The sequence below is a fragment of the Ixodes scapularis genome, unplaced genomic scaffold (assembly GCF_016920785.2).
Source record: "Ixodes scapularis isolate PalLabHiFi unplaced genomic scaffold, ASM1692078v2 PGA_scaffold3__209_contigs__length_174095766, whole genome shotgun sequence".
NCBI lineage: Eukaryota > Metazoa > Arthropoda > Arachnida > Ixodida > Ixodidae > Ixodes > Ixodes scapularis.
In genome coordinates, this window is record NW_024609868.1 from 8,830,746 (window position 1) to 8,937,986 (window position 107,241).

General features: G+C 44.0%; 1 protein-coding gene across 4 annotated transcripts; it reads right to left on the reverse strand.

Moving 5' to 3' along the window:
* Positions 1-29,200: 29,200 nt before the first annotated feature.
* Positions 29,201-88,827, reverse strand: LOC8039285 (transcription factor SPT20 homolog). Of its 4 annotated transcripts, XR_006078062.1 has the most exons (10): positions 88,088-88,827; positions 74,788-74,939; positions 47,214-47,241; positions 45,099-45,223; positions 43,112-43,194; positions 36,762-36,807; positions 34,191-35,268; positions 34,046-34,103; positions 31,018-33,189; positions 29,201-29,434 (listed from the first exon to the last, which is right to left on the reverse strand). XR_006078062.1 is itself a non-coding variant. In XM_042292234.1 (9 exons), exons 1-9 carry the CDS (start codon positions 88,199-88,201, stop codon positions 32,843-32,845), a joined length of 2,031 nt encoding a protein of 676 aa, XP_042148168.1. In that variant the 5' UTR covers positions 88,202-88,499; the 3' UTR covers positions 29,201-32,842. The 4 variants fall into 4 exon arrangements, 2 of the variants coding, with proteins under 2 accessions (XP_042148168.1, XP_042148169.1); XR_006078063.1 differs by lacking the exons at positions 74,788-74,939; positions 88,088-88,827 and adding an exon at positions 52,178-52,646; XM_042292234.1 differs by having other exon boundaries at positions 29,201-33,189; positions 88,088-88,499.
* Between the last annotated feature and the right edge of the window lie 18,414 nt (positions 88,828-107,241).

Genomic DNA, 107,241 nt, shown 5'->3' on the forward strand with positions numbered 1-107,241 from the left:
GATTGCAAGTTTGGAGCGGAAACTGCCGAACCCAGAACAAAAAACAACCCACGGCTAAATAGGCAGGTGCAAAATAGGAACAAATAGAAGGAAATAAAAAGAAAGCAGCAAGAAAAGGCACAAGTTTTTTTTATCATTTTATTTTTGACCTTGCTTACGGAATTATGGAATGCGGAAGTATCTTAGAAAGTACTTGAATTACACTTCTAAGCATTTGTACTCTACTTAACGTATTTAGAGGTGAAAGTAACTTGAGTAGAATTCTAAATACTTTCTGAAGTAGGTATTTTATATCTTATCTTGACTATTTTTATGGAGTATCTTGTCCAACGCACTAATTCTACCGCTTTCGATTGCTTTTCTCGATTAGTCGACGTCTTCACGGGGAGCACATAAATGCGGCGCGGACGTTGTGGTTCTATGCGAGAAAAAAAATACGATTAACAATCGCCGGTTATCAAGAATAGCGAGCTTATGTTTACCTTTAAGCACCTATATTTTATATCTCCTACATATATATATTGGGGAAAACAGCTGTCCTTCCTAGCCTACACAAGGACTGTGCTACTGATACTTCATGATCTCTGTTCACAAAGAAAAAGAAAACAGTAATCATGCAACTGATGGATCCTGAGAAACGAATTATGGTGTAAATAATTATTAACTATACATTTTTTTTGTGTGTTTGGTTTTAAAACAAAGGCGTTAAAGGTTGCGAGAATTTTGAGTATTCTAAGATAATCGTTATGTTTCTACATTAAACAATTTTTATTGTCAGCTCTAAATTTCATAAAGGTAATAAAAACAAATTGCACAGTCACCTATAGGAAAGATTTATTCGTTCATTTGTTGTTGTTGTGGTTTGCTTGTTTATTCCTTTCTTTTTTTTTTCGTTTTGTTTTTTGGGTGGGGGCATATGAACAGCCTTTTACCGTTGTAATGACGCACAATATATATATAGCAAGAAGGGGAACACTAATTCTGGAAATTATTAAGGAAAAATTTGAACGCGATAAAATATGGGTTTATAACGTCAATGCTATTACTATACAAGTTACGAATCTGTGTCTTGGGGCAAGTTTGGAAGATTTGATTGACATAAAATGTAAGAGAAATTCCCATGAATCGTCTCGGAACATGAATATTAATCGCTGAAGTTAGATCATGCAATCAATTACTCCGTGAAGGCATTTGAACAGAAATATAAGACATCTGTCCCGTCGTCTAGCATTAAAGGTAGAACAACCAAGTTGTTCTAAGTATCGCCTATATTCAAAGTAAACTGTGCGACCGACATACTGATCATAAAAAATTCGAAAGAAACGCTTCTGGATATCATCAATCATCTCTTGGTGCGTGCGCCCAAGGCAGAGCGCAAGTTCGTCTGCTCCTTGCACAGAGGTTGCGATGACGTCAAAACCTTGAGCTCTTATTGGCTTATTGAAACAACATAGTGGGTAGACCTCGAGGTACCTAGCACTGAGGCCTACCCAAGCAGCACGGAGTTGGCCAGTCATCGGCCAATGGCTGGCAATGGTCCTTGGCCAAGTGGCCAGACAGTGGCCAGAGACTGGCCGGTGACTGGCCTTTATCTGGCCATTGGCTAATGGCCACTGACCATCAGCCATCGGCCAAGCACTGGCCAATGAATGGCCACTTTCTGGCCACTGGCCAAAAGACCATCGCCAGACATTGGCCATTGCTTGGCCAAAATCCGTGCTGCTTGGGTACCCACTATCCTTTCAATCGAACCCAATCAGAGCTCGGCGTCATTCTGACGTCACAGCAACTCCTGCGCAAGAAGCAGACGACTTGCTCTCCGCATAGAATTCCATACAACAGAAGCAAACTCCATCTTCGACCTAATAATGAAAAGTGTAACCGCATTATGCAGGCTGACATAAAAAGACTTACGCCCTCGACTAAGTAAGAACAGAACATGATTTTACCTGGCGCTCTGTAGATTTACCGTGTTTTAGTCCAAGTTCTGATGCAAAATGTAACATCCACGTTCCCTCTTCAACTAGAAAAATAGCGTATTTAAAATTCCTTCGAACATCTATTCTGAACAGGACTGTAAGATATTCGCCAAAAAAGAAAAAAAAAAGCGTTTCATTACTTGCCTGATCAGTGCAAGGATCAGTAAATTATGACGATGATCAAGAGGCTCGGCTCCGAATTCGCTGAGAGAAATGACGTCATTAAGAAACCGAATAAACTCGCAGCAATTTCCTTACTTTGCACAACTAAAAGAAAAAAAATATTCGTCTGCACGCTTCCGAAATTGCCACAAAAGAAAAACAAAACAAAACAAAAAAAAGTTCTAGCGGATGCTCAATGCGTCTTTCCACACTGGGCATGGAGCGGAACGTTGTTTTTTGTGGGCCCATACTCTCCCTCTCTTCTTATGTTACAAGACACTATATTATATAGTCAGGCTGTTTTTGGCAGTTCCACATGTTGCGCGTGCCTTTGTTTACACAGCTCGCGTACAGCGACAGGAAATCCGAACGCGCCCAATTAACATGGGCGATATCGGAAATCTGTAATGGAGCAACCCTCCAGCATAACTTCTTGTTTTGATCTTTTTTTGCGGCGCTGCGCACGGCATCTGGTTGCGACGTCCGGGAGTCGAATATTTCCTACCGCGTGAAGGTCGCGCGAATAAGGAGCTTGCAGTGTTGTTGACCTCTGCTACAATACTTCCGCGTTGTATCCGCAAAAGAAGGGGGCTCCCTTATCTTTCCATTCTTCCAATGCTCATTAAACTGCAACTGAAGTCGCGCTACATCTTCTACGGGTATAGTATTTCGTCCCGTCTGCTGTGGCCGATCATAGAACAGGCTGGTTTTCTGCTTCCTTCCACGTTCCCATCGACTGAACCAGTGAAGTCAACGCGGAACTTTTTCGGATAACCGATGACTTCTAAAGACTTCTAAGTGCCAGACGTGTAGATATGCTAACGTACTTTTAGCATGCCTAAAAAACAAGTACTCTCCAGCTCGACTAAGCGCATTCTTTGTCTTTCGCTGCTACGTACTAAATGTTTATAGTCTTCAATTTTCGAAGCATGAAAAGCTTTTCAATGGAATCCCCCAATCCCAAAAATGTAGACCGTTCGTCCGTCCGCCCGTTCGTGTATTTTCTTCTAAACTTAGCGAGCAATGTGACGTCACGTGGTTTCATGTGGCCTATACACCTTGGGGAATTGACGGCACGTGACCTATGGGTCAATTCAATTTTCCCGCTAAGATTAGCTAGAAAGTTTTGTCTCGTGACATAAACATACCTTCAGTTTGTCCGCTAAATTTAGAGGGAAAATTGACGTCATGTGACCTATACCGCAATTCAGTTTCCCCGCTAAATATAGCCGAGAAATTCGTTACTCTTTCCTCCCGTCCCTCTAGCCCTGTCCCATCTCTCTTCACCCTCTCACAGTGCACTCTCCCCATCTTCCTCCCCCGCCTCTTCCTCCTTCCTCTCTCCAAACCCCCTCTCTCTCCCTATTTTTTCCCTCCTCCTACAGTGCCCATCCTCATCCCTCCCTTCCCACTTGATGTTTTTCCCATTCTCCTCTTCTGGTCACGTGAAACACAGACTCAGTTTCCTCAAAATTTATACAAGTACAGGGTCTTCACTACCGTAAAGTTCGTTTAAAGCCTTTCAAACATTTAAAACAATCGCTCAAATCGCTCCTAAAAAGTACCTTTCGTGCATTGTGAGACTTTAAAAGTAAAGGTTGCTGCTATTTTTTTTTTTTTTTTAGTTTTCTTTCGACATATATTGAAGGTCGCATGATATAGGAGACAATAATTTTGCATGGCCTTCAACTATATGAACGATTAATTGCCTTCCCTCCGGATACAGTTTGTGTGGGTATTTAGCATTATTAGAGATTGTTCATCGCACACAGTCTATACACAAGTATAGACTGTGCGCACAAGTATAGACTGTGCGCACGAGTACACATAAGGCTGCTTACGTGCAGACCGCTAGGACGACCTTAAGGACGACGTCCAGAACGATGCCTAGAAGACGACGTCGAAAACGACGTCTAGAGGATGACACTTAAGCAGACTGTGGCATATTTGCGTGGGCGGCCACGTTTGCCTGCGGAAGCTGCCATAGATGTAGACGCTGCCGTCGATGTCGAGGCGGCAGATGTAGACGTGGTCGCCCCCCTGTACATCGCACAAAGCCCACAACGAGCAGAGATGAAGTCTGAAGCCCACGTTTCGCACAAGGCGCTCCGGCGGTAACATCAGGCTGATGACGTATGATGACGCTTGATGACGTATTTTTATGGCCATCTTTCGGGCACAACTCCGACTACGCCGCTTGTGTTTCACGTACTGACAAGCGAGGTCGTCCTAGAGGTCTAGGATGACTTCTAGGACGATCGCAGGACTAATGCCAAGGACAGCGCCGTCCTTGAGCATACGACTGAGCGGCGCAATAGCGTTTTTATGGTCATTTACTCATATTTTTCGCTCAATGGGACAGGTAATGCTTTCACCTTAAGAAGAGCACGCCCTATAGGCTCTGGGTCATGAAAAGTAGTATCAAAATTACTCAGTCTTTGACGAGAAGTGTCATTTATTTGTAAATTCATTCGAACTATGCTTCCCATCTATTAGTGATTCGCAGTTCCATCATGTAGCAATCAAAGCATGGTTGCCGTTACAATATCAGCTTCTCTTCTTCTGAAAGGGTGCCGTGGCAAGCGGTGCGTGTATAAAATTAAGCTCACTACCAGTTCCACATATTATTCCCTAATCCATTTAGCGCAAACATTTTTGTTTATATAAGCTCATCCCAAGCAGTCGTGACAAATCCCGGCACACACGTGTTCATACTCGCTTCAAGGCTAATAGCGTAAAAATATAGAAAAACGCCACGAGCCATGAAAGCGGCACCTTTTATCAAAGACGAAAGGAAAGAAAAAAAAAATATATATGTATATATATATACATATGTATATTTTTTTTTTAGTTTTGTTTTGAAGTTTTTACGCCTAAATCTGCTTCTCTGGTAATTTAGTGCAGTTCAGTTTTCTGCTCTTAGCCGTCCCGTCGAAGAAACGGTTGGTGGCCGCGAATGTTCAATCGAGGTTTACCCGGAGATTTTACATTCTTCGTGTCGGCATGATCTTCAATTCCCTATCCCGTCTGAGTAAGCATTTAGTATACAATTCCTGAGCGGTGAGGCCACACTCGGCTGACTCTCTTGGTCGCAAAGGGCTGTTCTTCTAGAATAAATATATAGACATCGATTATGTGCGTGCATCTACTGCTACGATTTAATGGGCTTTTCGTTTTCTTCGCTCTGAGTCAGAGGTTCGTTTCAAAGCATATCTTGTAAAGCAAAACACGCCAGACTATCGACATGTTCTCGGTAACCCATAAATATAGGACTGCGCATCCTTGACATTCCATAGGCGCCACTTGGCACGCTGACAACAGGATGATATCAGGCATAAAATGTAGAATTATAGCCATATTAATTTAGTACATCATACGGTAATCCGGTAGCACTGCGACCAAAGAAGTCACTGAAAAAAAAAATTTCCCAGGAGATTATTTTGAAGTTAGCTCTCATTGTTGAACATTTCACGGCTCACGTAGCACACGTTATAGATTTCTTATTTCAAAAGTGACATTTAGCTACATTGCGTTTGCGGTATTGCTGTGTCAGAGGAATAAATATCGAGATAAAGAATAAAATGGTGTTTTTGGAATGAGAACATTGAGATGCGGCACCTGTTCTCATGATTGTTTACGTAGAAGTTCATTAGTGGGATCTGGTTGCTCACCTCGGGTATCATTGTAGCGCTCATCTTAGTCAATTCACCAAAGATTACACGTACAATAAGCGCCCCCCCCCCCCCCCCCAAAAAAAAAAAAAATCAGATGAAATACAAATCCCTATCCTCAACATTCAGATGACATTCAAACTGACAGCATTTACATGTCGTACTGCATCAAATTAAAAGGAAACCAATCACACTCAACCAGACATCTCTTCTTTTTTGCCCGATGACAGCCCCTGATTTAACTTTCTATAGTTTGTATCCATGTCAAAGCATTCATGTTACGATGATTTCTTATTCTGTGACTCTCGATACAGCCCAAGCTTGTTAACATTTTATCATTCTTAAACTAAATGAAAATATACACTATTGTATATTTATGCACAGTATACCCCCTGCAATCATCATGGGGGAATGCCATGCTCACGTGATCGTTGCCCATGCTCAGAAGATTTATCAAACCGCTCTGCCTTGGGCAATAGTGTTATGGACGTCTTGAATTCGGACCAGTGAACGGCAACTGCATCTTATTTCCGGAGTTTGGTTTAATTATTTATTTATTTAATTATTCGCATATTTATTGCGAACTGCATGACTCTCTTTTTATTCATCCAAAAATCGATAAAAGTGCCTCCAGCAAATAGATCTCCTGCATCAACACCGACCATTAGAAGACAACTACGTCTCGTTTTCGAATTGCCAAATTGTGTCGACAGGCTCCGTTCGATAAGGAGAGAACGGGTCGTCCGGCAAGTGGCTAACGAACGTTCTACTTCAACGAATCGACGTTTCTCGCCCGGTGGCGGAAAAACAAAATGTTCTACCCCAGCGACCTCGTTCTGCTTTCAACGACACCGCAGTTACAGCGATCGCCTGACCGAGACAGAGTTCTAGAAGAGCGGCTATAACCTGAGGAAGTCACGGCGATTTGTCAAAATTAGCCCTGTTGAAACTAGTTGAAGCGACTATCTTTAGGAACGCTTATGAGCCGGTGCACAAGCTTTAAACGAGTTAAGATGGACTACTCAAAAGGATATTAATTCGACCACCTGAAGAAATCTTTCGCACACTCGTGCTCTGTTACTGAAAGAAATAAAAAAGAAAAACACGTTAATGCTTATGCATTTACGTGGGGAAAAAAAAAAAAAGGTGCCTCCCAATGAATGTAGCTCGGTCGATTTTTGTCGATTAATACAGTGTTCGTGTTAATTGCTTTCATATCTTTCATGACAGAAGTGTGTGTTTTAATATCGGTTGTTTGCGGTTATACATTTTCGTTTTGAGCAAAGAAGGTATAAAAAAAAGCCAGATCGGACCGTCTCACTTAAGCAAGTAGAGTGATTTTTGTACATCTATTAAATTTTTTCACGTTCTTTAACAGTAGTTCTTTGTTTTTAGCCGCGCATCCACAAAATATTCTTTTGCTTGGGTTCCCGCAACCTAATATTTTTAACATCTTAAGGCTCAAAAAGAAAAAAACAAAACCGACATCAATTCAGACGGCTGTGGGCAGTTAACCCCCTTATTCATGACCGTAATTGATTTTTTTGGGCCTTGGATTTAAGCTGAATAAAGAATAAATATATAGATTCAACCTCGAATCTGTCTAAATCGCGTTTGTCAGGCTGACGCCTGCATGAGACATGGAAAATATTCCGTCGTTGACATTAGTACGCTACAAGGGTCAAGTGTGTCGGGGAGCTCAGACCGTGCATCGCAAAGGCCATCAGTGATGGGACGAGGCCATCGGATGCAAGCACTGTAATGAAGCAATTCGTCCCGTGCATTGCAAACCGCTACCCTTGAATATCATGCAAAAAATTCTAGGCCTTCACAAAGACACGGAAGAAGGCTCACTTCAATTGAACCGCGGAAGGTTGGACGCGCGTTTACGTGGCATTGACTTTCTTTTTTTTCTTTTTAGCCCATCGAGTTTGCTGTTAATCACCGTTTCATCTGAACGTTAGTTCCTTCGAACAATGTCGGCGGACTAAACAATGCAAGCCTCAGGAATGTGTAAGGATCTCTGAATTTTTATTACGTGACGAATTTAATTTTGTCGTCAATAAAGTACAATCGAATGAGACGCATGATCTGAACGCGGGTTCTTCATAAGAAATCAAATGCGAAATAAGTAGAGATTACATTGTATTTAATTTTATTGTATTCATTCTTTTTGTTTAACATTAATATGACATGTTGCCAGATGGATTTTTAAATTTGCAGTCGCTTGGTATCGTTAAAAGAGAGCTGAGAGAGTGATGCAATTACATTTATGCATAAACAAATTTGTAACCTCGGTTTTTTTTTTTTTTTTAAATTTGGAAGTTGGTTTGTCGCTCTGTGTAAACGTTTGCCTCTTGTGGATTTCAAAATTTTAAAGTTACAGAGTTTGCAACTTGTAGGATTTTGTTACATGTAACTTTTTTTCTTCTTTTTTTCTTTTATTGCGGAAGCATGCCGGTACTTTGTTTTGTGTAAGAGTAGTAACGCTACTCTCATTCATTGCAACAGCGTCCCGCCCCCATGCACACACGTGTTTATGCGGACCAGGGTAATTTATGTACTCGTTTATTATGCAATAAACATATGTATGTACGGATATGTATGTATTGTATCATGTCCCACCCATCCATCGTAGGGTGGTGAAATTTTACGTCGGTTGATGAGGAATCGCGCCGTGCTGCCGAATTCGTTAGCGAAGGATTCATCAATGCGAGATGTGTGTCGTGTGAAATATTTTATATTGCTGAACATCATCGACTGCGTAAAAAACATCTGATGAGCGGCTGCTTCCTTGGAATTTAGAAAAACAAAATTTGTTGAATCGATTTGGCAAATCAAGATGTAAAGTCTTGGACACCATTAAAAAGGCTCCTTCTGCTTCAATATGAATATAAAATCCTGGAACCGCGTCTGTTCGTAAAAGGACAGTTTTTTTTAATAACTGTATTTTATTAAGTGACCAGAGCAAAAAATGTTGCGTGTCAGACATTATAAGCGAGAAGTTGTCATGAAACAACATGGCTCTTCGGGATATGCAGTGGTACTCTGGGAATATCGGGAGTAACTGTTAATCTAGGCTACAAACCGTTCGTACTAACAAAAGATAAACGTTTTGGTTTAATCCTCCGCAGTTTTGAAAACGATGGTCGTAATATTCATTGACAATATTCAGAGCAGAGCTCGCACTCTTGAAAAGTGTTTTTTTTTTTTTTTTTTAATCTTTATCACCAATTGTCCGAGCTTGCAGTTTCGAACAAGCGAAACTCATCCCTCTGCGCAAGTTATCAGGTAGAGACGCTGCCTACTGAAGCCTCCAGATACGTGTCATGCCTCGCATGTGTCTAATGCCCGATTCGCATGGTGCCATTTTACATGCGAGTTCGCAGTTACAACGTCGCTCGTGCGAGGCAAAACAAAAGGGCGGTGGAGGCAGTCGTGCTAAACGCTGCAGCTCCAAAATCGGAAGAAAATTCGCACAATGTGACTCAGGCCTAACGTGGGCGAAGACGCGTGATCATAGTTTTGGAATGCGTACGTATTTCAGCTGCGCACAACTCGTCCAGCCATTTTAGTCGTTTTTATCTATTAAAAAAAAAAGTTTACGCTAAAACCACGAGCTCATTTGCAGCTGCAGTTCAGGTTAAGGTGAGGCGAAGCATGAAATGTTACTCTTTAGAAACATAAAGCAGGAAACGTATTTTGTATGGTACACCAACCAAAAACGTAGTCGTATGTTTGAGAAACTGCGCTAGATTCACTAAAAAAATCTACGTTTAGGGTAGAGGCACTATGTCCCCCGCCTCTCCTATGGGCGTCGCCATTTTGGTGCTTTGTGCGGAGCGGGTATAATTGATGGTCGTTACGATGCGATAATACGGCTTTCTTAGCTTTAAGTACAGCGTCAGGAAGCTAAGGCGACGTCGTCTTGGTCTGTCGGGGACTGTTTTGACATGCGATTTCAGGTAATGCTTAGAGTGTATCTAAAGCAGAGGAGGTCGTATTACTTTTATAGTGAGGATCGACAGTTGCATCTGCTCTGCACCAAGGACCAAGATGGCGGCGCCCAGAAGAAAATCGGGGCACACAGTGCGCCGATACCCTAAGCGTAGTTTATTTACACCTCGCGCGTGCTCTCGCCTTGCCAGGGGAACAACAATTCGCTTGCGCCGCACGCATCAGACGCAGCAGCGATTGTTGTGCATGCAGTGTCACGCACCGCTTGGCAGAAACAAGCTTGTTTCGCCTTCTGCGGACGCTCACGTGACGTCCGTGACGTCAGCAGCGCCGCGAATTCCCGGGGCGTGTTCCGGGAGGACTCAGCCGTGCCGAACACGTATGTACATCCTCGACGCATCCGCCGAGGAAAACGGCGGCAGCCGCCAATAATGTAACCGTAGGAAAAAAAAAAAATAAAAGTGCAGCGTATACTTTGTTCTACGATGGAGCTCAGTGAACGCTCTGATCCATCGAAGCCAATACAAGGCTGCGCGAGCATCACGTGACCTTAGAAAGGGTCAAAGCGTCACGCCTGGGACGTTGTAAGTGGTACGCTATATGGGCTGGGATGGCATGGATAGCGTCCGTCGCGGTCTACCGTAAGGTCAGACGAGTGCGTGGTGTTTTGGGAATCTCCGACGGCGAAAAAGGTCTCATGGAGGAAGTCTTCGGACAAAGGTTCCCGTTTGTGCAGGTGCACAGTGTGGTTCATCGTCGTCTACAGTGACGCCGGTCCGGTCTCAGTAGCCCCTGTACGGTTTCCTCTCTTCGCCCTCTTTTTTTTTTTTTTTTCATCGCGAATTGTGTTGTTCGCATGGCTGACTTTCTTTTATTTTTGAGTTATTCCCCACTCTCTCCGGAAGAGTTCGTTTACCCTGCAGTAGGAATGTGTCGTCCGTTCCGAGACAATGCATTCCCGAAAAAAGCGCGTACTGAAAAAAGAAAACAAAAAGTTAAGCGCATTGATTGCGTATTTTAAATGTTCCCACCAAATTTACAGAGTCGGTTACAAAATGTATTATTATTATTGAAAGGGTATCTAGGTGTGAAAACAAAATATAATTCATCCAGAGGCCTCCATTAAAACTAGGTTGTGTAACTTAATGAAGTTTTGATTTATACTTATAATTTAAAGGAAACGACATGAGCGATATATTCGCTTTCGGTAAATCCTATTTGAATATGTATTTATGCGTGCCGATAAGGACAGTTCGACCGCGTTATGTTACGTGCTTTATAGTATGTTAATTTAAACCTGGCTCTTGCTGCCGTTTTGTTGATTTCTCCCAGGGAATATAATCGATGTGGTACACTACGAAATATTATACACAAAGAGAGTTTTAGAATATTATAGGCACACTATAGACTTAATAAACGGTTAAGGAGAGCTTAAAATAAATAAATAAACCATTGACGTAAATATTTAGGACGTCGCTCGCTACTAAAGGCATCTCGCGCGTAGTATATTTGACTATCCTTTGAAGTGTGTCTCTTTCTGTGTTCGTCGCGGCTATACGTCCAGTTTTATTGCTTAAAATTTGATTCCTTAGCGCAAGCGAACATCGGAAACGTGGGAGAGGGCCATCATTACATTTCAATAAGCCAAATGGTATATATATAAAACGAATTATCAACAACCTTTGTAAGAATGGACTTTAGAAGCGGAAAAAGTGCCTTTCACTTTAAATTATCTTTTCGTTTTCGCCACAGCTCGTTACAATTTGTCTCAGTGAAGCACGCGACTCAAATCACGAAAATAATACTTCATCACGGATCATTAATGCGAACCACTACGGCATGAGCCCCCAGTCAGCAGCCAGCATTCCTCTCCCAATGTCAGTGGCTACCACAACACAGTGTCACAAAGAAAAGTAATCCGATTTTCTCGAGTGCAACTCAAACTAAAAAAGAATAAAAAGAAAAAAATACAGCAATGTTCTTTTCGCCGACACCCAGCACCTAGCTCCACCGTCGCCAGAGTCAAAACAAAAGCGAATTCCAGCTCGAATAAATTCGAGTGCGCCACCTCTCTTCTTCCATGCCCTCCGCAGCACGAAAAGGAGAGTCGAGAGAGAACTGCACACACACAGGCCACACGGACCGCGCTCCGCAGTGCCGGTCGCTTCTATTTTAATCCTGCACCAAAACAGAGGACCTCCTCCGCCCCCGGACGCCCCGGGGGCCGTTGCGTCATCGTAGATCGCTTTTCGCCGCGCCAGACTTGGACACGGCCCGGGAACCCCTGTGTGCGGGTCTCGGCAGCATTGCAGGCTTTGCCACCACGGCACCTCCAGAGGGAGAGAGAGAGAGGGCTTCTCGGGGAGGGAAGGGCCGACCTCAGAGAGAGCGGGCATTCTTAACGGGAGCAGTGAATTTGGGAAGCGGGAGAGGAAGAGAGGCGGCTTTTTGAGGTCGTCTGTGCGCCGCTCCTGGAATGCACCACCACCACGGTGAGGGTTGCTTGCCGCCCTAGCGCACGACGGATCTCGGGTTTGGCCCGGGAGCGAGCGCGGGAGGAAGGAAAGCTCCTACGGGGGCCTTCTTAGTCACGGCATGCGATGAGCTCGCGCGATAGTGGGCGGCGAGCCCCTCAAATAACTGTCTCTCGGTCGCGGCGTGCGTCGGGACGATTCGCGGTCTGTTACTCGCTTTTTTTATTCGTCTATATTTTTTCTTTCGCGGGGGTATAACGCACGACCGGAAGGTGTGGAGGGATATGGTATACCTGTGGAGTGTTCTCCGCCGCGTGCACTATGGCGGTTATTGAAAGATAAGCAACTCTGTAAACCGGAAGAAAATGCATGCCACCGCATCCGTGGGTGGAGTCATCGCAGGAGGTGAAAAACTGCTAGCGTGATTTCGCAGAGGCACACCGGCCTTCAACTAAACTAGAATGAGCGATAGTCGTGGTATGCAGTTCTCACGAAGAACAAAACGAATATACATGTATATACAAATTCCAACTTTTTTTTATATAATTCTATCGGTATTTTCTTCTTCCTTTTTTTTTATTGTTTTTGGCCCTGACTACTCTTCCAATATTATCGAAACAAATAGACACCTCAAGGGGGCGCGCCGATCCAACTGATGTGCACGCCAAATGACTCTACCAGGAGTCGCACCGCGACGCCACTGTCTTTTCGCACGCTCCCCAGTATCACTCTACAGCCAATGAGAGTGCAGCGTTACATTATGGAAACCGAAGAAGGAATCAAGCCGCACATGGACCCAATGGTCCTTGCCGTTCTTGCTTTGACAGATTCCAACTTGTTTGTATGTCTTGCGGTCATTTCTTTTTTTATTATTATTATTGTTTTTGACCCTGCAATCTTATCGGCTGAGGAGAGATCATACGATTGTTGGGAGTCATATCGAGCGGCGTTTCTTCAAGTATTGGTTACTGTAGCAAACGGAAGGCGGTCAAATATTTCACACGGCGAATACAAGCGTGTAACGTTGCAGCTTTGAAGTACAGCTGTCGTCAGCAGTTATTCGTTTATTTTTGTATAGTTGATAATAGAGAGCGTGTTAAGCTTGGACTCAAATACAGCACGTAGTGCTCAACATTTGGTTGTATTGCACCTAACGGTTAGTCGACATGTAGGGAAACAGAGTGGGTATATCGGGGGAACGCTGACTTTACTGAGATATGTAATACTCGGATCAGATATTTTGAGCCTATTAGCTTTGACAATTTATGCCATTCAAAAATTAATACAGCCTTTACGGTATAAGCTCTATAAATACTCTGCCGAAATTGCAAACCAATACAGGCATATAGCACTTAGAACTCGGTGGCCTATAAAAAACGAATAAACTTAGGAATTCAAAAACCCCGGATCGTGACAACGTTCTACAATCAGAGCATCATACTTCGTAGCTCAACGGGTTATCTAGAAAAAATAGATATTGGTTCAGAAAGTATAAACTAATCGTATATTTGGTTTATCTAAATAAGATTTCAATGCAGGTTGTGATGTGCTTTTTGCTCTTCATTTGTTATAAAATATTTTTCCATGGTAAATGTCTCCTTTCCCAACACAATGTGTATCTTAAATTATTCATTTTCTTTTCATATGAATTATGTATTTTTATTCTACATATTTTTTATGTAAAGTTGTCGCAAGTTTAATGAAGCTATATTTCCAAAGTAAAGTTCTCAATTACGGTGCAGCCTCTTTAGAGGGATTCTTTCTGCTTTTAGCACTGGAGGTTACTTCCTGCTGAAAACGGTTATGTTTGTAATTTTCGGGTCCAGCACAGTGTTTCGATTACGTCCAATCTGCTCTTCGCAGAAAGAAAAGAAGAAAAAAAAAAGAGGAAAAACTGGGATTACAAACACTGCGACATATTCTTCCAAGTTCTCAGCTATAAAAGCAAAGCCACTCACTGCTGTTCCTCCTACTACAACATAGTCTTATTTTTGTTTACGCCCCCCCCCCCCCCCTGTTAAAACCGCTTCAAATTCATTGCTTTATCAGCCTCAAGTAAGCTCTGCGTTAGCTTCGCTTCCAGCGTTGATTGAACGCTTCATTAACTCTGCGCTGCTCAAAGGAAGAAATAGAAAGTTCACGGCTACAGTTAAAACCCCACTGATTTTGGACGTCACGCAAGTCGCAACATTTCATTTCTTATGTTGCAAAATCTAGTTAGATAAGAAAAATTCTGCAGTTTTCGGTTCAAAAGAAAGAAAGAATTGTTCTTCTTAATTTTGTGTTAAATCTTCAACTGCTACATACTGCTACATATTGTTCACGAGTATGGAAACTACCTAGTGCAGTGACCCCACAAGTCGTATATTAGATTACACGTTTTAAGCGTTATATATGTGTGGATGTACGAACAGTGCTTCGAATCGAACCGAACAGCGCCCTCCCTATATAGCATGAATTATGTGAAGGGAGCTGGTATGTCCCCAGCACTGTGAAGGCCGGGACTGACGCATTCCTACTCTATTCGAACCACTATTCGCACACCCTTAGTTCGGTGTCTACGGAAATAATAAAAAAGACTATACGAGTTTTTTTTTTTTTATGCTTTCAAATTGTACGTATACTTCAGGAACTCATGGGCTCAGCCCAAATGATTCTTCGTGAGGATTCCTAAAGAAATCAAATGACTCGCTAGCACACGCTCACGCGTAGGGGCCCTTGCTTTTCTTTCTAGCCTTGCGACCCACCCAGTGCACCTTGGTTCGCCAATAAAGATTATTATTATTATTATTATTATTATTATTATTATTATTAAATATGACTGGTCTAATGACTCTACGTCATTTTTTAAAAAATTCTCAGATTAAGAAAACAAAAAAGAACGAACCATCACACATTTAATCTTACCCAATTCTTTCTTATTTATTTTTCTCTCATTTTTTTTTAATTTAAGGAAACATTGTGAAACACAGTGACCAGCTTATCACCTCCCATCTGACCTCAGCGGAACGCTTCCTAATACTTCGTTCCACCGTGAGCCGGAGTACAGCCGACGTTGCGAGCCGAGGGGCCAATCAAGCGGCAGCACCAAACACGCAACGTCCTTCCTGTCCGCCCTCATCCGCCAATTCGTCCAATCAAGAGCAGAGAGGGCCCCGTTTCTTGGCGCTTCTAGTCCCTGTGTGCGCACGCGCACGTGTGTCTTCGAGGCCTGGACAGCGCTCCGAGTGAAGATGAGACGAGCTATAGTCAACACGAACTAAAACGCGGTCGAAGCGAAGCTCCGAGGAGGCCCGCCTCGGACGCCGTGTATACATCGCACCCACGCCCGTCCACCTCACGGCCGCCGTGGGTGAAGCCGCGTTATTCCTGCACATTCCTCATTCCGCCGCCAGACAGCTGTCTACAACTGCGAGATTGTTGGATCTGCGGCCCGAGTGACCTTTGCAAACTTCTTTTTCTTTTTTCGCAGGTTCGTTTTTTTCCTCGCAAGACTGGCACCGAAAGCGAAAACACACCCTCATCACCGGCTCGACGACGAGTGGATTTCGTATGAAGACGCACTAAGCGCGTTTTGATCGATTTCAACGCGTTCCTTTCCCAACTCGTCATTCCCAAGAATGCTCTCAGATGAGGTGCGTAGGTAATTACGAGCACGTGTTGTAAGATGCGTGGGCGAAAAGAAAAAAAAAAAAAAAAACTGCGTGGAGGACTATCGAAGAACGCGTGTCGACTTCATACATGAAATTGTTACTCGAGTGAACGGCATAATATTTAGTTGTTTTTTCTCTCTCTTTGAATGTAACCATTTGACAACGTGCTCTATCCGTCTTGCTTTAAAGGGATACTGAACCAAACAATTTGGTGTCCATAATAAGGGGCGCACGTTCTTTCCACGAGCCAGCAGCCAACGGTGTGTGCGAGCACACGCAACCAAATCCCGACGTCGTGGTCCTCCATTCATGCTCAAGATGACAGTAAAATGTACCGGCTCCGGGCAAAAGGAGAATAAAGACAGGCTTTTCATCTCCCCAGGTTAAAGCTACGTGTTTGTTAGACCAATTAATCGCCTCCCTTTTACACCAGACCCACTGTGGAGATGAGAAGCCTGCCTTTATTTTCCTTTTCCCCGGATCACATACATCTCACTGTCATCTGAAGCGTGAATGGGGGACTATAACGTCAATTTCGATGCGTGTGCTCGTGCACACCGGCGGCTGTTCGCGCATGGAAAGATCAAGCACCACTTATTGTGGACACTAAAATGTTTGGTTCAGCGATGGCCTTCTCTATATTCACAAAGCCTGGCAGTTCAACGACGGAGTCCTAAAGTGCCTGGTCGCAGATTTGGAGCGCGAGGATCTCGTAGCAGAGAGCATTTCTGGTATTCAGCGCACAGCTTTTGCAGCGACGAGGATCCGAAATATGGTTTTCAAACCCGACGAAAAGAGAAGCGGTAGCGGGAGGAACGCGAAAAGCACGAGAGGACATTCCATCGCTCGGGAGAAGTGTGTTCCGGCGTCTCGCCGCAGCGGGGCGCCCGTCACCTGGCTCTCCTCTCATCCGTTGTCTGCCGCTTAAACTTTTCCCTTTCGGCGGCCGCGTTTCGTGGCGATCTGCCAGGCTTTGTCAGTATGGAGAAGGCTATGGTTCAGCATACCTTAAATATGCACATCAGCGACAGTTATAATTGGGATCTCAGAGGATTACAATCTCAAGTTTGTTTCTTTGGAAAGGTGCTCCTTCTGTTGCATGAGAGTTCGTACAGTCACTGACCGTCCTAAAGCAACCATATGAGGATTAGGCGAGAGAGACATTGTTGTTTCGTCACCTTATGTGTTTCCCGTGTCTCCAGGTTGTAAGCAATCAAACTAAACAGTACCTCTTAAAGAGGGTTCCCTCCATCGTCTAGGTCTAGGAAAAAACAGTTTTTTTTTCTACTGATGTACCCAAAGGGTTATGCTTGACCATCGTAATAAACTCGTATATTCTGAAAATTCCATGATTCAAGTTGGGCGCTTTTCAGCTAATGGTTTACAAGTGTCATAATGTAATGTTGTTTCTTTCATTTTTGTCGAGTGCTTCAACACTGATTTCCGATTTTTTGGTAGCATCTCTGTCAGCCATTACGCAAAGGCCATGGGTTAAATTTCAAGTTTCGGAGAGAAAAATAGCCTGAAGGATCAGAAGCGAAGAATGTAGAAAACGCTCCGATTGCCGCTGGCTGGAAGCAGTTACTCGAATAAACAGCTGTTCCCAGCGTCTGTCAGTGCTACGAGTCTATCAACGAGGAAAAGGCGCGACGCGATACTTCATTTCATCTTGTGCTAAACCGCAGCAGAACGCTAGGGGCTGTGACACGGCCCTGGCAAGCCCTTCTTACGCATCACGAAGAAGTGCGTCAAAGACTTTGATTGCACGCGCGTAGCCTTTGTTCTCAGCGTAATGAAACTGTTTTATGCCAATGTTACATTATCTATGTTCCAACGAAGCTCTCAAACGTGACATTTAATATATAAATATGTCGCATATTTGGAGGAATTAGACATCTGGTTGGCAACGCTGTCGTTGCCAACCAGAAGTTTCTATTTAAAGGTTCCTATATACAAACTAGACCCAAGTTAGATCAGTTAGATATTTACTGGAAGCAATAATTTGAACTTTAAAATGACCTTGCTGCTTGTTTCAAGTGTCAACTGACAAATCGAACTGCGTGACCGTGCGCCACTGGCGCCACTGCGCTGACTGCGCTCTTGGACTTTTACTTTCGTCCATCCCGTAATGGCCGCGGAATCAACAGGCGCGACTCCCCCGGTGGCCCCTGTCTTTCCTTTGTCACCTCGCTTCCAAACAATGTTTCCGAAAAAAATCTGAGTTCAGAAGAGAAGCGCGGTAAATTCTGCTCAACAAACTTCGTTGTTAGTCTCCGAGCGAGTCGCACAGAGCGATCATCCAAAGAACGTCCGAGCTGCAAAGAATGCGGAAGAAAAGTGCCACAGGCAGCGTCTCTGCATGGTGTCGCCGGCAAAAGACGTTTATTCGTCAGTGCCGCATGCATTTATTGGCGTTGCAAAAAGGACTAACACACCTTCGTTCCGGAGTGCTGGCTTCGTCACTCACTTCCCAACAGCCTATGTAGAGGTATTAGTAGTCGGAATCGGCACTTTCAAATCTGACAGATGAACCCTGGCCTGCGAGTCGTGCAGGCGAGACATTTCGAGAGGGCGTTAGGTTGGAGTCGACGTTCCATTCTTTGAGCCTGCCTGATCCGTTGCGTGACCATTGAGACTGCACAAAATTGAGACCGCACAGCTCCGCGTCCACCTCGGCACGTCGTGATCACCAGAGATACTCTAACATTCGCAGTAAATCGAGCAAAATATACTAAATCGGAATTCTCTAAAACATGGCAGAGAAAAAGTTTCATCCGCACCGTCCAACAATGGCGTATCCAGGATTCTTTTATATATGGGGGGAAGGGGGGGGGGGGGGGGGGGGGCTAGGTGGCTTGGATACAGTGTTGGCGGTAACGCATTACAAGTAACAGCGTTTCCGGTAACATGTTACTCTTTCGGTAACGTAATAGCGTACTGGTTACTTTTTGCAAAACAGCAACGGGTAAGGTACTTACATTACTTATTTAAAGTAACGGGTAAAGTATGTTCCGTTACTCGTAACTTCTTCTTCCCAAGACTTAAAAAACAATTACACTTCAATTTTTTTTTTTACTTCTTGGCTTTCTTTTTTTGCTTTTTTTTTTTCTTGTGACTATTTAGCAGAAACCGTAAAAAATATAAATAATTATGTTCCGTTTCTTCATAAACATAATGTGTCGTGAAATATGGTGCTTACGCATACGTGTACCGTCAAAACAGTAAAACGTGTTCAATCATAATTTAAAAAGTAACGAAAAAGTAACGTGGGTTACTTTTTATCGGGAACTGTAACGCGTTCCTTTTATTTTTAGGTAATGGAGGACGGTAACGCCTAACATTTATTGGCAAGTAACGAGTAACGTATTTCGTTACATTGTTTTCGTTAACGCCTACAGCACTGCTTGGACGTTCATGACTTGGGGTGCGGAAAGGGGAAGGGGGGGGGGGGGGAATGCAGGTGGATATTATAGGGTCGGGTGGGTTTCGAGGGGGGCTGAGGCCCCATAAGCAAGGAGGATAGAAGGGTAGGAGAGGGCATGATGTCAGCCGCGTGGCCTCCACAAGCCTTGCTTCCTTGACGCTTTCGTCTAGCCTTCGATCTGATAAAACCTACCGGACGGGGCGCGCGCAAGCCTGAAAGGAATCCTCCTACAATCAACCATCCATCTCGAACGTCACATGTCACGCGCACCAACTGCCAGAGAGATTTACGGTCACGTTGGCCACAACATCGTTTAAACTTTTTTATGACTAGGCTTCACCAATATTGCAAAGTGCCCCTTCCTAGAACTTATAACTTCCTTGCCCATAAGCCTCTTTCCTGGGTACGCCACTGCCGACCCGCACCGTCCACGCTGGACTTCCAAGCAGCGCCATTTTAACTCGCGCACTGATACACGCCCAAGGAACCAGGTGACGTCACTTCTAAACTGGCGCTTGATTGGCTGTGGAGGCCCCGAGCCTTCCACTGCGGTTCAACACAAGGTGAAACGAGTTATAGACGAGCGATAAACCACATCCCAACCAGAAAGCCGTCCGACGAGAATCCTGCGATATCATTCTTTTATAAATAGGTAAGAATAATATCTTGGTAGTTAATGCGACTTTTCACTTCCGTAAGCCATCCAACGTGCCTCTTGATTTTAGACATAAAATCGCAGGCGGAGATTAAGGAAACTTGCAATAAGAAGCATCGAGTAATTCTAATCTTGTAGATATCAAAATTATAACCTTAATCGCGGATTGTCCGTCTCGACGTCTCTTGCCCAAAGTTTCTATTCGATTTTGTAACTTCAGCGTTTCATTTCGAGTATTTCTAAAACCGGTTAGCAGGATAAGGAGACACAGTTTCGCTGATTGGCCAATAAAATACATCCTAAGCCTAACACGCATTCGTAACGCTTTGTCACCCCTTTGTCACGTATGCAAGTTATGCATTACCCTAAACCCATCCGACTGCAAATAACACCCACCCTTCTTTACCGCGGTTTCGCAGGCGCTAAAAGTTTGCCGTCTATCTCGAGAGCAGCAGCACGCCCACGCTGCAGGCGGCTGCTGCGCCGCGACTGTTTTGTCTACCTCCCGCAACGTGTTTGCATTTCTTCCGACTATGTTTGCTTCGCCCGTACCACTCGCAGCGTCCTTCGTTCCGACCCTTGGATGGTGCCGTAAGGGCGTCCGTGACCCGCGTTGCTTTACGGAGGCCGCTTTTACACCACGTCATTCGAGACCACACAGCACTATATAAAATCTACGGACCTTGAACGAAGGGTTTACTTTTCCCCGAAGCTCTCCGCGAGCTACAAAGCGTCTCGTAAACTCCTAGATCATCGGTAGTCGGTACATCGATGCGCGGTGAAAAGCACAGCGCAAAAACAGCTCGGTTTTGTCATCATAACCATCAACAACGTCATTATCTGCCATAGTCATTTACTGCTTAAGAAACACATGGCGTGGCGTGTTCCGAGCATATTAATACAGCTCCGAAGCTAACGAGATTGCGTCATGAGTTGATAAAAAGGACCGGAGAGTGAGTAGATAACGAAGCGAGATCCCTCAACATGCAAATTGCAACGCCCCGCATTTATTGCGCACTCATTAAATGCTTACTTTACTCTTTCGTGCATCATCTATCTCTTTTCTGGTCATTTTAATGCGTACAAATCAAAATAATCCAATTATTCGTTCATTTATCGGTTCCATAGAAAGATTTGCCATGTTCGTAGCGCTAATGAACCGAAATAAATAATTCACAATCTATTGATGCAAGAACGAGAGTGCAACCTTACCTGCGATATGGCTCAACTTTATTGTAGCACACTTTTAAGGAACCGACTATAACACTCGACATGTTTGTACGTTATCGGCATGTGAGATTAAGCAGCACTTTTATTGTCTCTTAAAGAGACCACGAAGGCAATTTATTTTTTTTTTTAAAGGTGTTTTCGGAATCATTGGGGTCCTGGCATGCCACACAATTTGTTCTAGAACGTCGTGACTCTTATTTCTGTACCTGCAAATAAATTTGCAACCCGAAACAAACATTCAGATTTCTTCCCTTTTTCGCCACTGGAAAAAGAAGTGACGTCAGGGAGCACTGTCGGCATCGGTAGGATTTAGTGCACACTCAGTGTGGTTCCCGTGGTTCGCTCTAGTGCACGGCGGTCTGTGAAGAAAACCTGGAAGAAATGGACGACAACGCCGCGCTCGCAAACGAGTTTGAGCTCCCGTTCAGCGACCTCACACCGACTGAACGGGAGATGCTGCTGAGGACGCAGAACTCTGGATTGGCGACCGATGCAGCAATGCTGCACACTGCTGCATCGGTCGGCAGTTTATGCAAACTAACGTCGACCGATCGACCGCACGTCTTTAGCTGACCTTTCGCGCAACCTACTACTGCACATAAACGCGGCATGATTGGTGAGTCACCAGTTCGCAAAGCGAACAGGAGACGACGCACGAAACCAAAGCCAAAAGTCCGCCGCTCCCGGCGCTCGTACCTCGTTTCCTTTTTTTTTTTTTTGTCCATGGTTGCTCGATGCTTGTTACGCGCCCGAGGTAGCAGTGCGGGATGCGTTCAACCAGTGAGAAACGGAGGGATCGCTTCAGATTATGCTTTTATACACGGTATGAAACCTATTGATTCTCAACTACAACTTCAAAATATTATCCAACGTTCAAATAAACTTTTTTCATCACATCTCACCACCGAAATCGAAACCAAGAGCGCGTCTATCGTTTGAACCAATCGCCAGACGAGGAGCCCGTTGTCGTCACGCTTCGGAGCACTTTAGTTCACCTTTCTGCCGCCGCCTCGGTGGGGTCTCAGGCGTCGTTCCCGGCGCTATTATTACCGCGCCTGTTTGCTCGATCGGTGCGGCACCCAAACTTCTGTTCGGGCTAGAACTTGGTCAATAGTATCTGAGACGTGCCCTGACATCCATTTCAATCGTCGAATAAAACTTTGAAACTGCCTTCATGGTCCCTTTAATGAAGTGATAGACAGTCGTCCGATTCACTTTCTGCATTCGTTCAATCGAAACCGTCCAAATTGAGTCGGAGTCGTGTCACAGGCAACGATCTTTCATTGGTATTTCAGCTATTTATGTGTCTGACTCAATACAATGTGTCCATTACGCTGATAGAACTACATCAGAGTCAACCCCGGTGACCCCGAGGCAAAGCACCGGCTTACACTCTAAAAAAAAGTCTGGTAGCAAAAGAACTCTTAGGGTTTCTTAGGCGTGTCCATTATTTGCAGCATAAAAAGATTTTTAAGCCTAGAAAGGTTCTTCTAAAAAAGAGAATTATAAGAGGTTCTTTAACGCTCCTCTTTTGACGCGAAAGAGTTAGTGCGCCAGGGGGCGATGGTGCTTGAGGCGAAACCATTCTTCACAAACTGAAAGAGACCTTGGGGCATCGAAGAAGCTTTCAAGAACGGATTTTGTAGGGATTGTACGTTCTCCCAATTGGCAGGCTCCAATCCCTACCGAGTTGCGGTGGCAATCAGTTCATCGAACGACCTTTCATCGACAGATTGCTTCATCAACAAATCGCTCATCGACTGCTCAGGCAAGCTTTTTTTTCTGTGATAAGCTGCATGAGACTGTCGCTGCAAAGCGGCGAGTACGTGGCGGTCAGGTGGGTTAATAATAATAAAAATAATAATAGTAGTAATAATAATAGCAATAATACCTTTATTGGAGATAAAATACAGATAAGGTTTGAATCGGCCCAAATCTCAGGGACTTGTCGGACTAGCAGTCAGCAAGAAAAACGCAGCAACCAAACAAAACAAAAGTACCAATGAGAAACATTCACTACAAAATTAGTAAAAAAATACTTTAGCAGAAGCGATTTTAACGCACGCTTCGACGTCAAAGAAAATATCAGATCAGACAAATAAAGATATTAGGAAGATAAAACTTTCTTCGAAAACAACCGCAAAGCGAGTATAGCATCTTGGTAATGAAAACATTGGGCTATGCCTGAATGCTCTCACAGGTACATGAGGATGCAGGAATTCACTACACCTAAAGTGCCTATGAATAACGGAATGAAAGAACAGGGCATCAAACGAAGGCAATTGCAGAAAAGAAAACAGATTCTCTTCAGGTGGGATGTCTAAATTATAAGCCACCCTCTCAAAGAAATATTTTTTAGATAGTGTTTATCTTCGCATTTTTGTAATGAGCCGGCGCAGACTATCCCCGCCGAAGCGGTGTGAACACAAGCCTGGGGGTAGAGGGGGGGGGGGGGGGGGGGGGGGTTAACGCGCTCTTTAGGGATACACGCGTGTCGCAATATTCCTACAGTGTTAAGTTCGCGTGAAAAGTGTCGGTGAAACATTCGTGCCAACGAAACGTGTGTCCATGAAAGATTGTCCACGAAACGAGTTTCGAAGAAATGATAGGCACCGACCCGGTCCCTATCATTTCGTTGAAACTCGTTTCATGGAATTACGTTTCCTGGACAACTTCTTTATGGACACATGTTTCGTCGACACGATCGTTTCATCGACACTCGTTACGCTAATTGCACGCTGTAGAGACATATCGTCACGCATGCATCCCTAAGGCGCTCGTTAACACCCCCCCCCCCCCCCCCCTTTCCCGGTCTGCGTTCACGCAGCTTCGCGGCGTCAGTATGCGGCGGCTCATTACAAACAATGTTAATTCACCTGACCGACCCGTACATACCGCTTCGCGGCGACTGCCTCATGCAGCTTCTCACAAAAAAAAAAAGAAAGTTAATTTCAGTTGTTTATGAAACATCGCGTGTCGACAAAACGATCTGTCGATGAAACATCGTTCTATGAAGTGATTTCCACCGCTGCCACCTCGCCTTCATCAAATTATTTTTGAAGTATCGTTATTAACGCTTATTTATTAATATCACCGAAGTAACTTTTGTAATGCTACACTCTAAAAAAAAGTCTAGTCATAAAAGAACCCTTAGAAGCTCTTCGGTGTGTCCGTATTTTTCACCCTAAAAGTTTTTTTTAAGCAACCTCTTATAAACATCTTTATAAAATACCAAAAAGGGGTTCTTTTAATTTTATTTTTTATGTGAAGAAGTTCTTCATCGCCCAGTTGCCTTTCTATAGTGCGCCAGGGGGCGGTTGTGCTTGAGCCGAAACCGTTCTTCGTGAGCTGAAAAAGTTATTGGGGCATCGAAGAACCTTTTAAGATTGGATTTTATTTTTTTTTAGTTTAGCAATGTCGGTCATTTTGTCACCCCCGGCAAAGGCTATAATTGCCTGCCGTTTAGTAATGTTTCTCGATACGGCTTCCTTGTCCGCTAATAGTAGATAATGGTCCGGTGTTTGTCAGTATACAGGCTCTTCAAAAAACTTCCTGGACCGAAATATCCTCAGTCAGATGTTTGCACCACCTTAGTACCTGCCTGAAGCAGTGTCACTGACCAAACAATTAAAACAACACCAACACAAAAAATTCCTGGTTGTTTGCTTTTTCATGCCAATGAACTGTGCTGACAGCCGAGATACTGCACACTGTTGCACTTTCTGCACACAGTTACACTATGATGTCAGGAACGCGTCTTGGACTGGTGTGTTTACCGCGTCCACATAGGTGGTCCCTCCATTTCCTCCTCATGACGTCATAGAAGAGTCATGCTGCCGCCGGCCGCGATCCTGGCGGTGTGTCTCTGCAGCGGTGGTGGATGCGACAGACGCCTGTACTGCTGCAAGTCACTCTCGGGTCATTCCATGCCAAAGGAGACGCGGCAATTTTTTTCACGTGTGGCATATGTGCGAACACTATAATACGGATAAAGACGCTTCTGAATTCAAAAAAAAGTATTTTGTGTGAATTTTTTTTTTTTTTTTATTTTAGCTGATATGCTCTGGAATTTGCATAAAACCCACGTAGTTAAGATAAAGATTGTGAATAAACGGTTGCGTAATACACAAATTTAGGAGGGCCCCTAATTTTTTAATAATATACCCTTTTCTACAATAAAACACAAACCCTAAATGACGCCATTTTGAGTCCAAATAGGAGCTCCAAAAAATAAAAAGAAACTAGGATATTTTTTTTTTTTGTCAAGATGGATTTTTTGTGTAAGGTAAAATACTTTTTTGGTATGTTCTCATAGGACTAATAATTGAATTGCATGTGTTAAAGTTTCGAAGGCTAATTTTGTTGCGTTTTAATTAAATGACAAAATCTCCAGTATAAAGAAACGGCCACAATGAGAGCGAGAAAAAACAAACGAAAAACGATGTGGGTAGCGGTGCCCGAAACTTTCGAAATAATCAAAAATTCAATCCACCTCGTCCATTGAACATCTCAAAAAATTGCAAAAGTACTTTTTGTTGTTTCCGAGAAATTTTTTTTTTTTTTTAAAGATGAGCTTCTCCGCCCATGCCTCCAGGCGCCCTCCTCGGAGGCGACGGACACCGGTGTGAGGTATCGCCGCAAGGTCTTCAGCGCTCTCCTGAAGGCACGTTTTATTAAGTTGAAGTGGACATTATCCTGACTTCCGTGCATCCGTATCCTCTTCACGGTACGTAATAATACTGGCGTCTTAATTTTACTCTACTTCTGTCCAGGTAATTGCCGACGAACGCCGGCCCGCGTCGTCTGCTTCCCGAGTTTTGAACTGCATACTGCGCGTCGGTCTCGTCTGTAGTATATCCAAATATAAGAACTATTCAGACCGGATAGCCCGTTACCGATGAGAAATGATAACGGTGATGTCATTTCTCTTTTGAACTTAAATGTACTTGTGCAGATTTTGAGACTCCGGAATATGGTGTTGAAAATTTTTAATTGGATATCACAGGAAAGGGGGAATAGGGAAGGGAAGGAAAGGGATGTCAGAAGGATTGAGAAAATGTGTTCCCTCATTCCAGGGATCCAATTGCGGCTTGGGCATGCAGCCTGCGGGTCACCAGCCACTTTTCCACACCGATGACGTAGCTCTGTAGCCTTGCTTCCCACTCTTGAGAAGAAGGCTCCACTTGTGGAGCCAGACCGAGGACCTCCTGTTGTGCCTCCAAGTAATGTGATGCACGTCCGCGCAGGGTTCATCACAGAAGAGGCAGTCTCCCGAAGTGTACCGGTCGGGGTACCACTGGTGCAACTTGGTGGGGGTCACAAAAGGGTCCGTCTGTAGCCTTCTCCAGGCGTACTCTTCTTTTTTCCTTAGTCCCCCGCACGGGCCTGAGAACACGCGCCTGTCTAGCTTCCGCGCTTTGAGTACCTCGTTAAACAAGAGGTCCGGGTTCACCAGCCCGCCCGACTGAGACGAGTCCCGGAGAATAGAACCTCGGGCCGCAGCATTTGCTGCCTCATCCCCAGTGTTATCCGCGTGGCCAGGAGACCAGGCAAGTTGCACCCCCTGTAGTTTAGCCTTACTAAGTATTCTACCCGCAACGGCGCACACCACCCCGCGAGCGAAATTTCTACAGTCTTTTTGTGAGTCAGAGAGGACTGTTGCCCTGGGGTTGTAAATGATCACCAACACGATCACCGCTTGCTCACCCTGCCCAGGCGAGTCGACTCTGACCTAAGCTAATCCTAGAACCCGACCCTGGGCATCCATCACTGCGATTGCGGCGACTCCGTGCGCTGGGCCGCAGCATTAACACAGAGCGTTCCGTCTCTGTGATCCCATGTCCTAGACAGGGCCTCAGATCTGGTCTTTCTACTGCCGCCATCTCTCCCTTGGAATACGACTAACAGATATTCTCCTCCTTCTTTTCTGCCGACAGCTCCTCTACTAGAATTATAATTAATAAGCTTGAATTATTGCTATATATTAAGTTTTATGAAGTTTCATTTTAAAGGGCAGTGTTGGTCACTCAGCTATTTCCAAAGCAACTGCACTCAATTCTCTAAATTCTAGAATTATCTCCAATTACTACCCGTGAAGGTTATCTTTTTTTATTATTTTGTTTTGTTTTTATTTCTAGTGTTAACTAAATATTCTGTCTGAAACCGGGTTTTTTCTGGTTTATGGTTAAGCCAAAACTGTACGGTCTCAGAAGCGACGGCAACACTGGCTATCCGCTGTGACGGCAGCGAGATGACTTTTGTGAGGTGGTGCGACGGCTGCCTCGATTTCACAAAAATTAGCTGCTGCTTGATATATCTGTATGCGCAACAAATCAACCGTACAAACTCAAGAAGCAGCTTCTATCTTCAGCTGAAACAGAATCGAAAGTACGCGGAGAAAACATGGCTACACTAAAATGAGGAAACGTGACTCACACAAATGCGCCCAGCGCGCGTACAGGATTCGCTCTCACTTCCCTCCCCTACTTTCTTACAACGCTTACTATTGCTACTACTGTTACTTCAAAGCTGACCTCCTGAAAGCGTGCTTCAGATATGATGATAGCAATTCTGTGTGGTTTTTTTGTTGCATAGATTCCTACGGCATTTTATTCTAATTTGTGACGTTTTGGTTATAATCTTATTCCGTCTAACTAAAGCTATAACAGCGTTTTATCTTGGTCTGAGTCTTGAAAGACTCAGACTCCCCCTCAAAGGCTCCCCCAGCACACGGGAAACAACGTCTGTGTGTAATCACCTGTTCATTATATCGACAGAAATACCTCTAGAGTAACGTCGGAAATAATTCAGGAGCTGCAAAGCATTTTTTGGAAAAGCAAGGTGACAAATCTTTACAGGAAAATTATGTAAATATTGAAGATACACCTTCATAATGAAATTCTTTTCGCAGTCGGTCTAAGGAAAAGCAGAGCTCCAATAACGAATAAAGATATCTTCCAATGAGTTGTAATATACACATATATTAAATATAGGTTTATCTCCATCATAACACATATGAATACGTGATACCGCACTGAACAAGCAGGCCAAAAAAAAAACAGAAGCAAAAAAAAGGTAATGTATTTTTTATTAAAAATTGAAAACGTGCATATTGATGACGATTTTCACAATATCTGAAAGAATTAGAAATTGTAAGGAAAATATCAAGCAGTATGATGAAGATTATTGCTAAACTACTAATTTCAGGTTGATTCAAATAGTGCTTTGCGTCACCAGAAACGTTATCGTGTAGTTCGCTTTGTAGCATGTATGACCTTTTTTTTTCTGCACTTGGATATTCAGTGGATTTCTCTCGAAGCAGAACGATTCCCACCATTCCTACCAGACTGGTCCTCTATATATAGCTTCTTTTATATGGTACTCACCCCCACGATCAGAAGTTTCAGTATTAATTACTCCGGTTGGTTTTATGTGAGAGCTAGTATCATTGAATTGTTCTTACTACTCTTACTGGAAAAGCCACCTTGTTTTGTTTTTAAAGTAGGACTTGCTGGGGGGTTATGTCACAATCAATCTTTCGTACAAAGCCTGAAATATAAGCAAAGAGAAGTCATGCAGAAGACTCTCACTGATATTGCTATAAAAGACATGCGAAAAATGTTGGTTGAACAAAACGGTAGTCAGATATAAAGAAAGTGTCTCAAACTTCGTTGTCTTGTCCAGCCGCTTCCTCCCTCCTAAAGCGGTAGTTTTAGGAGTAGTTCAAATAACCACCAGAAACATTTCATTAACTTTTTTTTTTTTTCAAAATGTCCAGCTTGCCTTGTGTGCCGGTATGGTGTTTCGGTTAACAGAGTGCTTAGCTATTGACAACTTATGCTTTATTTAGGGTCATAATTTCAATATGTGAATGCTTTCTTTAAACGTTCTGACATTGACATTTGCAATACCATCCTGCCCACGTCCAATTTTTGTCCACTACCCTGCTGCCTGAGACCAGAAGACTGTAAATAAAGGAGAAGGGTCACTCTAGGAAACAATAAAACAATGTTGCATTCTTTATTAATCTTGTCGTAGCGTACACAACGCAAAACAAAATCCACGCAAATTTAAAAAAAAAAAAAGAAATCGCAGTTTTAGAACAAGTTATAATATATAAATACTCTTCCTCTTGGCTAGAGAGAAGAAGCCTATCGGCGTTATTGCGGACCTGCGACACACTGGCTCAAGCAACACACGACAACGACACGGGGTAAATCGGCGTCCCGACTGTGTGAGAGGACAGAGAGAAAAGAAAATGGCGGAGAAGAAAGGGGGGGGGGAATAGAAAGAAGGGAAAGGGGAAAAGGAAAAAGAGAAAGATAGAAAGACATTAGTGAGATAGAAGAAACACACCGTACTTTGTCTAACGTTGAAACTAAAGTCACCGAATGTTTGCAGGTACCATTTCAGCTGCGTCCAAACATCTCACTAAATTGTTTTTGGCAGCCATTTGGCCTCACACCAGCCAGCCGAAACATAGTATGACATGACAGGACATGACATAGCATGATATGACTTGACATGACGTTACGGGCAGACAGCCTGCAACGTGAGGTGCATACCTCACGTTGCAGGCTGTCATTCACTCTACCGTGGTGTATTATGAATTACACATGCCTTACTTTCTTGGACGTCATCGCCTCGGTGCAAACACTAAAATTAGAATTTCAATTGACTGAACACCAACAAAGCATCGCAATGTTCTCCGGGAATGTTTTAGATGACAGTCGTAAAAGATCAATAAGCAGTAATTAAACTTTTGGACGCGTATAATTATTTTTCTAAGGTTCTACTTTTTTTTTGCGTTGAATCATATGGGTTACAATCACAAAATTATAAATTTCTGACTGTCTTGACAAAAACTCATAATCTTCCCGAGGACTGTAATTGCCTGAGTATCATAGAACACAAATCAGCTATTTGCTCCAAAACGTCTTATTCTACAAAATGTCCCAGAAAGTTAGCCATGAAAAAAAAGTATTCATTGTCGGTTTCATTTCGGCTTACATAATTTACGTAACTCAAGCCTTTCCACGTAAGAGACAATAAAGAACACCCAAAAACGAATGCCCAGTGGTACCCAGTCTGACGTCAGCTGCGTTGTTGAGTGCTAGTAAGCAAAACACAATTATGTACCTTGTAAATATTCAGTGACTCTAGTTGCAGATGATTCAAAGTTGCAATGATTCCTCTATTATTGTTGTTACCTATAAACTGTCGCCAAGCAACGCTAATGAGAAATACAGTTCGTTGTACCTTTAAAATGTTTAATCAATCCCACTTAATTTCCTAAGGGGACACTTATACCTTAAAGTGACCCAAGATGCTCTGTTGACTAGAACTCACCCAAGAATTTGACAACAAAACGCACAACAACTAGAAATGTCCCCATGCATTGACTAGAATCGCAGGCTTCGTACCAGGATTTGTAACTCTCCTTTCCCTACAAACTCGAATTTGGTGCCCAAAATGGTAAGCAAAAAGGTTGACGGGGCATGTATATTTAGACAACCAGAATCACTCATTCTAAACTTCAAAAGGCTACGACAATTTTAAGCTCAACAACTTCCTTTTCTGAGAACAGGTGACCTTGGCAATTCAAACGATGTAAACAGAACTCATGTGTTATCGGCAGAGAGCTCAAGGCATCTTTAACCTATTAGTACACTGCAGAAATCTGAAAACGCCCTCACTAAGCAGAACTGTGAAAGGCTCTTTCATTAGGTTCGATCATAGTTCTAACCTAATGAGGTTTGCTCTATGCTTCATACGATCAGTTTCACGGGGCGTCGTATCAAAGGGGTAGTTACCTTCATCAAAGACAGCACACCGCCTAGAGACGTGTCGTGCCGGCCACGGGTCTTGGACCAATGTTAGCTTCAATAAACCGGGAAAGGATGCGTGCAGGAAGGAAAGAACACATTCTCCTATGTACACTGAACGTCCTCAACAAATGACGCCTCCGCCTTTGTCTGGCGTGGCCAATTGCTATGCCCAGAATATGCCGAAAACAACCATCGAGAGGCGCAGCTCTACATTGTATCACAGTGTTTACAGTTTTCCGTGCGTAATCGCGGCCTGTCGGATTAGTTTTGGTTAGTATCACCTCGAGTTACAGGGATGCGATACGGCTTTTTTTTTTTTCTTCAAAGCAATAAATAAGAAGTTTGCATGAGATAACATCTACACAAGACGCCATAAAATACGTATGTATAAGAAGCAATAAAAACATTGCAAAATAAAAAATAGAAAGCACACGAAAAATATGTCGCATTTAAAGGGCAATTGAAAAGAAATCCTATTTAGTTAAAAGTTAGAACTGGTTAAGAAATTGCGCACACTGGCGAATAGACATAAACACAACACAAAACCTGTCGCAATTGAAATATGAAAACAACTATTTTTGTTTTGTCAAAACGTTTACGCCAATGTTAACCTGTGTCACGTCTTTTAAAATTTCAAATATTTAATGATACTTCATAAATTATATTGAGAAATATTCCTAATCGTTTACACTAAACCGTATATTCGTGTGTACAACGCCGTTATATACACTGAATCAGTTCGACATTCCCAATGCACTTTTTATCGCTTTTCTTAACGCAAGAACTCAACTAACCTCATTCCTGAATTATCGTCCTACAATCTTTCTTCCTCTTTTATCTGTTTTATGCTCCACTAATGAATCATTCTAGACCTATTTGTTTTGCCACTTAATGCCTCATTAACCAATCAGCGGCAGCTTTAGCGAGGGAGATTAATTTTCGTATGTCCCGCGGTTGTTTTTGATGTCTTGATAAAAAAAAAACATTTTATAAAAACTGGACACTTCTCTTCCCCTCTCAGTTTTGCCCGGATCGAAGCGTCTGGGAAAGAATTAAACAAAAATGTTGACAAGCAGAAAAAAAATATGCTTTAGGAATGTCGAACTCTGCGCAGCGTTTTTGGCTTGGACTGACTGAACCAGAAATTAACGCTACTGTGGCCTGTCAGTGTGTGGGTTTGTTCTTTCAACCTTTTCCTTGTCTAATACAACAGTCTCCAAGAGACGTTCTAAAGTCAAACCAAGAGGCCAGACTTAATAGTATGCCTACCACCTATGACAGCGTTAATGCCAATAAACGAGTCTAGATCGCGTTGATTTATCTTGAAATATTTTCAGCTACACTTCGGTCTATCGGTTAAGCCGTGATATGCAAAATTGCGTTCAATGATAAACGGAGAGAACGCGGATGCCCAGCCTCGACCTTACTGGCAACCACCACCGTGGCTTTTCAAAGCATCGGCTCGACCACCTTTCCTACCGCTTCTTTGTTTGTTTCTGAAAGCTTTTTGTAGCTGACGAAGTCTTTTCAAAGCGACGCATCGCCACCTTGTCTTCTCTCCTTTCTCTCTTGTTTTCTTTGTTGTTTTTTTTGTTGTTTTTTTTTATCCGAAAGGTTCGGCAGCTGTCCAGCGGTAGTACCTTCGACTTTGCTACGCGAAACACGGGACGGACGCTGGTCAATTTCGAGCTAGCTTTCGTAATGACACAATTTTGCATTAACAAAGACGATGTTGACCATGCATAACCGAGACACTGACAAGCCACAGCGGGACGGACAGCGGTTAAAAGAGAGTCGACTCTATGGCGTTCTACAGGAATTGCGAGGAGTTAGGGGGAGGTCTGTAGGTAGCGGGAACTCCAGAGCTGGCATGGTGGTGAAGGAACTCCTGCGGCTCGTGGAAACCCCGGCTGACCGGCTTGGGGACAAACTTGGAGGGGGAGTCGGGCTGCGTCGGCGGCCAGGCGATGTCCCTGGTGCGTCGGCCGAGCGTCGGAGAATTCGCGAAGGGCGGCGTCCTGGTGCCCGACGTGGGAGAAGGCGGGTGCCAGGCGTTCATGGCGTTGCGGCTTGATGGCCGGGACGGGAAGCCTTCGCTGCCGTTGGACACGTTCGATTTCGGGGGCGGCCAGACGAACTGCTTTGCATCGTGTGAACCTAGATGATCAAATCACGGTTTAAGGGAGCACATCACGCTTCTTTCAGAAACGAAAAAAAACAACTATGTAAGCAAGCTGAGTCACGTTAAACCGCCTCTAAACTACTGCTTTCTAGTGAGAGTTAAAATAGTTGGGAGATAGAATGGCACAAACGTATACCTTTATGCCTGTGTTATATCGTTTCTTTGTGATATTTTACAGGCTCTGGTAGTGATCATAACTATAAGCAAATAATTGAAGAAAAATAAGATGTTTTAGTCTTTTCTTACAGCCAAAAACTTGGAATGGTTAACCCCCGGTGGCCTCTTGTGGTGGCTGACGTTTCGCTAAGAAACGGCTTCTTCAGGACTGCCACTCTAGCTGAAGCTATCAAAAACGTCTTTTTCAAGTTGCTCTAATCAATGAGCATAAATAAAGTGCGCAAACGAGCTTGTGTAGATTGAACATAATTACAAAAACCGCGAGACTAGAGTAAAACATCTTGTTCTAATCAGCTTGCAAAACCGCTGTACTATGTTTAACGCCAAGAAGGGATGTGCCTCTGAGCCTCCTTACAAATTAGGTAGCAGTGAAGAAGATACTTGCTCAAATATTATTTTTGTCAGTCACGTTATATAATTACGTCTTTATGATTTGGCTGCTCCAATTTTAATTTAGGCAGCACAAGTGTTTTATATGTGCGAGTTTCAAACCTGAAAATTTTACATTTCCTTGGTGTGGACCACTTCTCAAGACCTGTTTGTTGAAAACGTTTAATGTCATGACCTAAAGACACCCATGTCCTCTTGCCACTAATTCATTGCATCTCGTATGTGGACATGTCATGTAAAAGTAACGAATCTAATTGAACTTACTTTGGCGTGACAGATGTGGGGAGAATCCCGTCTTTGGCGTCCACCGCACGCTGGACTCCTGCAGGGTGATGAGTGTAATTAATTACCCTCCTAACACCCGCCCGTTACTCAAGTCACACGTAGCGCGTAAGTTCATAGGACGAACCTTGGGAGGCCAGCAGGTATCTCTGTTCCTCCGTGCAACCGAAGGCGACCCTAATGGCGTTCCTGGCATCCTGGACTGCTGTTCTTCCCTAATCTTGCCTTCCCAACGCTGCGTTTGTGAACCCACTTGCTCCTGGTGCAGAGGCGAGCTCGGCACAGGAATCGGCTGGTACTGGCGCTGTTGAGACTCCGACGCCGACCACTGCCTACTCACAGGCTGACGCTGTGCGTGCTGCTGAGCCCGCTGCTGCTCTTCGAATTGCCTCTGTCGGATAGCTTCCTGCTGCCTTCGCTGATCAGCAAGCTTCCTTTGCTCTTCTGCCCTCCTCTGCTCCTCAAGGTACCGCTGGTACTGTTGCTGCTGCTGTTGCTGCTGATACTGGTGCTGCTGTTGCTGCTGGTATTGCTGCTGGTATTGCTGTTGCTGCTGCTGCTGCTTCTGCTGCTCCAGCTGCCGCTTCCTCTCTTGCTCTTCGAGCAGGTACTTCTGCCGCTGCTGCTCGAGTATCTTCCTCTGCTCCTCTTCCTGCTGGTACCGCTGCCTCTGCTGCTCCTGTTCTTGTCGAAGCCTCAGCTGCTCCTGCTTGCGTCGGTTCTCCTCCTCCTGCAGAAGGCGACGTCTCCTCTCGATCTCCTCCTGAACCCTTCTCTGCTCAGCCTCGTCTTCGTAGCGCCGGATGTCCTGCGGCTGCTGGATCTGGTGCAGCTTCTGGGCCCTCTGCTCTTGCAACTGCCTGAAGCGCTCCTCTTCGTACTCGGCCTGCTTGAGACGTTCTTCTTCGTAGAGTCTTTGCCTCAGCTCGGCTTCCTGGACCTGCTGCCTGCGGCGCTCCTCCTCGTAGCTGCTCTGACGCGAGTGCTGCGACTGGAACGCTGGTGGCGGGTGGTAGGGAGACGGCTGTTGAGGCTGCTGGGCCTGAGGGTAGAAGTGGGGCTGCTGGATCGGGGGAGTGCCGGGAGTGCCCGGGTTCGAGAAGGTCACGTGGGTTGTTGAAGAGTACGCTCGCTCTTGCTGCGGTGACCCGCCGCCGTATGAAGGCGGTCGCGGTTTAGGGGGAGGAGTCGGAGGTGCAGTTTTCCTGGAAAATACGGGATTACCTTTGTTGAAAATGTTGCTTGAGCTAGATGCTGCTTCCAAAGCCTGCACGAATTACGATGTCGAAGACAATTCTTGCGGTGAAGCAAATTCTTATGGTGAAGCCTACTCCAGGCGACGTACTACACTCTAAAAAAAGCCTGTGCGTCTGCTTTCCCGCACAACACTATGGGAGCCAATCACCTCAACTTACGGAGGGAGCTCAGCGAATGACAATGCCGAAACATATGTTTAGACCAAAAAACGCAGTCTGAGATGTGACATTAAGCAATGCAAAACGTCACGCTTCCATTGCTTAATGTCACAACTCAGACGGCGTTTTTTGGTCTAAACATATGTTTCGGCATTGCCATTCGCTGAGCTGCCTCCGTTAAGTTGTGGTGATTGGCTCTCCGAGGGTTGCGCGTAAAAGTAGACGCACAAACTTGTTTTAGAGTGTACGGTGATCCGCGCTATATTAGGTTTACATCAAATATAAAACGGCAGTGCGGTTCGCGATGTTACCGGGCGATTCAACAATCGGCCTTAGGGCCTGACGTCGCTCGTTTTCCCGGTTTCTGTAAGAGACGATCATTATAGCGTTGTGCAAGCCCAAGGACATGTGATCGGTCAAGCTAATGTCTCGCCGCACTGCGTCCTGAGAGCTGAAGAAAAAGGGCATAAGCATTAATGTCGTTCGTAATTCTAATATTAATTTTGATTGTGTCACTCGGTTAGCTCATGTGATTCAAAGTGAACAACTTTCTCTACTTAAATCAGGTGTGTAACAAAACAGTTAGGAATCTCAATTTTGTCATGTACCTGTTACTGATGATGATGTGTAAACCAGTAGAAAAACAACAACATTGTGTGAGACATACCACAATCGCTACAATATTTCAGTATTTAATCAGGACCTAACCAATTCCTCAACTTTACACCTTGATGCACTGAAATTTTGTTTTCACAAAGTAAGTTCTTTTGTGTTAGACGTTGACGTAATCACCCATTATCTTAAAGAAAAATATTTTATGAGCTTTATTTTATCTTTCTAGACGTCTGTAATTGTGGAAAATATGTATCTCTGTATTGATTTATTTAGGAAAATCTCTTCTGCATTGCCTAGAAGTAAAGCTATTTGATTGCCTTATTTATTTTTACTATATCATTTGGTCTTGCAACGTACGTAAAAAACTGCACATTAAAATACGTAAAAAACGTCGTTCGTTCATCTGCTTGAGAAGAGTAAATGTCAGTCTTAGCACGCACGCAAGTTTCTACTAACGCTGCCTGTCGCAACATTGAATCATGTGAACATCGCTCGATTTGTTTTTCCTGGACAGTCCAGCTTTTCTTGGAATCGTGCGAATACGCAAAACATTCCCACAAGTCAGTCTTTTTACGTGTTTCTTGTTACACTTTGATAAGCACGTTGCGACAATCGCTTCCATTTGCGCTCAATCGTATAGCTCTAAAAGTGACAATACTTTATCTTACCTCTGCACCACTGTCGTCCCGTTTGCGGTTCGGTACGGATTTGGGCCTGTAGAGCAACAAAGGCACACATTAACATTATTTCTGGTCAAAGTTCGTTTCATTTCAATTCATTAAAGATTTCTAAATAGAGATAACATTCTAGTTTAAACTATTTGGAAATATTACATTCCTACTTGGGCGCTTCAGTAGGAGCTTGTTCTCTAGGTGAGGAACAAGACCCTGCAGGTTTAAAACGCTCCTTAATTAAAATAACGCGTGTACAGGGATCTTTCCTGCCTTTCAATAGACTTGCTCACAGTATGACTCCAATTTAGAAATAAGCAACGTAAAATCGGCACCATCTTAATAAAAAAAATAATAAAGCCACCCAATCTCAACTTGAAGCACCTTTAATTGGGAACATTTCTAGCCGCCCAAGTGCTCATCCAAATGTTTCTGTTTTATTTCTTGATGCACCTTTGATTGGGAACATTCCTAGCCGCCCAAGTGCTCATCCAAATGTTTCTGTTTTATTTCTTGTGCCCATGTTAAAACACCAACTCATTTGCTAAATTCAAAAAAAAATCTATTTTAGTATTAGTTATTTCAAAATCAACGAAACCCTTTTTCCTCCTACGAAGTTCAAAGTGCACCACTCCACAATACATTTCGAGCACCCAGAAATCACACCTTATAGAAGAACTAAATTGCTGGCATATCCCGTGCTGTAGGTCTATTAATCGTGTGCTGACCTTCAGCATGTGTACACTACTATAGTGCAGTTTGAGTTCAGAAAGAAACTTCCCAATAGCCCATTGCAATGCGGCTTTGCAAGTCAGGCCTGTAATCCATCTTATTAATTTTTCTACAGTGAGGTACATGAATCCATAAAAAAAAAGCTTTGAGCTTTTCCATTCTGGTAAAGAAGAAAGAGCAGCTGAGCTGTAGCTTCTGTTCTCGGCAATGACTTTCCAGGCGAGCGATCTGCTCTTCTTTCGCGAGGGTATCTAAAGCGCTCGACGCAGTGGAAGTTTAGGCGCTAGGGGCCTCGCGGTGGTTGCGGAACCATTCGCGCTGCTGCGCACATCGCCCGCTCGTTCCGTTACTCTTCTTCCTCCAAAGAAGTGTCGCCATCTATGAGCGACGGCAGCAAGCAGACAACCGGCAAACACAACACTCTGGACAGCTGCCGCCATCTATGAGCGGCGGCGGCAACCAGAGTGTTGTGTCGACCATGGGTGTCGACATTTGTTTGGTACCGGACACGATACTGGGGAGACTAGCCCTTAGCAACTCCGCTGTAAAAGGAAGATGTTGCGTTTTTCGCAGCACATGCGTTAGCAGCTCAAAACGTGCACTGACCAAGTGTCGACCACAAAAATATAAATTTGTCGCTTTCTCAAGGAGAACGCACCTGTGCTTGTGACGTCCTCACATAATCAGGAGAGCGTTTGCTTCTCGACGTTGCGGGTACGGGCAGTACTTTCAAATTGTAAGTTATTATTTATAAATTCTTTAACAGCATTTACATTAAACACAGAGCTTAACGGCAAACAGTGTTCTCTGAGAAGCAAAGGCCGATCTCACAGCTGCACTCCGTCGTTTGTTGTGCAAGCGCGCATCATTTAATGGTGTTCCACATATACAAGACCATCGTTCGTTTTAAAGCAGCACCCAAAACAAAACTTTACTGCAATCGTCTTTTTTTATTTGCATTTACGTTATTGACGGTTGATCCTATCAACCGCGGCGATGCGTTTTAACCTTACCCTTTTATTTCTTATATGTGTTTGTGTTCTTCAAGCAAGTGAGTGCTCTCTGGTCTACGGCAACACGATATATAAAGTTCTCACTCCGCTGATTTAAAGGGAAGCTACGGAGCTTCTTGGAAAAAATGAGTTAGAAGTGAATTCTAGTGTATTTTTACCCCGTGAACCCGAATACCCAAACCATTTGCTGTGCAAGTATTGTTAAACGCGAGAAAAACGCGAAAGACAGTCGCTGTCCGTGACGTCATCGACGGCTCTTTTGGCTGCCCGAGGCTAAGGAGGCGGGGCTTCAGTCCTATTTTGAAATTGCTCTTATCGCTCTCCGGTGTGTCGCATTGAAATATAATTTTGATATCTGTTATTCTAAAGGCCAAATGAACGCAATTCAAGCGTTTTTTCTCAAATGTAGAAGTGCCCCATCTTCCCTTTAAAGGGGTCATGAAACGCTTTTCCAACTTTTTCCTGTTTAGCTTTCCTCCTCAACTCATAAATCGCGCATTCCACCAAACAGTTAAAGAAGACGAAAAGGGGGAGTCCCCTCTTGCTCGCACTCTCGTTTGTGTAATCCGGACGCATCCATTCTCCCCCTAGAAGATTAGCCCGTCACTCAAAATTCAGACAAAAGTTGCTTTCCCCACCCCGTTGATTCCGAAGCTGACAGTGCTGTTGAAGCTACGTGCTCGTTGGGCCAGCCACACTTGCCACGTGAGCGTGGCGAATGTGGCTGCAGAGAATGAAGTCAGGTGATGAAAGGGAGGCGGCTGATTGGTCCGGCAAGCGCGTAGCATCCACCACAATGTCAGCTTAGGGGTGAAGGGAATAAGTGAGGTCCGGTTGCGTGTGACGTCAGTTTGGACCCGATGACACGCTTTTGGGACCGCGGATGTATCACAGTGAAAAGGCGGAGAGGTTGCGAAGGGGAGGAGGTACGAAATAGTCCGCTCTGTTTTCAAATTTTCGCACTGAAAGTCAGGCTTTTGACTTTCTATCTTTTTTCTTTTGGTCCACAGAACGATGTGCTATTAGTAAAATCCCAATCTAAAATGCTTTATCCCAACCCAAAAATCGTTTCATGGGCCCTTTAAGTAAACTAGCACTTGTGTGTCATCAAAACCAAGAAACCCGCGTTCTGTAGTTCAAAATGTATGGGCAATATATATATTTTTAAGTAACGTTATTTTTCTCGCCAATTTAAATAAAGCCTCGGGCAATCACTCTGCAAAATTTTCCAAGAGTGACGAGTTCATTGATGCAAACCTAACGCGGCAGGAAGTACGCTCTCGACCACGAAAACATCTATCTTGTCGTGTCAACCGACGCGACGGCAGTGCACGCAAAGCTGTGTCTATAGTCGCAAAGCGCAGCAATTCATCAGAGAAAGCGTGCATGCATCCCGTCTGGAGGCCAGTTACGACAACAATGTGCTCGTGTATACCTCACTCCCTACGCCGCCTGCGATCGTGTTTACGAGCTCTCTCAGTTCGAAAGTAAAAGCAAGCTAGCAAAGAGTACGTTTTTTGAGCGGAAGCCAGCTCGATATATCGCTAGCCGCGACGGGGTCGAGAAAATATTATAGGAGCCCGCGTTGAAGCGCCCGCAATCTGCTGCTCTTGGCACGGGCTCAGCCGCGCAGACGGCGCAGTGGAGGGACCCCGGGCTTCGCCTTGGGTCCTGCCCAGGTCCCGGGGAAGACGCACTCGGGGTTTATTTTGGTGAGGAAGGGGAACATTCCAGTGCACCCGAGTCTCCTCCGGGCAGAGGTTGCGGCGCACTGCGCTGCGCTTTGCTTCGACTTCGCCTTTCGGAATGTAGCGGAGGGAAGATGCAGCACGGAGATCGGGTTACGTTCGTCGCGTTGAGTTTCATCGGCGTAGCCGTCGACGGTTTTGCGGCCTTTGTCGGGGCGCATCAGTCACAAACTTTTTTTTTTTTTTGCGAGGTATTTTAAATATATTATTTACAACATACTTTTATTTTTACAGATTCGCGAGTTGCTTTGTGAGAAAATCATATGCGTGTTTTGAGCGGAAATACTGCTGAAGCTTAGTCGGTGTTTCATATCGTCTTCCAGTGCTCACATCGATTAAAGTGTGCATCATTGCTTGGCATAACTACACTTTATCTTCTTTTCCTTTTTTTCGTTTTAGAATTTTTTTACGCCATTAAATACATCACACTTCTATCATCACATACATCACACTTCATCACAATCTAGTATATTCTTTTTTTTCTTTTTTGCTCTGGCCATAGCATTCTTATACTATTACCAAACTTCTTTATATTCTTTAATATAATTCAATGTCGTAGGTATGAGAGATGTCACAATCGGTCCAGAGACTTTTTGTAAGAGCTACCCTCTGGTGCAATTTCCCTTTTTTAGTCTTAAAACTTCCCGTCGGCCTCACATATCTTCTTCATTAATTAACAAATCTTCTTTATTGATTCACATGCCTTCTTTTTTAATAATAATTGGGTTGTGTGTGTGTTTATACAGCCTAGAACTTGGTCTGCCTCACAGGGGCGACGAGTCTCCCAGCTGTAGATGAGCAATTTAGCCAGTGCAGTACAACCGCTAGCCTGGGGTCTTTAACGTGCATCACGCAGTACTGATACGCGACCGCACGCCGGTACGATGCTCATCCAGATCGAAACGGGCAGGGGTGGGGCTCGAACTCAGGATCCCTGGGTTCTGCAGCGCGAGCTTTCGCTCCACGTGCTCCGAGCTGGTGTGCGCTCGAACCACTCGGCCACCGATCCCCCTTCTTTTTTGTAATGTATGTATTCCGACTGAAATACTATGAATAATTAATTTTATTGCAAAGCATAAATGCATGAATTTTCATTAAGTGTCTTTACTCGGAAACTAATATATGTGATGAGACAACGACCATGCTTGGCCTTTCGTGCTCTTCCAGTTTCTTCCCAAATCACGTTGTACGCGCTATCAAATAGTTAACTTTTGTTGGACTCCTCTTTAGACATCTGTGGTTGGTCCTTCACGTGCTCCATGAACGCCGATGGGTACGCGAACATTTCGTTCAGTTACACGCGACTCCGTTTTTGTTCCCTAAGAATTCCAAAGTGATTCTTTAAAATCCCTAGATGAGAGCTTCCTACAAGTAGCGACATTCTTTGAAGCGCCGACTGCAGGTTTTAGGAAGCGAATGGGCGGCGCACAGCAGAGGTTTGAATTGGATGCCAATATTATATTCCTCCAGAACCCATTGCGCTAAAATGGATACTTCTGTATTCTGCACGCATAAAACTTCGTCGTTATCGACGCCTTCCTCAAGTTTCCACTGCTGGATCTACAATATAGCTACATTACCAAACGATATATCCGGCGATAAAACGACACTCTAATCTTAACATTATTGACGAAATCCCTGAGACTGGGAAGAGATCGGACGGACAAACCCAAAGTCTCAGTGTTTCCCATCCTTTTTCGTCCCAGTTTCTGGGTTTTAGTCAATAATGTTCAACCGTCACAGGCACCGTTTGCGCCCTAACCTTCTGTTCTTTAATACTATACGGAGCGCAAGTTCTTCGGCTTCTTCAGCATAGGTTGTTGTGACGTCAGAACGCCGAGCTTTGATTGGCTCTGAGTGAAGGATAGTGGGTAGACCTAAAAGCTATCTGCCTTGAGGTCTACTCACTATCCTTCAATCAGAGCCAATCAGAGCTCAGCGTTCTGACGACACCACAACCCCCTGCAAAAGAAGCAGACAACCTTGCGCTCTGGTTTCTTGGGCCTCTTCTAGCTAAAAAGCGCCCGTGCACTTTTTAAAGAATTTTTAGAGTGAAGGGGCTCAAGAAACAAAGGATCACATGTATCTTTTTCTTGTCAGTATACTGTATGCTAGCGTATTTCGATTGTAGTTCTAGCAGTGTAAGCTTTTACAGATAGCACTTGTAAAGCTTGTCATTCCAATCTACGGATGAAACTAGCCGAGTAACAAGACTTGCATACGTTTCGATCTGAAAGTGAATCATTCCATGTGAAACGCAGGGACATCTGAAATGACAGATCTAATTTTTTTGGTTAAAGCATCTTTGTTTTTGTTTTGTAGCAGCATAGTTCGCCAAGCATCCTACGTGCATTGTGTTAATAGGCTCTTCAAGTACCCCGCCGGCTAGTGCTAAGCCCGCGCTTCTTAAAGAAGCATTCGAGAGGACGCGTCTTCTGGTGGCGAACTACTTATTAAACATTAAAATTCTTTGTTTTCTCAATCACCTCAATTCTTCTAATGTGCAGTCGTATTCGAACTTAACTGTACAACTCCTGAAACATCTTTATCAATTTAAGAATTTTTTTAACGCAACAACAATGCAAAGTTTGGGGGCAGTAGCCATATTTTAAGGCCTCCTATATACAGTTATTACGTAGTAACTTTAGACGTACTTGTAGTACGCGTTATTTTGGTTGAGCACTCGATGCAGCAGGGCTGAGACCCAGAATAATGAGAGGCCATTTTGGTAGCCAAATTATAAACAAGGCACACATAAGGGAGCACCCACGTGGAGCATCACTTTTCTTCTGGAGGATGAATTTTCTGTTTAAAATAAGTAATTATCTATACGTCAGCCCTGTTTCTCACTTACCGCTTTCTTCTTCGTTCAGAGCCTGCAAGACAGCCGAGCGAACGAGATTCTGAGGCAGCCCCGCGGGTTGAATGTTATTCAGCCTGCACGGGGAGTGTTGGGAGGAATAAAGCAAATTAACAATGGACGAAAATGAAGAGAATGTGTGGAAGGCACAAAGTGCGTATCATAAATTGTTTTTTCGAGTAATCGAACCGATTTAGTGCGCAAGTGTATGACATGCACTTGCGCACTTTGTGAAATTATTATGAAGAAGCATTTATCACACTTAGTAAACACGTCCTCGCCAGCTTGCTTTGAAGACCTGGCATAGGCTAATCCCTATTCGGAAAGTTTATGAACTAAATCAATACAAATACATAATTATTCCTCTCAGAATATATTATACATTAAGTTTTATGCCTCACGTTTCCGCAATTTATTTAAGTATATAATTATATATACATATTTTGCGAGGGACTCGTTCGAATCCGGGGGATGAAATGGTATGGCCTACATAACGAACACCAAACGTTACGTCAAAGACTTAAAAGTGCACTGCCACTGACATAAGGGTTCGGGTGTTGGCATCCCAAGCTAAAAGTATCAACGCGCTAATTATCGCGACGTTCTCGGAAACAAAGCAAAAATATTTTTGAGCGCATTGGCAGAATGACAAAAACGTCCGTATGTGTGCGCGTGTGTAGTTAGGGCCTTTAACCTATTTTCCGCACCCACTATTTCGGTTCCGCGCGACCTGCATCGGTAATTTGTTACGGCCGTCAGCCTTCAGGATGCTTGGAGCCTCGAAAAAAAAAAAAAAAAACGTCTGGAGTTCTACTTTCTTATTGTTATTTTTGTCACGCAAGCGGCGTGAATCAGAGTCGGGTCTTTGTCATTTGTCAACGGCCTGCGCTGAGGCATTTGTCGAGTGAAAGGTTGAGTCAGAGCTCTGTTTTAGACAAGAAGCCTTTTTGTGCTGGTCTATGCTATATGTTTTGTTGTTACTTGTATTTTTTCCTGCTGGTTGACACTCCGCGTGCGTAACTTGAGAAAACTTGCTTCGTCTACCATACGATTCTCAAAACCGCAGGGTCTGTTCTAGGAATTTAGGAATCTCCACGATTCGCAGTTTACTCATTATTTCTGCAGATGTTCTCTCTTGCCCATTAAAATTTTGTGGGCCCATACAAATACCGCGCATTTATGCATGTAATGACACCGTAACGCTTTTTTTTTTAAGAAAACGTTTACGATTGAGGTGTCAGTCTACAAGAACTACTGCCTTCGAATGAAGATGTACTACCTGCCACACAGTTTGCTTCGTGATTTGTTTAATCGCGTTCTTATCGGCGAATGCAGCAACCTTATCTAATGCCGAGTGATGACCAGATGCTCGGAACTTGCCCCTCTTCGCGTTTTTTTAGAGTTGTCAGTGAGTATATTTTACGGCAACAATTCAAGTGAGGCGAACGTTTGGCACCAGGCACAAGTGAAAACAATGCTTTCCTATCTTCACCTCAAAATAACGTAACTCGCGCTATAGTAACTGACGGCTTAAGTAATACAGGACGTAGCAATGGTCGAGCTTCTTTTTATTGCTTAGCAGCCAATGAGATGGCTGCATTATTCAAATAAGAACGTCAAGGAACCAATCATAGAGCCAGAAATCACGCCCTGCGCTCTTTAGGATGTCAGTAACAATAGTCATCAATACCGGAAGTCCCTTTTCTGTAACACAACACTCCTTTGTGTCATGCTTGCTCCCTTTTTATGGGGCAGTGCGGGACGCATTATTTTTAGAAACAAAATGCTACAGGGAAAATGTCTTATTGGTTGCTTTATATTATTCCCTCATTTAAAATACCAATACCTCTACATATAAAAAAAAACTGAGAATGCCGACTTGATGTTTTTTTGGCGGTAAATGAAATATCTTGTCCGGTGCTATTGCTTTCCGATCCTCTCGGTGGCATGCTTCGAGGAATAGAATCCGCTGTTGGCTCACCCGTCCTCTGTTGCGAGAGCCTGGGCGTGGTATGCCAAGGTCTCGGCAACTTTCTCCTGCGAGTAGAGGTGCAGTGGCGAGTTGTACTGGTTATGTACGACCGCTTTTACTGTGGGGGGCTCTCCCTGTAAAAGAATAAATAAAAAATACGAGGAATTACGTTTTGATGGAACGATGCGCTTGACTTAGTTCTCCAAATGAAACAAAATATAGAAAACCTATCATGGGAACATTACCAGGCAAAGCCATTTGAAGTTCAAGAAATTAAAGAAACGAATACAAAATTGGTTGGCGAGAAGTGCGTCCGATCTCCAAGAATTATACCGAAATAAGATAAGCAGTGCAGCTGACAACTGCAGTCACAAGCATGTTAAAATATTCGAAAGGCGACAGGCTGAGCGACCAGGTAAGTTAAGAATGGCATCTTAGGAATTATATTGTTTTCAAACGCACAAAGATACTTTGTGCTTTCAAATTTGCCGTGTCTGAGATGGCAGAGGTCTTAAAAATAAGCAAATATGAAATATTACCATGTGCGTATATTTTCGTAGGTTCCAACCAAAACGGTCGTCGCTGCAGAAGGCTGCTAAATACTATTTTATTTTTTTGCTTGTGGCCCCTTCATTATGTTCATTCTGTTCCTTTCACAGATATTATGTCGTCATTCACATCAGAAGATGTTGTGTAAACTAATTAGCCGCTCACAGCACTCTAAAAATATGTTTTGGAAAGGTTCAAAATAGAATCTTGGGCGTGTTAGTTAGGCATGATGATTAAGAATGTTTTTTAACGCCCCAAGAACTCTTGCAGCTTGTGAAGAACGGTTTCGCCTTGAACACTATCGCAGCCAACGGGGCAATGAAAAACTCTATCATCGAAAAAGCAGCTTAAAAGAACCCCTTATATTTATTATTTTTACGAAGAACCCTTTTAGCGGGTGCTGAAAAGAACCTTTTTATGGTGCAAAATATGAAGAAGGAGAAAAAACCCTAGAAATTCTTTTACGACCAGTTTTTTTTTTCTTTTTTTAGAGTGTGAAATTTAAATATGTTAGGACGGCTAAGTACTGTAATGTTTTTAAACACTGGCGTCTACGCATAGATATCTAAATTTGGCTAACATTTAGCTTCATTCATTCGCATGACTGAACCACAGGATGTACATCACAAGAAAGAACATCAGCTCTAAAAGCAGCACCACGCGGCTTCGCGTGTCCTGAAACCTCTGGACGAGGGAAAACTACGCAAGACGGAAGAAAGGTAAAACTTCCTGTAGAAAATAGGATGTTCTGAATTTGGCCAAAAAATATGGGCATAAAGCTGCCACGCTTCAAAGCTTCACTTGAACAATTGACGATAGTAGTCAAATGTGGCCTGGGTTCAACAAAATATCGGCACTGCATTAAAAAGCATTAATAACGTAAAACGTTTTTAGGCTAGGCTTTTCAGATTAAGTAAAGCCAGAAAAAGCTTAACCGCAAGTTTCCCCGCTAAATTTAGCTGAAAAATTTAATTGGTGTTTAGATCACGTGACATCAAGCCATGTGACATCATTTTGGCCGCTAAATAAAGCGGAAAATGGGGTGGGGGTGGGGGGTGGGGGGTAGGCGGAGTCAATGGGGTGGAGAGGAGTGGAGAGTCCTGGAGTCAGAGCTCGAGGAGAAATGCCTGGAGGTTACTAGCGCTAAACCAAACCTAACCGGTGATTAGTCAATGAGTTGGACAGGAATAGGAGGAGTCAATCGGTCAATGAGTCCATAGGTTGGAGGGGAGTGGGTGGAGTCAATGGGGTGGAATCAGTTGGGTGGAGAGGAGTAGAAAGACCTCGAAGCCGACCTCGAGAAGAAAAGCGTGAAGATTACTAGCGCTAAACCAAGAACATTTCACGTACCAATACAAGTGCGGGGCAATTCGCGATACTTTTTTTTTTTTGTCCTTCATCGTTCCTTTTTTTTTCTTGCAAAAGTAACTTGAGACCATAAGTCAGAAGTTTGGGAAGATGCTTCCGCTGCATAAGCCCCCTAAGAAATATGCGTTCTTCGTGGCTTTGTTCAAGCCACATATAACGGCGAACATACAAGCATGTTTTAAAAGGCGAGAAATGAAAGGAGCTTACCCTTCTCGGCTTCTGGAGAAAATCTTCTCTGTAAAGATAAAAATGAATTGCCAAGTAAGATTTTGCGCATTACAAATTCCAACAATTGCAGAATAACGTGTCGTCTACAATAGCAAAAAAGTTTGAAATAAACGGTGATGTCTTTTTTTTCTTCTAGTTATCCCACAGGTATACATTTATGGAGCACAAATTATAAACCTATACATTTTTTTTTGCAATTATAAAATCACGTTAGCATGCGATACTCTACCATTCTGTACTATTTAAAACTAATTAAAGACAGGGAGATATCTACTGGGTGGGGCTATAGGGAAGGAACTATGAAAGTCGGCAATGAAGTGCCAAAAAGCTGCTCTTACGCAGACTCAAAGTCTTTGTGACGCGTACGAGAAATGTCCATGAGGAAATCCAGCAAGAGAAATAGCAGGGCAGTTCCATACACAGTGAGTTCCACAACGCACCTGAAACTTGCATCGTGTTAGTCAGCCAGGCGCTACAGAAAAGGTGCACTTTTCTTTTGGTTTACGGTTGGTGATCTTGGGGAATTAGAGTATGTGGTTAATTGGTTACTAAAAGTTAAGATCACCAATGAATCTCCTTCAAAGGGGAAAATGCCTAAAAACTTATCCTACTGCAAGACGTTTTTGTTGTGTTCTTTTACTGGGTGGTAAGTGTGTGTTATCGCTCATGTCTGTTGACGTCTTCCTAAACATATTTAAATAATCCCTTTACACAGAAGTAATTTTACACTTCATGGGCCTAGAAGAATCACACTGTAACACCAACACGGAAGACAAACTTGAACGAAAATGATAAAATAGAACGAGCTCAACTTATCAAATCAAAGTTCTGCGATCGGATTAAGGGCTCAAAATTGCACTTCTGATGATCATCTTCACTAATATTATTCACGCGGCAATCGGAGTTCAACGTTATAAAGCACCCCTGTCCCCTGTTATGATTGATGTTATCAGAACTTCGAAATAAAGTAAAGAATGCTTGAGCAGTCATCAGTGGACGATTGAACATAAAATGTTACATTTAAAAGACAAGGTCACAGCTTCGAAAAATGTACAAGTCCGCCAGTCATGGTTCACTAATATAAAATTAACGGTAAGGAAAAGCTACATTGCATTGACAACGTTTCCGGTCTCTGGTCAGAAAGTAACCTAGTGACTCAGAGACGGTGGAATCTTCCAGAGCAGGAAAGGACCAAGGTCGGCTGTACGCGGACCTCCCCCAGATGTGGCCAAGAAGAAAAGGGGGTGGAACCAAAAAAAAAAAGAAATCAAAGCTGTACCGCTTGTTTCATTTGGCACCCTTGAAAAAGGAAGGGCGAAGGGGTTCTCTCGAAATAGCCCTTCTCAGTTCCAGCCTCTAAAAACCTTGGAACCAACACAACTGCAGCCGTCTTTCAGGACTGTTCCTCGAAATGAAATTCGTCTTCGTTAATTATTTTGCTTATATTGTTGCATTTTTGCCACCTAATTCATCACGTCAGTTCAAGCAAGAATGGGACAGTTGTTTCTATCTCCTGTGACTATCTATAGTAAGTGGCAAAGTGAGAACGGCAGGGCGTGTCTTGCGAACGCCCTGCCTCCAGCGCGCGCTCCACGCCTTCCGCAGTGCTTTGGCTGCGCGCTCAACGTGCAGTAGACGCCGAAGCGATGTCGAAGGTAGGAAGCTCACGCTGAGGGTAGGACAATTGAAGTTCCTTCCTGTCGTACTCACCTTTTTAGTAATTAATTTATAGCACATCTTTTTTTTTTTTAACCCTCGAGAACGAAACAGAAAAAATAAACTCAATGGTGTTTAGCTGATGACTTTAACGTTTATAATTTTTATTGCTTGCCCTCGAAATTTATTTGTATACTAGGTATTCACTGGACGCCATATTTGAAGGCGCTCTTTAGCGCGCGTTCTCAGAACAAACTCACATTAATAGGCTGCTAAGACCGGCAATATTGATAATGTAGAATGCACGTTGCAAAAAGACTGTGCGAGCTCTGCATAAGCACACACTCAGCAGTCGCGTACACAGCTATGGCTGCCAGTGAACACTCTCTTTAGGAATACATGCTTCCAAGAGACTTCTCAACGACTATTCGCTTAGGCTAGTCGATTGCAGTGAATAACTGAGGGTGAATATTTATTTTTGCTTAGACCAGCACAAGCAAAACAAGAACGCCGATTTCTTGAATTTCCTCCCAAAAAATAAGAATATCGACATCGAAGCAACTCCAATAACACGTGTGCTGCGTGTCGTTCATATTCAAATATCACTTTTTGATTGTCTTGAGGGCGAGACCTTCCATTGCATTTACTGCCTGATAAAAACCTCATTGCAACAAAAACTCTATTAATTTTTCCTTTCTTCCCCGGAAACGACATTAGTTTCCTGTTTATCTGGCAATGGCGCTAGTGTATTACAAGAAAAACCATATCAAGCAAACGAAGCCAGAGCACAGAACAAAACAGCGTGGCGTCTTGGCCAGATGCCACTTTTCAAAATGTTTTCTTTTTCTCTGTGTAACTTTGTAACATGTATTTTATGTGCGTCTTCTTTCGTAGGGCACCCATCTCGCAGGCAAAACTCCTGAGTAGTTGCTTAAGCCTGTGACAATATTGGCAGGAATGTGGCGGTGACCAGCCATGCCCGAAGCCTGCTACACGGTCATTTTTTTTTCTGTTAATATTTTAACATGATGCTGCTTAGCTACCAATGTGAAGGGTCTATGAAGTCATCAAGCTGCAAAGCTGCAGGTTTCTTTCCACAGCTCCTTTATCTGTAATTGTACACGATGAAAATAAACTGATTTGATCTGATTTTGATTTTGATTTTACGGTAGAGTCGCTGACAACTTAAGGAACGCTGGGCGTTCCTTAAGTAACGTCAGAGCGACGCCGAGTTCTGAATGGCTTTAATTGAAAGGATAGTGGATTCATCTCAATGCTTGACTGCTCCAGGTCTACCCGCATTTTTTTTTTTTTTTTTCACTCAGCGAATAAGAGTTTAGCGTTCTGACATCATCCCAACCCCTCTGCAAGAAGCAGACGAAATTGCGCTTCGCATTTTGATCACACTCCCTTCTTTGTCATTTTTTCTTCGGCGATCTTATCAAATGACGCTGCACTCTTATTGACTGCGGAGCGCTACAGCCAGGTGCGTTTTCGGCATGCCCTATTATGTCGCGTTTCCAAGTTACAAGCCTTTTGCACCCTTTCCGGTCACTACGTATCCTTTGCACACTCAACCACGCAGCTTTGTAGGGGGCGTACACAGACAATCGATTACTTCTATCAACGAAATAGCATGTGCGATTTACAACTTGTAGATGGCGTTGCACCACTGTTTATCTACACAGCTCACATATTTCGTGAAAACGTTAATTTCGCAGCGTCATATGCGGGAACCTTTATTTTTTCTTTTTTTTAGAGAGAATTTATTGGCTTTTTGTGAGCTCTGAAAGAAAGGCACGCTGGCCTGGTTGGCGCATTGCACCTCCTCCACCACTACAGGTCGCTTGTAATACAGAGTTCAATAGCTATAAATTAAAGCCTGTGCTCCGGCCTATATAAGCGAACTACGCATTACAGATAGCTGGAACTATGTGCGAATGCGACGCGAGCGGTACAGATAAAATGTGAATGTTTGAGAACACAACGTTACCTGGATTAAAATAAAGATAAAAAGTAAAATCAAAATTTGTCTTTAAGCCAACATCAACTAGGCCTAATATTTGTCAAACCAAGAAGTTGCATTTTGGGAGTCTGCGTCCATTATAGTGAAGAACTCAGCAAGAAAGATAATTTTGATGTTGTATCTTTCAAGTTCGTTTTACTAAAATAAATGCTACGGACGCACTTTTTTATATTTGACGGTTTCGCCAATCCTTAAATCAGACGCCTTTGTGACCAAATTTCTCACTTTTATTCTGCAAATACCTTGCTCAGATTACCATAAAATTTACGTTCTAACAAGAAAGACAGAATCTTTTAGTTTCATACATGTAATGCATACGGTTATTTACTTCTTTCTCAAGATTACCATAAAGCTTTCAATATTTTTTTTTTTTTTAGATTTTTCAGCAAGGTATTGTCTGAGGGTGGTTTTCTGAAAATAATCGATGGGCAAAATATAAAATACTCTATAACTCCAAAAGAACAACGACAAAACACCCCTGACCTATTTTTATGGTTAAACCAACTGAAATATGTACACCCGTATTATATGATCAGACTTATTTTTCATTACAAACACTCAACTGAAAACAATTTTTCTATGTCATAGACAGGTTAAGGACAGCAGGGCGTGGCTCCCTACACTCTAAAAAAAGCCCATGCGTCTACTTTCCCCCACAACAGTCGAAGAGCCAATCACCGCAACTTACGGAGGCAGTTCAACGAATGACGATGCCGAAACACAAGTTTAGACCAAAAATCGCAGTCTGAGTTGTGACATTAAGCAATGCGAAACGTCACACTTGCATTGCTTAATGGCACAACTGAGACGGCGTTTTCTGGTCTAAACGTATGTTTCGGCACCGTCATTCGCTGAGCTGCATCCGTAAGTTCCGGTGATTGACTGTAAGAGTGTCGTGCGGGAAAGAGGACGCACGGGCTTCTTTTCAAGTGATGGTGACGTTTGTCGTATGGCGATGGGCTTCTGATTCTTCCCATAAAAGGATGCTGCGATCTTGCTGCCCAATAAAAATCCTACAATCAGGGTTGACCATGTCACGTTATTTTTTTTTTTAAGATTTCAGTGATTATCCAGCGACTGTCACAAAACAAAAAATTCAGCATTCATCTGGTGGCTTAAACTGGGGAAAAAAAAACGGAACGTGAACATTTGGGCTGCAATGCCGAAAAATATTAAGCTATTTTTTTTTCAACAACATAAGAAGACCAAATGGTGACACCTTTGGTGCCACAATAAGACTAGAAGACAAGGATGCACTTACGGCGGTAGCTCGAACATCCCGACGTGCGTTGCGGTGCGAGAAAGCGCACCTAATTCGAACGACGCGACTGCGAAAACTTCGAAGACAAAAGCTCTTCGCAAAAGAGACCACTTGGGCCAAGTGACGACGTCGTCGCGTCTCCTGGATCAACAATATGGTCAGCGGGTGCTTCGAGTCTACCAGAACGGGGCCTCGCGTGTCAACCTGGACGTGGAGCTGCCTTCGGAGGAATCGCCGCTCGCCTGCCTGCCTGCCTGCTTCGAGTCTGAGCCCCGGGGGCCAACACCAAGCTTCAGAACCCCCCGAGGAAAACAAGGGGGAGGGTTTTTCGGGGGAAAGGGAACGGGAAGTCGGGAAGCGTCGCCCGCACTGCGCTTAAAATATATACACCGAGAGCTGCGCGTGCGAGCGAAGCCTTCGCTTCTGCATCGTGTCCTCCACAAGCCCTCTCCCTCAGCGACGCGGGGATGGGACGGAAAAAGCTTTGCAGGTACCTAACCCTTGCGTTGAGGATTGCGGCCTGTAGAGGCGCTTCGCTACATTCCGGCACCAAAACAAGCTGGGGCATCCGGTCGCATTCTGTGAGCATGGTCGTGGGCGTTTTATTGTCTAAAAACAAGTGGACGAGGTCGTCGAACTGATACATTTCATTCGATCTGCTGACTTGAGAGAGCTAACCATTTTAAGCAAACAGAAACTTAAAATCCTAATTTTTGTTTTTAACCTATGAACAGAGAACGACAAGCGGTGACTGCAAAGAGTCACGGCAAAACATACAAAGCTTCTTTGTCAGGGCTTCAGAGGTTGTGAGAAAAACCCTGGTCTAGTTCCCTGATGGCGGCATGTTACACCCGGGCAATTTTTGTTTAAAACTACATGATGCAAAAGTATCGGAGTTTCTACTGTTATAAAAAACACGTACTAATAATTCTAGAGTTGTTTTGACAGGAATGTAGCTCAGTAATATTTCTCAGGGATTGTGGGGCACGCTCCTTCTGAAATTTAGATGTTCAAAAACCTATGGCAACATTGCTAGTCATTCTGTTTTAGTTTATTACGAAGATCCAGGTGGTATTTAAACGTTAAAGGTGCTGCTACAAACGATTCGCACCATCGGTCCTATGACCACAAGCGATAAATTTTGTTTGTCCTCAATGTGTAAATGTAAACGGGAATGGTGATCTTACAGTGGCGTATGTTGTGGTATGAAAGCTTTCTGCGACATACAAAAGAATCTATGAAAATAGTGAAATTTAATTTTTTGTATGTGATATGAGCCTTACGCTACCACAATAAAAAATGTCAAGCATTTTTATAATACTATGTTTTTCAACATTTCTCCTGATTATCTCCGAGGTGCACATAATCCCGATTTGCTTTTAGACCCTTGCTAGGGCTCCATGCACTTTTGCATAATATAGCATGTTATGCTAGACAGCACTCTACACAGAGCGTCAATTTGCGTTATGTCATATATCGTACCGTTAAGGTTAACTCACGACCAGGGGAGTGCGAAAATTATTGCTCGCCTTAGTACATCACTAAAAGGAGATTGTGTTAGGGGTACTTCATTCTGCCCGGCAAGGCTGCATATATGCGGACGTGTCTGAGCTAGTACATGTAAAACAAATACGCGGCTGGTTATAAAAGCACCGCTCTACCCCTCGTAATTGGTCTCAAAAATCAACCTCTTAATCAAAGGCAGAGAATTTCTATCCAATAAACCTAATCTCTACTGCCGTGGGCAAACTATCAACGAATGGCTGGAGGTTGGACTCAAGTTCAAGTTTTTCATGCAAAGCGTATAGTGTTAGTCGCGAGCTTAAGTGACGAGGAAACAGAATGTTACGTCCAAAATAACATTACAAAAAAATTCAGTGTCCAAAATGTTAAGTTTTCTAAGAGTTGCCACGTAAATATGCCTGTTCTCGGCTTATACCATAACCCTTCAATGCAGTGAATTCCTATGATCGCAGAGAGCTTTTATGGCCATGCTTTTTGTTCCACGGTTCGTTTTTTGGCGTTCTTCTTTTACCTTCGCAATGTCATTGGCCGCTGACCGATAATTAGATTGTCGGGACTCGTCAAGTCCCGGGTTTCTTAAGTTATCAGTGAGTATAACAAAAAGATTGTTAGGCGTCGTCATTTACACTATCTTCAAATCAACGGGGAAGCAAGCAAGCGGTTGCAGACTAAACATGGCGTATTTACCCGAGAGTGTGGCTTTCTTAAGGATGACACGAGCACAGAGAAGTTTTGAACACAGCCAAATTTCAAATGGACACAAGGGACCTTTGAATTGAGAATATTCTATGTTTGTAGCATCCTTTATAGTAAGTGGCATCTTAAAACTCGCGGGGCGTGGCTTAAAATTTCTATTGGGTGATGTTTTGTAATTAGAAAATTAAATCGACTCCTAACAGTATAGTCTCGCACCGAACTGGTGAATTGAGGCTTGTTTTTTTGCGCTAGACCGTGTTGTTTATAGATGCGCGCAACGCGTCAGACCCAGTCGACGCTTATGAAATCCGATGCGGGGCCCGCAGGCATTTCTGCGGCGTCGCCGTCCAAAATAGCCGTCGTTCCACGGAAGGCGGCAGCAGCGGCCGTCCGTCACAACCACCAAGGTTTCCGAAGTGAGGAACGCTCCTGACAGGAGCTGGAAAGATGGATCGCGTACCTTCGTGTTCACTCCGCGTTTATTTGCGTAGAACTCCCGTTTGGCTGGGCCTGTCCGTCCCTGATCCTTCGATGGTGTTGTTTCCCCGGTGTTCAGCTAGTTTGTTTTATAAACCATTGTTTGAGTGAAGGTCTAACCCACGAGCTCTGAACATGACCATACGTTTTCGGGAAAGTAAACAACCTCAAATGTGCTGCATTAGACACTTCGTAGATGGTTTGGTGCCGCTGCTTTAGGTTATAGTCATATTACCATGTCAATGACAGCATAGTACATTCTGTGTGTTCAAACAATGCTGATGAATCCTCTGGGGAGATCCTAACGTATGAAAAACGTTACGGGCCTGGCAGGTACTTTTTCAGCCTGTTAAAGAACTAAGTAGCTCTCTTCTTTTTTTTCTTTTGACGAAACAAATGTTAGTGCTTTTAGAAACAAGGTTGTTGCATACTTTTTTTTCTTACAAATATAAAAAAATGCCGCTACGAAAAGAAGCCTTAGTGAAGTTCGTTGAAAGCTTTACAGCAGCCGCGAAGTCGAGGCATCTCTTGTTTTCAGCCTAACTTCACGGGAAGGGAGTCCTCGAGCCTAGGCTACTAGCAGGGACCTGTACGTTCGACAGAATTGCAGCAATACTTTTCTTGCCCCTCTCTCCAAAACACGGTGCCACCTCACTAGCTAGTATTTTTTTTTAATCTAGGTTGCGTTGTAAGTGTTTCGTTTCGACAGTTTTTATTTGCATGGCACTGTTAGTTTTTTCGTGCCACTAGGTCTATAGTTGCCGGGTATTTCGGACAGACACCAGAAAGCTTCCCGCTGAGCATTCGGAATTTCAATCACTTTGATCATAGTAGGAAGTTCGGCCAATGATGTGACGGATAGAACGTGTTCAGCCCAAAATGAAGTTAGACACGTTGCACTAAGCATGGCGGGAGCATCTAAAACGTCACACTTTGTGTAATAACGCCTACGTTGTTGTTGTTGTTGTTTTTTATTTTTTATGTGAAATTATTTTACCAGCTTTGCTATTTGTCAAGATCATTCGTGTGCGGTCTAAGACATATCCGGTGCGTTTACTTTCACCACGAAGCTGTTGAGAGAAACAATCGCTGCTATCTACGGAGGAAGCTCTTGCGAAAAGACGAGGCTGAGCTTATGTTTAGGTCTCAAATATTAGTCTCCGCTACGACACTGAGCATGACATTTCATTTGCTCACTGTCAGAGCACATACCGGTTCTTTTTCGGGCCCAACATCTGTTGAGCATCGTCCTTTCGCCATGCTCTTTACGTAGATGGCAGCAATTAGCTCTCCCAGGTGCTTTACTGAAAAGTAAAGGCAGTCGATTTTTTTATGGTGTATTGCAACAAAGGCCACTCTAAATGTACTTCGAGATGAGAACTTGCAGACATTTTTTTTTAGGGTGATGATTGTGTCGATACTTTTGGGAAGATGCAAATCTTAATCGTTACAGTGAGAACTGAAATTTTCCTTACCGCAATACCCCGAATGTACGTCCACCCATCGTAGAGAGACGAAAGGGCGAAATTGTGAGGTGGGCGATCTTTCGGGCGTTAGAGTTCGTTCATGATTTTACGGTGCAGTGTTGCTGTTTTCTCTTATTTCTTCGTATATTTTTAGATAAGACCGAAAATCCTGCTCGACGATCTATGACCCCACGCATGATTTAGACCTAAGGCCGTTGTTCTTGAGTGTAAGCCAAACCGACGAGAGAGCTCGAGAAGAAGTACGTCGATGCAAACCGATGTTTGTTTTCCTTGGATTGGGTTGAAAGCGCTCGGGAGGATCGGGTTAGCTTAGGTTCGGTTATTTTTTTTTTCGGTGGTTTTCGGAGATCGTCACTCACGACTGAACCAACGTCAAAGTCAACATTTGGACGTGCCGGTGGATGTTTGTTGGCTCGGCCTCGCTTGATGAAAAAGCCCGTTCTTCACTGTTTCGCCTTTTTTTACGTTCTTTGACGACCAAACTGCTGTCTTTGCCCCCGTGAAAAACTAGCTCTTTTCCTCAGCATTGCTCCATAACAATAAAACTTTCACTCATTTTTATTTATTTTTTACTTCTGCAGCTGCACCGCTAACATATCAAAAATTATTTATTTATATTATTTTAATAGCTTAATTCGTGCTCTTAAATTAGCAGACCAAAACCTAATGAACTAGAAGACAACATTCTTTGTCGCATTAAAAAAAAAAGTATTATAACTCACATTTTTTCCGACAATCTTTTTAACTTTATGGACCTTTTTTTTAAGTAATCCGTGTTTTGTATCGATTTGCAAAACTTTATTTCTTGGTCAGTAATTTCAAAACATTCAAATTAAAAGCCATTGAAAGTCAGTATTTTTATTTAAGGAGATATCATCGTTTTCACTGTCTCGTTTAAATTTAGTGGCAGAGTAACTTCATCAAGTTTGAGATTCTATCCAATGGTAAGCCTCCGCCACGTAAAAATATTGTTCTTGAATGCAATACATTGAGTTAAACGCGATCCATATATTGATGTAATGTCAGCTCAGCATTTTATTCTTTTCTTTTAATTCGAACACTGTCAAACTGTTTTCTGTAGTTTGGCAGTTGATGCCTCTCAGAAAGCATTTCATTTCGTGTCAGCACCTTTATTTCCTACTGGAATACTTTAGTTATAAAAGTAAAATTCTCACCGCACTCAATGCAGTAAAGTGGACGATCGTGCAATCGTTGCAGCCCGTACCCTCTCCAGAGATTCGCCCGCCTAAATTGTCGGCAATGGCCCCTTGCATGACCGCGAACGATTAAGTGTAGCGACCGACATCTTGATAACGAGGTTGCACTCCATTGAATAAGCAATCTTTTCAAATTGCTCGAACACGAACAACTTACGAAACGAGAGCACGGCCACCGACGACGGTGTCATTATCGCCTTTCGACATCAACTTTAAACGAGACCTGACGCGTAATTCAGATTTATTGCTTTTCCCATTGCAAGTTACCACTCGAGCCATACATTTTCTCTGTAACCTGCGAAAGTGTCTCCGGACATTTCATATAACGCGGTGTCTGAATGCATTAAGTTGAAAATGTGATGCCTTTTAAGTCGCGGAGACGTTACGTAACTCATTTATGTGGCAATACTAGAGGCGTTAAGATTTGGTAGTTCTTGTTTTATCCAATCCGGCGGTCGCCCCCTGTTGTTTGATTTCGATAAGAATTTGCTGGGTACTAAACATTCAAGCGTCACCATATATCTGGGGTCTCCCCAGCACATACCGTTCAGCTGCAACTCTGCTGCGTCGGCACTCAATACAGTGAACGCTTCTCTCGCATTGGCCTCTCCCTTAGGGTTTCAAGCCATGTTAAGAGACATGTCAGTGGCCGGGTCTTCTTCAAATCAAGTTATGCAGAGCGCAAGTTCGTCTGCTTTTTCTGCAAAGGTTATGGTGACGTCAGAGCAACGGTGAGCTCTGATTGGTTCTGTTTGAAGAAAAAGTGAGCGGACCTCAAGGCAGCTTGCTTTGAGGTCCACCCACTATCCTTCAATCAGAGCAAATCAGAGCACGGCTTCTCTCTGACGTCATCCCTGCAAAAGAAACAGACGAACTTGCGCTCCACATAGTCACTGACAGCTTAATAAGTGCAGGGTGTGGCATGTTGTGTTCCCGCTTCTTGCTTCGTGATTGGTTCTTCGGTGTTCTTATCGGATAATGCCGCAATCTGATCGGCTGAGGAGCGATAACGAGATGCTTGTGACTCGGCACGCCCTGCGCTTCTTAAACTCTCAGTGACTAAAGTGGAAATAAACGTCTCAATTTTGTTCCTTTTCTTTGCAACGCTTACAAGACGGAATGCATTCACGCAAATAGTCGACTGTTACAGTGAGTACAATGAAAAACAACGAAGCACGTCGTTTCGGGACTTCATTTGCTCGTCACTATAGTGCAGGCTTTCTGCGTGGTGTTACCTTATATTGATGTCATTGGCAGGTTCTGGGGTAAACGCTAAAAAATAATCGCGAGGGAAAAGAATCAGAACACAAACTAGCAAATAGGGCGTGTTAGGCTGACTTACAATCAAACTCAAATAAAAGCAGTATATAATAATAAGCTCTTTGCGGTCCTACTCCTACGTTGAAAATATACTTTGTCGACGAACAGCCAACCATCAGAGTGGTCTGCGGTAGAAGCCCAGTGAATGACGGGGAGCTTTGATGATTTTGACCGGAAAATACAGTCAGCCCTTGGCCCCTGACCATAAAAGTTGATATACTCTAAGCACTAATGCTAGTTTTATATAACTGACTGAACCCTTTTCAGGCCTCGTTCACCAGACTTCCTTCGGAGATCGTCATCATTAGTGAGTTTTAGTAGACCGTTTCCGCAGCCCGCTAAGCACCCGCATAGCGCTCCGTAATCCGCAACAAGACCTTGAACTATACAGACAAGGTTGGCGGCGCGCATGAGCAGCTGCGGCGTTTTCTTTACGGATACCGTAGCAGAGGAAAAAAACGATCTACTACAATTCCCTATTGACTTTTCTAACGCTCCGCAAACAACTGCTTTCAGAGACGACTGCGCGCATGCTTCCCCACAGTGCACAACAAAAGTCAATCACTTTGACTTAAAGATGAAGTCCCGGAAATGAAACCGACAAGAAACTTATCTCACTGGAAAGCAAAGTGCATTGTGACGCCCAGGACAGCCTATCGTGTCCACATTTTATGCTGATCAGTGTCAGATCGCAAACTTCATTTTTCTAGAACGATTTTTTTTTTCTTTTTAGCGACGTAATTTGCCGATTTTCCTCCGTACATCGCACATACTGTAGAAAGGTATGTATTGTAAATGATAAACGTTCTATAAACTACGGACGAGTGGAAGAAAGACAGAAATCACAGAGTGTAATTTCAAACTGTCGCTTACTTGTGGAAGAGATAAACATTGTGATCTCTCGGGGACATGTGACTTAAGCAACGCCGCCACACTAATCTACGCATCTCTTTTTTTAACAGATTGTTATTTGTGAGGCCAAAATAGTTTGGCAGGCATTTTGAAAGTGCTTGCACACTTAAGGTATTAAATTATTTTTTAACAGAAACGAAATTCTTACTATTTACAGCATCTGTGCATATGCAGTTTCATTCGTCGTTACATTTAACAACAAAAAAAAAAACGGAAAAGAGTCCGCGTTAAAGGAATGAAGTGCAATATATTTGTCGTATTTTGTTCTAGTTGCGTTATCGAAGTTGCCATATCTGGCATATTCCTGATTACCAACAAACCAATGACCATGTAGTAGTTTCAAAAATAATTTTATTCGAGCCAAAATCATCCTGGTACTTGTGGCCAAAAGGTTGGCATAAATGTTCGGTAAGGAAACAGAGTCTGTCGATTGATAATGATTGAAAATAAATCAGATAGCTTTACTTCGTACGCGTTCTATTTTGTAATTTTTTTCCACCGTGAATGGTTCCCAAACTAAACTTGCATGTTCAATCGTTCTAAAATATCAGTGAATTACATGCTGTTCATTTGAGCTCTATACCGGCAAATTGTAACTTCCGTCTAAGTGTCCAAACTTTTTTTTTTTTTTTTTTTAGCGCTCGATTGTACATATTTTTTATGTGGGCATTCCAGTTCCAATTTGGTTTCAAAATATCTACGTTAGTGTATCGAGAATCGTGGATTATGGTAGATGTAATGCTGCGCTACCATGGGACGTTGTAAAGACACTAGAGCTTCTGCAACTAACCACAATGGGCACGACAACCCACAGCGTTCCCTGACAGTTCCCGTGACGTAGTGCTTTGTTGCCATTTTTAGGACACTCCAAAGCAAGGGCGACGTAGGACACTAAACGTCAGGAAAACACACAACTTAGAGAGCCGTTCCTGGCACCATAATAAAACTTAATTAAGCGAGCGATCACATCGAGAAGAACGAGGACCCGGAGCCAGTACAGTCTAACAATAGGCTCATCGAGGAACGGCTGCGACAAAGAGATCCTTGTTCATGGGGGAGCAAAAGGGATCTCCTCTTTTTGCGTACAAGGCCGTTTCGAAGAATATCTTCTGGTTAAATGTTAAGAGGCATTCCACCCGGCCACCAACGAAGGAAAATGCTTGTGCCTGCGACTGATTATTATTATTTACTTATTTTAGATTTTGACAATTATTCTAGCTCGGTTCGATGACACAATCTCGAGCAAAACTTCGTATTCCAGGCACCTAACAAAGCTAACTCGAGCTGATCCGGACGTAACTGGCAGAACGCCAGAAAACAAGAGCTATGTGGATAGGATGGGAGGGAGACAGGAAGATGCACTGTAGGAATGTCGCGAATCTTCTGGCTAGACGGAATAGCCTATTTGAACATTGCAAGCAGTGGGAAGGTGACACTGACCCTCCAGAGATTTAGAAATCAGATATTACTTGAACACCTCTATATGCAAGTTTTGTATGCATATCTTCTTGCCTATGCGTGACCTTTAAAAAAAAGGAGAAGGTCACGTCATTATTTACCTAAGAACGTGGTTCAGATTCTCCCGACTGGCTCTAGTAGAATGTGCTAACACTAGCATGTGTAACGAATGAATGGAAGTTTACTAGCGAAGTGCGAAGCGCAGATCACTTTATTAACAACTGCTTGGTCTTCAGTGGCAGCCCGCTTTAACATTACGTTTAACAATTCCTTAACAACATCTCCTTCGGTTCTTTCAACGCGGAATATATCTATAGCTGGACTTTAAGCGAAAAGCGTTACAATCGAGTGTAACAAAGCGCCAATATGCGCAAGCCGAGGGAACAAAGAGCACAGATGGCCCATAGCAGGCACGGTATGAGCACACGAGGTATAGTGAAGCGAACGTAGTCGTATTTAATCATAATCAGCGAGCCTTAGAAAAAGGTGCAGTGGGAATCGAACTCCGGATAGCGCAATTCCCAACCCGACGTCTTTGCTAGGCGCCACTAAGGGAAGGCAAACGGGTGAGCGGACAGCTGGGCTAAACGTCGCAGAAGAGATCCTGCAGTGGGAGGCGACCGCCTGCGCGCGCAGCCGCAGCTTTCGAATTACGAAGTGTAGCTCCCCCCGTGATCTCACAACGTCATGGATTCTGAATAAATCAAAACTAGTCTCGATCATTCTGCTAAACCCGGGGTTTACACGCAGGTCGACGTATCCATAACCACCCAAAGCATTCCGTAACTACCCAAAGCATTCCGTAACCAATCATAGCAAACCCTACTGCAAGCCTAATTCAATCACGGCATACGTTTCGCGTTCCTCGGCCTTATCAAAATTATGGCAATTTTTTTTTACTATATGATTTTTGTTTTTTTATTGGAGCCATTCATTAAAGAGAGTAAAAAGGTTTCCTGACGCTAATTGTAGCATTCCAGTGAGAGTTATTTCTGCGAAGAATGCCGCATAGTTAACATCATTGTTATTTTTTTATATTTTTTTATTTTTTTGTGGAAAGTGTTTATAATGGTAATAAAGGCCAGAGTGTCGAACCGAAGTTTTTGGCCGTCCGGTTCGGGTTCTGGTTCATGGCAATCGGTTCAGTTCCGATTCAGTTCTGGTTCAGTTCCGGTTCAGTTCCGGTTCAGTTCTGATTCAGTTCTGGTTCAGTTCCGGTTCAGTTCCGGTTCAGCTCCGAGGATCAAGAGTTACGGTTCAACCCGTTTCGAACCGGATTGAACCTCTAAAGCTTGAATTTATTTTTTGCATTATTTTTGTGTAAAAGAAGTTCCTTTTTATATCTTTTTCTTTTTTTTTTTGGTGTGTGTGTTTTTTTTCAGACGCAGCAGTTTATAAATTTACGTTAAACATAAAACGCGGTGTTCACACAACTAAATTTTCAGTTGTTTACTCCTATTATATGTTCTACTTTAATCTAAAAACCGTCGCAAAGTGAGGTTAATTATATAAAATGCCAGTGACACTTCTTTGTAGTGCCTAAACTTCAACACTATGACACTACAAAGTATAGTCAAAGTTTTAAAATTAAAATCGTTGTTATATCCTTAACATGAAATATTTATTACGGTACCTAAGATTATTGAATGCGCACGTCATCGACATATATATCTTAATATATGTTTCAGCAAATATGTTTTGCAATATATGCAGAGTGTCACAAAAACATTTTACAGGGTTTTTTTTCACCGCAAAAATAAACTAGGCATCGCCGAACGCTCATCCATCGCCCAAAGGTAGCGCTAGAGGTCACAACCAGATGCCAAAGTTTCAGTCCGATTCGATACCTTATTCAAAAGTTATAGGTGATTTTCTGAAAATTTGAATGGGAAAATGAAGCCCATTTTTGCCCATTTTCGGTTTCTGGTGCCATAGAGCCCCATGTATTCGAAACCTCCGTCGGCCGCCATTTTCCCATTGAAATTTTCAGAAAATCACTTATAACTTTGGATTAAGTTATCGGATCGGTCTGAAACTTTGGCATCTCGTTGTGACCTCTAGCGCTACCTTTGGACGGAAAATGAGCGTTCAGCGATGCCTAGTTTATTTTTGCTGTAAAACAAAACTGTAAATATTTTTTGTGACAACCTGTATATAAATATATATATATAGAGAGAGAGAGCGAGTGAGATAGGCACGTGCATGTACCGGTGATGCCACCACTCAAACGTTCGCCGAAGCTTGGATTGTCATGAGCCCGAGTCGCGTGATCGGGCGCATGACAATCAAGTACGTTGTTTCTTCTTGACACAGCAAGAAGTCGTGACGTCACGTGATGTCACGGCGACAATGACACTATTCGATCAACCAACTTTGTGTGTAAAGCCGTCATGTATAAAGTGCTGTCATCGCGTCACGCATAAAGACGGCTTGACGTCAGGTCACGTGACGCTATGCCACGTGAGTTCATGCCCCTGGATACCATGGCTTCACAGCGTGACTTCACGTGCCGCAGTAAATCACGTTATGTCATTTGATTAATCAGAGTGCTAATACAAACACCGCCATGTTGTCCCACCACTTCTCATTAATTGGAGTTTGGTAAACGAAGATTTGAACGATGGATAGATCGAAATACAGCTGACAGTTCTTTTCGCATTCTGAAGTATTTAGTCTTGGGGATTAAAACAAATATTGGACTAAACTGTTACAAACCGGTTACCAATAAATTTTTTCCGGCTCAGTCCCGGTTCAGTTTCAAGATGGTGGCCATGATTTCGGTTCGGTTCAATTCCGCTTCGGCTCGAAATAACGGTTCGGGCCCGGTTCGACGCTCTGATAGAGGCTGGCTTTTGCCAGCTCGAAGAAAATTATAGAACACCAAAACGCTGTTTTATTCTGTAATATTCGGATATTCATCTGGCTTTCAGACTTTTCGTAACTCTTGTTAGTATTTATTTCATTGCACTTCAAAGTTTGTGGTGCCGCTCGGTGTGCAGGTGAGGAGGGAAAGGCATGCGCCCATACACATATTGTGTCCCTTTCGAAAATGAACATCCGGAGATCTTATTTCTTTCCATCTCGTCTTTTATACACCACCCGAAATATTTTCAGGGACTATTTTATAGTCATCCAGGAGAGTATGAGAGCAACACAGAGCATGTACCCGGAAGTCCGCTGGCAAAGGCCTTTCTCCCGCACTGCAACGCCCAACCGTCAGACCCCCTTGTCACCCTGAATGGTAGATAGCACGCATCTGAACGACACTGAGGACCTGAATGCCCCTGCAGAAAAACAAATAGAAGGCGGTTGTTATTTCTGCAGCCTCTATCTCTCCCCACCGCTGTTCAGTCGTCTCGCACGACGTCTCTGCACAAACCGCGCGCCACATTTAGGGTTGTTCGCCCTTGCGGCGACAAAAACACACGAAAAATAGGAAGTGACAGCCGTCTTCTACCACGAGGGCACCTCTATCGCTGAATCGAGAGGATTAAAATAATAAATATAGGTCCGCTCATAGAACCTTTTATATATTCTTAATTCTAACTTGAATGTACCAAAGAAATTACTCCAATTGAGTTTGACGCGGAAGCGACATAATCAAAGCCAACGAGTGAAAGAACAACACCACCAAAAAAACAGACTCCTGTTCATTGAATTGTTTACGCTACATGAATCTTCCTGTCACTCTACAATGTTCACCCACATCAAATCTGCGTGTGTGTAAGAGACATGTCATGAGACGACATTTCGAGATTGGCAGTAAGGCTTTTATTACAATGTTAGACGACTTCAATTATGGATACTATCATTTTAACTTTTTCTTTAATCTAAAAGTATTGTTACGTGTTTTAACGGAAAAAAGAACTGCGCACGGACATGGACAGAGCAGAAGACAGAGTAGAAGAGTCTGTCCGCGTCCCTGCGATTTTTTTATCTTTTACAATCAGCTACCAACTAGCCCATTCGTCAACGTTACGAGTATTCGTACGTGGTCGACACCGGCGTTGTATAAAAGCGGCATTAAAAACGTTTCTTTTTTATGTTTCTTTTGTTTTGTATTGTCACTAACAAGTTCAGTAGATTGTTCCGACACCTTCATTAACAATACTCTATTACGATACAATGTACACGCAAAGGAACCGGTGGAATATCAGATATCATTATCGGAGTTATTGAAACGATTTAGTAAAATTTCTTATTATGTTAATTGTTTATTCAAACCCCGCGCTACGAGGCGAAAATTCATTTCCTTCGTAATTGCGGCAAGCTTCCAAGCCTAGCGTCACAATCTCATGAAAATTGAAACGCAATACTACAAAAAGCCTTAAATAAAACTGATTGTGAAACCACTTATGACTGCGAATCCAAACTGATCATGAAGACCCATTGGCAGTGGCGTCGAAAGTGCTCGGAAGATGAGGGGGATCTTCCTCTCCAAATTGTTACTTAAAATGACTGAAATGCAAGGGGGGGGGGGGGGGGGGGGGGGGGACGGCATTTCTCCTGTTTAAAGTACCTTATTTCTGTGCGCCCCCCCCCCCCTCCCCCCCCGAATCTAACGCCACACTCCTTTAGCATGTCGCCTTGAGCGACTAAGCCGTTGAACAACAAAGTCTGTCCAGCCCTATCTTTCGCTGCTTAAAGGGGTACTCCACCGTTTTTTTCATTGTCTCCGATTTGCTTGAACTTTTGCTAAACTAACCAACAAACATTGCTAAAATAGTATCCCAAATATTAGGTCAAAATATTGTTTTTTCGCGAAGTTATTGAATTTACAGTTTTGGTCTTCACCATGTTTTTCAAACTGAAAATCTTTACTTGCAACAACAACAAAGTGACGTCAGTGGAAGGCAGGGGTTAACTTTTTGGACTACAGGAGTTGTTCCCAACGGATTTGAAGCAGTTTCTTGGTGTCAAATGAGTGCTTTGGAAGCTCGCTAACGTAACCGCGCTCCAGCACGGAACAAATGATTGGCATATTCTATTTTTAGACTACTTGCTCGACTGGCAAGCCTGCCTGCCACTGACGTCACGGCACTCAAAAGTGCGCGAATATTTGAATATTGGCTTTTGCACCATTTTCATTTGCCGATTTCACAATACCTATTATGAATTTCGCGATGCTAAATAGCATACCGGAAAGGCTAAAGGCCAGGGAGTCAGAAAATATAGTTAGTTTAGGTAGCTTTAAGCCCTCTCATTTCACAGACCTCCTGCCCATGCGCAAACCGATCGTTTAGCTGTGCTCACCGCTAGAGTGCATTAGCATCCGCCCGCATATTCATTTATTGCAAACAACACGTGACCTCGGAGAAATATATGCAGCCGCATGCTTTCCTATCTCCATTACCCTCTTCTCAACCACTCTGGATGCGCAGAAACATTCATGTAAACGCTTCTCATGCGTACATCCTTTTTGGGGAACGGCGGCATGTGGACTTTGATTATTGTACGATTAAAGGCTAGGCGTTTTTGTTTTCTTTATGAATTGTGACTGGAAAAAAGAAGCAATATGAAATGCTATTGCCGAAATGTGGCATAAATTAAGATTGCGCGCGAAAGGTGCTTTTGAAGGTGACATTACATGGCAATGGGTACGGCGGAGGAGTATACTTGGTTTCACCTCAAGTCAGAGCGCAGTCGGTACCACGAGCCTCGGAGCCCACTGCAGCAGCGCTATTAGTGAGACGTCACGTCTTTTCTCGCCTCTCTTTGCGCGTGCTATTACCAGTTGAACCAATCAGGCACAGTTGACACGCAGTAACTTTGCACTTTTAGTTTGTGAGTCTGTGGCTGTGTCTTCTACCTTCTGACGGTGCCTTGAGCTATAGTGAAACTAAGTATAGCGGATGAAATTATAAATGGATTGACAGCAATGAAGCGTACGAAACAAGTATGAGGTAAAGTCTTGTGATCCCATCTTAACCAAATATTTAGTCTTCAGAAGATTGTAGGTTTTTGAGGTCTCTTCTGTCACATAAGAAAACTTATTTTAAACGAAGACGTCTGAAGAATATACCCGTGGCACACAATGCCTACAAACAAAAACAGAACTAAATGCGTAAATCACAAACGTACCTCCCCCCCCCCGCCACACACACACACACATACACACATTCATTACCGTTTCGTTCTGCCTTCTCTGCGCATGAGATACACAACATGATCTTGCAAAATTTCCAACTCAGTAAAGAAACTATGTTGCAAACAGTTAAAAATAGGGATTCTTTTGCGTGTATGTGTCCTTAGATGACAGGTCATTTTTAAGGTTTTCTTAATCAAAGAAATGGTGGACACGTTCTCATAAAGTTTCACTTTATCCATTAACAAATAACAAGATTAATGATTCCGCTGAAGAGCACAGACATCTCATCTATTTTTGTACAGTGAACGACATGTCTCAGAGGGGAGAGGTAAGAGGTCGTCACCGTGCCTTCGAACCGAAGCACTGACATGAACGGAACGTCAAACGCGAACCAAACCTGAACGCGCTCTTGGGCCATTAGCGCTGCAGCAATCAAACTATCTGGGTACAAATCATAAAGAACATTCTATTGAGAAAGTTCATAAGCCAAGTCGCAACTCTTCTTAATCCGGAGGTGGCGCAAGCTATTTGTGTTTGTGTAACTATTATGTAACTGTTTGTGTGACTATTGTGTAACTATTACGTAAACGGTGTAACTATTATAAAGATTGCTGTCTATAAATTTGGTGAACCAAATTTCGAATAACATAGACTCGGCAATATTATTCCGGTAAACTAAAAGGAAGCGTCATAATATTATTTTTTGTTGTTTATCTTAGTTGAAGCTGCCATCAACAAGCTCGTCCGACTATTAATAATCCTCTTACTCCTCCCAAAACAAACATATGTGTTGTTTCGCACCTCGGCTAAATCCGGTTTCCTCCCAAAAGCTGCCCCACCTGCCAAAAGTACCAAAAACGCGCGTCATCTACAAAAGATTGCTAGCACATACCTGTATCAGCGCCAACGATGCAAACGTCAACTCGTACAATAACAACTCCCCAACAGTTCAAACTTTTTACAACTCAGATATAGCAACGACACTAAAACGCAGATCTCATTCGGTGCTTTCCGTCAAACTAACCGAGCAGACGCGACGTGCACCGAAAGCCCCGAGACCGCAGCGTAAAGACAGTCGCAAGGTGTGTGCGCCGTACTCACATGGGTTAGCCAGCCGGTGGGGGGGAAGCAAAGCAATCGCGGTACCTACGTCCGTGTGTCTCCAGCACAACCTAAAAGCACAGCCTCGACACCTGGTGCCCGCTCGCCTGCGTCCCCGCACAGGGCTCGCCGCCCGGGGAGAGGGCCCACGGCAATCCTCCCCTCTCGTCGTGGCTAATTTCGGCGCGCCGGCACCGTAACGCTGGGTCTGCACCGTGAGTCAGGACTCCCACCCTTTCTCCGACCCACATTCCCCTCAGGGCATCTCGGATTTTTGCCTTCGACTCATCAGCGGCTAGGGCAAAGGGAGCCTTCGGCACTGCGTCTAGACGAAAGGGGATAATCCATCTTTGAAGACCCTCGCTTCATTGACCGCTGTCGTAACATCCGGTATGCTCTGAATCACCGTAGCTCGGAAAATGGCAAAAGCTACGGTCCCAGTGAGCCAATCAGCGCGTCGCAGCGAGGCAGGTGACCATACGTTGTCTCACTAGTTGCGCGCAGCGCTGTCGAAGCTGTGGGAGGGAGAAAGAGGAAAGCCGATTTCGTACAAATTTTGAGTGACGGTCTAACGTTGTAGGGTAACAAAAGCGACGTCCGGGACACGGGAAAGAAGGTAAGAGGGAAGTTTCGCTTTCCTCTTTGGTGACGCTCTCTCCCCAGTACCTTTGGTAAGGGATGTCACGTGCTTCACTTCTGTCGATTCTGGTTGGCTCGAGGAGCGTTCGCTCTTGGCCAAGTTACGGTGAAACGAAGTGTGGAAGCGTGCAGCTGTGTTGTTGTTTCTTGGCAGGGGGCAGAACGTGTTGCCAGCGTGGGGACGTTGAAGGGAGCGGAGGAGGACTGGAGAGGGGGATGAGGGATCGAATGTCCACGTTCGACTTCGACAGAACCTTAGTTGTTTCTGCTCCAATACGCCCTTTTGCTTTTGGTTTGTCTTTGATGTTGTGATTTATTCTTAGTTCATCTCGTCACTTCTCTTCGCTCCGTCATCTGTTATAAGCGTTCAACCTAATTCTGGCCCACCGTCGAGTTGTCACGAAGCCGTGGCGTCGGACAGACAGCGTTAAGGCTTTTGCTCTCATTATTCCTCGCTGGCTTTTATTTATCTTTCTTTTGAAAGCGGGCGAGACAGATTGTTTGGCATCTGTCTCTTTTAAAGCAACTAGTCTTTCGGGTGAAAATACGTATTTTTGTTTTCCTATGTGAATGTTTTAATAACCTTCGATTAGTTTTTACATTGCCTTATTTAACCCATCAATAATTGTTTTATTGTTTTTATTATAAAAATGGGGTGGTTTGTATATTTAGAGAGTGTTGAAGTTCGTTAACATCAACGGGTGACCTTTCTCTCAGCTGTAGATGAGATATTTATCCAGTGCGGCACAACCTCTAACCTGGGGTCCTTAACGTGCACCACGCAGTAGTGATCACACGAACACGTGCCGGTGCGAAAGTCATCCAGATTGAGACAGGCAGGGGGTGGGGATCGAACCCAGGAAATTCGGGAGCGCAAGCTTTCGCTCCACTCTCAGAGTTAAGATGCGTTAGCCCAGTCGGCCATTGATTTTCCTTGTCCTGAGTCTGACCATTTGTTTTGAATGACAGATGGCTCAGTTGTAGACGGCCATAGACCATATCGTCGATCATTGAATATTCCATCAAAAAGCTACAAGTATAAGAAAACGGTCACCTCCATGATGACACATGACAGACATTTATAGCTTGCACTTTAGTTTCAAAGCCCTCATAGTCGAAGTTCCAAAACACTATCAAATCAAACCTTTCACCTGATAACGGCATTAGTAACGCATTTTACCTTATAAATTTTGGATAATCTAGAAATACATATTCCTCTATCAGGAAAACTGTAATTGAACACTTGGAAATCAAAACAACATAGTGTGTCTTCAGTCGTGCCTGATTAATTGTGTGAAAGCTCGCTCATTGTGTTCTTCGGTTAAAAAAGTTGCGGTTTGCATTTCTGTGGAATCTGTTGTGAATTGTAAACGAAACCAACAATGCTAGGTGTTCGTCAAGATGGAAATGAAGACTTTATAAAGCTTACAAACGCACAAAATGTCTGAAAATGGGGACATTCTGTCTGCTTTTGAGTAGTTTTGTTATTGTTTTTCAGCCTTGGGGTAAAACATTGGAGTCGGACAGCAGCTTGCGTTTGTTTTTACGCTTTTTGAGGGAGAAGTTTTTTTATTATTATTCATCGCTTTTTTAATAAATTTAAGAAAACTATATTGACATCAGACTTTAAAAAAGAATATCCCAAAAAATTATGGAGAAAGAAAGCTTCAGTGTATTTGGGGTGCCACTTCAGACAGTGCGATTTGATGTTTTCTATTCCGGTCTGGAGAATATTATTGCATTCTTTCGAGTTTTTTTATTCGTTTCAAGAACCCATACTATCGTCACAGCCTATAGCACTATAACGCTCTGGGTTATTGAAAAGCTGCTTCGACGGGACCCAAACATTTGGCGACCGGATCCTTCTCTTTTGTCTGCCGCAAATATTACGCAGGCAGAGAAAGATGTCTCAATGGAGTTATTCACATATTGAAACGCGCTGCCTCACTCTGAAAAAAGCCCGTGCGTCCGCTTTCCCGCACAGCACTCGGAGAGCCAATCACGGCAACTTACGGAGGCCACTCAGCGAATGACAATGGTGAAACATGTTTAGACCAAAAAACGCAATCTGAGTTGTGACACTAAGCAATGCAAGCGTGACGTTTTGCATAGCTTAATGTCACAACTCAGACTGCGTTTCTTGGTCGTTTCAGCATGTTTCAGCGTTTCAGCAATATGTTTCAGCATTGTTATTTGCTGAGTTGCCTCCGTAAGTTGCGGTGATTGGCTTTCCGAGTGTTGTGCGGGAAAGCAGACTCACTGGCTTTTTTTTAAAGTGTAAGAGCTGAAGAAGTGTGTGGCTAATACGGCAACCTGATTGGCTGGGGAGCGACAATGAGATGCCTCCACACGCTCTCTCCCAGTCACTAGAGGAAGACCCGCGCAAAACAGCGTTTCCTACTGTCCTACAGCCATATCAGTCCATACATTTCGTGGAAAAGAAGATGCGTTACGTCTGGAACGTCAGACGTGTTTGCCTCTTCAACCACAGCATGAATGATATAAAAAAGAATACTGAGGTGTCTCGGTATTTACATAATTGAGGAACAGCGCGTAGCGTCCGTGTCTAACGTGTCGTGTCGCCCTGGGATACAATTTAGTATCCTGCGTATTGGCTTCACCTATAGGAAGCTTTTTTCCCTGTTGCATAATTAGGTAAAAAAACGTTTTCTCTAATTTTTTTTTTTTTTTTCAGCTGTAGACGTTAGCGAACGCCTATTTGGAACGACGGCGACCATTTTTCTTTCTGAGGCGACTTCCCTTTGCTGCGCTAGTCTCGCTGAATGTATCATGAGTGACGCTAATCTCAGAACAGTGTCGCCGCCTTCCTGACCATATGTCGAAGAAGCTTTTTGTTCCCTTTTTCTCCGAGACTAGTCTCATTATGTATTCGGATAGACTAAACGCCGGAAGAACCTCGCGAATATCTTAATCGAGCGTGAGACGGTGCGTTCGATGCTCGCCGAAACAAGTCCCAGGCCGCAGGCGTAGCTACACTCGAGACTTCGGTTTCCGAATTTCGCAGATGAGGTCGTGGATAGGTGACCAAAAATAAGCAGGAAGAGATACTGTGTCCTTCTACGGAACTTCGGAAGCAAAACAAAATGAAGGCAACGACAAGGAAGTGTTCCGCGTCAAAGGTCACTGCGATCGTTCATAGATTCCGCCTTATTCCGGAAATTTAGAAGCCCCGCGAAAGATTGCTACCTTACGTACTCCAGCTTCCTGAAGGGGTTACTAATTGATGTTTTCTACCTTCTACCCCTCCTTCTTGCTCGTATTAATAAATTGATGTTTCCTACCTTCTACCCTTCCTTCTTGCTTGTATTAATATTAATTAAGAGATGTTAAAACCCCGAACGACATCCATCGCAATGAAGAGCCCTTCTGTCACAGAGTTATTGACGTACTGGACGTTTGGGAGAAAAAAGAACTGTATTTTCATTCACCGTCAAAATCAAATAGGCATAACCAACCTCTCAGTTCTGGTGGTTGACAACTTAAAACGCAGAACGTGGCATGTTACATTGCGTACTTGCTTCCTTATTTGTACAGCCTGTCCCAAGAAAACAAAAAAAAATGCATTGCAAATTGCTGGGCATGTGTAGCGATTAACGCGTGGCATGCACACTCGAGCGCAATTCTTATGCCGCTAACCCGCGTTTTAAAAACGTGTGACACTGTGTCAATTTGCTAGCTGCTGGACACAGAGCGAATGCTCCCGTAGGGCTTTCCCCCCAAATAGCACCCCAACTCACGGCGATGTGTCGTGACATTCACGTCATAAGCTAAATTATGGTCTGGGTTCGATTATTGCCTTGTGAAAACGCCTTCTCACTGCGATGGCCTCTTCCTCCCCATTCGAAAAGCCACGATTCTACCAAGACTTTACTGTTGAACTTCACGAGATGCCGAACACATAGCCAAAGAACGTTTCACGCTAAGAATGTACAGTGTTTCCTTTGCCGCAAAAATGGACGACGCATGGTCAAACGCTCATTCTCCTTCCAAATGTAGCGCTAACGGTGAGAACTAGATGGCAATGTTTCCAAATTACTCGTCATCTTATTCAAAAGTTTAAAATGATTTCCTGGAAATTTAAATAGGAAAATTGGATTCATTGCCGCCCGTTTTCGGTAACTGGCCCAATAACGCTTCATGTATTCGTAAGTTCTTCCACTTTTTCCTGTTAAAATTTTCAGAAAATGACTTATAACTTTTTAATAAAATGCCGTCCACTGGGGAAACGTTTGACATCTAGTTCGGACCACTAGCGCTACATTTTCGTGGTCAATGAGCGTCTGAGCTTGCGTCGTTCATTTTTGCGGTAAAGAAAACCCTGTAACCTTTTTGGGAGGACACTTTGTACTTTTCGATTGGCTAATACAGTTATCTTATTTGGTGCGGAGCGAGCATTATCGGGATTCGCCACCCTTAAGTTTCTAAATTTGCCGGTGCTTATAGTTATTACAATCAGATGCAAAAATGTCAAAACTAACATTTCCTTATTCAAACTTTATAAACGATTTTTGAACATTTTTGATGTAGAGATGACGGCCATGGACATGGAGATGAATGACATCTGATACCGGTAACTAACCCTATTTTCCCGCAAGAAAAAAAAAAGAAACGATTATAACTTTTTTTATTAAATAATGCGAAGTTCTTAAACCTTGTCATATGGTCCCAACCGCTGTGGCTACATTTTGGGAATAGATTAGGAGTTTGACGTCGCGTAGTCTATTTTTGCGTCGAGAAAAACACGGTTCTCATTTTCTCCCACACATCCGGTACTTCATTCACTATTTATTTATTCCCTCGATAAGAAACACTTAAATGTTCGTGCATTTTACAGTGACCGAACAGAGCCTGGTTTTCTGCAATACCTTTCTTTTACAGTGAAGCTGTTCAGGGCAAGTTTCCCCAGGATCGTGTCCCCCGCAAAGAAATGAATACACCGAACTCTGGACACCTACCGCCATCTATGAACTACGGCGGCAAGCCACGTATCTGGTTGCCGCCGTCGCTCATAGATGGCGGCAGCCTTTCCACTCTGGCTTGCCGACATGTGGCCGGCCATTACTTTCCATTGTACAGCTCCGCTGGTCTTCCTTCTTCACCAAAATAAAAAGGCTGATTTTTTTTTAGATTGTAATGTTTTTAAAACGTTGTACGTCTTATACAGCTCTTACATGAGGGTCCTCTTTCCCAAATACATCATGGCAGAATCACATGAGTTAACTTTGAAGGCTTCTTCACATACTTGCGTGTGGTTGCGACCGAGTGCTTTGTGCGGCCTTGTGATTCCCCTTCGATCATTTAAGAAAAAATACTAGAGGACACACTGGCACACTGGCGCCGTCTATGATGTAGTCCCAGAACTAAATTTGACCTGAGTGAAGGTTTTCAATTTTTTGCGAGATTAAACGTACGTATTATCTTAAGAAATGGTCGTTTATAACAACTAAAGTTTCTTCTTTTTTTACCTTATGGGGAAAGAATTATGCGTGATGAATATTTGAAAATATGCCCAAATGGAAGTGTTCTAGGGCTACCCGATAGATGGTGCCAGTGTCGTAAGCGTCATCATCATCACCATCGTCATTTCAAGAGCACAAGGCACTTGGTCGCAAGCAGTGGCAAGTGCTTGAGCCAGCCTTGAGAGTCTCGGGTTGCACGGACACTACTCACCGGACGACAAAGATCTCGAGCCGTTTGGAAGGATGAGCCAACAGGCCGTTGATGCGGGACTCCGTGAGGTCCTGGACGTTGTGTTTCCCCACCTGGATGATCAGGTCGCCGTTGTGCATGCCCTGAAGGGACGCCAGTCCGCCGTCCACCACCTGTTTAAAACAAGAAGAAATAGAAATGGAATCAAATGGCATTACGGGCTTCTGTAGAGCTAGTACAATCATTTAGTGTTGTCGGGGACAGCTCAATTTTGACGAAACACGAAGGTAAAGAAGTGGAGAGCGGTGTCCCTTCTTTAGCTTAGGGTTTAGTCAAGATTTAGCTGTCCAGATTAACTTTAAATTAAGTCTTGGTAGTAAGCAGCTACATTTGGGGACGTTTTATTGGCGTAGCCAGAATTTTCAGTTATTCATCTTAATCCATTGGGGGTAAGGCAAGCGGATATCAATATACCGGGCGTTTGCGAGAGAAGCGAACCCTGTTTTTTCGCAGCGAAAAAATAAACTAGACGTCGCGGAGAGATCAAACTCTTATTCTAAAGTTATAAGCGATTTTCTAAAAATTTCAATGGGAAAACGGCGGCCGACGGATCTCGAATAAATGGAGCTCTATGGCGCAGGAGAACGAAAACGGGCGAAAATGCAAGGTCCCCATTTTCCATTAAAAATATCAGAAAATCACTTATAACTTTTGAATAAGATAATGGTTTGTTATAAAACTTTGGCATTTTGCTCGAACGGCTGGCGCTGCGTTCTGACGGAGTTTAAGCTCGCCCTGGGTGTCTAGTTGCGAAAAACAGGGTTCAGTTTTCTCTCGGACGCTTGGTATAAATTTAAATAGAAGACGTACACTTTATTTTATTTATTTATTTTTCACTGATCCTCGCCTAGTTTCCTGTTGGGGCATTTCCCTAGAAGAAAAGGAATATTGCCAACAAAAGCACGTTTGTATCAACGTGTTTTGCGCTTGACTATTCGTGATGTTCATTAGCTTGCAGCAAAATCATCGGCCAGCCAGGTAAACGGTACCTGTTTTATTGAAAATTAGCCCTAATGGTAAGTGTATTTGCTTTTCTAGTCTAATATTGAATCCCGGAGAAAAGGCGATGAAGGTTAGCAATATAAAAGCAACTGGAACGCGGTGACGCAGAAGCTGGACGGAAAGGGGTATCACGCCAGAAAGTGAAAATTTCAATAGGGTTTAGATCAAGGGTCTCCACCCCGCCCCGCGGCCCGCTTCTAGCAGGCACGCTACCGGCACAAAGAGAAGTGCGCGTAAAGAAACTGCGCCGGGCCTTGCTCCAAATGCGCAAACGACGATACCAAGAGTACGAAACTGCATCCTCTTGCCAGTGGCTGGCTACCCCACTGCCGCTCGCCATATTTTTCATTTCACATTGTCATCATCAGCCACCATTCTTAGTCCCCTGATTTTATGTCTGTGTTACTATGGTAAAATTCCTTTGCATTCTGACGTACATTGTAGTGTCCTCTGTCACAAATATTTTTGTTTTCAGACTTAATTTTACCACCTTCATTGGTCTTTTGCACTGCGCGAAAGTGCCGAAGTCCCCATGTTTTTTTTTTGTTTTTTTAATTAGACCTGATGAGTTGTCTTGGCTCCAAAGGCACTTGCTGTATAATCAATCAATCAAATCTTTTTATTCTCCTGAAATTCTAGAGGGGAGCCTAGGCAATGTCAAAATTAGCTAAATATTAAATTTCTAAGTGAAGTGCATGTATTCATTTACCTCGTGGTATTCTTAATACTTACTCTAGCATTTATTTCTGTGTTTAAATGCTTATTTAGGTTTATTTATTCAGTTTCCCCTCGTTCTTAATTACCCCTTTTTTTTTCTCCGGCCCTCATGACCGCGAAGGATCTCTAATCCGACCCCATTTCTAGAAGGTTTGGAGACCCCTGGTCAAGATTATAGAATTCCAAGGCAGCTTTCAAAACCGTTTGCCCGCCATCATAAGCTTTTGTTATTTGTTATTCACCAAGCTTGACCCTCTACTGCTTACTGAACTCAGCGAATTGCTGAGTTCAGCAACGTTCACCGATACCGCTTCCTGAGCTTTGAGGGGCATGGTAACGGCGCATGAATGATTCCGACGAGTCAGATATGTACCAATCAAATGTAAGAAGAAGATAGCACTTATGTTACTTCGATGGCGACAAAAAAAACATTTAAGCAAATAAACCGACCTACTATTTGTCAACTGAAACACGCACATCACAATAGTCGTTACGCTGACGCTCTGATCGACGCCGTCAATGGTTTATATGTGACTGTTGTCGCTTTCGGTTTCAACATAGGACTTATATCGCCGTAGCTCCACTGGGCTGCAAGTGTCATCAGGCAAAAGTGGGAAGCAACGAGCAAATTGGTGATGAACCGCACCTTTAGCGTACACAAATGTTCATGATTTCGACTACTGTTCATCTTCTTGCGCTTGAGAACTAACACGCCGCCATGCTCCTTAAGTTAAAGCCCAGTTGAGTTGTAGACAAACTTACCACCGAGGATACTGGTGCCCAAGATATCGTACGCCACAAAAGCAGAGACACCGTTGCCAACGACGCAGATCGAAAATAAAATCTTGGCTCATCATCATCTAGGAAATACAACCTTTGAACTAATGCCAGCACCAGCCGTCTCTCCGTGTTGTAGTTGTTTTTGTTTTGTTTTGGGTTTTTTGGGTTTTTTTTAGAGAGAGATCGCTCACTGCCAGTGTCTTTCTCTACTGAAGAAGATCCTTGTCACTCCCGAAAACGCTGAGATAGCTGTCGCACAAAGTCTTGGCTACGCATGCATGGTTTCAACGAGCACCTAAGAAAATCCTGAGATACGCTTCAAAAAGAAGTAAAAAAATCACATTCCTGACCTTCTCTTTGAATGCGGATATGGCGACAGTGATTGAGAAGACGCACACTCATCAACTGAAAGAGTGCACGCTGCAAAAGGCCATACAAAAATACGTTTTCAAAACCTCAACTCAGATCGGTGTGCACAATGAAAACCTGCTATATAAGAGCACAGATGGAACCAAAATTTTCTTCAAGGAGAAAATTAAAGCAAAAAAAAAAAATGAGGGCGAGAAAAGGAGAAAATGATTAGCTCACACCCCTTCTAAATTTTTGTAAGATTGTTTTATCAGCGACACACATTATATCTATTTTTAGTCACTGACCTCCCACGAAACGCAGAGCATGGTGAGTCTTGCGCATCTCGTTACCATTCCTCAGCCAATCAGATTGCGGCATTCGCCAATAAGAACGACTAAGAACCAATCACGAAAATCATGAAGCGCGTGCATCGTCGGCCGTGCCCTGCTGCCTAGCTTAAGCTCTCAGTTACTAGAGGTGTATCACACTGTAAAAGAAAAAACAAAATGTCCGAGTTATCTAATCACTTTCTCAAACAATAAAATTAATACATTTTTTGTAATTTAAATTAATTTATATGATTTAAAACAGGTTAACCTGACTCAAATCGCTGTAGCTAAAAAAAAAAAATAACAAAAAAAAGCGATTTTTTATTACTTCAGGTACTTTTAAACGCGACAGATTGATTGATCAGTCTGTTCCATCACTGAGAACAATGCGGAAGAAAGGATTCTTTTACATTTAAACGTGTTAATTACACTTGAATTAACAACTTCTACAGTGTATAAACCCGCCATACTACAACAAACGCGGATTACATTTATTGAATTTTTTTTTAGCCGGTGTTTGTATTTTTTTTTTGTTCTGATTTGCTTGAAATGGGATATTACTTTTCTTGTTTTGGTTTTTTCCCCATTTTGACTTTCTTGCAATAGGTCGTTACGTAACTGACAAGCGAAGTGGAACGTAGAAAAAAAAAAAATCCTACGCACTAATTTGTTTATAAGAGTTGTTAGTGTTCAGTCTTCTTAAAAATCATCGTGACTGATGATTATTTGACTTGAATTCAAAACAAGTGTACGTAGAAAGTATGAAACCGTAGACAAACAGTACATAAACAAGTATTTTTGGTGTTATTTCTGCGGGAAAGGTTTAATTTAAATCGTCGTATTAAAACCTGCGTGATCAAAATAACAATCTAAATAATGATCTCTTCACCCCGGAGATCACTTTCCTGCAAAACATGGAGACAGCCAATCATGGTGATCGATGGAAGGATCCCAGCGAATAGCGAAGCTCAGAATGCGGCTAAATCTGAAAACGGCGACATGCGCAGGGACATTGATCGAGCGTAACGTCATGTCAATTGTCCCTGTCCGTGGCGCATTTCTTTTTGTCTCCTCGTATTGTTAGCTTCGCCGTTCGCTGGGACCCTTCTATCGATCGCCGTAATTCGCTGTCACCGTGTGCTACAGGGAAGTAACTTCAGAACCTTTTTTTACATTGCAGATGGGATCCAGACTTTTCTTCTCATATATTTTGTCGCCTTATCGGATACAAAATATAGGTATGTAGGTGACCCACGCTCTAAAAATGAGTCCGAGTTCACCTTCCTGCAGAATACACGTAAAGAGCCAATCACTAGGCAAAAGCAGATTGTTGTGTGTATTCCTTATACAGCCGGAAGTCAGTCTGCCTCAGTGGGCGCCTGGTGTCTAAGCTGTAGATGAGAAATTTACCCCATGCGGTACAACCGCTAGCCTGGGGTCTTTAACGTGCATCACGCAGTTGTGATATACGACCGCGCGCCGGTACGATGCTCATCCAGATCGAACCCTGGGTTCTGCAGCGCGAGCTTTCGCTCCACGTGCTCCGAGCTGGTGTGCGCTAGCCCACTCGGCCACCGCTCCCCCCAATCACTAGGAAGAATAGTGAGTATTCACTGGACGCCATATTTGTGGGTACTGTTTAGAGCGCATGCTCAGAAGGAGCTCATATCAATAGGCTGCTAAGACCGGCACTCTTGATGGTGCGGTATGCACGTTGCAAAAGAACTGTGGAAGCTCGCCATCAGCACGCGCTTAGCATTCGCGCACACAGCTATGGCCGCCAGTGAATACTCCCTATAGACGATTGCAAGCTGGGCGACTGGCCGCCGCCATGTCTCTGCTCGAGCAGGCACGCCCGTGCGATTACGAGCTTGCCAAAGCTACGTTCACCCGCGCGTTGCACGCGCTTGCACGCATGGGGCACTACTTGTGGCGCCATGCTTGCAATTGTCTATAGAAGGATCCCCCAGCAAACGACGAAGCTTTGAACAGTACTAGATTTGAAAAATGCAATGTGAGCAGGGACATCGCATTTTTTCATATCTAATATTCGGAGCTTCGTCATACGCTGCGACCCTTCTATTGTTCGCCGTGATTGACTGTCTCCGTGTTCTCCGGGAAAGATAAACTCGTTTTTTTTTTCTTATAATGCAGTTAGAGAATTGTTACAGCAGCTAGATCGCAATTCATTCACTCCGAGAAATCCTTTGACATTTGAGTGAGGAGAACGCAGAGCGCCGAACATCACTTTTTGTGATACAGACTAAGAAAACTCCGCTTTTACAAAAACCCAAATAGAGTTAACCTTCTTTCAGGTTTTTTTAAGCGATTATAGTAGTGAAGGAAAGGCGGGCCATTTAAAGAATTGCAACTCATCAAAATAAAAGGGGTTATTTGCTTTGCATACATGCATTGTGTAATCTCCTCCTATAAGCATCGTAGCAACATGCAGTGCCCAGAACTTTCAAGCATTAAAGAGTAATAAAGCTGATGGAAACTACGGACGCCCGAGTGACCTTTCAAAATGTGCTTTCCAGAGCATTTACCGTTGCCAAAAATCTGCTGACGTTCCAAGTTTTAACTACGAACTGCAGCCTGCGTTGGGGCACCGCGGACATCAAAAACAACGTTCGGGCTCCCAGTTCATGTCGAATTTCTTCTCTTAACGTCATTTCCACCTCAATGTGTTTTCTTTTTTTTTTTCTTTTGCTTTTCAAATAACTTGCTTTTTGCGACAGATATAAGAGAAAGCCAATATACTTTTGTATGCCTCCATAACGAAGCGTTCCAGCTCCTAGAACATTTGTAGGCAGCAAATCAGCGAATTCGGACCAGTAGTAAGATTCGGATTCGGGGTGCAGGAAAATTAGTCATTTCCAGTAAACAATACTACACCCCCCCCCCCCCTCCCCCGCCCAATCTTCTGAACACTTTCAACACTACTAGATGTTCTAATGTCTGAAAAGTCCCAGCCAATCTGTTGGTACTGTAGCTTGCTTTTATTTTCTTAATTGAATGATCTGCGCGTTCGTAAGTACACGTCGATAGATGTGATGGCTGTTAAAAGATGTCTTTGTGTGGTTGAGTGATCGAAGATGTTAAACATGACGACGGTGCCACACAATGTGAGCCTGTGGGTTTTGGGCGCGGTGGCAGCATGAGTTTGGAACATCTGAGGCGGGGGGGGGGGGGGGGGGGGGGGAGATTTGTGTCTTGAAAATTATTTACTAGCCGCCCCATGTTCCCACATTACAGCCCCTAGCTAAGCACCACACAATGTTAATGTGCTGACTGTGGCAAAGGCGCATTATAATAAACATCTTAACCCAGCTTCCGCTATTTTTTTTTTTTTTTTTGAGCGCATCTCTTAGGCGCTTGTTTTCGGGTTCAGCGGCGTCGGCGTCGGCGTAACCGCGCGCATTGCATTATAAAGGCTAGCCCACATGATGCGCTTTTCTCCGCGTCTGTGTCGCGTCTGCGCCTGCGCTTTGACGTCACTTCCGGCGCCGGGACGAAACGCAGCGTTTTTTGGCGCATTCCGGCGTATCGAGAAGCCAGATATTTTGCGTCCACGCGTCGCGTCTCGCGCTGCGTCCAGAAGGCAACAACCAATGAACCGCCGTGTTCACTAGTTGCAAGGAGCGTTTGAATTTTTGCCACTGTAGGACTGTAGTTTTCGCCACGGACCTCGCGACAAAGGCGATAATAATAATAATAATACTTTTTATTTGCACATATTGCGATACCCACTCGGCAGCGTGCGAGGCTAAGCAAAAAGTTTGAGACCCTTACGCAGGTGGGCCTGCTAGCCCGCCGCCAAGTAGGGAAAGGGATACGGGAAAGGAAAATAAATAAAAACACTCAAAACAGAAAAATACACACACAAAAACGGGTAGCAGCCTGTGCCATTCCAAGGCAGAGCGCACGCGCGCACGCGCACATACACACCCGCGCGCGCGCGGAGTTTACAAAATTTGCACGCTCGCGGCCTTAAATAAAAACGGCTTTTAGGCCCCGCCAACGCTAGCAGCAGGGTGAACATGGGTAGTTACGTCCTTCCCCCCGCGGATATCAGTTTATCATACCTTTTACACAAGTCCAGGGAATCCTCTCTGCTCCGCGGGAGAGGCTGCACGCTGCTTCAGCGGAACAGAGAGGATCTAGCGAAGTACAAAAGCGTCCTGCACTCTGGCAGGCCAAATGTAAAGAATACAAGGACACCGAGAGACAAAGGTACAAAATTAATACTACCGGCAACAACCGCAACAACGCAACCTCTGTAGCGGCCAGCGGCCAGCTGTAAATGTTTTGGCGCGGGCGATGGTGATGCCAATGGCGTATCGAAACGTGGATGAGGCGTACGCACTAGAAAGGATGAAAATTAGTGAAATTGAGCTTCATTGCGATTGCTGTAATAAAAATGATTGCTTACTATTACTAAAATTAAATATTACGGCATGTAGCCATCATTTACCGCGCGATTTCTATTTAATATTTGCTTTTGTTTCTTAAGCGCGTCTGGCTACGTTGGGCAGACGCTTCGGAAACGCAGACGCGAAGCGCTGCACGGTAGCGCTGCGTGTGGTTTGACTGGGCGTACGCGTCCTGCTTAGCGCGCGCGCCAAGCTGGGACGCGCGTCTAGACGCACTGAAAAACGCGCCATGTGGGCTAGCCTTAAGACGTTTCCCCGCTAAATTTGCGGGAAATTTTCTCGGCTAACTTTCATGGCTTAAGTTTCCCCGCTAAATTTAGCGGGGAAATTGACGTCACGTGACCTCAACACCAATTCAGTTTCCCCGCTAAATGTAGCGGGGAAAATGACGTCACGATTTCGTGTCACGTCCCCCATAAACAAATTCAGCGGAAGGAAGAGAGGAGGAGAAAAGGAGGAGATAAAATTGAAGAGGAGTGGAAAGGGAGGAGGGAGGAGAGGAGGAGGAAGAGTGGAATACCCTCCCCTCCGGACCCTCCTCTCCTCCTCCACAAGACTCAAGAAGGTACGGCGAGGGGAAGGAAAGACGGGGAGGAGGAAGACGGAACGCTAAAGAGAGAAGGAGGTTTCTTTCTCTTTTCTCCAGCGTTCCGTCTGCTTCCTCCTCCCCGGTCTGTCTTACCCTTGCCCTACCTTCTTGAGTTGCAACGGACTGTAGTTTCGCATTACAGAGATTTGTAAACGTCTTTCATTTTTTTTTCTTTCTTTTACAAATAATAATATTTTATTTAGCTAGAAAGTTAAAAAAAAAGACACTGAATAAAAAAATAGTTGTTGCTTGTGTCCTGCTTTAATGCCTTCTCTCAAGTCCCCGAGGCGCGAGTACAGTTCAGTGTGTACCCAAATGCGCCACTCAAAGGGGCACTCAAGTGGATTTTGAGATCGTCTATTTATTCTTGTCATAACTCAATCTACATGAACACCGAACAGGATACGACCGACTTTAATGTACCCACAACACATAAAAACGCCACCCTGGACACATACGCACTCGTCAGAGAATACTACCGCGCTAGCCGCCGAACCCTTCCACCTCCCCATCCCGAACTCACCCGGGCCGAGGCGATGGACTGGAGGCAAATCCAAACTGTTTCCTTTGCTAATTTCTTTCATAAACACTGTTGTTTTCCAACCCGCTACCCGGGCATTGCCCGGCATGCGGGAATCCCCGCCCCACAGTTTACCACACCGTCTGGGAATGCCCTAGCCCTCCGGGCAAGGGCATCACCCCCGCTCCTTCCCCTACCCCAACCTCCTGGAAGGCGGCCCTGTCCAGCCCAGAGCTCGTGGACCAGCGTCAGCTGGTTCAGCGTGACCGCCGGATTGGAAAAGCCAACGGAGCCCTAACCTTTTGAAAAATAAAGTTATATCACCAACACCACTCAATCCTACGAGCTCTAAGCATTCTAAGAAACCCGAAATCACATTCAAGAGCAGCCGATTTCCCTATTAAAAGTCTAATCGAAGATCGTACCGCGTCCCTCTTTCTGTGCCGTGGCACAAAACACTAGGGGGCGCCACCGGACGGGAAGGCAGCAGGGGAGGGCACGCGACAGCCGATCGCGAGTGACGGCTTCCCGGGCGGACTGATTTTTTTAATGCGCGCGTATTCGAAAATTTTCGTGTGGTGGCACCCCCTGGTGTCCTGCGCCGTGGCGCAGAAAGAGAGGGCGGGGGGGAGGCATGATCTTTGATTGAATTTTTAGTAGGGAAATCGGCCACTCTTGAATCTAATTTCGTTTTTATTTTTATTTTTTAGGATGCTTAGTTCCCATAGATTGAGTTATGACGGTAAATAGACGATCTCGGAATTCACTTGAGTGCCCTTTTAACGCTAATCAATTTCGAAAAAAAAAAAAGAGGCAATTCTGCATTTGTTTGAAATTAAGTGAATCCAAAACACAGGTCACAACCACTAATATTTCTATGCAATCAATGCTGCTAACATTCCAATGTCACACCGCAAACATCGTAAGTCACTGTGTTCAAAGTTTCTCGCGTCCAAGTCGTGCCACAAGCGGAGTGCGGATAAGGAAAATTCTCCGCACGTACTTGGAGTGGGGATAAGAATCTAAAATTACCCTCACTTGGTGTGCGGATTAGAATCAACCACTATCCGCGCTCGGAGTGCGAGTAGGGACAGCTTTTTGCAATACGGACATGGTTGAAAGCAGCGCGATACGATGGACTCGAAATTATTCTCAAGCGCATTTTGAGCTGACACCGAGCACATTTATCTTAACCAATTACCCCAAGTTTCTCAAGGTCAGTCATATATTTTTAGTCCCTTAGGAACAGTAGATTTATCAATGAATATCGCATTCTAAGGGCATGCCTTTTTTTTTTTTCTTTTTTTCTTGTTTATTCAAGTGAACGTTTTTTCACCTTTAGAGCGCAGCTCTTAGGCTTCTGTTTCCGGCTTGAGCGGCCTCGCGCGCGTTGCATTATGGGAATAATGTAAGCGGGCATAACCGCGCGTTCCATTATGAAAAACGTTCCGCTAAATTTAGCGGGAAAATTTCTCCGCTAAAATTTGCGGGAAATTTAGCAAAAATGTTCCGCTAGATTAGAGGGGAGCAGGAGAGGAAGAGCGGAGGGTACGGAGGGGGAGGAGGGGCATACCCTTCCCTAGGTATCCTCCCCTCCTCCTCCTCAAGAGCTGCGCTCTAAATCGGCATTATAGAGAATTATAAACGCCGTTGATTTTAGAGCGCAGCTCCTAGGCGCCCTTTTCCGGCTTCAGAGAGAGGGAGTGAAAAACTTTATTAAAGCCGCCCATGTCCGGGCAGTGGTTACTAGAGAATGAGGCCTTGAGCGGCGTCGCCGTCGCCGTTGGCCTAACCGCGCGCGTTGCATATTGGGAATCATGCAAGCGGGCGTAACCGCGCGTTGCATTCTGGGAAAACTTTCCCGCAAAATTTAGCAGGAAAATTTTCGTAAAGATTCCCCGCTAAGTTTAGCGTAAAAATTTCCCCGCTAAACTTAGCGGAAAATTTTCCCCGCTAAATTTAGCGGTAAAATGTTCCCGTTAAATGTAGTGAAAAATTACCCCGGTAAATCTAGCGGAAAAATTTCCCCGTTCAATCTATCGGGAAAAGATCACCGCTAAACTTAGCGGAACAAATTTCCCGCTGAATTTAGCGGAACAAATTCAGCGGAACAAATTTCCCGCTGAATTTAGCGGAACAAATTTAGCGGAACAAATTTCTCGCTAAATTTAGCGGAAAAATTTCACCGCTAACTTTAGCGGGAACTTTAGCGGAAATTTCCCGCTAAATTGGAGAGGTGCAAACGAAGAGGAGGGGAGGGGAGTAGAAGCATACCCTCCCCGCCGTATCCTCTCCTCCTCCTCCTCAAGAGCTGCGCTCTAATTCGGCATTACAGAGAATTATAGAAGTATTTTTTTTTTCTTTTACAAAATGATCAATTTATGTGCATACCGTTTTGAACAAACGAATTAGTTTTGCTATACTCTGTAACGTTAAAACGTGAGCCCACGGGAATCGGAAGCTATACGTGCTCACCGTTTCATTATCTGCCCCCATTCTCATACTGGTAACTCGTTAAAATACGCGCAGAGCTTTATCGCGTGGGGCAAGACAAGCACTTCACCGGTCCAGCGAACACAGCCTGAGATCTCTCTGCCAGCTTAGCAGGGGACGAAATAGAGTGGTGACAAACGGACTATGGTGGTAATTGTACCGCAATATTGTTGCTCCTTCTAAGTGGCTGAGCAGCTGAACTGGAAATGATCGGTGTTCAAAGTGCGTCGGGGGATTGTATGCGAAGCTATTTGAGAAAAAATGAGGTATGTAAAAAATATAGGTAAACAAAAAGTAGATGCCGTCTTGAAAGTTTATGGTTCTATTTCTGTAAAAGTTATCATATACTGTAAAGGAACAGTACTCGTTCACTAGTATCTTACGTGAGCCAAAAGAGTATTAAGAAGATAAATCATAAGTTGCGTTCTCAGAACAATGCGGTTATTGAACATATTTGTACCTAAATATATTTTATATTAAATAAATTCGACAATCCTTTTAGTCTAATCGAGTCATGCAAAAAACATATTTGTGCTTAATTTAATTGCCTATAGATATTGATAGCTAGAGTTACTGACAACTTAAGAAACAGAGGGCGTGGCGAGGACTATTCCATTACTGCTCCGCAGCCAGTGAGCATTCGCCGATAAAAATGCTCAAGAAATAATCACCGAGCAAGAAACCTAAAAACGCACGGTCTTTTCTAAACAAACATCATAGTTTGCAGCAAAAAAAAAAGAAAAAGTACAAGTTTGGTAAGTAGATCTAGGGTTTTTTTTATAAATGCCATGTTAAATAGTACTAAGCATACACAAGCATGAATGCTGAGCTTATATTATACGTTGAAGAGACTATGCAAGCAATCCAGGGTTCTTTGTTTTGTTTTTTACGTTACGAATTGGGTGCAGAACTCGGAACAGTAGCTACTTAAAGTTGCAAATATATTGAAGGCTCAACTCGTTCGGGGGCTCGGTATTAATTAAGTAATTAAACCGACTTCCAGAAAATCATTCCTATGTCCTGAAATACGACGTTGTTAGGTGAAACAAAGTAAGCACTTAGCAGGCCTCTGCATCTCGAATACTGACACCATTGAATCGCTATAACACGATTCATTTTCTTTTATCTAGCTACGATACGGTTAATAAAAGCATTGATACAAAATTAGTACAAGGCGTAGGCGTCACTTGCACGTCTGTCAACACCATCACACGAAATGGCTTTTCGATTACAAGAGAAAATCTCGTCACCTAAACTGCACTATCACTTTCTGTAGCATTTCATCAAAAGTCATCTTTCGTACTTCCTGTCATCACACACACAAAAAAAAAAAAAAAAAAAAAAAAAAAAAAAAAACGAGTAATGAATGACGAATCGATTTCGGCCTGAAACGTACAGCCTGGGTCCACCTCCACCTCCACCTCTAGAAAACACCTCTAGAAAAGAAACGATTGAAAGAAATTAGCAATCCAGGAAACATAATCTGAAGGTTAGCTATAATTATGGCATAAAATTGTGTTTTGTCGTTGTTTTTTGTTGTTTTTAATAACCTCCCCTTAGTTCTGAGTACTGTCTTGAATCGTCTACGATCGCAAAATATCTTGAACTGCAGTGACTGAACTCTTATGTATACAACTTTATTCGTGGCATCTGTACTCGAGTCATAGGTGGGACAACCAAATGGGAAGGCACACCATATCCAAACACCAAAAACGTAACCAAAACTTTTTGTTTTTTGAGGGGGGCGGGGTTTAAAATGCGTTTGTATGTTACAGGGTCGGCAGCATTTAGGGAGGAAACTGAAACCCCATATGCCCCCCTCCCCCCGCCTGGCTACGCTACTCAACTGACACCCAAAAAGAGCCGCTGCAAACCACAGATAAGCCTGCACTTACATCGTGTTCACGAGAGTGGTTCTCGTCAATAAGTAAAAAAGTATTGCACACAAAAAAAAAGCATAGCTCAGTTATAAACAGAAAGAAAATCGAAGGGACGAGAAGAACGTGCGTCACACACGTTGTGCGACCAGATCATCGTCGCTGCCTACCTTGTCGACAGTTGGAGGTGTGCCGAGGTCGGCCCCACCACTCACACGGAATCCCCATGGCTGGCTAGAATCGTCCCGCTTCAGGATGATCAAGAAGGGTCTCTGGAACGCCATGTCTTCAGCCGCCGTAACTCTTCGCCGCAAAACGCAACTCGCGACTTCAGCTCTCGGACTCGTTCAGCACCAAACTCTCTGTCGACAACGATTCTGCTTTGCAGGCCGGTTCGATTCGCACTTCTCGGGTTTCGAAGCGTTTCTGTTTTCTTCTTTTGTTCGGATGCGTATATGTCGCTGGCGGTGCCCTCTCAAGAGAGCCGCCTCTTCGAGCGCCGAAAATTTTTCGACTGTGGCTTCGGGTGCGTCTGTCCGTTTTTAGCGGGGGATGACGCTCAGGCGCGCAGACGCTTCCCGACCGCGAGGAGCCTGCCAAAAAGGTGTTGGAGGGTTTTGTTCCTTGAATGTGCTTTGCCCCTTTTTCTTTCTTTTTCTTTACTCCTTCTTGTCTCCCCAGTTTCGAACCGTCCGCCCCCTTCTCCTTCTGCTGTTTGCATGCGGTTGTAGCCACGAACGGATGCCGGTTTATCGAGGAACCTCGAATGGATATAAACAGAGCATCCCACGATCCTACGCACCGGCCTTCTTGAAGATCGTTGCCTCTCAAATTCGCAACACTTCTTTTTTTTATGTTGTTTTTTCGGGGGGCCGCGGCCCTTCTGGCGTTTAAAGAGCACGATCAAAGAAAGGGGAAGAGGAACATGGCAGCCATACAAGTTACGAGCCGTCCCCTGATTGGCTGCTGCCGATGGATCTCCGCCAATAAGCGCCGGAAGCCTGATGAGTGGCGGCCATTTGCTTGAGTCACGGACCCTAGGTTGAGCGGTGCATGCGCTGGAGCAACCCTTTTGCTGCCAGTTTCACGGATTGCACCGTCTGCCTCCGCGGGGGGTGTTCCATTTTCTTGCTGTTCTTTTGTTGTTTTCACCGTCGGCGCGGAAGTTATTGACATAACGCTCTGTTTTTACGGTTGATGCGTTCCTCAAACTGTTTACATGTTGTTGTATGTTTCTGCGGTTTTGCAAACTTTGCGATCACTGACCGCGAACTGCGCGGTTTCCTGCTGACGCACGCGAAATTCTTCCGCGTTCTCTTACGTATATCTCTGAACACAACTGCTCGCCTAGCCCGAAATATAGTAAGGATCTTCGTGTACCATAGAATGTTTCATTACCTTAATGTCATTATGCTGTGTCTGTCGCCATTGCAGAGAAGTTTCAAAACGCGCATCACACTCATCACTCTCCATAGGTCATACATTGCATTTCTAAAGGCGCGGATGATACTTGTTATAATCTCATAAACAAACTAAAGATGAAAGTCAAAAACACAGGCGAACTGGTGAATGGCTTTCAGTATACTTCAACGAGGCCAAAATGGGAAAAACGGACTTACATACACACCATCTTAAACTTCTGAAATAATTAATAAGGTTAGATTAAATAAACCCAAAAAAGAAACACAATCAGGCCATTTTTCGACCACGTGGTTTCTGCATGTTCCAACACTCCATCAAAAAGGCCTTTGCGTCCACATTTCTTAGCACGCGGGAACACGATCACTGCAAACGACGGAGGATCCTTGCGACATCAGACCTCCAAAAGAAACTGTAATGCGCAAGGGGAGTTTGAGGATTACCTTTTTTTTTGCTCATTGTCTCTACGCACATTGCGAAATTTTTAGGCATAATCGTGTTCTGAACTTAGTCATGCGCTGGGATCGTCCCGTTGTTTGCACGGATGGACTACATACGTGATCTGCGAAAACGTAAATAGCAAATTACTGAGCAATTGTGTTACACGTGAAAAGTTTCTTTATCAATCCGGAACTCGATGGTTTTTTTTTTGTTTGTTTGTTTTTTTTTGCCTATTTTTTTGGTTAGAGACCTACGTATAAAACCATTTGGTGGGCTAGTTGGCTGTACATCTTGGTAAAATAAGCGCAAAGGCAAGGCAGGAAGAACGTAGAGAAGCGCTCTATCCCAGTCTCTGCGTTCTTCCTCCCTTGTCTTTGCGCTAATTTTACCAAGACCCTACGTACACTTCGCGCTTTCCACTTTTGCTCGGCTCCCCCTTTCCTGTACCCTTTTTTACCTTGCCCCAACTTGACTCCCCTTGCAGCTTAGGGGAGGCGGAGCGCTAAGAGGATAATCTCCCTTGCAGAAAATCGAGGTTGTACGTCCGCCTTTAAGTAACTTCCTTTTTCAGCCAATCATCATCGAGCCTCGCGGCCTCACCTTTATCCCGGCTTCAGTTTTGGGCTTTCTCAAAATCTGAATGCCCACCTGACTAGACAAGGAACTTTTCAAGTTTATACAGACCTTTTTCTTTTTTTTTCTTTTGTCATTGTCATGGGACAGTGAGTACTCTTATTATTTAGTCCTCGCTAACATAAAAGCCGATACTTCGCCGGCACACACGCAGGCAGTAAAAAAAAATATATTTTGATGTCTCTCTCCGTCATTGAGTATCCCAAAACCTATGATGGGCTTTCTGCTAAATGCTATGCAAGGCTACTTGAATACCCCTATAATGTTGCTTGTGGTTATGGAACCTGTCATTCGGATAAACACAACCTCCGGCTTTTGTAATTTTCCTCGTAAACAGCACTGAAAGTGTTTGCCAGAACTTAAAACTTATGGAAACCTGGAGAATCACAATCACCGTGCCATCAGGAATCCATTTCGAGGTTTGACTAAAGTCCATCAAATTCCTAACTTTTATATTCAAGGGGCCACAGTCACCCGAGGTCTTGAAACGGGAAGCATCAACACCAAACCATATTTTCAGCTTGTTTCTTAACCCGTCCCATGAAACGAACGTGCATGTGTATATTCTCGACTTGGATGTCGATGCTCTTCGAAAGAATATCATGGCAGTCATTTAGGAATTGGCGTTGATTATGTTTATAACAGTTTTGGGTGAGCCGTTTTTAACGCAGAATGTGTTATAAGGTTGGATTTCACCTTTCTATCGCTCTTTCTTTTCTTTATGAAAAAGGAAACGTTAAATGATCGAATTGTTATACATTTTGGGCAAGTCAACACTAGTCCGAGGGCCTCAAAACCCAATGATAACTTATTACATCCTGGGAACTGGACAACTAATATTTCGCACCTTGTTTACAATAAATATTTAGGGCTGTCCCCATATGTGCATTTCATTGACTTGAAATGCAAAACCCAAAATTGTCGAGCGAGGTATTTCTGCCTATACTCCATGTCACTAGCTGTGTGCATTGCAGGCGGAGGCAACGCCCGTCGAGGAGAGAATAGGCGAGCACTAGGAAGGCGGAAAGGGAGCGGGGGAGGCAATAGAAGACAAGAGGACAATGGAAGAGCACTATAGAACGTTAGATAGTAGAGGATGTTTCCTTCCTCCTCCCCAGCCTTCCCAGTGCTTGCCTTTTCCCCCCTCGCCTGGCGTTGTCTTCGACTGTACTGCACGCAACTAGTCCGACGTACTTGGCGTCGTAATTGGGTTATGACGCGTCGAAGCGCGCCCAAAGCGAGTAAGACGGTGGCGCCCTGAGGCCCAACCTGCAAACGTGTAAAACTAGTAGTTGATGTTTCCTTCTAATCCGTTTGGAGTTCTCTATTCATTTGATCAAGCCTTTTATTTATTTTGACACGACCGGTTTTTAAGCCGTCACAAAAGGCTTAAAAACCGGTTTTTAGCCTCTCCGGTCCTAAGAAGTCGCCAGTGTGTGAACGGGCCTTTAACTAAGGACCATTCGGTTCACACACTTGCGTTTGGCTGCAACCGAATGAGACAAGACCGGCTTTTGAACCTCTTTTGACGACTTACGACTGGCTTCGCAGAAATGCATCCGGTCGTAAACTGTCTCAAGAGGCTTAAAATAAAGTCGTTAGCCGTAAGCATTCGCAAGTGTGAACACGCCTTTATTCACTTAAAATGTTTTTTTTTTTTTTTTTCAGAATTATTTTATTTGGAGAGCTCATATTCCGTACCAGGTTATACGTGTAATACGAAAATCACCCTGAGGAGCTCATCCCCTTTTGATCTCATTTGTGACGTATGCGAGGGGTAGCGGACATTTCATCAAACGCCGTTTCATCGAATGAATGGACAATTCATCGAACGCCATTTCATCGAACGCCGTTTCATCGAATCGCTAAGGGCCGTTTCATGGAATTTCTCTGTATTGAGTTTTGGGGCATAACAGTGCTTTATAGATGTTTTACCTTACATTTGTTAAGACTAAGGTAGTCACTTGTGAAACTGTCTTTAGGGCGCTTTAGAGTTGAGCCAAATTACTAGAAATAAAAACCATTGGTATAAAAACAAATGGGTATCCGACTTGCTGAAACGTTTTACTCATGTACCTGTCAGAAAACATGACACTGGAGGTAAAGGACCGACAACGAAAAGCATTTAACTGCCAGGGCAGCACGCTTAGAATAAAACGATGCTCTGCCAGGAGAGCACACGAAATAAAATATAATGATACTCTGATTATCAGCTTTATGCTCAAATTAAACGTTTCTGCTTTTTTTTTTTTTTTTTTTTTTTTTTTTTTAAAGTCTACAGAGTCAAGAGCTGCACAAAGTGTCAGCCAACATGGTTTCGGGCTACACCCGGACTGGAACCACCTCCCGTTCACTGTCAACTTTATTACCGACCCTTTTGCCTATGAATCATTTTCAGGACGCTTTCTTAGCAAGGCCAACCCGCACCAGACAATAGTAAAGCCCTGGGTGTACTCCGTCACCCAAGAAGACAGAACCCTTTCGGATCCTCACATAACCCAAGGTTAAAGGTACACGCTGTCAAACAATAAAACACTACCCGCTTCCCAGAAAGCACATCATGCTTTCTGTATTTTTTTTTGTCTCATTTTTAATTGTTTCATGTGGCATGGAGAGGGGTCATTGTTTCATGGAGGCTTTCTTCTCGAAGCAGGACATGTTCACAATGGAACTTATCTCGTCACTGCATACTGTGATTTAAAAAAAGGGAGAATTAGAGGACGTTGTGTATAAAAATAAAAATAAATTGCAAAAATATTGCAGGCTGTAACAGCGTTCGATGAAAAGGCGTTCGATGAAACGGCTTCGATGAAACGGCGTTCGATGAAACGGCGTTCGATGAAACGGTGTTCGATGAAACGGCTTCGATGAAACGGCGTTTGATGAAACGGCGTTCGACGAAATGTCCGGACCCAGTATGCGAGCTAGTTCATGAATGCGATGTGCATATTGGGACCAATTTCATCAAAAATGGGATTGAGCCCACAATGGCGAGATGAAACAGGATGGCAGAACCTTGCTAACAGAAATAAGTTCATTTAATTTCATTTCTATTATTTTGTCTAAAAAAAATCGGGAGTACAGCAGAAAGTCCAACGGCCCGTACCGGTTGGTCTGGATACAACCATACTAAGTTAAAAAATGTACAAAACAACAACAAAGACGACAACGATACAGCGTTGAGACAGGGCAGTAGGTCAAAGGTTATGTGAGAGAAAGGCGGAGATGGCTAGTCACTCTATAGCAAACGTTCTTCACTTCGTCACGCGTCGTGGGTGGGTGCTGAGTGAGGCTAGCAGGCAACGAGCGCCAGTGTGTTACAGTTCTCACAGCGAAAGGCTGTCGAAGCATATCAGTCCTGGCCAAGACAGGATGGAGTGCACCGGACCGGTTATGCCGCAGAGGTAACACAGTGCCTGACAGGCTCATATTCAAATTCAAAAAGTTGGCCAGCAGTCGGAGAGAGGCCACCCCTCGCCGTAGGTCAAAAGAGTTCCAGCCATCAGAACGCAGAAAATCGGCAGTTAGCACTTCCCCATAACGTGCAATGCTAGAGGGACCCTGCCTCGTCAGGATGGCGTATGCACCTCTTCGCTACACACTTTTGAATGACGACACAAGGGTTACCTGGTGGGGGCTCCGGGCAACAATATTCCAACTGAGGGAGCACAAGTGAGGTGAAAATATGCTGTAAGGCATCTGGCCCAGCACCTTTGGTTGCAAGGAGACAAAACCCTAGCTGCTGGTGCGCCCTCGAAAGCACTTCTCCAACTTGAGTAGAGAAACTGAGCTGGGGGTTCAGAGTGACCCCCAGCAGCTTAGTACTTCATGTCCACCTGAGGGGAGCGCCGTGAAGGCAGAGCTAGAGAGGGGAGAGATCTTACCTGGTACCGGATAACACCATAGCTGCACACTTGGCAGCATTTAAACGGAGTTTTTTTTTCGGGCAGGACCAAGCACACACTGTATCGAGTTCACGCTGGAACCGCTGGTGGTGAGCAAGGCTACAGATGGGTTGTAAAATAATAAGGTCTTCTGCATAAGGCAGGGGCATACAACGCGGAGATGCAACAACGTCATTGACGAAGACATTGAAAAGCGTGGGGCCGGGCACACTGCCCTGGGGCACACCGGATAGAACCTTAACTGTACCGGACACATCACCACGGAAAACAACGCGTTGAGTTCGCTCACGTAGAAAGTCTGCGAGCCAGTTAGAAAGTTCGCCACAAACACCAAAGGCACAGAGCTTTTCTCATGATAATCTCATAGGGTCTACTCTGACAAACGCTTGACCGAAATCCAGCTGAGTGACCGCAGACGGGGTACGGCCATCTAGATATTCACTGGCAGTGTGGTCAAGAACAGCAAAGGCCGACTCGCAGCTGCGACCTGGCCTAAAACCGTGTTGGTGCACCTACTGCAGGTTATGATGTTCAAAGTGTGCAAAGAGTTGTTGTTTTTTTGTTTTGTTTTTTTTCACACGTTTTATAGTTTTTTGAACTATGTAGGTTATGGAAATGGTGCGGTACGATGAGGTAGTGTTTATCGGAGCATTGCTTCCTTCGTGCACCGGTGTGATTATGGCACTTTTCCATTGCTCTTGCACCTTTCCCGCTGCAGGAAGGTTACTGAAAAACCGGTGAGGACTGAGTATAGTCTGGTGGAGCAGGCCCGCAAATGCTGGGTGGATGCCATCAGGTCCCGAACTTTGGGAGGCGTTGAGGCAACGCAACGGTTCTTTGGTGTCGTGCTCGCCTCCTCTGTCATCAACGGCTTGGCTAGCAAGAAAGAGTTGGGCGCTTGGGCACTAGAATCGCCAAGAGCTCGAGGTGCACCCAGGTCGGCTCGGGTAGCCCAGACAGACGAGAAATGGTCACTAAACACTTCATAAATAGTCTTAAGATCATTGAGGACAGAGCCATCCTTTACAAACTCCGGGGCACACGAGGACATGCGGTGGCTCTCAACATACGCCGAAAAAAGCTCGGGAGAGCGCGCAGCTTTTTCGCATACCATGTGCAGGTATTCTTTGTGGGCTGTGTGTACCAGCTTCTTCAGGTGTCTTTGTGCCCCCCCCCCCCCCCCCCCCCGTATCAATGAGGACTTCTGGGCAATTGGTCTTTAAGAGTTTCTGTGTTGTTGTTGTTGTTGTTTTTTTTTTCTTTTTTCTGGGAGAGCTGTATGATGTGCCCCTGAAGAAGCAGGGAATCGTCTGACGGCTGTATAGATGCATGGAAGGCATACAGCCTGCTTCAATGGCGTTCATCATGTCCAGCCCCAGGTCGTAGGCGCCGTCTACCAATGGGTTGTAGAGAACTAGGTTTCAGGGCGTGAGGTGTAGGAGTTGTCTAGATGTGGCAAGTCCATCGCAGAAAAATTTCGAACCATTTTGGACTATTGGCCGGATTTTTGTAGCGTTAAGATGCTTGAAAAGCTAATAGCGCTATGACCGAAACCAGACAGGCTCGACTGGACAAAGTAGTCTGCTATGAGGGGGAGGTTGCTCACAGACAAGCGATCCAGAAAAGAGGCTCTGGTAGAGGCTGACCTATATGGTAAGCGGTCGATTTCTTCATTGTAAAAGAATGATTGTATTCAGATATTAATCAAATTTGGTTGGAATCTTTTAAACTTAATCCGAGGTAGAAGCTGAAGTTGTTTATCAATGAAATAATAATGACGTGATCTGGGCTAGTGTTGTGCAGCAGCTAGTGGGTAGGCGAAACCAAAGGTACGGCAACGTTTTTTTTTTTTTATTATTATTTTTTTTTTTAGCCATGTTATGGCCGGGAGCAGACTCCTCACCTTTACTGACACACGCCTGAAAATAGCGCGCGCCGGATCTTGGTCCACTGGCCTGCAGCCCTGAATTTGAAACGGAGGGACTCTCCTGGGTATGACTCACACGACGTATGAAAGCCGCGCTGTTGCTCAAGGTTCGCTGAATCGTCGCAGCAAAGCACCAGGAAGCACCTTCGAAATAATATACGCCTGCCGCCAAAATGGAGGGGAGAAGCGACAAAAATACCTCCGTTTCAGAATACTTGGGAAACGGCGAAAGTTACGGCCAGAGCGAGCCAATCAGAGCGCCGGAGCGAAGTACGCGATAACTATAGGATTCCGTGTTTCCAGAGTTTATTTTGCGTCAAATTCGGAAGGTGTTTCTCGGATCTTATTTTTCGCCGAAAATTCTGAGTTTGTAGGAGTTTATTTTTGCTTGATTCACAATTCTCCGAAATTCTGAGTTTAATTTTGCAGAGTTTCCTATTGAAAATAAATAAATAAGTATTATCCGGGTGTAAATAATAAAACAGTAACACGCGCTTGTATCAATTTATACTTCTTCGGCTGGATGGTGTCATTGCCATTGGCAATACTAATTTGTCCCACGAAAAAGTTGCGCAAAGTGTTGCTTCGATCAACGTCGATACCAAAGCAATCAACTCCTCGAGATAGTCGCTGGGGGGAAGACCGTATTCATCCAGACTTGTACGTGAGGCGTCCCAAGTAATGGATTACTTGTAATCGATTACATTTTACTGTAATCTTGGAACGCTTCCATTACTTCCTTTAAGGAGTAACGATCCTTGTAATTGAATTCCTTTTTTGCTGTAATCGATTACGACCCAATACAATTTTTCTCAATTTCATTTAATCGTTTTTTTTTTTATAAGGGCTAGACGTGCTAGAGTCACTCAGCTCAAAGCATAAACGGTCAATTTTTTTTTTTTTTTTTTCGAAACCACTAAGCACAGCAACTCGCGGATTAGTTAGCAACTGCACTATGTTTCGTTTCCTAGGCAAAGTTTTTTTTTTTTTTTTTTTTTTTGTACACCGGAGGTTACGTTTTGGTGAAAACAAATAACCTTATCCAGGCTCTTGTGAGTAATGTGGATAACACCGTTATTTTTATTTATTTGTTTTTTTACGAGAGGGATTGGGTGTGTTGGCGACACTCGTCACTCAGCCCTTGGCAAAAACGGTCAAGACTTTTCTTTTTCGAAACAACTGAACATAAATGTGGGACACCTATCTAAATAATGTGCGTATGGGCTACCGTAATAAAAAAAATTGAATGAAAAATAACGTGGGAAGTAATCGATTACTTTAGAGCAATTTTTCGATTACTTTTCTGAGGCCGTAATTGTAATTGTAATCGGGAACTTTTTACAGTGAAATAATTGTAATTGTAATCGGTTACTTTTTTCCAGTAACGTCTACAAGTCTTCATCTCAACATGTTCTATCCACCTAGGCCGCGGTCGCGCGAGGTGGAATGCTAGATGGTATAATAGAGAAGCTTCAACTGCCCCTCCTCCCCCGTCTGTGCAATATCTATATTCCATTTTGTTACAAACACATGACATCTCCTTCCGCATAGCCATTAAACCCCCTTTCCCGTTTTATACACCCCCTCCCCCCTCCCCCCCCCCCCCCCTTTTCCTCTAAAGCACAAAATAATATGGGCCAAACTGGAAACCAAGACAGTGGCTTTTGCCGTAACCCTATGGTGCAATTACCTGTTGCCCTGAATGAACCTTGACGAGATAGCAGGCAAGACACCTTTTGACAATGGTTCGAGATTTAAAAGGTAAATGTGGGGACATTTTCCCAGGATCACTGACCCTGCGCGCTGATCAAACTTAATTGTAAAATTCTGTCTATTTTTTTTTCTTAGGAGGGGAAAAATGGGGGGGGGGGGGGGGGGGGGGCATTGGCACATCAAGATTCAGAGTTTGTCGGATACACCGAATATACCAAAATTCCACCGGCGGGTGTTTTTTGAAGTTTTTCGGATTTGCAAAAGGAAACGGTCAGCTAGAACAGTGGTTCTCAATAATCGATGTTTCGTGGACCCCTTGGGGATCGGCGGAGACGATGAGGACCCCGTTCGGGGTGAAGAGACGGGAAAGGTATAGGTTAAATAAAATAATGATTTAATAAATGGATATAACTAATGACTAATGTGAGAAAGACTTCTCTTTTTGACATAAAGACTAAAAAACTGACCCGAAAACTGAAACATTTATTCTCGATCTGAAACAAATACAACTTTTATTGCCAGGATTGACTGATGACGCAGGGCTTCGCGGACCCTTAAAATGCCTTCGCGGACCCCAAATGGTCCGCGGACCCCCATTTGACGATCACTGAGCTAGAACGGTAGGGACAAAACGCATGCAGACAGGGAGAAACAGAGGTATACACACCGCTGATTATCAACTGAGACTTTATACTTCTTCATCACTTTAGCTCAAAGATTCACACCTAAAGTTATGCCAATAAATCTCTCTAAATACCTACATTGCACTACTCCATTAAATTCAAATAAATTAAATTATTAAATTTGGTCACTAACACCTCCCTGACCGTAATATAAGTATGTACACTCTCAGAAAAGAAAGGTGTATTCTTACACCCTTTGTCCCTTATAATACACCCCAAAACTCCAGTTCGACGTAAAGCGCACTGACATCAATCTGAGAGTACTAACTTTCACGAGATGCTTGATAGCCGTGTGGTACAACCTATTAAAATAGCTAATGTACGTGTTAATCACTACAAAAAAAAAGTGTTTTTCTTGACTTCTTGCAAAACCTCAGTGTTTTCTTTCTGTGGTCTTTGATACGGATTTTAGCTAGTTGATAAGTTATATCGCACCGTTATGAAACCCCTCGTAAACTTTGGGGCTGTCTGTTCGACTATAGTGCGTTGTACGTCGAATTTGAGTTTTGGAGGGCATTATATGGGACAAAAGAGTGTAAGGTGATAGGTGATACCCTTTTTTTTTAGAGAGTAGGGTGATTTATTGAAATTAGCTTAGTGTGAATCTTTGGGCTCAAGTAATGAAGAAAAAGTATAAAGTCTCAGTTGATATAAGTGGTGTGTATGTCTCTGTTTCTTCCTGTCTGTGTTTTGTCCCTATTCTTACTAGCTGACCTTCTCCTCTTGCATTATGTACCAGCTAGCTCATCTTCCGCCTGTTCTTCTTTCGGATTTATCCGAAAACATGGAACCCTAACGATAACGTATCGCTGGAGTGCACTCCTCCGGGGGAAGGCTGTCGAGTGCTTCGCTTCATGACTCTGAGTGGCTTGACGGGTCCGTAGTGTTCTCTCAGTCGAATACGGCGCAGCTCACAAGTCGGATCGATATGCTTGTTTCGGTGGTTGCCATTGCTAACACAATTTTCGTCCGTTCTTATTAATTAAAAAATGTAGTATTCTTAATTTTTATGAAACGTAATTATAACATGTTGCGTGTTCAGAATAGCAGGACAAACCCCTCCTACCAAGCTGCTTGCTAACCATGATTGGCAGTTTCCTCCGCACCATTCGCCTTCTTTCCAGCGTTCACTCTGCTGAAGTGGAAAAAGTGATAGACTTTGTGAGAGGAGCTTGTGCTGTTATTCTGAACCTGGAACACGTTGAAGTGGGTGTTGGTAGCAGGAAAGGTACACTTGTGGATGACCAGAAGACATTGTTCTCATAATGACAGTCCGCAGCACCGGCAGCATGCCATATCAACCTCCTAGTCCCTTTGTTTCATCAGCCGATTTTCGTGGAGTTCTGTAACGCTTGACTGTCTCAGCAGGCTGTAATACAAAGCCGACACCGAAAAGCGCTACGCCCACAGGCGTAGCCAGAAATCTTAGAGCGCAGCTCTTAGAAGCCCGCTTCCGGCTTGAGCGGCACCGCCGTCGGTGTAACCGCCCGCTGCTTTATGGAACGTTTCACATAATGAAATCACGCGTGACGGCATGTGTGACGTCACGAGGGAGGAGGAGAGGAGGACGAGGCAGGAGGGGAAGGAGGAGGAGGGGAGGGGAAGAAGGAGATGAGGAGGAGGGGAGATGCCAGCTACCCGTTGTGCAGGCAAGTGCTATCACCATTTATAAATCACAGAGAGGCACGTATGAAAATGTGGTGTACACGTTAGCCATGTGGCCATCTACATGGGTACGGGTCTGTGATGTACCCATCGGTCTCTGTGGCTGGATTTCGGGGAGTATGGGCTGAAACCCCATAAGTCCCTACCCTGCCACGCCACTGTTAAGGCTGAACTGCATGTAAGCGATTAAGGAGCAACGAAACAAGCGACGGCGACAGCGACCGGAGTGAGCGACGAGCGACGGGGATTTCTCACTGTCGCTCGTCGCATCGCTCTGTTTTTGTATTTCTAGCAAACGACGCTCAACGCCTTGGACGCTTGCTCCCGACGCTTTCATGCGAGTTGCCTCGTCGCGCGACTGACCGAGTGATAGCGAAACAGGTCGCCGTCGCTTGTCTCGTCGCTCGCCAAATCGCTTGCATGCGGTTTATACTTTCACATACCTTCGCTTCGCGCGGCCTTGCCTAGCCGATGGATGGATGATAGATGAATGAAGCTGAACCCTTTGAACCGGGCAAAAACTTGCGCCACCGAGCCAGTTTTTTTTTTTTTTTTTCTAAGATTTGTTTAACATAGAGGTATACCTTTCTCGTTATGCAGCGCCATCCCACGGTTTGTATCAGAAATGAGGGCCAATCTTCGGCATGTGGTGCCGTTCAGACGCTCTTCTTTTCTCTGGAAAGCATTATGTGCTTACCATTCTTTGTCATCGTGATCAAGCTTTTTTATAATGGCGCCGGAACAGGGGGGGGGGGGGGTGAATGATTCCCCCCCCCCCCCGCCCCCCCCCCCCTCTACCCAGACACTTCCGAGTTTCCTAATAAACAATTGAAGGAAAATGAATAAACCCCCCCCCCCCCTTTTCCCCTTTCCAATCCCCCAAACACTTCCACCGCAGCTGCTTCTGAATCTGTAAAGTGAAAATGCTCCCTGAACCACCCCACAGAGTCACAGACCAATATTTCGCCGGACAGCGGCAAGGGTTCAGCTTCTCTGCAGGTTTCTTGACGGGTCCATGGTGGGCACCCACCTCCACTCGAACATCAGAATCGTGAAGCGTTCCGGAAAACCTGAACTGCGGCACGCCCGAACCGTACGCCACTACCATTTTGTGAACCATTTCGTCGTTTACCCTGAGACTGGGTTTTTTTTTTTTAAGAGCAGCTAGCCTGTACTTTGACTCTTTTCTCGTTTTACCATTTTATGCTTCTTGCCGTCCTCAAAGCCTTCCTCGCGGTCCCTCTGTCGGTTCGTTCTCCGTCCCCACCGACCAGGCAGAGTCGGCTGCCTAACGCCGGGCGTTCTCGCGCTCATTTCACTGAATGTAGCAGATGTGTGCGGACCAGAGTGTCGAACCGAAATTTTTATCGGTTCGGTTCCGGTTCGGGTTCACGGCTTTCGGTTCGGTGTCGGTTCAGTTCCGGGGAGCAAAAAATAACGGTTCAAACCGGTTCGAACCGGTTTGAACCGCTAAATTGAGAACATATTTTCCGAAGTTGTTCTGGCAATGGACACTATTTACGCTGTGAAACGATTAACTATATAGTTTCTTCGATCGTCCGTGCTATTAATTAATTTTTTGTTTTCAGGTACCAAAATATTAAATTCAATTGTTTAATTTCGACGCAACAGTAGAAGAAAATCTACATTAACGTACATAACGTCGTGTTCAGACGACTCAGCATTCCTTTGTTTACCAGTAACATATATTTTACCTGAATCCAAATGTTTAAGTACAACAGTAAAGAGTTCAGCTTGTTGGTACATACCTGTGAATAGATGAGCTTGAAACTTAGAACTATACTGTCCTCTCCTTGTATTTAAGTAAACTTCTAAAGTTCAAGCTGATCTTTTTACGTGGTATAAAATGTCGCGAAATGTGGTAGGTCGCCTAAAATACCCGTGATTCGTACAACTTTGTGTCGCAGTATTAAAAGTCAAAAGGTGATTGTGTCCTTGAACTACGGAATTAATTACAGCACATAAAATCATAAAATTGGCACCTCATGGCCATATATATCATGAAATATGGTTTACGAAATACGTTTCACAATATATATATATATATATAAGGATGACACAACTGAGCTAAAAGCAATTAAATATTCAAAATGTCACGAAAGTTTTAGGACAATCCCTTTCAGTCTATTTTGTTATAGAAACACCGAGCGGCAATCACAGTGCTTGTTTTTCTAACCAAACATTGTTTACACACAGCACCGCGATGCATGCAACTAATCATGCAGAAACGAGTAATCAAAGCTGTTCATTCTAATCTATACGCACCTTCGCACCCAGATCGAATCTGGCCCAAAATAGCGCTTGCCCAAGTGAACATTTTCTTATACAGGATAAGCTGGCATAGCCTGCCTGTTGAGGTTGGTTCTTGACGAGATGCGGTCAATTTAATTTGGAAATGAGCATCACCCTTGCTAATTGATGATTTTAACACGACAGCGTTAAGGAGCTCATGTCACAGAAAAGCCGATGTCGGTGGCTTGACTGGAAAATCCTGATTGGTCGATAGGGTCATGACGTCACAGAAACATGCCCTCGCGCAGGGATTTCAAACGAACAACAATGCTCACGTAAAACGTGACGTCACGCGTGGAACGAAAGTGACTAAAGAAACATGAGATTGTAATGCGAATTAAAGGTCGCCGTATGTCTCAAATGATTTCACTTCATAAAATAATTCCTTTGCCTTAAAGAAGAAAACAAATTAAGAAGTTTAGGCGGGATTCAAACCCAGGACCCTTCGGTTGTAAGTAAGACAAGCTCCTAACTATAGGCCACGTGAGGCACGCTTGCACGGTAAATAAGAAGGCGATGCAAACGAGGCCCGTTAATGTTGTCGCGTTCCACTTAAAGCCGAAGGTTAAGCGTCCTCCAAGATTATTTTTTGTTAAATAAAAGGACGTACTATTTCAAGCTCTACTCGACATGGCCCTGACGGTTTGCTTGCGTAATCGTCATAGTTCCGCCTTGCACCCCTGTTTACTTTGTTTTTGTCCGGCCCGCAGACACATACAAGTTATGTTCACCACATAAAACAGGCAGTTACAGACTTCTATATTTTGAGAAGTTATAGGTGTCAGAGACACATTGGTATTTAAATTAGCCTCAAATTCTGAAATGTGTGTAAGGCTGTCCCAAATCACTTACGACGTGCCTGTCGAGGATAAAAACGTCAGAAAAGATTGGCAAAACACCTTTCAGATAGTTTGTTTGTTTGTTTTTTGTTTGTTTGTTTTTTTTTGGGGGGGGGGGCGCATTGCTTTAGGTGGTCGGCCCTTTATTTATGTTGTCAAATATTCAGTTAGTAATTAAATATATTTTTATAATCATCAATAAATTTTACTTTATAAAGCTCACATAACCGCTTGAGACCGACACGGAAGGACGATACTCGGAACTACGTGAGGTGTTGAGTCTGCGTAAACGTGTTTTTTTGTTCGTGATTGGCAGTGAGAAACATCGGGTTGCAAGGTTAAGCCAAAAAGGACTATGTGCTCACATGATAGATCGGAGGGCAAATACACGAAATGTTCAAAAAGAGAGAGATAATTAATGGTATGCTTCTAAATAATCACTTAAAGAACGCCTTACTGCAAAAAGAGATGCATAAAGATGCATGTAATGAAATTTGTAATTTTACATAAATAGCGCGAGGGACCGACAAAGATTCTTAAAATCCTAATATAAATCACATTTCATCAGCTTGCATGAGCTTGAAACTTCGCGAAATATTGCCTCCGGAGGCTAATGTTATATTCGGTTTCACCTGCACTTGTTTTGGGCCCTCACTTTACAACACAATGCTTCAATAGTCATGCGCTCTAACATTTCTCTAGGCTGCCGTATATCATCGCGAGACTGCTATAAATCCTGCACAACTTTACAATTAGGACATATATTTCTAGTGTTGCGAACATCGGATTTCACCAGAAAGCTGAACTGTTTAATATGGTATGCACGTGACGTCATCACACCATATGCATGGTCGTCATTGTGATCTCTTCTTGCTGAGAAAATCGAATTCAATGGTGCGAACATTTTTTGTACTTTCAGTAAATACAGTAAAGAAGTAACCCCCGACGCTGCTAGCTTGCGAAAACATCCATTAGTTTTCCCCTCCGCGCAATAGCAGATGCAGAAAAGAATAAAGAGAAGAGCCAGCTGTCAATCCCCTCCTCAACTTGCAATTAGAACAAGCGGCCACGTGAGCTGACGCTAATTATGTACCGTCAGTGTTCATCATAGTCATGCGCTAGGGTTTGGAAAGCAGAAGCTTGGGCTGAGCTTCAGATATTGTTAGAATTGGGCTATTATCATATTTAATTTCCGCATGAGCCGTTACCCGAATGTTTTGTAATGCTGATTGTCATGAAGCCGAGCACTCGACTCGGGATTATTAAAATCGCTTACATTACGGTGTCACGTAACTCTCGGTGCAAAATCGTGATCTCATGTTACGTCACGCTGTCAACAAGGTTAATGCATCTATAGTGACTTCCTCAAATTAAATCGATTTGACGCAGTGAGTCACGTGACGTCACGGGGTCACCTGACATTACTTGACAGTATGTATTGACACCATGACGTTACGTGACAACGTGACACATGGTTAATCATAGTGCCAATACAAAAGCGCCACGAAAACCCACAATTTATCATACATTGCAATTCTGTATACGACGATTTGATCAAAAAGACAGAAATACAGCTGCCAATTTTTTATTCCCATATATTCATTTTGTGATACTAACAAAACAAAACCTTGAACCGTTTTGAACCGGTTACCGTTATATTTTTTTTCGGTTTGGTTCCGGTTCAGTTCCAAGATGGCGGCGAACATTTCGGTTCGGTTCAGTTCCGGTTCGGCTAAAAATAACGGTTCGGTTCCGGTTTTCGGTTCGGTTCGGTTCCGGTTCGACACCCTGGTGCGGACTGCGGGTTCGGCTGCTTGTCGCGCGGGGGTTGCGGTGGTATCGGGGCGCCGGACTCTGATTGGAGGGATGGTGGGAGTACCTCGACTAGTGGCTTTGAGGTGCTAGCTTTAGGAGTCTGCCTAGTGACTCTGGGTACAGTGGCGAACCAACTTGAATTTGAGTGGGGGGCAAACCGGACCCCCCCCCCCCCCCCCCCCTCCATCAGGGCCGGGGGGCAGTGCCCTTGGCAACCCTTGGGCGCCGCCGGCCAATGTTTGTCCTGCCCAGTGCAGCTGTTTCAGGGGGGGGGGGGGGGGCATAACACATGCCTTGCCACCCCCCTCTGAGAACTGGGGGGGGGGGGGGGGGGGGACATGTGCCCCCCTTGCCCCCCTGGTTGGTACGCCCATGTCTGAGTCTATCCTGTGGCCTTCCGGTCAGAGCTGGTCAGGGCTTGGCGCTCTGGCGTCGCCGTGGCCCCTGCGAGGAGAGCAGATGAACTTTCGCTCCGGATAACCTTCCTCCTGGACTGCTTTTATTGTTATTTCCCTCCCCGGGTGGCAGGCTAACGGGTGCACCAGCGCACGGGCTTCCGCTTTTCTGTCCTAGCCTCGCAGGCCACCCGGGGTAACGTTTCCCCTGCAAACAAGTATTATTATTGTTATTCTTATTATTATTAATATTATTATTATTAATGCCAGCAGCGGTTACAGAAAAAGAAAAAAGATAGACGGAGGGCAATTCATTCACCACTTCCTTCAGTCCAGGGCAGCACTACGCTATCAAGCGCCCTGGTCGAACTCCGGCCAAGCCCCCCCCCCCCCCTCCCCCCCTCCGTTTTTTTTGTTTTTTTTTGTTTTTTTTTATACTGCTTTATTTACTATATAAGATTGACATCACGTTGTTAGTAAATATGCGAGTAGTGGTCCAGCGGAAGGTGGCACGGCGGCGCCCCCCTTTTTATGGCGCCGTGGGCCACTCGAGTCACACGAGGGATGACACCTAACACCCTCCGCCATCTTTACACTGCGCTGGTGCTGCCCCACCTAGAGTATTGCTCTGCGGTGTGGTACCCGGGCCCCAGTAAAAATATCTCCAAACCACACTACAAGGCGTGCAACGGCGTGCCGCCTACACTTACTATCGCCGCAGTGTTTCCCCGCCGTCAGTCCCACTCCCCTACAGAGAAGTACCCTCTAGTGACCTCCTAAAGACTGCTACCCGGAGGAGCCTGCACCAGCGACAGCAAATAGCATCTGTCCGGCTGTTCTGCAGGATCATGGGACCAAACCAACAGAAACTTTATGATGCCCCCAGAGTGAACAGAAGAACAGGTAGACTCCAGCCCGTGATGTCCCGAATATTAGGGCATGGGGAGTTTTGCCTGCTGAGGGCAGCTACGCTTTGGAGGAAGCTCCCCCCAAGGCCCAAACCTCACCGACCACATTCCTTCTGATCCCCAAGAGGCGAAAGAAGTAGCTCAGATGCTCTTCCTTGACCCGTCTAACGGTGTTTAAAACTTTTCCCCCTTTACTTTTAATTACCTAGTTCTTTTATTTATTTATTTCACCATTCTGTACAACCTATACATGTTGTAAGAGTACACAAATCGGTGTTGTAAGCACACTAGTTCTTTTTTTTTATCCATTCTGTACAAATGTATATATATTGTAAGAGTGCATAGGTCGGTGTTGTGTGCACACTAGTGCATGGGCGTCAGCCGTCCCCCAACATCAGCACGACTGTACATTTCTACCTGTCAAGTGCAATAAATAATATCAATATCAATATCTATCTATATTTTTCTCTTTTTTTTTTTTTTTCTGGTGATGTGTTGTACCCTCATCCGTTCCGCTCCAACGCACCTCTGCGAAAGCGACGTCCTGTAGCGTGATAACATCATTTCCAGTAGTCGAACTCGTAAACTGTTACTCGAGGCTGTTCACCTCGCTCAGCGCACCACGTGCTTCAGGGAGTCACCGACACAAAAGCCCTGCTTTCACCGAC

Excerpts from the sequence above, each read along its gene's own strand:
- LOC8039285 (XM_042292234.1), bottom strand. The coding sequence starts at position 88,201 with ATGGCGTTCCAGAGACCCTTCTTGATCATCCTGAAGCGGGACGATTCT. Across the intron at positions 45,224-47,213 it reads TTCTCCAGAAGCCGAGAAGG|GGAGAGCCCCCCACAGTAAA; the intron begins GTAAGCTCCTTT and ends ATTCTTTTACAG. Across the intron at positions 43,195-45,098 it reads GCTCTCGCAACAGAGGACGG|GCTGAATAACATTCAACCCG; the intron begins GTGAGCCAACAG and ends CTCCCCGTGCAG.